At 34.3% G+C, this 135,764-nt stretch overlaps 2 protein-coding genes and 1 long non-coding RNA gene across 5 annotated transcripts; 1 reads left to right on the top strand and 2 right to left on the bottom strand.

The window, feature by feature from the left end:
* Nucleotides 1-20,819: 20,819 nt before the first annotated feature.
* Nucleotides 20,820-128,123, bottom strand: LOC149375180 (uncharacterized). Of its 3 annotated transcripts, none has more exons than XR_016292891.1 (5): nt 128,086-128,123; nt 127,836-128,015; nt 21,729-21,857; nt 21,422-21,528; nt 20,820-21,338 (listed from the first exon to the last, which is right to left on the bottom strand). It is a non-coding gene; the product is annotated as an uncharacterized LOC149375180 (long non-coding RNA). The 3 variants fall into 3 exon arrangements; XR_016292892.1 differs by lacking the exons at nt 127,836-128,015; nt 128,086-128,123 and adding exons at nt 25,298-25,374; nt 25,462-25,482; XR_016292893.1 differs by lacking the exons at nt 127,836-128,015; nt 128,086-128,123 and adding an exon at nt 64,358-64,421.
* Nucleotides 67,780-68,682, top strand: LOC149375181 (protein-lysine N-methyltransferase SMYD4-like). The gene has a single exon (XM_089589971.1). It carries the CDS (start codon nt 67,780-67,782, stop codon nt 68,680-68,682), a length of 903 nt encoding a protein of 300 aa, XP_089446097.1.
* On the bottom strand, nt 71,660-75,159 carry ENGase (cytosolic endo-beta-N-acetylglucosaminidase). The gene is made up of 8 exons (XM_014355754.3): nt 74,734-75,159; nt 74,086-74,651; nt 73,525-73,977; nt 73,216-73,387; nt 72,907-73,125; nt 72,463-72,812; nt 72,182-72,367; nt 71,660-72,103 (listed from the first exon to the last, which is right to left on the bottom strand). Exons 2-8 carry the CDS (start codon nt 74,316-74,318, stop codon nt 71,986-71,988), a joined length of 1,731 nt encoding a protein of 576 aa, XP_014211240.2. The 5' UTR covers nt 74,319-74,651; nt 74,734-75,159; the 3' UTR covers nt 71,660-71,985.
* Nucleotides 128,124-135,764: the final 7,641 nt, after the last annotated feature.

Here is a 135,764-nt window from a genome sequence, read left to right as displayed (position 1 = left end):
GATGGATTTGACGCGATTGTCAGTGAATACATGTATTTTAAATGGGATTTGGGTATCGAAGTTCTAATTTTAGTCGTTTGTGCATACAAAGAGAGAGAGAATACCTATACGATTTGGTATTTATTGCTGAATGATGGAAACAGCTAACATACATAATATTAACAAATAGAATGTGAAGGGCACAGGGGAGTTTACAAAATTGGCAAATTAGAGAAATTATAGCATATGTGTAATTTGAACAGGCGAGTTGTCAGCTACGCTTCGGTGCTAAACACAACAAAAGTAAAGGTGCACAGTGAAATTATGTTTTCCCAAATATATACGTTGTGATTGAAGAAATGGAAGGAATTTCATTGCTATGTAAACAGACTTCAAAAATATGAGCCCAATGACCAGCCCGACATACTTAAATAAGAGAGAACGCTTACATTCACTAATTTTAAAATACTAAATGCAATGAAGTTTCTTTGATCGAATTTATTAAAACTACTTCTTTTCAGTTCAACAGATATTGTATTGAAATTGTATTTATTACACGACACGATATGTATATACCAGAACAGTATATATTAATTCATGAATATTAGATGCATAACCGAAGTTATGTTTATTATACGATCTCACTTCTAATTTTGGGGTGTGACCGTACACTTGAAATGGGCGCAATCGGAAATTTCTGGATGAGATGAACTTTATGGCCGGGCGCAACTCGTAGTCAGCCAAAATTAAGTCATATGTACTGTAGAAGGCGTAAATTGCAATTTTAACGACGTCCATACCAAGTTGTCAGTCGAGAACTCCTATAAATATTGCCAATGAGATTCCTTGAATCTTTACCTGTTGTAGAGATCGCCCGATAGGGCTGTAGTGCAAAAAAAAATCCGCACCCATCGCATTCCTGGCTTATACGACATCGTTATGCCCCTCACCACTTTTCCTTCTCCCCCCGATGCTTATTATAAAATGCATGCACATTGTTTCCACTACGCTCCCTGGAGCCATTACCGTGCGGAATTCCACTGCCGCGGCGCCTATCTGCATTAGTGCCGCCTCTTTAGCTACTGGCTCTATAATTCAGCCAATTTTTTTGCTTCCTTCCTTCCGCGTTGGATTTTTGTACTTATTTCTTTCGTTCACTGTTTTTTACGAGAGAATTTTTTATTTTACTTTTTTCATTCTACCCAAGATGAAATTCAAGTATAAATTATGTTTAAAAAGTTTCCGTCATTACGTATTGAATTTGTTTATAGTGCAATACGTCACTACGATAAAAAGTACGAACAAAAGCATTTGAAGGGGATGATTGTTGTATATGTTTGTGCTCGAGTCGCGTATATTGTTTTGCTTACCGAGGGCGCAAAGTATAACTTTGTGTGGCACACTACGCCCAGTAAATCACTTTGGGCCCACGAGCAGAAAAGTTTTTCACGTCCTCTGGGCCTAAAGTGATTGACTGGGTGCAAAGTGTAACCATTGGCTCAAAATTGGACTTTGCGCCCTCGGTAAGGAAAACATTATACGCGACTCGGGCACAAACGTATAACAAACGTTTGTACTTTGTGCCCTAGTGACGTAATGTACCATTTTTTTTACCTAGAACGTTTTTGAGAGGCTGGTGTGCCCTTGGTAAGGTTCTCCACATAAGTACCATCGTCTGTCGGCCCATTTTGCGGTCCGAGAGACCTGCGAAGCAGAGTTATCTAACGAAAACTATCATTTTGTGTGTGGTAAGGGTTTTTTTTTTTTTTTTTCTTAAATTTTGGTTAATCATCATCTATTTATTTTTAATGTAATTTAATCAGACAGATAAGGAACAAGATTTACTAAATGTGCTCTAGTGGCGTAATATACTCTTTTTTATGGAGAGAGAGAAACGTGCAATTTTGTGCCCGTGAGCGAAAAAAATAAACAAGAGCGCAAACTGTGGCCCAAAGGCAAAAAGCTGCAGTTATACTTTACGACACTTTAAATCCTTGGTGACAAAATTGTGTTTAAAAAAAAAAATTGGTGAAAATTGATTTTAATGGTGTTATCAATGAATAATTTTAAAGAACTTAAATAACTTCTGAGGTGCTCTTATAACTATTTATAAAACAACAACCTTTTTTCAGTTGAGAGGGATTTTTAAAATTTTCTACAGTATTTATTTGATTTCACATGTTTCAATACTTACTTTAAAGTCAAAGACATAGCTATCGTCGTGGATGATTTTTATACATTAGAAAACCTATAATTAATTTTTTTTAAATATGTTGTACTTTGTACTGTTGGAAAAGACGAGTCTATGGTAGATGACTATTACCATTTATTTTGAAAAAGAAGTTAGTCAACAAATATCTTTTGATTAAATCGATAGATTTATATTTTTTTGGTGACAGTTGTTTCTGAATTGCACAATCGTTCTTTTATTGGTATCGCTTCTTTTTTGAAAAACATTGAAAATAAACCCTGTACCATAGGAACTGCATGCCAAAATCCTTTTTTTTATGTAAGCTCACCCATAAAATCCATTTTAATTTTACACAGTAAAAGTTTCTATGTTATAAACGGCTTTTCCAAGTGTTCTGATATTCTGTAATTCTTTGATTTTAAACTTAAGCAGCTTGAAAATTTGAAAATAGAGCAAAGCCGTGATCTTAAGATAGAAAATAAAAGGTAAGTACTTGCAATAAAAACACGAAATTTATATATCTCTGGAGCTATAACAGGTATAAATGAAACCTAATGAACTAATTTACGAAAATCTATAAAAAATTCACTAAAGTTTAACGAATTAAATATAAGCTTTCCGTTTTTAACATCTTATTATTATTTACGTAATAAAATTATTGAATTTCATATGAATTATTCATAGAAATGTTATTAAATTTCAGCATTTCTCTAACGCTGCAGCATTAGTAACCAATAAGTCACCAAAAGCGGTTTTACCCTTAAGTTAACGGCAAACAATGGCGTGTTATTACGATCTAAGGCCAGATGAACGAAGAAAGTTTCAGATTTTTCAAGTACGGTAATCCAAGGCAAACCAGAGTGTGACAAAGAGACAATCCGAGCGCAATGAGCTACAGTAAGAAATTGAGTTGCATTGATTCGTGCGTGCACGTTAGGGGGAGCCTGATACACATGCAGACACTGGGTAACGGAGGGTGGCAACGGAACGAGCAAAAAGGCACCACCGTTACGCTAATTAAACGCGAAAATTGCGAGCCCACGGTGGTGCAACGCACAACCAATGAAGCCGCGTAATCAGGAATCCGCTCCTTCGCTATATGTATACACACACACACCTCTGTTGTGCACCGTGTGCCTCTGGTTCGTCTTATCTGCCCGCTAAATTTTTCCTCATTCCGGCTTTCCTCATATTCTAGTCCCTCTTCCCCTCCCCCTGCACATAATGTGCTGGAAGCGCTCCCGGCTTCGTCTAATTTACCTTCGAGCGGAGCCACGCGCCTTTCTACACGGGTATCATACCCACCGCACCGTCGCTGCCTCCGTCTTTTTAACGCGCACGCGATGTTTCATGCCTCGTTATGAGAGCCTTATACGACCGAGTCTGCTGCCGCGCTGATGACCCCCCCCCCTTTCCTCTGCGGTTTCCAACCTCCAGGAGTCTCCTGCGGTTCGCTGCTGGTCATGGACGTGCGCTTGACGCTCATGCAAACTGCCTGTCCACTTGGCAGTGATTTTTTCCTCCTTTTTCCATGCGCGCTCACCGAGATTTATGAGAAAGTATATACCGGGCGGTTGACTCTTATCGATAGTACAAAGTTTCTTTGGACTACAGGAGGGCTTTTGTCGTGCGCGGGAATTTGCAAAAATTTCAGCCGAGGAAGATCGGATTTTCGCTTTTTTTTGCGTAATATGGTTAGCGCCTTTTCGCGGGGCGAGGAAAAATGTTTCCAGCTGCTTGAGCGTAACGGAGCGCGGTCGGCTAATTCCTCATGCACGATCGTGCGCGAGTGTATATATATATATACACCCGTTGTACCGGAGAGGTGGAAAAAGCATTCGGGTTGAACGAACCTTCGCTTGAACTTTTGCCGCGGCGAAGGAGATGTACGGGAGTGGAAGAAATTTCATCTCACCGATTGTTCGGTGGTTCGACGCACAAATCGACGCGACTTGATTGGTGCGCCGAAGGCGCGCGAATTAATCAATCCTGTACATACGTAATTATTTCAGCTGATCAGTTTTACATAATCCAGACGGGCCGTTGGGAGGATTTCACTCTCTCGACTTTCTAGATCACTTGTTTGATAAAACTGTTTTTTTTTTCCCCATCGCTTTCGGTGAAAATAGAAAAAGAAAAAGACTAAGCTCGTGTGTGACGTTCAATGGATAAAGAATTATGTACGACTTTTCAAACGACGGTATTGAGTGTCATTTGATTGATTCTAACTTAAAGGAACTTGCAAAACCTTTTTCAAGCGCGTATGAGGAGTAGGACTTTACTAGTTCGCCAATGAATATAAATTAAGCTTTGCTGTTGCTCGTTTGCTTAAAAAATAGATTATGACGCTCGCCTGCCAATGCAAAACCGTAAAAAGTAAAAATAATAGCAAAAAAAAAGAAAGAGTGTCAATAAGTTGTCGTCGTAATCAGATTTGATCAAGAGAAAGTTAAAACATGTGACTTATTTGAAAAGAGTGCCTTTAACCAGCCCTTATTTGAGTGATCGTGACACGAGCTTAACAACGACTTATCTAAGCGTGTGACAACTGTGACAAGTCATTTTCTTATCTTGATCCATACTCTTAATTTAAAAAGTGAAAATACAGGGGAACGCTTGCCAATGTATAAAAATAACAAAAAAAAAAAAAAAAAAAAAAAAACTTAGTTCATAACAATGGTTGGATTTTACTTCATTGTTGCCCTTTTTGGCAAAACTATGATGCAAAACATTTTTTCTGTTATAAAATCTACAGTAAACAAAATTCCTGGTTCAACCATAGGCAAATGTTTTTACTAACAAAAACTAGAGTTAATATTTTCTTGATTGTGTGCTTTAATACCGATTCAAGGTAAAGTCATTACAGAAAAAGTTTTGAAAGAAATCGGGGAACTTTTTTGGTACAAAAATAATACGTGCACTGAGAGAAAAATATAATAAAAATTACTGTGCTGGAATGGTAATCTGGTCTTATTCCGGCGTCTAGGAACTTTTTACTTTGGCCAGCCTAATTTTTACGATTCTGGACAATAATTTATGTTGTACAAACATTAAAAATCACTATACTTACAACAAAAATTACTCTTCCAAACACTATAAATTATTGTTCTAATAGTAACAAGTCTCTAGACGACCGAACAGTACCAGATGACCATTCTAGCACAGTAATTTTTATTATATCTTTCTCTCTGGGTACTTATAAATAAAACATTTGTCTTTTAAGGCTTGCAGCAGTGTATTACGTATCCACAAAAAACCTTCTTAAGTAGAATCTTCATTATGATCTTTCATGACTGGGGTATAAAAACATTAAACGTAATTTCTTTTGTTTTGTCCAAATTATTAATACTGTTACGTCAGCACGACGTACTATTTAAGTCCAAGCTTTCGCTTAATAACCTGGAACATACACTGGGCGCGGTAATGGGATACAGGGCTAGAGGGGTAGTTCTAACTAACGACACGGTATTCACAAAGGGGGCTACGACTGTTTTACTCGACTAGAACCGACTGCTGAGCAGTATTCCGATGTACTTGCTCGCGGCTCGTCTAAGGTTGGTCAATTATACCCTGTGTGGCGTACCGAAGGGTGTCCCGTCCGTGATCTAGATACTACCGGCACCGTTACTGGAAAAAGTATCATTTCTAGAGGTTACGAGGGGGTAAATGGTAATTTGACTCGCGACCTGGCTTGGATGTATTAATACCGTCGCGAGCACTGATTTTCGCTTTAATCCGATTAGTTGTTGCTCCGATGGTACCGTGGCTAGTAGTGGTGTGCGTGTAAAAGAAACAAAATTTAGTATTTCTCGGAGATCTACGGGTATCAATACCGTGGCGAGTAATGATGTTCGCGTTTATTTAGTTATGGATCGACCCGGTCGAAAAAGAGTAAAAACGGGAAAAGAGGAAATAAGAAAAATTTATTAACATTTACTTTTATTTGAGTATAAAATATGAGTACACGGTGAACCAGTGCGAAACGAGGCGAGTGACGTCCGATTTCAAATGTACCACGCCCGTGGAGTGATAGTAGAGGTGGACTCTTACTACTCAGTCTACTTGAAAGGTTATTGTCGAATGTCGTGTGCAGAACTGATTTTTGATGATTACGGGCCTTTCAATTGCGAGAAGCGGACCTCGGTCACGCGCTGGTTCGAGAACGACGCAGGAAAACTTGCCGGGGAAAAGTCTTGAGAAAATACAATAGCCGCGAATCTAATTGGCTTGAACTGCTCCAGTTTAGCCACTCAGAAATTGGCACTTCCCAAATCCGGCTTGTTCTCCTCTATGCGTCAAGAGAAGGGAAGGTGATTCACTTACTCATGCCCTTCCTTTCTCTTTTACATCAAAATTTTTCAGATTTTTCATTGTAACTCAATATTAAGGTTAAGATAGAATATTATTGATATTTACTAATGATAAACACCGGTCGTTTACTCCATCAAACTTATTGCAAAAAGAGCGGTGAAAATCGCTTAACAATTCAATTAGTGCTCGGGTGAATAAACGATCAGTGTATTACAATATATAAATTAACACTTATACTTAAACAGCAGTAACAGTGATCGTGGCCATAATAACTTATAATTATAATATTAGTGGTAGTAGTTGTAATAATAATAATAATAATAATATTAATAATAAAAATAAAAATAAAAATAATAGTAGTAATAATAATAACAATAATAATAATAATAATAATAATAATAATAATAATGATAACAATAATAGTAGTAATGATAATAATAATAATAATAATAATAATAGTAGTAATGATAATAAGAATAGCAGTTACTAGGATAATGATGAAAATAATAGTACTTTGCCTGTCTCGAGTTATCATAATTAGGTTTACCGGTAGTTTTGAATGTTTATAGTGTAACAAAAATAGTACGAAATTTCGGTAGAATTTTAGTCAACATGTTTTTATGCTGCTAATCGTTGGAGAAGGAGTCGTCTCGCGGTACCCTAGGGAATCAGAAACTCCGTTACCCCTATTGGAGGCAGGCGTACAGACTCTCTCTCGACTTCTCCAAGTTAGGAAAAGGGGAAGGGTTAACCTTACATGTTTCTTTACATTTTAAAAAATGTTAGAATTTAACTAAATTACAAATTAGACTATTACAGTGTGTTTATGAAATTATTAATGCGATGCAAAAAGGGTTACTCGGTAAATCATGAGCTTGCGAACTTGAATGGTAAAAATCGGGTAATTCCTTGAAAGTTAATACATTTGTTTAATAGGCTTGTCGTTATGTTGTTGGTAGCTAGTGGTGTAGTATGTACTAATTGTTTCTAACTATAACTGTGATGACTGGCCTTTACTAATATTTTCGTTTATTTATATGTATTAGATCTAAGCTACCCTTATATTTAACTTTATGTTATTTGATCCTAATCTAAAATTATGTTCGCCTTAAATATTACCCTTTAGTTTAACTGTTCGCAGTTAAACTTTTGCATCTACGGTTGTCGAAAAAAACTTCGTTTTTCATTTCCGGTCAGCATAGGCCAGCGTGCATGTACATGAATCATCATTGTGCTGCAGGTACGAGTAACTTGCAGGTGATTCACCTCTTTTCAGATGCACGTTGGTCCTTGCCCAAGTGTTTCCAAAACAACATTCCGAGATAATGAGCAGGGGAAAATTATTGGTAAACAAAAAAAAAAAAATTGGTTTACCGACGTTACAATACATCACGAAATATTCTTTTACTAGCAAACTTATTTTTTTAACACTTTGTTATGAAAAAACTACTAATTAGATTAAATCATTAATGAGATTATTGCAATATTTAATTCACATTTAAGTTATGAGAAAAAATTGTTGGATCTTTGAATTAACATGTAAGAGTAATTCAGTACTTAAAGACGCAGATTTTTATGAATTTTTAAAGCAAAAATACATTTTTTAATCAATGGTGAATTATTTTGATACAATAACAAAAGTTAAAGCAAACAGTTCTTTTTGATCAATAAATACGCGCATTCTAAGTTTCACATCCTTTTTTAGCGTCATGATCAAAAAGTATAATCCCGTCCTTCATCATTTTCAGAGTTTTTGTAGGTGATGAACCAGAAAGCACTCAGTTACACTTCAGCAAACAGCAGCTTGAATATTTTATCTCTGCTAATTTACACATAGATATTAGCTAATTTGTTCAATAAACACAATGAATTGTATTTAAATAAAAAAATTTTTACCATCCAGATATGGCTTTGTGAAAAAGATTTTTTTTATGAGCGTAGGTACAGTTGAGAAGCAAAAAAATTAATCATTAAAAAGGTTCAAAACGCTCTATAGTTTAGTGTGTGTCTCTCCAGTAAAAACATAACGTTTAGTGTTTTACTTATTAATTAATTTCTTCTCTTTCCAGTACCTCAAGATGTTTGATGAAATTAAACATGATTACTAGATATTTTTATGTCATTTGTAAATAAATTTTCATCCAATTCTCATTGTTCATTCTATAAGCAATAGAACTCCCTTGAATCCTTTTGCTTTGGTAATCAGTCGATATCTTGTGCATTACATGCAAGACGTTATGTTTCGCATAGTCACTTGATTTTATTTTTTCTTTTCTTCTTAAGGCTCGCTTTGAGATTTCTACTATACTTTTACTGCTGCAGATAGTAACGGGGGTGAGGGGGTAGGGGTATATGCAGTGTTGGAGTCAATTCTTCAATCACAACACCTAAATTTACTACATGATTAACTAACGTCAATCTTATTAAGGCCATAAATATACTTGACACGGAAAGTTAACTGCATTATCACCTGGTAATACTAAACATTTGTGTTTTTTACTTCCATCATATTTTTTATTGATGTGAAAAAAATTAAAATACGTGTCTAACTTTCGGATTAAAAGTTGTAGGAGGCGTTATTAAACGTTGATTAAGAATTACTTGTTTGAAAGCGTGTCAGTCTACCAAGTTATTCATTTTTTAACGGATATTAAACTGTTGCCCTCTTCTGGGGAATTCCGAAACATAATTTTTGTAGTCCTTTTTATTGATTGAAAAATATACTTTCGTCAAACGTATTAAAAATATTTTGTGCGGACTCACTATGATTTTTTTTTACTTACCTACTGCTTCAGTTGCTTAAAAATATTAAGGAATAATTTCATTATAGTTTTCATAATTTATTAAACAAATGACTAGTGTAGCAGCCTATAACGAGGCAAACATTTCATTTTTTTTCTCGTCATTCATGGGTTAACTCACACAACTGAGAAGCCCTACACTGCGTCTTGTACAATCAGTCTTTTTTTTAATTTCCAACGAGATAGACCGTAAAAGAAAGCGCACAATAATTCAGTATTCAAAGTTTACATTGTATTTTTGACCATTTTTGTTAGCGTAATAGTTGATAAGTGAATACACCCTTATTATTTTGAAAACATTAGTAAGTTTACATAACAAATATTTTTCCTTTAGTCAATTACTTATTGTTTTTTCAGCTCAAAACTTTAATTGCTACGATGTTTGGTAAATTAACATCAAGAATGGAAACGAAAAATCTCAGGCTTTCATTGTTAAAACTATTTTATTGGTATAATCGAGTTCTTGGGTCTTTCACCATGAATTGGAACGAGATAAAAATTGAAAATAATAATTTCAAACGCTGGATGTTTAGTTATTCTTACACAGGGACAGCTTACAATATTTGTTTACTAATATTCTTAATCATAACTCAATATTTATACCTCAAAGGTATTTTCGATATCTTTATTCACCTTACTAAAACCACAAATGATTTGGTATCCAAAGTTTACATTTATGTATATTATACGTTAAATTTTGTAGCAGTTAATTTTATCTTATTTCGAACTATGGTTAAACAAAAAGCAGCAATAGTTATCTTCAGAAAACTTAATTCGGTAAAAGAGTCAGTAGGAGAATTGAAAAATTGTATTAAGTACAATGCATTAATATCACGAAACACAAATATATGTGTTTTTTCCATGTTTTTTAAATATGCTTTAAACGTATTTGTAGTGATTTACATGATATTACACTATCGTATAATGGTATCGGTATTATTTTCTATAAAACTCATTCACCTTATGATAATAGATGTGGTAGTATTTCAATATGTTTTTTTGAATATTCTGATTATAATTTTATTTAAAGTCATTTGTCATCATTTGAAAAACATTTTTAAGTCTACTGTCGTGACAGATATTGATTTATTTACTTGTGTCAGCGAACAAGAAAAATGGCAGGCTATACTAGAGCTACGAAGAATTTACATGTCATTGATAAAAATAACCAAAGATGTATCAAGGTTTTACTCTTCGTCAATGTTCATATGCATTGTTTTCTATTTTTTGTCTTTTTTGCGTTATTGTCACCAACTGATGAATTGGTTTTGTAATCAAAATGATATTAGAACTATTGAATTAATAGCATACTTAATATTTATCTTTGATGTCTTAATTATGGTATTATTATTGGCTAAATCTGCTGGCTAAGTGATTCAACAGGTAACGTATAAAGGATTAATTACTTCTCTTTTGAATGATAAAATGTAGTAAAACTCGAATGAATCACACAGAGTAAAAAAATAAACAAGGCATTGAATTACTCCTTGATGTGTAACGACAGTTTGAAAAATAATAATACAACATATCAGGTAAGGTCCAAAGCTTACAATTAATTAACTGTGCGATTACAATTTTTAAGAGAAAAAAATTAATTTTCAGCTCTTGTTATTGTCGCATTTATGTACGAGAACAGATATCACGTTGTATCCTTTGCATATTTTCCCATTAAACGAATCATTGTTTACGTCAGTAAGTGCTTTTAATAATTACTCTAGAATAAAGTTACACAATTACTATAAATGTATGTAAGAGAAATATTCATTGCAGCATAATAAAATAAATCTTTGTTGGTTTTTTTAGTTGATTAGTTTAAGTACGACGTATTTGGCTGTATTACACGCGTTTCAAAGAAATCATCGTTAAAGGCAGATAAAATGATTATTACTTTGAAGATAGCTGGTTACATATATTTCAAGTTTACGGCACATTAAGCTTTTTAGTATGATGTTAAATGTATACTTTAGATTGAAAAATATTTGTTTTAAGCATTTTTAATACTTTAGTTAATATCTTTATAATCCTGTGTATTTGTGTCCTTTGGCAATAAAGATCACCTATTGAAGGTAGAAAAGTATTTAATTCGTTAAATTTATCCTTAAGTACATTTTGTATTGATAAATTAATAAGGGGCTATCTATGAATGGTTTACTGCTCTATAATAGTAATAGTGGGCTTAGTAATAAGCTTTTTCTAACCATGTACTGAGGAGCATGTTAATACCTGAGCAAACTAGTCTTTCATTGTTAAAAAAAAATTTGATTATAATTTAAAGTCATAAAGCATCTGTGCAAATCTACTTGCATAATAGACACTACGTACTATCTCGAGCTTTATTCTTATTTACCGTGCATAAAGTTTTTAAATATACTCTGTAAACTTACACTTTTAGTCACTCAAAATTTACCATAGTATAGATGGATAAAAATTTTTTCCCAATTGCCGTGATAGTAATCGGTTGAAGAAAAGAATAAAAATCAACGGCAATTTAATATACAAATGTGTTATTAATTTAAAAAATCTTTCCCCAAAAACGTTCTAACAAAATTAATTAAATTGATGCTAAAAATGTAAATATGATAAAGCGATCTACTTATACCTTCTTCTTAAAATATTACCAGCATAACCCAAAGTAGCTTCACCCCTTACTAGAAAATGTTTGAAATATTTTTACTGAAAAATTTATTTCCACAATACTTTTGAGCACTTCAAAAAACTTTAGAAAATCCAATATAGCACCTTTTTTCACGACTTTGCTCGCTTCTTATACAGAAAAGTTTAAAACATTTGATTTTGTTCGTGTTTAATTTGATATTTTTTTTAGTATTTATAAATTTTAGAAAATTTCGGAATACACTACAGTTATAGTTTTTTCTTTACCATGTGGCACTAGGACAAATTGGTTTTCAAATATACCTGACCTCGGAAGTTCGTTATACAATTTGTCCATGTGTAGGAATCATAGGTAAACAGGGTGTAACGAAAATTTCGCCCACTTTAGGGTCAATAAAAATAGTAGTCTCAATGATATTGTTTCTTATATTTTGAATTTGTAATCAGGTACCGTTCAATAACTTGGGTGGATTTAAGCTACGCAGTAGGATTATATTGGGAAACCGGCTGCACTGAGTGAACTGAAAAATCCTACTGGGCACCCAGAAAAAAGGGGGGTTGATGTCTCACAGACATTCCACATGCCATCAAACAATTTGTTAATTCAATTATTCCAAGAAAAAAGGTGGCTATGGTTCAGGGTGTGGTTCCCAGGCTATGCCTCCCAAAATCAAAATGCTCTATGAATCGTTGCTGACGTTGATTCAATCCATCTTTTCATCCATACTACATTTGGCTTTAGGGGTATACCTATACGAAAAATGGGCAAGAGACAAATAATTGACTTACTGAGCAAGTTGGGAATTTGGTCATATTACGCAGTGCAGCTGTTTGAATTATCTGCCTTGTTTGATGCTCCATGAAATCAGATATTAGACGGTGCTTTTGTTCAGTTTGTCTTTAGAAATACAAATCATAACGTCGACACGTTGGAAGGAAAAGAGACGTTTCACTGTCTTGGAGGTATAGCCGTTTCTACATCGGAGCATGCGTTATGTTCCGAGGAAGGTTCCACAGAATTGAATAAAATCCCTCAGGCTATTGAGCTATCGTTGCAGCACCAAATTAAAACTGCTTCTTCCGGCAGTTTTAACGGCGAAGTGTTGAAAAATTTCATTTTTTGCTCGATAGCTGCAATGAATTTCATGAACCCACCAATTTTATCTCCAAACGATGGCGTATATTTGTGGAGTCGAATTTTCAGACTTTCCGGTATTTCTAGTTGGAAAGGGTTCATGGACTTTTTGTCTAGTGAGGTTGCGTGCCAAAAATCATCTATTCTGTGTCAGCCTTTCATCAACCTTCCACTCTCCGACTACGCAACTATTCATACAGCATTGCATTTTGCAACGGGGAAATGTCAAAAATTAAACGTAAAGACATGCTTTGTCTCTTACGATTACCTGCTTTACTACAAAACATGCTGTATCACAGCTGAAGGGACTAACGGTAAAATAAAAAACGTTAAGGTGGCTTGGGCGATTTTTATCAACTTGATCGAAACGTCTAAAGTTCTGGAATTATGTAAATAAAGTATGCCAAACTCATTTGCGATAAGAAAACACTGGTGTCAACGACTTAATTTTTTGGCAAATCGCTACTGAAAATTTACCAATTTAACACCTACTCTTGACAGTGGTCACAAAATCGACTGTATCTTCGGAAATCTTTGATTAACCTCAAAAATTTAAAATAGTTCTTGTGTATTTTTTTACAAAGAATCTATTAAATTTTTTAAAATATATGGTCAACGACTTAACTTCAGAGAAAATCGTAAGAAAAGTATGAAATATTAATCTGGCTTGCCTCGCAACATCTCCCAAATTTCACAATTATAATTTCACGACATACTTTTCTGGCAATTTTCTACCCTAGGTATGGTACCAACCGCCCAAGTTATCTTAAGGTTCGTCTTGGTGGTTTTCACTTGCTGATATCCTTTTTCGGGTGGATTGATGAGACCATAGAAGGTTCTGAGTTGGAAAACTTGTGGTCAGAAATATACGTAAAAAATTCAGTAAAGCAGATGATGTCCGGTCATGCCTTGGCGCGAGCCTTGCGAGCGCACATTCTTTTTTTCACTGCAATAGGTATATACATTTGTCGAATGATTGACTGTACAAAAGCGCAGCAAAATCATTTCTTCGAAATTTTTGGAGAGTTTTGGAATACCTGGTTGACACCCTTAATAATCTATCTTCACGCATACTATTAAAAAAAAATTTTACTCAATATTTGGTTGTATAACAGAATATCTCTTGTTTCTAAATAAAATAGATGAGATGAATTTTAGTCTCTCTCTCACACACACACACACACACACACACTCCCACATACATAATTTCGTACAAATAAACCACTTCACGTATACTTTTATGAGAAAATCTTTTAAAACAATCTAAGTGTGAAGGAGAAAATTTTCTGCGTTTATTGAAGACTGCACATATTTTTTTATCAGCACGTACGACGTACGAGTATGATGTACATCAGTATGAGTATTAAGATGTTTGAATGCGTGAGTATAAGTGGGAGTGTACGTTAGCGTAACTACTGAGAAGATGCGGGAAACTCGCATGAATATTTTCTCTGGGTGGAAAGATGCCCGTTAGTTCGTGAGATTTATCGCAATTGGGAAATCTCAAGAACAACTGTGTATGCGTCGTAGTTTACTTCTGACGCAATTCGCAGAATTCATACTTTCCTCGTTTGATTAGGACTTTTTCTCCAACTCTTAGAAAAATTAAAATTTTTGAACTACTAAAGGCGAAAAAGTCTATCATTAAGTCATAATAATATTATCAATAGTATTGGTGACTATCCAAGCAATAAACTACTTGAGTATTTATAGTAACTTTGCTTTTAATGGTAGATTTTTCAATGTACAGTTTTTCAGGTGTTTCTGTAGGAGTTAGCATGATTTAAAAAATAAATTTTAAACTTTATGTTTTGGATACAGCAAGATCGATGAAACATAAAAAAGAGATATTTTACATGTTAGTAGTGATTTTTTTATTGTAATTTGTCATACGTATTGCATGCTCGAATATTATTAATTTAAATTTGTATGAAAAAGTAATATTATCATCCAAAGTTTTTCAAAATTTTTTAATATGGATACTCTCCTTAAAAAATGCATAAAAAAACAGTAAATTTAAAAATAACTTTAAATTTTTTATTTTTTGTAAAAATCAGTGCATTCAAAAAACTTTTCTTAGGTAATGTTTACATTGTATTTTTTATGAACAATAGCTTCAAACTTGAAGAATATAAAATTTTCTTTCATAGTAATTCTTTTGGAAGTAATTCAAGCAGTAAAATAAATTTATGTAAGAAATTAAGAAAGAAAATTGAGAAAGTTTTAGATTTATCATGTTTTTTCGATTATGCAAATCTCATTTAACGTAATTTGCTCTATTAAATTGCATAAAAACTTTTTCTTTAGATTTTCAGTAGGAGGTTTATTAATTTTTTAAATTTTATTAATGTTAATATTTTTTTCCACTATAGACACCCGTACAAATTTTTCTGTGCCCAAACGTTAGCCAAAACTTTAAAAAAAGATATCGCATAGCAATAAAATAAATTCATAATAATACAAAATAATAAACATCACTGTACGTAATAATCTGACTTACTGCACAATAGATGAAAATTTGTACTGATGAATTAAAACGCTGTCCTTGATAGTTATTTTATTAGTCCAAACAGAATGTAATCCTAATAATAGAGTAAATTCGGCATTTCCCTAATCTGATAAATGTTTTTTTACTCGGAGTTTTGTTAGATGTACTAGTGATGTGAAAAAGGAACTAAAAAGAATAGAATTCTCAGAGCATCTCACGAAACAGGCAAAGCGATGGTATACTGTTATACGTGCGCGTGAACTTGGGACTTGAAAAACGTGGTACCTCACGTTGAGCTAATTTTTATCTAACGATAAGCTCACAAGAAGTTCACCCATTTACTCGTACGTAATGTGTTTCCTTGCATTGTTTCTTTGCCTAGATGGAAGAAGACAAAGAAAACTGAGTTCATGCAAAATTGTAGATGAGCACTGTAGAACTCGTTTATCGGTACGTATTAAATAAACTCAACTGAATTATATTGCAAAAAAGTATCGATGAAAGAATATAAAAAAATCAGACACTCTACAACAGCATATTTGAATGGTGAAGCACTTTGAAACGGAGTTGCTTAAGTTCAACTGCTTGACTAGCCGGAATACACAAGAATTTATACGATTGTTAAATTAATAGTAAATTTTATAGATTATGCAAACGAATTAAACTTATTAAAAAGGGAAAGTAGCGTTATGATCGTTTGACAAAAAATTTTTTTATCTCCTTATTTAAAAAATAAAAATTTTAAACATTTTTTTGAATAAATGATCAAGAGTATTAAAACTAGTATTCTTTCAATATGAGCTCGTATTTAACATAAGCCTTACAAATTGTAAATATTTATTATTAAAAGATTAAAAAATAATTCCTTTGTTTCTATAAACAAAAAAACCAGTTTTTTTACATATAAATCAGTAGTAAATACGTGTGCTACAGTTTATGGTGATGTTTATGGCGTTGAGATAACCATAATTATTTCCTTATGAAATTAGAAGACATTTTAATTTAATCTAAATAGTTAGATTTTCTTTTGGTAATAACGTTTTTTTACATATTCTTAATAATATTTATTTATTTCCTTGTTTTATTTTATTCATTCATTTATTTAATTCGTACTGCAATGTTGAAATTTTCAAGACAAGTCAAGTTCAATGTTAACTGTGATGTAATTAAGTTGAGCGTGATTTCTTGGTTTTTATTTCATGCAACAACTACAGTAACAAAAAATGAGGAAAAAATGGCATAAAAAAAGGTTCTCAGTGCGAACTACAAAAAAAAACTAGAAAGATTAACCGCATACGAAGACTATATATCCACGGTATGTATAAGTATGAAAGTGGATACGCATGCGTGTACAGCTGTCATCACATGCAGACAATAATTATCAAGCTCGCGCGTGTAACAGTTAGGCCATTACTACCTGGCGATTTGTGATTTTACGATGATAATTATTGCAAGAGACCATAAACGCAGCAGTGGCATCTCAAGTAAGAAAACGAATTATCTTCCTCCCTCGGCTATACGTGCATTAATATCTACTCTTTCGTACGTGTGCGCATGCGGAACTTTTTTGCGCGCGATGATTATATTACGTGTATGTATAAGTACATTATATATATATCTTGAATTGATACGAGGAGTACCTAATGCTTGGAATGAAAAGTTGAAGGGTTACGGGCGTTGATGTGGAATTGAGAATTTTTACATAAAATAATAGCCTGAGAGTAGTCAAATTATCAGTATACACGAATAACCTTCCGCCCGAATGTAAAAAATTAGCTTGGAAACGTGCTCACAAAGTTGTTTTTTGGTAATAAAATTTTCTTATTAAAGTAGTCATTAAATAATGTAAACATTTTACTCGCTTATAAACTAAACAGCTTTTTTTCTATTTTCAGGCAGCACAGAATGTTGCAGAAGCTTAAACTTTGATAGTACAGTTTTTTGAAACGTTTCCAAAAGTACTGTCTGAGTTGCAATGAAAAATTTTAACTTGTACCTTTGGTTATGTACTCAACAAACACGAAAGAACAAAACTTTGTACCTGTATTTATGTTTATGCTTAATTGACAAAACAAATAATCCTTGGCTTACATATTTTTTAAAATAAAATTACGAATTTTACAAGCATCTAACAATTTCATAACTAACGTCATTTTTTTCAACAAATATTACTTTACTCGTCAAATATAAAATCTATAATTTAACATCAACAATCGTACAAAGATATTTACTTCGATATGCTGACGTAATAAATTGACGCTTGTTGTCCACACAAAATCATTATTGTTGACCTGCTCAAGCAATGTCTGATGAAGACTTAGAGCATCGCATTATTAAGATAACGGAATTACTAGGAACCGCCGATTTATTAGAATAGTAAAAACATATGTTACTTATTTAAATAAGCTGATAGTAGACCAACGCTCACCTGTCTCTCTCGTGTCCTTATCTCAGAAGTCTATTATGCATCAAGTTTTCGGCAACGAGATTATTTTTTTACAAACGTAAAATAGTCATCTGAATATTTATGCAATGTGCACAGCAGTTGATTAAACGCTGATCTTATGTACTAATATTAACTAACTCCTTTTACTCAAGTAACTTAACGACCACCAACAAATGTTGAGAGATTTTTTCGAGCATACAAAATATTTTTCTTACCTATGCTCTACTGGAATAAATTGGAAAATTTAATTCTTTCACCTCAAATACCCATCATGGTATTGATACGCGTGCAGAGTGTTACGTCGGCGTAACGTATAATGGTTTTGAGCTAAGTTTTCGCTTGTTGCTCAGGATTCGTTTTGCTTAAGTCTCTTGTTCAGGCAGTCAGACAGACGAAGATAGGCCGCGATGCGAGGCGGTAAGGTAAGTGAGGGAGGTGCAAACCCACGCCAGCCACTCTCGCGATACGGTGCAAAGGTACCCTGGTAGAAAATTACTACATAAGCTGGCTATAAACTCGTCAACACACATGCGTAAATGGGCTTATAACAGTTTATGTCGTAACGTTTCTACCAGGGTACACGTGAGCAGATCAACTCGCTTGCTCCTTTGCACAAAGACAAGTAGCCCGAGAAGTTCGGGAAGGCTGCTCGTGAGGATGGATGCGTAGGCGGAAATTGAAAAAGGTTTTTTTTTTTTTTTTTTGACTTACTGTTTTTATTGTCTGCCAATACTGAATTACTATAAATATACTGAAATACTGAAAAAAGGAAGAGTGCCACCAATTGAGAGCAGCGGTATAGGCAACTTGACCAAGACGAGTCAAGCAAAGAGGGGAGACAATATCCCTTTTTCCTCCCGTCTCTCTTTACAGCTGGAATTTCTTATAACTAATGTTATTGCTAAAGTAGTGCTAGTTATTAATAAAAGAGTGAGCACACTTAATTAATAAAGGAAAGAAAAACAAGTGAATTTACTTGTAACGATGATAATGACGGTAGTAATTAAAGTAATACAAATAATGATAATAATTAGGTGATAATAAAAAATAAAAAAAGTAATAGCAAATACAATAACAATACTTCCAGTAGTGGTAGTAGTTGTAATAGTTGTAATAGTTCTTATGCTGTTTATTTATGTTTATGAATGATAATGTTTTCATCGTACTGTTAATATTATTGAGAGTGGGAAGGAAAGGGGAAAAAAGGCTGTTTAGTTGTACAAGCGGTAGTGGCATGGGTTGCTTGTTTCAGTGCAGGAGTAAGGAGGGCCCCAACGGCGGATGAGGTGTGTGGTTTCGTTTTTATTTGACTAAAAACAACATTTGTTATTTGTCACATCTTGGAATTTTTCCATAAGTTGGCGTGTTTGTGGCGTCTGGGTTCTCACGGAAATTTTTATCTAGAGCACTAAAGGTGCACTACATGCGGGTGTAACTTCTTTGAAACAGCTTCTTCTTGAAGGCGATAAGAAACGTCAAATGCCTTTCGTTTTTGGTGCTGTTTGTGCAGATGGATACGAGTAGTAGAGAGCGAGGACGGTGCAAAAGAGTAGGTGTGTCAGGCAATTTTAAAAATTTTAAACATTCGGCTGCTGACGTAACAAGAGCAAAACGATCAACGGCATAAATGTAGCTAAAACTCACTCGTACAAAAAGTATGAATACGTTTTAGGCTGAATAATTGGTATCGATATATCTGTCATTACGTATCAGAGATTGATTTCATCGAAAGCAAAAGTTCGCCCAAGCCAATTATTTTCGCTGTGTGCTTTTTCACGTAAGATAAGCAAACAGCTGCAGCTGTATAACCTTATACCTTGTGCGACTTTCTACAGCACGTGCACTTCTGTATCTAGTCGTTCAGTGCCCTGGAACTCCACTGTAGACAGCTCTCTTCTATAAGTACGTGCATATGAATTTTATGCTGTGGAGAAAAAAATGTCTACATCAAGGATTTGAGGGGTAGAGTAATTGTTTTAACGCCAAACTATGAGTGTGGCTTTATTTGAAGCTAGGTTAACAACATGAACAAAGCTAATACGTCGTTAAAAGCAACTTTTCTAAACTGTCTTGTTAATAGTGATAAAATTTTGATAAAATTATATTTCTAAATGAAAATTATACTACCAAATCTCAATAAATAAATACATGTTCTGTTGTTTGGTCTTTACGATAATTTGATTGATCCAATAAAACGAAAGATAATAAGTGAAAACTTTATTTTTATCGACAGTCTTTTATTTTTTTATCAATCATGAATAATACCTAAATTTGTGAAGTGAATCATTAATAATACTTAATTTTTTTACAAACCTATGTTATTACTTAGTATCATACGGTAAAAGATATATTATCAGAACTTCTTATGGTTACAAGATCATTCAGTAGAATGCACGAGAAAATACTTAAGAGGTCAATTAGTATTACAGGAAGTCAAGTCTTTTTCGTGGGGTGGTGGTAAATAGCTCACAAGAAGTCAGTATTACAGGTATGATAATTTTATAGTTATTAGAAAGGTATTAACATCAAACAAAAAGTTAATTAAGTAATGATTGCTGTAAAACTTTAATTTGAAAAGTTTTTTTCTTATCTAAAAAGAAGTTTAACATTATGTTACAATAAAAGACTGAATATTAAAAAAATTAAATAATATTTATTACATTTAATAATACAGTTATATTCTTACAAAATTACAAATATAGTGTATATTAATCAACTACAACTTTTTTTCCATTTATATTTTTTTCTTTATTTTCTTCATTTTCTCTTTTTCTTTTCTTTTCTTTTGATTCAATCACTTTTTTTTCAGCTGGGCAGCTTGACGCTTCTCTTTTTCTTCTAATTTTTTCCGATTATTTTCGATTATTTTTTACCGAATCTTCATCATTTTTATGATTACACCTGCCTTTATTTTTAACTCCTGCTGCTTTAGCAAGATTTGGACTCTCATATCCAGTTCTTTTTTATCATCTTCTGTCCATTCCTCAATATTCTCTGGCAGCGGTTGAATGGACAATGGTGACTGCTGCTGCTGCTGCTGATGTAATGATGTTAGTGGTAGTGTTGGTGATAGTGGTAGTGGCGGTGATTATACAGCTCCATCCACTCGCGCCATGATATAAGAGATGGTAGCTGTATATCCTTTATTTCTATGGTAGGTGGCATTAAAGGGACATCTTTTTCTTTTATTGCTGGCACTTCTAATTTTTCTTTTGGTTGTGTTCAATTTTGATGAAGTAATTCGTCGTCGTCTTCTTCATCAAAGAGCAACCATAAAGGACCATCTGATTGAATTAGTGAAACTGATGGTGGTAGCGGGATGAAATTTTTGCACACTTGGTCAAAGACATCGTCAAACAATACTGGCATCTGCTCTGTAAAAAAAATTTTGAGTTTAAAAGTGATGTTACTTAATAAGCAAGTAAAATTGAAAAAAATAAAAAATATCAAAAGATACCTTTTTCTATCTTTTTTGTTCCTTTTTCTTCTACTGATCGGTCTTTAGACCGTGATGTTGAATTTTTTCCTGAATGATAAGTCGATGTTGTCTTGACCATTTTAATGCTGTAAAAAAAATAGGAATACGTGAATGAACACTGCATTACGTATTATTTGAAAAACAAAAATACTTTTTTTTTCTATCTGAGAAATAATTGAAATTCATAATAGGAAAATCACGACCGCAGTAGAAAGTGAAAACATTCTTTCACAATACGTCGTAGAAAGAGCAAATAAAAGCAATCATTGTAATACAGATAACTTACCTTTGCTGCTGCTGGATGGGTCTCCTGGGATACTTCAGTCCTTGTAACTTTATGGCACACTGCTTGCTACTGCTTATCGTCCTAGCTATTTCTTCCTAATGCTGGTGTAGATACAGAAGTTGAATCGAGCTAAAACGAACAAAAATAATTGAAGTTTGCAAAATAAAAAAAATTTTAAAGGCAGTGTGAATAAAACATTTGTAGTAGATGTAATGAATTATGTGAAAGGAGAAGTAATTTTCACTTTGAAAATGAAAATAAGTTAACGGTGAATGTGTCAAGAAAAATATTTTCACTCGGAAAATTTTTTCTTAGAAATATAGTTTTAGTTGAGCGCGTATAAGAAAAAGTAGAAAATAATTTATGAAAAGCAGTTGGTATCAAACCTATGTAGATTGATATAATAAACTGCGAGAAAAAAAAATTTTTAGTTTGAAAAAAATTTTAGTAGCTACAGTAAAATGTGTTGGTAAAAGATATTTTCACTACGAAAAGTTTTAGTCAAGTGAGTATGAAATAATTTTAGAAGTACAGATTTGAGCTCCTTGTTTATTGTTTTCCTCTTTCAGACTTGTTGCTTCCTTGAATGCTGTTGTAGAAGTGGGCAAATTTAATTTGCCACTCGAAGAAAATCAAGTGCATGACTAACTTGCGTACATACACATGTATGTATTAGGTGGGGGAGGGGGGTGTATTTTGGATGTGCCATTTCTCCTACTCATGAATTTTCGCACAATGATGGTCCAATAGCTACAAAACGCAGTTTTCCCCTACTCATGAATTTTTCCATGTATAATGCTGTTTACATTTGAAGAAGAGTGATAGATACAGTCATAATTGTATCCTTTTCTAATACAATTTTCCCTTACTTATGGATTTCTTCTCACTGATGGTCCAATAGACGAAAGACGCAGTTTTCCCCTTCTCATGAATTTCTATATGTATAATGCTATTTGCATTTTAAGAAGAGAGATAGTAGCAGACATAATTGTATCCTTTTCTAATACTACAATTTTTCGGCGTAGCTGTTCGACTGCCTATTTAAACGAGGTGCTAGTCCCTCAGAAATTCAATCATTCATCGACATGGATTCTCGCCAAGTATCTTTTACACCGATGGAGCGTTTGGAAATAAAAGTCTGCAAGCAGTTGTTTGAGTCTTCACCAATCACCAACTCTCATGATGCAGGACAAGTCGTCGCTGACCATCTATTGCTGGTGCAACCACATAACTCTCAAGATGCAGGGCCGCTCATCGATGATCGCCTTTTTCCATCGCTGCCAGTTGAAGAAGAGCTGGGTAAATTAGTTGAATATTTGCAAAGTGATGACCGCAACGACGATGATTTGTTTTGGCAGAGATTGGCCGCTCACCCAATATCACCGTTATTATTCGATGGACCCTTTCCACCGATAACACCAATAAGTTCTACTCCTTCATTTACGAAGGATTTCGATAAGCAGCGTGAAATTGCTAGACGTCAGACATCACCACCACCTCCTGAACTGCCACCCATAATTGACCTCACGTGGTCACCGGTAAAAAAATCAGCGGTATCAAAGGCAATGTTGTCGAATGTTGACCCTATACCACCAGTAATACTAAATACACTTTTGCCGTTGATATCACCATCAAGCCCAACTCCTTCATTTACGGAGGAGTTCGAAAAGAAGCATACTAGTTATCGGGCAACATCACCGTCACTGCGACCTGCATCACCACCAATAATTGAGCTTACATGGTCACCGGTCAAACAATTGGTGATGTCCGAGGCAGCGTCGCCAATAGTTGGCCCGAATGGTGATGTACTACAGTCTCTGGATTTATCAACTAAAAACCTCAGTCAGCAGGATAATATGCCACCACCACCACCAGTTGAACTTAAAAACTCGACAACCGTCAACAAAAAAAGGAAGAGGAAGAGTACCATCAATGAAGGGAAGAAGAAAAAAAAGTATGTCGAAGTATTATATAAAAAAGAATGTCGAAGTATTATATACAAATTAAATTTCATTAAAATTGTGTAAAACAAATATTTTTATTATTTGAAGAATAAATGATAAAAAAGTTAAGTAAATTTCGTTTTTAACGAAACTTATTACCTTATAATTTAAAAATTCCATCCTTGTCCCATTCGTGTTCGTATCTATTCAGATAAACCCTCTCTTAGTAATAAGTATTGATTGTACTGCATGCGAAAGAGCGTATGGCTGAGACACTTCGGTCATAAATGAAAGATAGTTCTGGTCTGATGAAAGATAGATGCTGATGTACTCTACAGGTAAGTGTATCGTTGGATCTCTTAGTTACACGTAGAAAGGTAATAATAATACAAGATAACTCCTACTGCTGATTTTACCTGTGCGTAAACAGTCCACTAATAAAACACATTATACATAGGCTAGTAGTCAAATTCGAACAAAGGACCTGTCGATACACAAACAAGATGATTCTTACTGCTGTTATTTTGCTGATTCTATTTCAGCTGTGCATAAACAGTCCACCCATGAAAAAAATCTATACATAGTCAAATTGAAAAAACTCATCCGAGTAAAAACAAAACAGACCATGTTAATCATAGATACTCCAAGCAGACCATTTGAGAAAATATCAATAGATTTCTATGAACCAGTAAACAAACTATGGACCAAAAGAAATATCCATATCTTATCCATTCAAAACTGGTTGACAAGACGTATTGTATTAACGCCTTTACAGTGCGCAACGGCCGAAAAAACCGTAAAGGCATTAACGAACAAATTTATTGCGTATTTTTTAACCCCAAAAAACTAATGTCTGGTAGGGAAACTCACTTTAAGAATAAAACAATGCAAGAATCAGCAGGTTATTTAAAATGGAAAAACTTGGCAGTACAGTATTTCAGCCACAGAGTAATGACGCAATCGAGCGCATGCATCACATCTTGTCGAAATATTTATAATCATATCATGACAAAACTAAAAGATGGGATGAGTTGCCCCCACTATGCATGTTAGCTTACGATACTGCTGAACATGAATCAACAAATTTCACGCTGTACGAACTCCTATTCGGCCAGTGGGTAAAACTTTTAACAATCTATCAGAGAGTGGACAAACGTACACAGATCTGTTTGACCATATAACGCAGTCACTTACTCAATCAAGAACACTAGCTGTGATGGCACAAACACAAAATAAATACTGGTCAAAATATTATTACGACAGAAAACTGATCATGACGTTCTTCATGGAAGAAGAAATAGTCCATATACTAAAAGAGCCGTTCAAAGGATAGTATGACGACCATTTTGAGGAGCCATACGAGATAATAGGCATAGACTATAAAAACTATCATGTGAAAATACAAAGAGGCAACGAAATATGCACCCTACCTAACAGAAAACGAAAAGGAAAAGGAACATGGTACTACAAAATAAGCACTGTGAATATTTTTTTTCTCCCTTTTTCGAGAAAACAACGAAAATATAAACATTGTAATAGAAATAGATAAATAAATACGCAACCTGCAGACATCAGGCAATCAAATCCTTCCCCTTTTTACAAGAACAATGTTGATAAAATACATACTGAATCTATTTTTTGAAATTCGTGGTCCTTGGCATGTGAAAGAAGGCATACGGGTCGACGATGAGCTGGAAGCAAAGCTAACAGGAAAAGGGAAGAACAAAAATGAAAAATAGTAAATACATTTTAGCACACAGCCAAAAAAATATAAATATAAAACAGCTTACCGAACCATGGTACTCTCAAAATAAGAAAAATTACTAGAACAACAAGTTAGGAACAAAATTAGAAAAAAACAATAATACATTAGGAAAAAATAACAAAAAAAATTAACAACACATTAGGAAAAAACAACACAGCAATGACAAATTAGAAAGAAAGGAAAGACATAATACAATCAACAATAACAATAAGGAGAAAAAAAACTGTACTTATTCGACGACACACGGAGCAATCCACGCTTTTGTAGCGCACCATTTCAGTGAGTACACAAATAGGCTGCAGAAGATGAAACGGACAGACCAAGGGGGCCAGTCATTAATGCGAAGCAAACTTCGCAAACCATCCACAATCTCGGCAATGTTACTCAAGGCAGACAACTGCAAAAAAAGAATTTGTTCCCAATGTGAAAGAAATTCTGAATCAACGACGTGCTCTGAAAGTTAATACCATACTTGCAGCTGAGTTTAATATAGTTAAGAACGACGCAGAAATTCAAAGTAAAATATTTTAATAGGAAATCGAAGTGTATTGTCCAAACAGAAAAATTTCATAAATGTCCCTGCTGGGCTATTTTCCCACCCCTGCTTGCTAATCCTTATTGCATGTGTCTTTTGGTACCATGTTACTTATTTTTCGTCAGTTTGTGATTCGCTCTCGACTTTTCACCATGTGTGTCTCTGGTGAAGAACGTGTTTTAGAAATCAAGAGAGTAGTAAGGGAAAGCTTTTTCCAGACAGTTTCATAAATAAATGTCATACGGCTGGTGCTGGAGGCATGGCCCGGGAATCGTTTTTCTCAGGTGCCATGTGACATGAGAGACGGGGAATTTAAATTGATAACCCCGAGAATTGGTAAATATAAGTTTCGCGCTTAATTTAAATATAATTACCAATCTTGGCCAGTAACAATAATTTTTTCGCAAACGTCACCTGTGAGCCGATAACCCAATAAGCTAAAAAAGGGCACAAGGTGTCTTGTTTAAATGTTGCTTGGATAATAACAAAAATTTTTTTTTTCTAGCAGAGTAAAATTTCAATTATTACTGACGTTACTCGGTTAGTAATTTAAAAAAAAATTTTTTTTTTTTCCAGCGGAGGAAAAATTAAGGGGTACCCCAATTACCAGCTGTACCTGTAAAAATTAATAAGTTTGAAAGTGCAAAAATTGGATTGTTTAGTAAAGGAAGAGGATATTAATATAAAAACATATTTGAATGTATTTAATACATATATTGCACAAAAACCCCACTATAAGATTACATATGAGCGCGTATAAATTAAAAAAAATGTTATATAAAAGATAATCAAGATTTAGTTTTTCTAAAATCTGATAAGAGCAATACCTCTGTATGTATGGAAAGAGACAAATATACTGAAAAAATGACTGTGCTTCTGGGTGACACTGACACATATGTAGAAATAAAAAAGAATCCTTTCAAAGTTTTACAAAAAAAGGTACATGAACACTTAAAATATCTTAATGATAACAATTTTTTTAAATACAAGTTTCACAACATACAAATTACACAAACAGATACACAATCAGCCAAAGCATATGGACTCCCAAAAATACATAAAAAAGATGTTCCTATAAGACCCATCATTTCACTAACCAATAGTCCAACTTACATGCTTTCAAAGATACTATATAATGACTTAAAAGTATGTATACCAAAACCAAAATTCCACACCAACAATAGTTTAGATCTTATACATAAAATTAAATCTTTTAAAATACCGGATGATTATGTGTTGGTGTCCCTGGACATTACTTCACTATTCACTAATGTATCGTGTGATTTGGTTATGAAAAGCCTTGAGAGACGTGTAAATCCCATTCATCGTGCAAAAATTCCGTTCAATGATATCATAGAGTTAACGAAGTTTCTATTTGAAAACACATATTTTACCTTCAATAAAAAATTTTATCAACAAATATTTGGTACCCCAATGGGGTCACCCATTTCTCCTTTTTTTGCGGAATTGGTGCTTGACGACTGTGTGAATGACTATTGGAGGATTTTAAAAAACAAACATAATATGGAACCGCTCTTTTATTTTTTATACGTTGACGATTCTATTACTTGTATAAGAGAAAAAGATATTGACATTGTGACCAAAGTTTTTAACAGTTATGACGTAAATTAAAAATTTACAAATGAAGTAGAAATAGAAAACCAAATTAATTTCTTAGATATGACGCTAATAAGACAAGATAATAAAATCATAACTAATTGGTACAGAAAAGAATCGTCTACCAACACACTCTTACACTATAAATCAAATCATACACCACAGCAAAAAAACAATATAATTTACAATCTAGTAGACAGGGTGATAACACTTTCTGATTGTTCATTCCATAGTGAAAATATAATAATTGTAAGACAGATGCTGCTTGAGAATGGCTATCCAAGGTACCTTATCAATAAACACATTAATATTAGACTTTGTAAAATTAATAATGCTATAATAAAAGCTACAGAACGTTTTCATTTAAATACCACTATTATAAGTTTGCCTTTCTTCCCACAAAACTTTGACAAAATAAAACGATATTCAAGAAAATTTAATATACAAATAATTCCCAGAATAAACAAAAAATTAAACAATATTATACAGTTGGGAAAAAATATCACTGAGACTTTGGATAATACAAATGTTGTATATGAAATCTCATGCAGTGACTGTCTAGCAAAATATACAGGTGAAACGAAGAGAACACTAAAAGAGAGAAAACGAGAACATCAAAACAACCATAAATCGGAATCGGTAGTAACTTTACACCAAATCTCTAATGATCATAATTTTGATTGGGATAATATCAAAATATTGGACAAAGAACCGAATTACAACAAACGTTTGATCTCTGAAATGCTTTACATTACCTCCAATAGTCACAATATAAATGAACTAGAAGATGTACATAAGTTAAGTCGCACTTATCGAAGTTTTTTCAAATCTGTACGGTCTAGAAATAAATGTATATTTCTATAACTAGTTCGTTTATAAGTAAGACGTGTAAACTACAAATTTCGGTCGTTGAATTGCGAAATTTGTATGTGCGTATACATGTGCCTGGCTATGAAAGCGATGGTCATTATAATGTGGGCGCCTTTGCCATTTTGACTCGCATGTGAGTTATTTGCTCGTCACGTTAAAGTTTCCTTCACGGTTTTCAATAAGGTATTCCGTTTTTTATTTTTACACTATATGTATCCATATTCATTAGTCATTGTAAAATTTATTATTATTGTTAATAAAGCCTGAAGAGGTCGACACTCCAGTCGACGAAACGTCGCTAAAAGAAAAACCAAGAGTTTTGTTATTTGCCCCAAAAGATCAAGATAAATACAACATATAATTATAAAAAAATGTTCTAATAAAAAAATTTTAATGAAACAATTAATTCGTTCACTATAAATTCCTTACACTTAGTAACTTACATTGCTACACTTTCGATTTAGCGAAGTCTTTCATCCACACATATGACAGATTGAGCGAGTCCTAAAAATGTACAGTGCTGCATAACAATAGTTAGATCGTACGTTTTTTTTTTCCTATCAGCATCTTCTCCGTCACTGATTTAATTTTTATTAAAAATAACTGATTTCTTTCCGTAAGATGATGTGAATACCAACTCGATATTACCTACTTGTATGCACTTTCAACATTTCTTCGACACATGACGAGCTTACCAGCTTTAGTAAATCGTCCCTGTACCTCACAACATCCTTTTTCACATATCTTGTCGTCACAATTTATTTCTTGAATAAATCCGTCTCGGTGGCGACTCCGTTTCTTCAAATCGACTTCCCATATTTGACGACCTTCGTCCGATTCTGAGTTAAATTAATAAGCGTATTGCTTACGCAGCAACAGCTTAAAAAATGCTACCATACCCATATGATCCTTAGGTACTCCGGCTGCTAAAGCTTTTTTAGTGAGGTGATATGCTGCACATAGTGATCCTCTTATGGTCTTATGTTTCGAGGATATTGGTTCCGATCCATAACTCAAGTTATTACAATATCGATCTTCATACGGAAAATTCAATCTCACATCACACCTCTTCATCTCCTTGAACTTGAGCCACTTGGAAACAAAATTATTCCACTTTCTTTTTCTTCCGATCCGGTGTATCGTCTAGAACACCACATTGTCTCGAGATACCCTTTTTCATCGGACTGAGCACCGACGGCTGAGTCCTGCTCTGTCGCCAGGTGTATCATTCTGAGGAATAGAGGATCAAGACTGCAGCAGCGAGCCAACTACTCGGCCTCTTCGCAGCCACGAGCTTCACCTTCCGACCTACAATGCTACAAACTCATCTACCCCGAGCGCAGCAAGCCACGCACACCCGCACAACACAAGCTAAGGAGGAATATCTTTTGGTTTGAGTGAATGTCGCCATAACTCGTCAATGCCATTGTATATCGCTTTGATACGAGAACGCCGCGTGCGGCCCGATCTAATTGTTTATATTTTCAAGTTCCGTGGCAGAATTGCTATTGCGTTAAAATAGCGTAGCGATTTAATTTTTTAATTGGATGTAAGTTAAATGTATACAATATATCGCTGATTTAACTATTAATTGTTTTGAGTTTTATTTCCATGCACGGTCGGCCTTTCATAGTCGCTCACGTCCGATCCCCCTTGAAACTCACTCTGAGTATCGCACCCTTAACATAAACAAATATTATTTACACGCTCTCCTCGATTGACATTTCCCGATGGCGAGTATAATCCTGTACGTCCTTATACTTTAGATATTCCTCCATTTTTGTAGTAAAATTTGAATCACTCGTGTTGTTTTACTTCACTTAAAAATTTAAAGAAATACACGTTTGCGAACAGGGTGAACGTTACCTATGCAGCTGTCGTTATCGATACTGTAAAGATGACTGACAGTCTAATAGAAAGGTGATACTCTAATGCTTAAATTTTTCATTTCTGCTGCACTCTCGCTCTCAAATTTCTTGTCGATACATGATTCATAAGGATGTTTTATAGATAGTACACCATTTATGTTTATCACGTACACTGCTACAGAAAAACCTGCTAAAACATGCTTGAACGCGAGTTCAAACCTATATTTTGTCTTTCTTTTAGTCATCTGAGAAGTATTCGTGAACAAATGTAGGGTTTTTCGCGAACAAATGTAGGGACGGTGGAAAATATGCAATGAAAAAATGTCCCTCAGTTGCAACATATTTATTGTCCCTCAGCTACAATAATTCTAATCTTTTTCAAAACATGAAGAACTCTAAGAAACAGCGATGAAAGTGCGTGATTGTCCCCCCGGTAGTAATATTTGACGTCATACCTGTAGAGTTTCCCAGGCTATGACTTGAGTGGACCTATCTGGCTGTGTATACCTTTTACTTTTATCGTAATCTCGCTAAAATTTCGACCAAAGGAGGGAAAGCATAGAAGTAGCTAAGGAAGAGAAGAAAACGTAAAAGAAAATCAGTCCTTATCCGACACTCTTAGCCGAATCACATCTTGCTGATACATTACAATAACATTCCGCGTTACAATTCGTTCAAGGTCTTTCTCAATTTACTTGAAAGTTAAATACAGTGTATTTCTTGCATTTATTTAAACTTGTTTAAATTTTGTAACAGTAGGTTTTTACTGTGGCGTTGCATTAGTTTTTTTGGTTAGCTACAGGAATTTTTCTTAGTTTTTTTTTTGCGTTAATAAAAAAAGTAAAAGAAAAAATGGAAGCATCTATGGTCAGTGCTTTATTCAAGGTTGCCCGTTCGTGTGTGCGATACGCGACCATCGTGTCGGAAGATGCACGAAAAGTGTATACCGAGAGGTGGTTTCATGACATGCTACCTCTATGCTCTATTAAGGAATGAATAGGAGTATTGCAGGAGTTCTTCATTATTTACCTGGCGGGGGTGCACGCGGTCGCGTTGTATCCTTTATACCTGACGCGTAGTCTTATTGCCATCCAAGCGGTGGTAGAGTGTCTACCGCTCAATGCTAGAAAAAATGAGATGTTAAAGGATATGTACAACGCGTACGATAAAAATGGTAAGTGTAGTACAGTAAAAATAGGAAAATTAAACGGAATATTTTTTTAGCTGGTAAAATATGTTTCGAAGATTCTCAGAACCTTCCAAACGTTGACGATACCCTTAAACAAAAGTGGGAGGATCCCTTGGACGATGGTATGCCTGGAACATCGGGGGCAGAAGTTTCTAATACGAAAAAAAAATACCTCCAGGTACATCCAAAACTTTACATAAATGTCTTTTTTCTGTCATTTATTTTTAACTTTCAAAATTATATTCATTTCAAAATATTACGTAGAAAGCCAAACTGACCACCAGCCGGAGGAGGTATCCAAACCAATGCCCGGTTCGTCGGGGGTAACTATGATGCGTTATACCCCTGCAGGTAACTAATAAATTTAATATTCTAGTTTCTCAAACACAATGTATGACATTTTAATTATAATTGTAACATATTTTTATTTTAAAGTTAGAGTTGATGGGATCGATAGTGCTTATATCGAACAACAACAGGAGCAATCCCCTTATCATCAACATGGAAGAGGTGTTGCAAGCGTCGCCGTGCAAACAGAGGATGAACCGGACACGTCTAAGGTACAAAATATATTACTTTGGAAAGCGATAAAAAAAATTTGTAAAATCTTTTAAAACCGCTTGTCACGCGATAAATTTAAAAGGTACAAAATATATTACTTTGGAAAGCGATAAAAAAAATTTGTAAAATCTTTTAAAACCGCTTGTCACGCGATAAATTTAAAATTACCAACCCTTCCAATGCAGCGAATACTTTACATTGGATCAAGAACGCTTTTCAAGAACTTATAACTGTTATTTAAAAAAATTACTGTAGTAATTATCTTGTAGGGATAGATTTCCACTCAGACGCGTTGACTGAGGGATCGGCAGGTATCTATTACAAACTTATTGATCGAATAAATTTTCAAGATATCGGGGGTCTATGCGAAAAAATTAAACAAAGCAAACGAATAATCGACATCGCAAGAACTTTAGTAGTTAAGGTTACATACGTCAAACTCCCTCAAGAGTGGGGTGCACAGGAAGATATTATAAATAGTTTGAGTAAACAAGTCGTCTTAGTTATAAATAATAGAGATAATCTATATTTATCTAGGGCTCTTATACGGAGTAAAGTTTTGACCGCGAAAAATTGTTCGTCAGATTGGCCTCAACAATGGAAAAAAATTAAAAACGAAAATGAAAAAAAGTCGGAAGCTATTAAATTAATGCAAGAATGTGACATTGAAATAAATAACGAACAAAGTTATGGATATGTAGAGTTTTCGAAATTTCAGCGATATTCTGAACAACATAATATTTGTATTCGAATATTTAAATATAAGTCTTTTGGTGATGACACTGACAATAACCCTTATGTACGATGGTACTAATGACGGAGCAGTATATTGCACATCATTTATGAACATCATGTAATATGAGGACATAGGGCATTATAATTTAAATAAAATTTGTTAACCGTAAGATTAATGTATTTTTGTAAAACATGAAATAAAAATTATAAGCGTGTGGGTGAGCATGTTTTTAAATCGGTTTGCCCTGCATGCAATGGATCACCAAATTGTAATAACACCAACGATACGTTAAAAAAATCTTGCACTGATTGTAGGAGAAAGTTTTACGTAGATCAATGTTATAATAATCATAAGATAAAAGAGTCATTTGCGCGTACAAAAAATCACAAAAGAGCGACAAGTAGCATATGCGATGTAGTTAAAATTTGTAATTTATAGGCCAAGCTCATAAACATAGCCAGAAGTAAGCATGTGTAACATCGGAGTATCCACATTAATTTTTTTTTCCTTGCTTCAAAACTTTCCGTGCCCATTTTAGAATACAAAACGCAGGGGCCAATGCGCATCTGCAAAGAGGTGAATCACCTACAAGATTGCTCGTAGCTCAGGTATTACGACCATGCATGACTCACATACATGCACGCTAGCCCATGCCGACTGGAAAAAAAATCAAACGAAATACTTTTCAAAGTGTAAAATAATAAAGTAACTTTAAAGAACTAACAGATGCAAAAGGTTAACAGGGAACAGCTGCGCTGAGGTTTAAGATTAGATATTAGTATAAATAAATCAAGTTAAATGTTAAAAACTAAAATAACTTAGAGTTAAGACCCACAGGCTAAGCAAGAACAGTAGCAAATGTTAAAATTATTACACATGGCTAATACAACGTGTACACGCTACACCATTACACCTGCACACCATTAGCCAGCAACAATATTACATAAACCTACGAAAGCAATCTTGTTGACTTTCAAAGAAGTATCCGATTTTTACCATTCATGTGGGCAGGCTCATAGTTTACTGCATAATCCTTCTGTATCGCGTTAAAAATTTCATAAACATACTCCAATAGCCGAAATTGTAATCTTATTAAAAACTGTCACTGTTTCAAATGTAAAGGACAACGGGAAAGTCATAACACTTCCCCCTTTTCCTGACGCAGAGATATCAAGAGAGAGTCCACACTCTTACCCCCAACACGGGTAACGAAATTTCCGATTCCCCAGGGCACTCTGAGCCGACTTCCTCTCCTAGGACAAGCAGCAAAACCCATAGTTGACTATTTAGCGAAAGCTTAGGCTCGAATGGTACGTTGCGCCAACGTAACACATAAATGCGGAAAAAAATATTGCAAAGAGTGTAAAAACGTTTAATAGTTTTACACGCTTTGTAGTATGCAACCTATTACGTTAAAAAATAATTTGAATGCTAAAAAAAATTGTTTTTTTTTTCTACGACTTTGAAACACGACAAGATAAAGAATTACATGATACAGCCAACACGTGTGTACACATACCGATCCTTTGCGTGCTGCAAGTACGATGCGATGCGTGTATAGACGAGATAGAAGGAAATCTCCAAGGGATTTGTCCCTTCTGTAGTATTAAATAGATTATTTTCGAGGGTAAAGAGTGTCTAAAAAATTTTGCAGAAAGATTTGAAAGTAAAACTTTCGCTTCATTTATCTGTATAGCTCATAACTCTAAGGCTTTTGAAGGTCAATTTATATTAAAATATATTATAGATAATAAAAAGGGTGTTCCCAAAATTATTCTTAATGGGCGTGATATTATTCTTATCTCGTTCGGAAAAACTAAGTTTATAGATAGTTTAAATTACTTACCCATGAAATTGGCTGATTTACCCAAAACGTTTAGTCTTGCAGGAAATATAAAACAGGGTATTTTCCACATTTATTCGTTACGAACGACCAAAATTATAAAAGCCCTTGTCCCGATTCGTGCTACTACGCGCCAGATTCAATGAACATCCATGATCGCACAGAGTTTCTAGAATGGTACGATAAAGTAACTTCAAACGTAAACGCGCAGTTTAACTTAAAAAGGGACTTGTTGAATATTGTGTGCAAAATGTTGAAATAATACGCGAAGCTTGCACGGCTTTTTGAAAAATTTTCATGCAAATTGGAAAAGTAGACCCTTCTGTTGAAAACCTGACAATAGCGAGTGCGTGTTCCATTCTATACTAGAAAAACTTTTTAAAAAAAGATACAATCGGTATTATTCCCGCAACTGGGTATACACACACAGGGCAATTTTCTAAAAAATGCATCCATTGGCTTTTATGGGAAAAAAAAGTAAAGAATATAGAGATTACTCACGCAGGTAGATCGCGAAAATATCGTTTGATAGAAGGTCTTCTCGTTGATGGTTATTTAAAACCTCAAGTAAAAACTATGAATCCGAAAGGAACCATGTTTCAGTTTCATGAGTGTTATTTTCATGGTTGAATTCGCTGTTTTCCTAACGATCGATATCAAAAATTAAACAATAATGAAACTTTTACCAAACAATATGAAAATACTCTGAAAACAAGTTTTAAAATAAAAGAATACGGTTACGAAGTGATTGAAATGTGGGAGCATGATTTTAACAAATTTAAAAAAAATAATAACGAGTATTTAGACTACACAAAAAATCACCCAATTGCGGAAATCTGTACTATGAACCCTCGAGATGCTTTTTACGGTGGTCATACAGGGAATATTGTCACACATTATACGATTAAAAATAATGAAAGGATAAAATATTTGGACGTTGGCTCACTATACCCTTACATTTGTAAGACAGGCATGTTTCCACTTAAACATCCGAAAATTTATACTGGGAATGACTTTTTAGAATTATCAGGAAAAAAATTTGAAAATTTCCAAGAAAAAGTCGCGAAATTTATTTCACCCTATACTTCCAACAAAAATGAATAGTCGTTTACTTTTTGGATTGTGTCACCTGTGTATGGTAACATCTTCTCAGGAAGAATGTAAACACGATTCAGTGTCAGATAGGGCTTTATCCGGTACATGGGTATCCGTCGAAATAAAGAAAGCTCTAGAACTAGGGTATAAATTATCAAAAATTAATGTCATTTGGCAATATGAAGTTGCTAAATACGATCAGACTTCTCAAAGTGGTGGTTTATTTACAGAGTATATAGACACTTTTTTAAAAATTAAGCAAGAAGCAAGTGGGTGGCCCAGTACGGTTAAGACGGAAGAAGATAAATTAGAATATATATCAATAATTATGAACATGAAGAAGGTATTAAATTAGACATCTGTAACATTAAAAAAAATTCGGGTCTGCGTTCTGTAGCAAAATTATGTTTCAATTCGTTTTGGGGGAAATTCGGTCAAAGGGGAAATTTACCTCAATCTAGTATAGTTAATGATTATAAAAAGTTACTAAAGATATTATGCGATAGTCAGAAGTACATAGAAAATTATCTACCGGCGAATGATAGTGTTATGTATGTAACGTGGCGATATAAAGAGGAAGTGGCGCTTTCCTCTCCATGTACAAACGTTGCTGTAGCTGCATATACGACAGCTCAAGCACGTTTAAAACTTTACTCATACTTGGAAAAACTCGATAGAAGAGTTTTGTATGATATGAAACAGACTCAGTAATATTTACAAGTAATGATGAAAATGTCAGTGAATACCAACCACCTACTGATTCGTTATTAGGACAGTTAACGAATGTAATGTATGGTGGAGGATCGTACATAGAGAGCTTTGTTTCAGTAGGTCCTAAATTTTATGCGTATCGTGTGCAAACAGCTACTGGGGGCTTTCACGATGTTTGCGAAGTCAAGGACATTAAATTAAATTACAAAAATTCGTTAAAAGTAAATTTCGATTCTATAGTAACAGTGGTCGACCGATGGAATGAAAATAATAATGTTGAATCAGATAGCATAATCAAAATTAAAAATTTAATTATTAGAAAGTCTGACATACATGAAGTGGTGACGCGTAATGAAGAAAAAATATGTGCGATAGTTTTAAAAAAGTGGTGGTTTATTTCGGAAACCTTATCGTATCCTTTTGGTTATCAGAAAAAATAAAATGAAATTATCAAATTATTTTTGTTATAGATACAGTACGCGCAATCAAAAAAGTCTATGCTGACGGAAATTGTGATTGCCATCGGTACTGTTGTCGTGTGCCAACGTGCAAGTATTATCCACCCTATAAATCCTCTTCAAAAGGATTAGCAGGGCACTCCCTTTTACATACGCTTGTTAAACTCTAAGCAGATGGAGAAGTTAAAGCGTATCACGAAATGTATGAATATCTATTAAAGCTTGATTTAATTGAGATGACCTTTAAATATGTAAGAGTGTTAGGGTATTTTAACGAGTCAAGCGTCATATGGAGGCTCCAAAAACCCGTTGAAAATTTCGAACCCAACGATCAGTTAAATACTGTACCGTTTAATAGACTATTAGATGCGCATATTTTTTTAAATATTAGAACAGCAGAACCCTTACATCTAATCGATACAAATCGAATTATAAGAATTCATTTTCATAAAGTTAGACGTTTGGATGAAGAGCAACGTTATGACGGTGTGATTTATAAATGTTGCAACGGTCATTTGATAAAAAGAACACATTATAACCGATGGATTGACGTAGTTAAACATAGACGTAGACTAAGATTATTGAAAAATGAATTCTAAAAAAAATTGTTTTTATGTATATGAAAATCACTTGACTAAACTAATTCGATACTTTGATTTGTTTGTTATAGATCTCATGCGTACTATTCAAACATACTGCTATTCATCAAAATGTTCATGTTTTGAAAATGTTTGTAAATTTTCTGAATGTATTCGTTTTCCAACTTTTTGCCAGACGTTGCAAGGCTTATTGTGGCACTCATTATTTCATACGTTGATAGAATTAAAAAATTAATAGCAGATATCCGCTTTTAGACAATTGTATACAAAAATGAACATCATGAAAACAGTTTCCGATATCATATTTCATGTAAAATTTACAGGCTATTTTCAAGCTTTAAGTATTATAAATTATCATGGCTTTCACAGAATATAACGACAATATTCAAGAATTTGAGAACGTTACAATTGCTGAAATTTTATTTATAATAAATACAAACAAAATAACAGATATTTATGTAATAGCAATACAAGATGAAAATTGTCAAAATGACTGGTGTGCGTCTGTTGGTATGCACTTGTAAAACACAAATACAAAATTTATTGTAATAATGATTTTTAAAAAATTTTTAACACATAGAGTTCTTCCCAACATGAATGTGAAACTTTTTTATTTTTTCCTAATTATATAATTTCTTATAAAATTTTGATATTCTATTTATATTATATACTAACGCTGTGGAAGAAAAACGATGATGGTTAAGTTGCGAAAGGTGAGTCACTTGCTTCTTTCATCTCTTTTACTCATCTCTTTTACTCATAGCATGATCATTTTTATGATATTTTTCAAAGGGGCTTGTTAAGATAAAGGAGAGAGAGTGATAGAGAAAAAAAGATGTCGCTTTATTTTGTAAAAATATATTATAAGAGCATTGTTACGTGGGAAAACCGAAAGGTAAGGAGGTGCTTCGCGAGAACGATCGAAAACTTAGAACCTTAAAGACTTTTATTTAAGATACTTATTTATAAGGCAAAGACGCGTGTGTGTTTCCGATCAATTGCCCGATCTCTGACTCGAGTGTCTATCTAATCCGCTTCTTCTCTCCGTTCTTTCTGTCCGTCTCTCCGAGTGTTCTCTTTGTTCTCTTTCGATTTTGAAGCTTGCCGGGCCTTATATTACCTCGTTCCCCTCCCGTTGGTACCCTCTTGATAAGGTAGCTTCGTGGTTACCAGGGGGGGTTAGTAAGTATGATATGCCTAGCATATCGTACGTAACACGTCCGAGGCCGCGACGTCGTCGCCCTCAATGACGCTGGCTTTCTGATGTTTACGGTACTGAGCCTGTGGATTTGTTGCGAGTGTGCGTGTGTGTGCTGTATTGTATTCTGTTGTTTGTGTTGTTTATGTAGTTTAGTATCCTATACTCATTCTTCCATTCTTTTAGAGAACCGCTGTTCCCTTTACATTAATATTTTTGCTCTCACAATCATTCAGTCTCCTCTCATCGTGTACTGAGTGTATAACAATATTTGTTTTTGTATGCGCTTTGCCTTATATTACAATTATATATAAAATTGCAGCGAAGCGGGCTTCTATTTACGACTACTTTACATTAAGTGTGGTTTTTTTTTTTTTTTTTTTTTTTATACTTTCACTTGCGCTTATTTATCAAAAAAAGAGAGAGAAGAGAAAAAAAAAATTCCGTACCACCTTATCATAAAAAGAAAAAAAAATTTTATTGTCCTACGGACTGCGACCCTCGGTATAGCCGAGCGACTCCCGGCGCCTATTCTCATTTTTTCATTGTTAAACTGGTATTTGTTGTTATTATTATTATTTTTTATATGATATTACTATTACCTTAGTGTCTATATAATTGTACAGTATTATTATTACATAATTTTAATTATTATTGTTATTATTATTATTACAATGCTTTTTCCTTATATTTTACTTGTTATTCCGTATCCCTTAATTTTATTATTTTCTCTTTTTTTTTTGTGGTAGTAGGGATCACTTGTTACGTCGCATGTTTTATGTGGGCCCAAGACCCGTGGAGGATGCTCCCGTGATGGTTACCGGGATGTTAGCTAGGTGTCTCGGTATCCTCTTCTGCATTTCGAGGGATGTCGGCTAAGGCGCTGAGGGACTCGTCGTTGCAGTCCCTTCCCTTTCTGCGTTGTCTCTGCGTTGTCTACCTGCGAACATTCTAGCCAGATTTAATATCAAAGGGCCCCCCATTTTAGGAATCCGAATGACCCTGCCGCTAATCCTAAAGTTATTTCTGCTGCCGCCCACGCGTACTCCTTCCAATCGGATAATTCGCTTTGTGCCTGCAAGAGTTCGCGCTCGCGTTGGACTATGTCCATTAATTTTGTTCCAGTTTTTAAGTTTTCCTCAGCCCCGTGCTCTTGATTGCCAAGGTTCTGTAACCCATCCCTTTTTATTATTATACTCATTAGCTCCCGTAACTTTCCCCCTTTTATCCCTTTTATACCCTGTATTATTTTCCCTATATTCAAGTTCGAGTCATTAAACTTCATAATTTGGCTCTTGCCCTCTTCTGATCCCGGACTCACTCTTGTTTCTGATGCTTGAGCCGTGCAATCCTCTGATAAATTTATCACTCCTGCGTCTGTAACTTTTAACGTTTTATGCTCCGTATGCTTGCATTGCACATGTATTTTCTCCTCTCCCGTAGTGCTAAAAGCATGCTAGTTCTTCGTATGTAGGCGTGTCCAATAAGTACCTCTTAATTTGGCCAATATTATCGGGCATTCCTCTGGATATTTTATTGGATAATCCAGGATTAATTTTATTTCGCACGGGTGGTCTTCTTCTATCTCATGTGCCGGTTCCAACAGTGTGCAAATGCGTTTTCGTCCTATTTTTTTGCATTTTTGAACAGTTTCTGGCGACACTTTTGCGAAACTCTCTGCGCTTGTGCTGATTGCCACATATTCGTATGTTGGCTGTAAGTATGCCATGATGTCTGTTGCATTAAACCACTCCTGCTCCACCGGTAACGGAGATATTCTGAGGAGATCGAAATCCTCTTTTGTCACCAAGGGTATCTCTATATAATATATAATTTTTCCGTTAAATGCTATGGTTGCTGCCTCCACAGTTTCCCCGATTTCTTCCTCTGTTGTAGCGCTTTTCTCCCCCGGAAACTTGAGGTCCGATCTTAACTGTCCTGCCAAAATTTTTGCCTCCGATATAGCTATTAATGTTTCCTCCGGTAGGTGTATTACGCCACGGCTCACTAAATATACTATATCAGCTGCCTTTCTAAATTTTGTTGCGAGTTCTTTGGCTATTTTTTCAAATTCTTTTACCATGTTTGATACTTTGTCCATTCCTGTTATCAAGTCTGCGACTATTGTTAGTCCTTCTTCCTTTATTTTCCCTGCTTCTTCTTCGAATTTTCTCATTTTCTGTATTTCTTCTTCGTGATCCCCAAACATTGAGATCGTTATATGTTCCGTTAAATATTTGTTTGTGTCTATTGTAGTAAGAGGTTTTGAAATTATTAATTCTTGTATTTTCTCCATTTCCGCACCTGTTAGTTGTCCTTGAACTATTTGCACATCTGTGGTGTGACTATATATTCCTTGGCCCACTACTGCTCTGTAGGCTTCTTGCACTTTTTCCCTTGTTTGCAGAACTTCCTCGGTGGCCCGATTTATTTGCTCCGTACATTTGTCCTTCTTTCTTAATGTTACTGTGCATTTCCAGCTGGCCTGCCTCTGCGCTCGTAAAAATTGTCTCGCCTCCTCGATCAGCTGGCTCCAATCCACGTACCATATAACTTTCCACGTTGCTGTGGCCGACTGGACTGGACCCAGGGTTTCCACTATTATTCCTGGATTTTTTTTTATTAATTCTACTTCTCCTATTTGTTTTTTCCCTTGTGCGGCTTCCGCCCTAAAACAAAAAAGGGTGGGTACTTCTCTTTTTTGGTTCTTGTGATTCCCTTTTTTTTTTGGATTACTGAAAAGAGTTTAGTTATGAGTGGCACCCGTATGTGGTTCCTAATTTTCCATGTGAAGCCTAACGTTTTGTACAGGCAATGACAAAAGCCTAAGCTATAATCTTATTACGTGAACGAGTTGTATATTGCAGGTCAAGTTGGGAGTAAAGCTTTACATATCGTGGTGTGTTTGCGCAGCTTAAGAAATTTGAAAAAAAATACATACTACATAGCGAAGTAATTATTACATTGTTATACGGTTGGGAACGGTAAACAAGTATTCGTTAATTCGAGTTATACGAGGCTGTTTGTCCCAACATTTTTACTATACTTTTGCTGAAAAAAGGGGAAAAAAGGTTTTGTTTTTTTTTTGGTTCGTTAAAATGTTTTGAACACTTCTTTCTTAATGTTAAATAGCTGCGATTCTTAGTAAACTCATAAAATACAAGCCTAGACGTTCTTTCCTAAAGAAAGTGAACTGTACAACATTACTGCACACGTGTTCGGAGCGAGAGAAAGCATGTATTGGCATTTATAGTTGACGCGAGCCGATTATTGTGCCCTGTTCGCTCAGTCGTATTCTATGACTCTGTGTGTTGTTTATAACAGAAAGACGCCCTTATTGCATTGAGACCTCCAGAATTTTCCTCAGTGCTTTCTGGATTTTTCGCCCGAAAAGTCCTCGTCGTCCGCCAGTTTCAATTTTTGCTTATTTCGTTCGACTCATTCTTTCTTTACGTAGTCATTTTTTGTTATTATTACTTTTTTTTGTATAATTATATCTATATACATATCTATGATGTCATCCTTTTATTCCGATTTGATGAATTTCATGAGCCGGCTTCGGGATTTTGCGAGTTTGAATCGCGATAGTTTGCGCCAGCCCGGATTTAAGGTTACCGATGGGAGTATGATTGTGTGCATGAGCATATCGTACGTAACAGCATGTTATAATATGTTTTTTACACAGTATTTCATGATGTCTGCAAGTAGTAAGAAGGAAAAGGGTACTATAGAAGAGAAGACCTCTCTACTTACCAGAAAGGTCGAGGAGAAAAAAAAAATAGTTATTTTCGTCGGTTAAAAAATTCACGACCGATCGATTCTCCAGCAACCAAAAATCTTGTCCAGAGAATAAATATTATAAGAAAGTGTAGTAGTTAACCATCATGGATTTGGTTGTAGATATAAAAGGTTTTTATGACTCTGACAGGCGTTTTATACCAAAAGAAGTTGCTGTGGTATCGACAGGTATCGATACAAGCGAATGTCATCGGTCATTGGTTAATTAAACCACCCTGCCCATTCAACGATTTACCTTACGATGTAAAAAAGTATAATAATCACCACACGCTAGAAGTTCACGGTATAGAGTGGTTTGATGGAGATACCATAATAAATTATTTAAAATATAGTCTTATGACGCTTACTAAAAATCTCAAGAGAATTTACATGTATGGTAACGATGGAGCCGAGTTTATAAGTTCAATACTAGCACATGAGGTTCACGACTTATCGCAAATTCATACCTCATTAAAAATGCATGAAAATTAAAAAATTGGTTTACCAATTTGTCTAACGCATGCGCAAAAAAATTACAAAGACAAACAGTCATTTTGTGCACTGTATAGAGCACGTTTGTTAAAAGAATGGATCATCAAGACTGTATCTCTAAAAAAAACATCAGCGTTGGATAGTGATTCATATAAAAACGCCTACCTTAAGCTTAAACGTCAAAAATCGCTACGACCATCCCCTGGATGTCCAGACGTTGTGGATTGCATCAGTGATAATAAAAAATGAAACAATTAATTGTTACTGTACGTTTTTAAAAAAAGTTATTGCAAAATAAAATCGTCAAACTAATATTTTTTTTGCTTTTTTTTTTAGAGTGGTACCCCATCCGAAATTTAATTTTTTTTTAATCCCATACTTATAAATATTAAGTGTAATAAAATATATGAAAAAAAAAAAATAATAACATGCAAGCCCCGAAGAGATCAAATTGAATCAACGGTTTCATGTCAATGAACCAACTAAGCTTATCAGGACTTGCATCTTCCAAAAATAATTCTAAATAATATAGAACAAATGGCAAGCGTTACATTTAACCGTATTTTGTTTTATTATGCAGAGTGTCAGGATGGCTATAAAAGTGAGAGTTATTTGAAAAATGAACAGAAAATTGACTTACACGAGGGGTTGCCAAAACCTTCTGATAATTCAAACGATCCTCATCTTAAAAAACTTTTAATCATCGACGATCTGATGGGCGAATCGTCGAATCATGTTGTGGTAGATCTTTTTACAAAAGGAAGTCACCATAAAAATATTAGTGTAATGTTTATAACGCAAAATATTTTTCACAAGTCAACTCATTCGCGAGACATAAGTCTGAGTGCATCGTATATTGTCGTATTTAAAAATCCTCGCGATCGCGCGCAGATACAACATTTAGCGAGACAGATATATCCTGAAGATCCGAAATTTGTGCAAGAGGCCTATCAAGATGCAACGGCTAAAGGTCATGGTTACCTTATGACTGATTGCAAACAGGACACTTTGGATAAGTTAAGATTTCGTGCGCGTATATTCCCCGACGACGAGTATCAATATGTTAACTTGCCAAAATATGCTACGAGTGCATTCGCGTATCTGGGTTGAATTAACAGATAAAAAAGTTAGTAGTACCGTTCAACACTCAGTTTTCTTTTGACTATGAAGCCATAAACATAAAAAAAACGGGCGTTTTAAACAACCCCCTCGTCGTGCAGACAAGTCTCGCGAAGCTCCGTTCGAGAGACGGTACATTGCAATTTTAGAAGCTCTCACTCATCTAAACATATAACATATAACAGAGAGCTGCATTGTTAAAAAAAAAGACAAAAAATTAATCAACTGCTTGTGCGAGTGTGTTTTAAACGTTCTCAAAGGTTGTTTCTCTGAAAAACAGTAAAAAAAAAAAGTTTTAAAAAGTTTAATAGTATTTTATGACAATTGATCGCTAAAAGTAGAGGTAAACATTTGTGGAAAAAGAGAGGAAAATTATCTAGTATCATTATTAAATATTAAAATTATCATCCATGCTGAAAATAGTAAATTTAGCTGCTCCAAAAATTGATTTCGGAAGCACAATTGTCAAGAGATATACTCCACCAGCCGACGTACCCCTCCTCAATAATAGATTTCATACGATTAATATAGATATTAGAGTTCAATTTGGTAAACCAATATCATTCAGTTTAAGACACTGACCGTGGTGTTATATTTTGGAAAAGTTTTCTTTTAAGTGAGTCGTTACAAAATGATTTTTTACGACGGGTATCATACACAGCAAGGGGGAGGGAGAGGAGTCAAGCATGTCTTTGCAGGGTCGTATAGACAGAGAGGACATGAATTAGGCTCTTTTCTCACTGGGTTATGTCGGAGTGCTATACCTTACATAGTCAGAGGTGCTCATGCCATTGGAAAAGAAGTTTCATGAGTGGGAGTAAATATAATTGACGATATAGGAAAAAGCAATATTCCATGTAAACGCGCATTCAAGAATCGGATAAACGAATCTGGTGAAAATTTAAAACGTAAAGCTACAGAAAAAATTGTGAAGCTGATGAAAGGATCGGAATATAATGCTTTACCATATAAGAAAAGAGCACAGTCTCGGCATAGAAGTGGTGGTGTAAACAACTTGTTAAACGCTGCAGAAAAAAAGATAAAAGTCGTTCGAGTAAAGTCAAGCAAAAAATAGGTACGCGTAAAAAAAATAAATAAAATAGTAAGAAAAAAAATCAAACAGAAAGGTAAAAAAAAGATTTGTTCGCAAAACTAAGAGAAAGGCAGTAAAAAATAAAAAATCAAAACCAGTAGATATTTTTGGATAATTATGTCTTTCCTACATAGTCACACAGACCCTTGCTTGAAGAGTAAATTGGATTTATTTTCCGTTACTCTTACGCGGACGGCATCAGAAGCTAACCGATAGGTGCATTACAAACCTATTTCGTTGTTAATCGACGAGAGTCCAACATAGTTTGTTATCAGTTCTCAAAACGAAGATTACATCGACTTGGCCCATACGATGCCCATCGAAATGTATAAGTATTCCATAGCTCTTGGATTTCTCTGACCCTACTTACTCTACACTATAGGTTTTAGTCTACTTTAAAAACTATCAGCCAGTGGTCGAACAATCGGTCAAAATGTTTTTCGATTTGGTGTTACTTTACTTTACGTTTGGTGCAAAAATCGTGTTTTATTGTCATGAGACAAAAGATTATGCTATTTATTCAATACACCATGATTTTAATTGGTTGTTGAATTATATAGCTAAATATTTTGAAGCAAACATAAAGGAATATTTAGAGTATAAGGACGTACAGGATTATGGTCGCCGCCTGGAAATGTCAATCGAAGAGATCGGAAGGAAAACAAAGTGGAATAATTTTGTTTCCAAGTGGCTCAAGTTCAAGGAGATAAAGAGATGTGATGTGAGAGTAAATTTTCCGTATGAAGATCGATTTGGTAATTATCGATATTGTAATAACTTGAGTTATGGATCGAAAGCAATATGCTCGAAACATAAGACTATAAGAAGATCACTATGTGCAGCATATCACCTCACTACAAAAGCTATAGAAGCCGAAGTACCTGCGGATCATATGGGTATGGTGGCATTTTTAGAGCTGTTGCTACGTAAGCAATACGCTTATAAATTTAACTTTGAATCGGACGTAGGTCATTAAACATGGGAACTCGAATTGAAGAAACGAAGTCGCCACTTCCGTCTTCAAGACGGATTTATTCAAGAAATAAATTGTGACAACGAGGAATGTGAAGAAGGGTGTCGTGAGACACAGGGACGATTTACCAAACCTCGTAAGCTCGCCATGTATCGTAGAAATCGTCGTTAGGCTTTACTATAATATACATCGTCAGTGTTTCGAGCCTTTGTTGCAGTTTTCATTAGAGTTTACAACGTACTGTCCAGAGATTTTTTAAATGACATAAATATTGAATTAAACCGGCCAGGCAGCGTCGGTAATAATATTTAAATTACGCGGGGCCACCACGCGCCCTCTTCCGCGCATACTGGCTACCCACGCAGAATCACGTGGCCTGCCAAAATAGGACCCCGGCCACGCCCCCACTCTCGCCGCCAGCCGTATGACATATATCTATGAGAGTGTGTGAAAAAAAAGTACCCTTACTACTCAAGTATTATCTACCCTATAAATCCTCTTTAAAAGGATTAGCATGGCAATCCCTTTTACATACGCTTGTTAAACTCAAAGCAGATGGAGAAGTTCAAGCGTATCACGAAATGTTTGAAAATCTATTAAAGCTTGATTTTATTGAGATGACCTTTGAATATGTCAGAGTGTTGGGGTATTTTAACGAGTCAAGCGTCATATGGAGGCTTGAAAAACCCGTGGAAAATTTGGAACCCAACGATCAGTTAAATACTGTACCGTATAATAGACTATTAGACGCACATGTTTTCTTAAATATTTCAACATCGGAACTCTTACACATAATCGATACAAACCGAATTATAAAAATTCAGTTACATAAAGTTCGACGTTTGGATGAAGAGTATCGTGATGACGGTGTAATTTATAAATGCCGCGACGGTCATTTAATGAAAAGAAAATATTACAACCGATGGATTGACGTAATTAAACATAGACGTTGACTAAGATCATTAGACAATTAATTCTAAGAATTTTTGATTTTATTTATATTACTTAGGTAAACTAATTTAATACTTTAATTTCTTTGGTATAGATCTCTCGCGTACTATTTAAAAATACTGCTCTTCATTAAAAAAATGTTCACGTTTTGAAAACGTTTGTAAATTTCTTGAGTGTGTACGCTTTATAACTATTCGCCAGACATTACAAGGTTTATCGTGGCACTCATTATTTCACACACTGATAGAATTAAAAAATGAAATGGAGATACTCGCCTACAGACAATTATATAAAAAAACGTACAGTATGCTGACAGGTTCAAATAGTCAAAACTTGATAATGTAAAGAAATTTTGAGGAAAATTTGTAAATAAATAGTGTTGTACTTGAAAAAATTGAAACCATTTATTTTTTCCTGATTTAATATTTCACACATACATTATATACCAACTCTGTACAATAAGAAACTACGATGGTTATATGTGTGAAAAGATGAGTCACTTATTTCGTTCATCTCTTTTACTCATTATGAAAGAATTAAAAAAATAAAATTAAAAAAAAAATAATAATATTAATATGCAAGTCCTGAAGAGTTCGGATTGAATCAACGTTCCATATGAATGAAACCGTTAACTAACTGAGCCATTCAGGACTTGTATCTTCCGAAATTCGAACAAGGTACTAAAACTACCTTGTAAGTAATAAAAATATACTAGTCAATAATTTGCATTGCGACAGGTAATGTTTTTCCGCTGTATGCTCGCTCCATTTACCCAAGGAAGTAGTTGAGTCAAGGAGAGAGTGTCGTTTGATGTGTACGTAGAGACAAATCAGCTGACGCTCACGCATAGAGACAATCCGTGCGTAGATTTACACCTATATAGGGGTATACATATATATACGCTCAAGTATTAGCTACAACACTGTAGCGTCGTGGTCACCGCCAAATAGTACGTAGGTATGCTTTGCGGAAAAGTATTTAACTTGCAAGCTTTTCAAACTATAATTAGTATAAAAAATATTGTCATAATGAATACCCGATGGCAACACCCCTGGACAAGCATGATTTGTGGTCCAACTGGCTGCGGAAAAACAGTTTTCGTTAAAAAATTTTTCAGTAATTTAGAACGAATGTCCAGCGTTACGTTTGACAGTATTTTATTTCACTATGCAGAGTGGCAGGATAGTTATAAAAGTGAAAATTTTTTGATGAACAGCAAATTGAATTTTACGAGGGACTGCCAAAACCTTCAGATTATTCAAACGATCCCCATCTTAAAAACCTTTTAATCATCGACGATCTAATGCGCGAATCGTCAAATCATGTTATGGTAGATCTTTTTACAAAAAAGAGCCATCATAAAAATATTAGTGTAATGTTTATAATGCAAAATATTTTTCACAAGTAAACGCATTCGTGAAACATAAATCTGAATGCGTCGTATACCATAGTGTTTAAAAACCCTCACGATCGTGCGCAAATACAACATTTGGCGAGCAGCTAAAGGTCATGGTTACCTTATGATTGATTACAAGCAAGACACTTTAGAGAGAAGACACCATATAGAAAAGTTAAAAAAATTGTTCGTGAAACAAAGAAAAAAAGATGGTAAAAAATAAAAATTCTAGACCTGTAGATATTTTTGGATAATCATGTCTTTCCTACATAGTCATACGGACCCTTGCCTGTGTGAGTTCGCCTCTGCTACAACCTAGTCTACTACGAAGCGAGGACACAGTCGAATTTCGTTTGTCACCTTCAAACGACCAACTAGTAACCAGAGTCTGCCTCTACTGCCACTCGATCTTCTTCGAGCGCGGTTTCCGTTCTACGCTGGTTCAACGCCTGTACCGAGTTTTCCTTTTTAAATAGTGGCAAGTTATCAAATTTTTAAAGTTTCTTCCTTCCTATCAAGTTGTTTTGCGCAAACGCCATTACTTGCCATAGTATTAATATATCCATGGATCACCGGGAAATATCAAGTTGTTTCGCGCAAACACCATTACTCGGCATAATATTGGTACCCGTAGATCGCCGGGAAATATTAAGTTGTTTTGCACGAACCTCATTACTCGCCATAGTATTGGTACCCGTCGATCACCGGGAATATCAAATTAGCCACGCACATACCATTGCTCTCCACGGTAGTAATACCATCAAAATAACAAGGGCCAATCGGATTAAAGCAAATACTCACCACGAAATTAGTGCATTAAAGTCAGATCGCGAGTTAACCCATCTCTTCCTCACGTAAAGCCTAGAAACGATACCTTTACTCGTGACGGCGCTGACAGTTTTTAGATCGCAAACGGGATTCCCTTTGATACGCTGCTCCTGGTAAAATCGATTAACCTTAAGTGAGCCGCGAGCAAGCCGCGAGACTACGGTTTACGTCTGAAAATATCAGACGAAGAATTAGAAGTGAAAATGAATCGGAACAATTTTGTTGAAAACAAACTTCAGTTCCGAAAGTTATACATGTGTACGGTTAAAGTGTTTTCTTATCATAAAGGACGCCACTGTACTAACTTAATATATAATTCCACGGGTATGTGTTCAATTCATATAGAGATGAGAAGGACTTCATGTGCAGCGTACCATCTCATAGGAAAAGCCGAAAGAGCTGGAGGATCTGTAGAACACATGGGTATGACGTTATGAGGCACTTAACAAGCTACAAGCCATGAGTTAAAAGTTTAAAAAATTAATCGTGCTTTAAAATTCTGGCAAAGGACTTGGCTCAAAGCTCAAGGATTATATTTATTTGAACGGTGCCGAACGACAAAAAGCTAAGAATGAATTTGAAAAAATGCTTTTCAAATTAATTAACAACGCAATATTTGGAAAAACAATGGAAAATGTGAGAAAACTTATCTAAGTTAAATTCCTAGACCATTGGAACGGTGGGTACGGAGTAGAAATTTGTATCGCGAAACCTAATTTGCACAGCTGAGACATTTTTGATGAAAATTTCGTAGCCATTCAACTGAAATGTACTGAAATTATAATGAAAAAACCTATGTACATTGGCCTCAGTGTATTAGACTTGTTAAGGATACGTATATATCGCTTTTACTATGATTACACGCTTTCTTAACTGCGGAATGACTTTTAACTTTTATACACATACACGGACAGTTTGATATAAATATGAATAAAGTTACGAATCATGATATTTATAAAATGATGGAAGCAGACGTAAAAGAATTCGACACATCAGATTATTCGAAAAATGATAAATTTATAATGCCCTTAAAACAAAAAAAAAATTTTGAGCTCATAAAAGGTGAGTGCAATGAAAATATTATATCAAAATTTGTTGGTCTAAGAAGCGTAATGTATAGTATTACAATGGAAAATGAAAATGAGAGAAAAAAACCATAGTGAGTCAAAATTAACTTTGTAAAAACTTCTGTTGAATTTGAAGATTATCTTGACAGTCTGCATGATGTAAGTAAAAATATCAAACGATAGCAAACAAGTATTAGATCTCGTCATCATAAAACTTATACTGAGAAGCAAAATAAAATAGTTCTCAGTTCCCACGATAATAAGCCGTACACTTTTACTGCTTTCAGGGATACATTACATATGGGACATTATAAAATAGTAGATGGAAAAAACGGAGAGGACAATGAATGATACCCTTTCTCGAGAATTAAGAATAAATAGTTAGTCAAAAGGAAAATATTGGGCAATGGAACGTTCCAGAAAACTTTTCAAAAACGGATGAAGAAGACGTGTTGCAAGATATTGAATGCTTACGTAACCAAAACAAGTCAAAGTGAAAGCTGTAAGTCAAAGAGAGATAATCCGTATGACTGGCTCATCATCATCTGGGAAGCAATACAATCTTACGAATGAAAAATGGAAAACTAAAAAACCGGAAAAACAGGAAAAAGAGCGTCAAAATCATACATAAACAATAAGTTAAAAAGAGATGGATATATATTAGCTAATTGTAATGAAATCACTCCAAGTGGTGGAGGACTCTCTATATCTAGAAATGCAGCAACCTTTACAGATCAGTTCGATTAAAATCATCAACCAGTATCTCGAAGCGATAGCAGTTTCAGTTGTTAAGTCAAAAATTCAAGAACAGGAAAGAAATTGCAAGAGAAGATAGGAGTTAACAGAACTTTCAGAATAAAATTCTTCAAAAAAATTAAAGCTTCATTTTGAGGTATGTTAAAATTTAATAAATATTGCTTTTGGTTTTACAGTGGGGATGTTTTTTTGTTTCTCTTTCTCTCTAGCTATGAAGGGTACTTTATCTATCACTTGTATTAGTAACTTAGTTCTTTTTTGTTTTACATTACAGGTGACAGATTTAGTAGCCCTAAACAAACTAGTCAGTGAAGGATTCCTCCCAATAAAAAAAATTAGCGAGTTGTCAGTGGGTGAAAGTTAAATGGTTACAAAGCTTAAGAAACTGAGAACCAAATTTGACGAGAAATTTGTTGCGGAGTTAAGAGAAAAATTTAAAATATTTTTACCAGAACACGTATCAGTGAATTTAATTAAAAAAGATAATGTATATGACAGTTTGCTTGACTTAGTGAATAAGATGAAATTATTCATAAAGAGTAATGGTGTACATATTGAATTTTGTTAGGCATAACGGGATGTAAAAATAAAAAAACTATTCACAATTAATGTTTTTCCATTTATTAGAAAAAACTCCATCCCTTTTTTAATACAAAGTATTAATTAGCATCAATCCAACTATTATGAGTTTTGTCAAAGCCCAACTTGAGTTGAAAAAAGCTGAGTAGCTCATTAATGTCCATCATTCAGAAGCAGTACTCTTAGCCTTTTAGTTAGACATTAATATTGTAACGGCGAGAACGCGACCAATTTATCAAACCAATGAGATTGAACTTGGAGAAGAATTGAAGTTTCAAAATTATTGAAACGAGCCGCCACCTAGTGTTCTCAATATTCTTAGGAAGTTTTTTTCATTGCAACTAATTTAAAACGATTTTCAAGATGATCCAACACTTTCATCAGCTGAAGAAGAAAACTGGCCATTTATTAGTAAGTTTTATTATTATTTTTTTAAAACTTTTTTTTTAATATTATTTTTTACTTTATGTTCAACAGATTATGAAGATTATTTTGACAATCTTCTTTCAAGACTACGTTTCTCAGTCGGTGACATCGAAGTAGTTCGAGAATCACCGATCTCCCCAACTTATTCATACACCGAGAATTTTGATGCTCTTCGAGCAGCAAAACGCGTTACATAGCAAACAGCTCCTTTTGATCTGTTAGTTGTACCAAATCCAGCAGAAACAACAGCTAACGCAGCCGATACCGAAAATACTTTATTTGGAGGTGGGTTTTGTTACCTTTTAATCGTTTTGTGTATGCGTCAGATTTGTAACTTTCAAAGAGTTGTTTGTTTATTTTTTTAAATAGATTTCAAAGCTGATCATCAGTATATTATATCATCGAGACCATCTTGCTCTACCGTTGCTGTTGCGGTATTAGAAGAATTACCGAAATCACCAACTCCATCATTCACTAAGAGTTTTTACTCTCTCCAAACGGTAATTGGGTATGTTTCACCGCAATATCACTCCAGTCAGCAGATGTGTTACAAGTCATTGACGTGTCATTATCATCATCGCTGGTACCGCAAGTCACCGCAGTGTACCATCTTCTGGGATGACATTTCAAGTTATTAATGTGTCATCATCACCAGAAGTTTTGGACACATCTATTTCTCCACAGTCATCTTCAGATTGTATGGAATCATCTTCGGAAATAGTATGTGAAGTTAAGTATTAATTGAAAAGAAAGAGGGCAGAGGAAACAGTTAATAATAAACTGAAAAAGGCAAAAAAAAACTTTTAATTTATTACCCTAGTAATTCCTTAAAGTTCCAAGAAACTTGCTATCCCGTATTATGACAATAAAAAGTGATGCTTGTAAATGTGTTACCTGCGCAAACATTTTACGCAGCACTGGTTTAAGCGACTCTTCCTTTTCCGTCATCATAAACGAAACGCGCTCAACGTAGCAATCCTGTCAGCTCTCGTATAATCTAGTATCCGAAGCACAATCACCCGCGTAATGCAGCTTCGATTTCTCTAACAAGACGTGCGCTTATTCAACCGCTACTTGACGTTTCCAACATATCCTGTCGAGAGTGATTACCACGATGAAACTTACAGCGCATACCGATATAAGTACCGCAGCGGTTCCTCTGTATACCTTTCGCGCAATTTTATATGATTTCACTTTTTCACCGGCAGGTTATCGGCTCAAGTAGGTACATGCATAACATATCGGCGACGTGACATCCGCTGGTGAAATCGTTTTTATTAGAATTCCTTAAACCCCCAAGCAGGTGTTAATAAGTAAGTAAAAGTCCGGGTTTCACTTTCCGTCCAAAACGGTAGTCTTGTGAGAGTTACTAGCACGTACCTCTCTCTCTCTTTTTCTTTCTCTCTCTTTTTATTTGAATTGATCCGTCTGGTTACATTCTAGCAGTCTGATGTTCAGCGATAAATAAGCCAAGTTGGTTTCGTTTTCAGTCATACACGTAATGTTTTCAAGAAAATTAATGACGCGATCGAGTACATAAAGTAAGTATGACGTTTAATCGGTATCATTTGAACATCGTGTAAGCTAATACTCCAAGATATACACAATTAGTTTTGGGATAATTCTCAATTTCCAAATAACACAATGATTTTTTATTTTAATATTGTTAGAGCTCAGTAGTCTAGAAGTCATCATTATTTGTCAAAGTAATGGTACATTACGTCACTAAAGACGATTCTATAGAAAAATACTAACGAAACAAAATATTTAATATGATCTACAACTTTGTTAAGAAACATTGTGTTGTTAGGTATAATTAACAGTAAACAGTTCTGAATAAGAATATCATTTTATGGATTTCGCACAGTTTACAAATAAACTAATAATTCAAATTTTTTACTACCACAGATTTTTTTAGGTCTTTAAAATAGGGGCAAATGACCCAGTTACTGCACAGGCACCAATTACTACAAGTTACTGCGTACTTGTCAATAACACAAAATATTAAAAAATTACTGGAAAATTCTTGTGCTTAGACATTGTAACACGTTTGGACACGCAGTAATTGGGGATGCAGTGACTGCGGTGCTGATTATATACCTGTCCGTAATAATACAAGAAAGTGATGTGTCAACACTAAAACAATTATTAAAAAAAATAAAATAAAATAACGTAAAAGTAAGACGTTCTTTGTTTTAATCGTACAAATTGCAGCAGATGGCGATAAAATGAGACTTTTTTAATTTACATCGGGAAACATAGAGGAATAAATAAATTGGCACTGTCGAATATTTTAATACGCGGTAATTGGGTTATTTACCCCTACTTGAATCTTTTTTTCACGGGTTCTTTTTAGTACAACTAATGAACAAAAACACTATGATATAAAAACTACTCTTCCATCATGTATAAATGAGCCTCCCCAAATTATGGAAATAAATTAAGTTGTCCAAATAATTTATTATAAAAAATATACTGCATAAGGTTTCACATCAAGTTGGAAAACTGCCTTTATAATTTTTTTCTCAACAAAAATGTGGGTGTCTAGTATAGGTACTGGCCTAATAGTTGTATAGGTATTGCAAAGTTATTTTTCCGCTCTCACAGTGACAATCAGAATATTACGAAAATTCTGTAGGCGCTCATTCGACCTTACATAGCTACGCTGGACTTGCAAAATGCGCAAAAGGTCAATGATTTTTATAGCTTACGACTTGCATGTAAGTGAGTGGGCTGAATGATTATCTTATTTTTACATATAACAAGCTATGAAGACGTGTACTGGAATATATCTGTGTTTGTGGCACAGGTATGGACGTCGCAATCTGATATTTTTTAGAAAATGTCATTGTTAGCCATTTTACATGTATTACGTGGATGTATGCGAGAGACGCGATGGTACTACATTCACAGAGACTATACTACAATGGGTGGCGCTTGATGTTAGCTAATTTTATCGACACGAATAACTCTTAAGTAGGATGCAGTGTTTTATCAAGTCTATTCATGATGTACTTCTCGTACGCAGAATGATAGATCTATAAAGAAAAGTGCGTTTATACACCTACTGCACCCACATTCTAGAATAAATGCATTTAAGGATGCTATCTTTTGTATTGAAACATCACAAACGCAATTTTTTGTTATCAATAAAAACACTTAAAGCAGGCTAAAACGCAGGTAAAAATTAAGGATACGTATTACTTACACTGCCTTACAATAGTCATAAGTTTTAGACGTGATGTAAAAATTTTGAAAATAGTTTGCAAAATATCATTTTTACATAACTATCGTAAAACAAACAATACTTTGAAATAAAACGTTAAACACAATGTTTCAATATCCTACAACATTATTAATTCTATTTAATTTAAAATGTATGTCATATAAAAATATTTCTAAACAGTATGTCGTGAACTGTAAAAATACCATATCAAAATTTTGTGCCAAAAAGAAATTATCAATTGCAGAATAAAGATTTCCTTTAACATTTTTTCGTAGAGATGAGTTCTGTTCTTTAATTAGCTTTTCCAAATTAGATACACTGAATTTATTCACAAGAGTGATACTTTCTAATAAAACAGTTAACTCATTCAATATAAAATCCTTGCATTTATTAACTAACGTTGCTGCACTGTGGATATGGCGTAGTCTTTCATCCACACATATGACAGCTTGAGTGAGTCCTAAAAAGGTACAGTGTTGCATGATAATGGTTGAACCGTACGTTTCCTTTTTTTTCTTATGTCCACTTTATCCATCGCTAATTTTATTTTTATCAAAGATTATGGATTTCATTCCGTAAGATGATGTGAATATCAACTCGATATTACCCACTTGTGTGCGTTCCATTTGATCGATGTTTTTATCAGTAACATAATCATTTATAGTGACAAAATAATCTTTTAACTCGCTCCATACATGTGCATCTATAATTAAGCCTTCTGTAAATTGACATTTGGAAAGCTGTAACAAAGGCTCGATACACTGACGATTTATATTATAGTGAAGCCCTACGACGATTTTTTTCGTAGCCGTCTTGTTGAGTGGATACGAATGCAGTAAGTAATACGTTATACCTTTGCAGTGGATATTATAGCACTTTCATTGTCTTTTTGATTTTCCATAGAATTAATAAAATCTGATGGATATTTAGAGGTATCACGCGATAAAAACTCGTTTGTCTTGATTCAACACGAGCCATTTTTTTTTTACAGTTTCGTACAACACAGTTAATTTAAATGAAATATCACTTTACTGATAAAATTTTGCGGGGACTGCGAAAATTATCTATGTCAGTCGTTATCTAAGTTGTAGGGAAGACTAACGGGTCTATAGAAAAGTGAAACCCTCACGTTTGAAAACTTGTATAGCTGTTGCACTCTCCCTTCTCAAAGTTTTCATAGCCAGTGCATTTTCCTACACAAATTTCTTGGCATTATGTGATTCATAAGGAGAGATAGTATACCCCATTTTATCATATAAAATGTTGTGGAAAAATTTGTTAAACATGCTCAATCCTGAAAAACGCTCTTGTTTAGTCACCAGGAAAATATCTGCAAACGGCTATAGAAAAAAGTAAGTGACGACAATGGATGTGTGCAATTGTCCTTCAGCTTCAATAATTTTCATCTTTTTCAAAATATGTTTATTACCATACAGTAACTGTAGAATTGTCGAGACTACGACTAGAGTGGACCTATCTGGCTGTGTATACCTTTAACGTTTATCATACATTGGCTAAAATTTTGGCTGGAAGGGGAAAGTATAGAAGTAGGTAGGGAAAAAAAGAAAACGTAAAAGAAAATCAGTCCTTATCTGACACTCTCAGCTGAATCATATTTTCTATCTGATACGCTACAATATATTTACGTGTTACATCTCGTTCAAAGATTTTCTCAATTTACTTGAAAGTCAAATTCAGTGTAATTTTTGCATTTACTTGAGCTTGTTTAAAGCCTGGAACAAAGTATTTCTGCTGTTGCGTTGCATTAGGTTTTTTCTAGCTACACCGTTTTTATCAGTTTGTGTATTTTGTGCCTTTACCTAAATTTGATTAACTTCAATAACAGTGTGTTATTACTGCAGTGTTGCATTACTTTTTGCTAGCTACACCGTTTTTCTTAGTTTTTTTTCACGTAAATAAAAAAGTAAAATGGAATCATCTACGATCGTGGCTATGTTCAAGGTAGCTTGCTCTTGTGCGAGAAACGCTACCATCGTGTCGGAAGATGCGCGTAAGGTGTGCACTGACAAGTGGTTTAGCGACGTGCTACCTGCATACACCGTCAACGAATTAATAGGGGTACTGCAGGAGCTTTTTACCATTTACCTGAAGGGGGTGCACGTGGTCGCGTTGTACCCTCTTTATCTGATTTGTAGTCATATTGCAACCCAAGTGGTGGTAGAGTGTTTACCATCTAACGCTATAGGAAAATCGGGATGTTGAAAGAAATTGTAACATCGGTGTATCCACATTAATTTTTTTCCCCCTTTCTTCAAAACTTTCCGTGCCGATTTTATAACACTAAACGTAGGGGCCAATGTGCATCTGCAAAAAGGTGAATCACCTACAAAAATACTCGTAGCTAAGGTACTACGACCATGCATGACTCACATACATGCACGCTGGCCCACGCTGACCGGAAATGCAAAATAAAATATTTTTCTACAACCGTAGATACAAAAGTTAAACTGGGAACAGTTAAACTGAAATATTAAATGTACATAATATAATGTTAGATAAACATAAAGTTAAACATTAAGATAGCTTAGAATTAACACATAGAAATAAGCGAAAATATTATTACAAGCCAGAATCGCCACAAACAACCAGTACGTATTACACCACTAGCAAACAACTACATTACATATTAACTGTAACAAATTTGGTACACAACATTAGTAACCTTCAAAGAACTATCCGATTTTTACCATTCAAGTTCGCAAACTCATAATTTACAGAGTAACCATTTTTTTATCGCATTAATACTTTCATAAACATACTGCAAAAGTCTAATTTGTAATCTATTTGATTGCTAACATTTTTTCCCGAATATAAAGGAAAAACGGAAAATAACTCTTCCCTTTTTCTTGACTTGGAGAGAGAGTCCGTATGCCTGCCTCCAATAGGGGTAACAGAGTTCTAATTCCCCAGGGTACCACGAGACGACTCCCTCTCCAACTACTAGCAGCAGAAAAACATGTTTACCAAAATTATACCAAAATTCAGCATTATTTTCGTAACATTATAAACATTCAACTACCGGTAACACAAATTATGTTAACTCACAACAAGCAAAGCACTAGTATTCTAACAACTGCTATTCTTATTATCATTATTGTGATTATTATTATTATTATTTTTTTTATTAGTATTGTTATATTTCTTACTATTATTATAAATACCACCGCTGATTATAAGTTAATACGGCCGCAGCCACCGTTTTGGCGCTTAAGTAGTAGTATTAACTAACAACTCACCGATCGTTTGTTCACCCTAGCATCAATCGAATTGTTAAGCGATTTTCACCACTTTTTTTGCAATGAGCTTAGCTGAACGAACAACCGATGTTTAGCATTAGTAAATATTAACAATACCTTGTCGTAATGTTAAGGTTAAAATATATTGAAATTCTGTCAACTTTTGATGTACAAGAGAAAGGAAGGGCATGAGTAAGTGAATCACCTTCCCTTCTCTTGACGCACAGAGGAGAACAAGCCGGATGTAGGATGTGCCAATTTCTGAGTGGCTAAACTAGAGCAGTTCCAGTCAATTAGATTTTCGGCTATTGTCTTTTCTCCAAAATTTTCCCCCGGCAAGTTTTCCTGCATTTTTCGAGCCAGCGCGTGACCGAGGTCCGCTTCTCGCAATAAAAAAGCCCGTAGGCCCAGATGAAAATAAGTTCACAGTTCGGCGTTCGACTCGACTCGACTCGGCTCGACGATAGCCCTTTAAAGTAGACTGAGTAGTAAGAGTCCGCCTCTACTACAACCCAGTCTACTGTGAAGCGAAGTACAGAGAGTTTAATTTCACCCTTGAACGGTTGACTAGGCAGCTAGAGTTCGCCTCTGCCATCTCACGGTCCTCCACGAGTGCGGTTTCAAAGCTTCGATCTCGGACACCTCGCGCTGGTTCATTCCGCTGTACGTTGTATTTAAAAAAATAAAAGTAAGTCAAATTCAAATACAAAGTGACAAGTTCTTTTTTTTTCCTCTCGGTTCCAAATGCGGACGTGTTTTTGTTAAAGTTTAAAATTTGGTATCGGTAAATACCACACTACGAGATTAAATAAACAAATAAGTCCCCACGTAAAGTCTAGGACAATCGCATTTACCCCGGATTACCCCCTTTACGTAACCTCTAGAGCGTAACTACCTTTGCTCGTTACGGTACTGGTAACCTCTAGATCGCGAACGGCATACGGTACGACACACCACACCAAGTATTCTCGATAAATCTGAGGCGCGCCGCGAACAAACACATCGCATTATTGCTCGATAATCGCGTCGATTTAATCAAAACTGTCGCCCTCACCCCCTTTTAAATACTCAGATAAGGAAAATAACTACCCTTTAGCCCCGCGTTCCACCTACGTGTCCAGTACGAGTCCCAAGCTATTAAGCGAAAGCTTAGGCTCGAATGGTACGTTGCGCCGACGTAACAATGTATTTTCTAAGTATGCATGGGATGTGCCCAGAAAGAATAAAACTAGTGCAGATGTAACTGCCACTATGAAATCTATATTTATGGAAGAAAGAGTTCCAACTAATTAGCAAGTAGATCGTAGTAAAGAGTTCTTACATTTTACTTTTAACACCGACAAATTTCGTTGTAATATTACCATTAAACTAATTAATTCTTTAGAAGTCGCACGATTTTCTTATTTTCAAGCGATATTTTATACTTATTATTTTCGGGATAGTTATCTGTATCGAATTCCTGAATGTCAGTTTTCATTATTTCATTAATATCATCATTATTAATTTCGTATATTAAACTGTTTGTATCAGTATGCAAAAGTTTGAAATCACTTGGTTTAGGAATCATGTTATCATGATAAATGCGATACACAAGCATTTTAGATAAGTCCAACACAATAAGTTCAATGTATACGGACTTTCCCATCATTACTTCCAAATGTTGTAATTGAATCGCTACGAAATTTTCATCAAAAATATCTATGACGTGGTAGCTAAGCCTATCACGTCACAGTATACCTATATTTTTGGGCAAGTCATCGGCAGCTACCGAGTCCTATAAAATTTTCTATACATATAGCTTTTTTTTTTTTTTCTATGCAGGTCTATGTACTCTTTGAGCCACGCACTTCGAAGTATGAGGGCCTGGGCCCTACGATCCGACAGATGGCGTACTATATCTAAGAGAAAATCTCCAACAAGTCTATCTATACATATTAGTCGTATACATATGTATATTGGTAGGTGATTTTCTCTTAGCTACAGTACGCCATCTGTCGGATTGTAGGGCCCTCACCTCACACGCACGTATAAATATTTGTGACTCAACCCATGATATTCAGCTTGCTCAAGAGATTTATAATTAAGTACACATTAATTCTCATTGCATAATGTAGTCATTGATTTTTTCTGTTTCGAACTTAGAGCTAAAATGTGTTCCGAACACAACGGTAAGTCTTTTTGAGTATCGTGAAGCATCTCTGAATATTCTAAATCCACTTATAAAATATATCCATAATTACTTTCATTCCTAGTTCTATAAAAATCGTGAGATTCCTTGTCAACCCAAACCCACTCTAATACACCATAAGGGAGTAATTGAGACATGGCCTGGCCATATAAATTGTTCACATCAAAATTGATAACATACTTTTCAAAATCATTTTTTCTGTAATCATCCACAGAGTGATTATTTACTTCGACATATATGTTGCAACACAGACTTATTTCTTCTCTTATGCCTTCTTCAATAGACATAAACATGACAATGTCAGTAATAAATTTGATATGTCGATATGTCGACTAACTCCATTATTTTGTCGACTCGCACTTTCCTGCAACTTGGGACGTCTGTTTTAATGTTTTCCTCAAGTATTTGAGTATTCTCGTTGTCACGGCCGTCCTTGTCACAACCCACATTTCCCACGATATTTTTCTTCGAACATGTGCAGCTGGCGTCGTTTCTTATCTCATTGCCTAGTTTTCCATTCTCTTTAGGGTTTTCAGTTCCTTGAAACATCCGTACAAAGGCTCTTTCTAATGCTTCTACGTCATCCCCTTTGACGTCCGATGAGTCAGCTTTCTTCGTCGTCTCACACTCTAAAAGGTCCACCACTGGGACTGGTACATTTATTATTTCATTTGATATATTTAGACATTCGGCATACACCTTACCATTATTGTTTGTTGCGATAAAATTATCGAACAAAATACCCTCTGTAAGCTTTTGTAGTGGGACCCAGCCCATTTTAATTTTCCTGTGCGACTCTTTTATATACGCATATATAACTTGCCTCGTTTTCGGAACAATTTCAAAACTTTCTGATTCTCGTAGCGGAATTTTCCTTCCATTTAACTAAAGTGTGTTATCTTCGGCATTTATCTGACCGTTATACAACTTAAAAATATCCCATCCTATGATTCCTTCCACCTCTATGGGAAAGTCATGAGGGACTACGTGTAGGGTACACATAAAATTTTCTAGGGGTAATCTTATAGATCCCAAAATTTGGTGAGCTCCGTGCGTTACGCCTTTTATTTTTAATCTTTCCCTACCATTTACCGCTACTCCAATATGGAGACAATTCTCTTTAGTTATTGAAATTTCCGCGCCCGTATCGGCATAAAATATCGCACCTTCGTTTATATAAGGGCTTTTTAGAATTACTGTGGGTGGTGTGTATCCTGTTTTCGATAAATTTATTTTCACTGTGCCAGATAACTGCTGCTCATCTTTTTCTTCAGCCTTAGAATTTTCACGCGTCGTGGTATAAGTCTCCAATACCTTATGCTTGTCATTATCCATACCCTCCTTTAACACTCCTAACTTCCTCTCATAAATTCCTTCATTTATTGCTTTGTTATGCCCGACGATTGGGAATCGCGTCGAACATCCTGCGAGTTTAAATGCCCTGTTTTCGAGCTGTTTACTCTCGCACTTTGTATTTTAAGATTATCTCTCCTATAATCATCCTGGTTATCCTGATTATCCTGATTGGAGTATTAGTTATTTCGCCTGTCCCGATAATCGTCCTTCCTGTGGTCATGTCTATTATAATTATGACCTACTTTTCTGTCATTGTAACTATTTCCATCATAATTATTACTGTTATTATTAATGTTATAATAATTATTACTATCGTAGTTATATTTTCTTCCCTGGTAGTGATTCCCTTGGTTGTAAAGCCTTTTACCATTATTCTCTTGTTGTCGATCAAAATTCCTATCGTTTCCATACCGACGGTGATAATCATTATACGCCACTTATCATACCATCCTCCTTCTTCTATTGTTTTTTTTTTTGGTTCTTCATCAACGTTAGGATTTTTTATCATTCCTTTTTTTGCATCCTGCCACAATTTTTCACATCCACTAGTAGAATGGGCGCCGTGCTCTCGACAATACGAACAGTACTTTACGTCAGCCACACCGTCCCATTCGTCCGTATCTGACTTCCCCACGGGTGCGTCGCTACCGATAAGGCCCACCATGGCGTCATACCGTCTCTCGGCGTTATTTGCTCTAAATCTGTTCTTTTGCACTATCATTGAGCGGTGGAGACTTAATTCATTATCTACAGTAATGGCGGCTTCAATAGCTTCCTCTAGCGTTTTTGGTTGGAACCCTGCGACGTTCCAGTTATACGGTGCCTTTAATCCGTACAGAAACTGCCTCACTACTTCACCGTCTGATCTCTTTTTCGACGCGTCTTTTTCGGCCCGCGTCAAGTATGGGTTCGCCTCATGTGCCATCATGATCCCATTGTGTAGTCGCTGGACTCGCCCGCAATATTCCATAATTAATTCGTTATTCCATTACGTGACAGTTTTAAGCTCCGCTACAAGTGTCTCTATTCCTCCTATTTTATTGAATCTTTGTGATAGAGCCGACAGAAACTCGTCAATTGAATTATATAACGATAATCGCGTGCAGAACTGATCGTCCGCTATGCCCCGCAATTTATTTCCCAAAAGTCCTATGAAATATTTTTCATACTGGGCAGGTATTGTTCCTTTTATCATCCTAACCATTTGCTCAAATAAATGAAACTGCACGGGGTCTCCATTATACAGTGGTATACCATTTACTGCGTTGTTTAGGTAGCCTAATGTATTAAGATTTGAACCTAAGGCTAACGGTACCCCTGTTTGTTGCCTATTACTAGGAAAAAATTGCATGGTTTGATGCTGAGGGTTATCCCGTATGTTACTTTGTGAGTGTGTAGTAGTTACAATTTTTGTCATTTGAACGCAGAGGTGGCCAGTCGCAGAATGGTATAAAAGGCTGTTCACTGTTTGTATTTTCTTGTTCTCGCCGCTTGGTATACTTTTCCTGTCAACTCGTTTTGCCTAGCCTTTCCACGCCTAATTGATCACGCTTCCTGCCTACCCCTATACGTTCTCCTTAATCGCATTCTCTTTTAATTCTGATTTTTCTGGTGCAATTTCCAACATCTCTATTTCTGCTGTTTCATTTGTTGGCTCTGCTAATTTTGTATTGGGATTTTTCTTAAATGAAATTTTTGGTTTTATATTTTTAAATATCTTTAACATAAGAACTTGATTTTTCTTATCCATCTTCTCATATAGTGCATACGATTCGGGGTCGTGTTCAAGCATAACCGTTATTGTATCTGAATCTTCCTGTGTCATGGAAAAAGTTTCGTTTAAACCATCCCTTCAGTTATCAATCTCTTCCCCGTAGTCGGACATCATTATTTCTTTCCCCCTTTTTTTTAAAATAAGAGTGATGTGAGCTTAATTATATTAGTTGATTTCAGTCCACGCACGAAGAAATAATAGAGAAAAAAGGATCCCTATTTTATTTCCGATTCTGTATTTCTATTTTACTGGCTTCTAAAACGAGCGGAACTAGCCGTGTTCGGGTTAAGTATTATTTTATATTATACGTCGTTTCCTTAGCTAAAAAACCCGAGGGACAATAAGTATATATATTTAGGAGGATAAAAAGAATTATTACTTACTCTGACAGAAGGCACAAGACGATGAGCGCCAATATACTCCAAGTCATCCTCTTTACGATGGTTCCTTTTGAAACTGGATGTTGACTCTTGTTCTTCTTTACTCGATAACAGCTTCAGGTGACTGCCTTGAATTTTATGCGCCTGTTGTTGCACTGCACTATGTGTGCTTCCCGATTGTTGCCCGAAAATTCTGAAATATCACGTGTAAAAAAAAATTTTTATTTCGCGACAAAACCTACCCCACACTTAGCACCAAAACTGTTACGTGGGATTCTAAAGGTTCGGGGTGCTTAATAACAACGCGGCAGTTAAACTCAATCAATCACTTTATTGCTATATTCCTTGAGGGAAGGCGCTTTGCGGTCCCGAGTTACTTATTGCAACTATCCTCCTTCTAGTCCCGACGTTCTAGAGCCCTGTGGCCACTGCTGCGGACCTTTTTATGCTCTTTTCTCCCTTACTTGTGCTCCTTCCTAATACTAACAGCTGAGGCCCATCCCACGTAGTATGTTCCATACTGTACGTGACAATATGGTAGCGGCTTGTGTTACAGAATTCATAGATTCCATGAGTGATAATTTGACACTAACTGCAAATTTATTGCATCCCATGTTTAAAGGTGAAAAAATAAAATACAACCATGAATTCAAAAAAAAAAATCATGGTATGCATAGTTTCAGAGCTAAGCGAAAAAGGAGTAAAAAGTTATTTTCAGTACTGTGATAAAGTTGATTTTTTTAAAACTTCGTTTGATAGGAATATTCAATCTTATTCTACTTTTTGGTGATCATGTGTAAATGAACACCCAGATTTAGCCCACTTTGCTCTAAGAATACTGAAAATTCCAGCATTTGGAAATTCTGGAAAAATTGAAAAATTTACTAACAATATACAAAACGTAGAAGAAAAAAAAGTTCTTGAATTGTACTACTCATTACATATGAGTGAATGAGTATCGTATTACTTTATGTACAAACATGTCAATTTTGTATACTTTTCAAGATGAAAATTCTATTTTTTTTATTAGTACAAAAAGAGCTATTTTTCACACTCATTACCAAAAATTAACAAAATAAAAATAAAGTTTAAAGCGAAAACTAAAAAAGTTAGAAACGCGTCACTGTGTATATTTTCTCTGTTATCGGAAAATTAATAAGATTATATTCATTAAAAAATTAATTTATGGTAAAAAATATAAAAAAGTTGTTTTATTCTTCCTCGTTTTCATCATATTCTCGGATTACAGCATCTGTCAATCTTATATCATAAGTAGTACAATGAAATGAGTTTTGATGATCTTGAAGGGCTCAATCGATTTCTTTTCGTGTCGTGTACGTAGGCCCATTCAGAAAATAATCTTTCCAGTTGAGCTGTGGAAGCGCATAAAATTTAAAGCCTCATGGCAAGTTCACCTAATACAGGGTAAAATACTTGAGCTACTTTCCAAAATAAGACACTTGACTGAAAATTTCTTTGAAATAAAATATTGAACATGTTTGCTCTGTTTTTGAACTCTTCAAGTTCCTTGCGACCCTGGAGAGATAAATTTTTTTTAAAAAATTGATCAATCATAGCTATAAAATCTGCGTTGTCTTGAAATCGTAAACCTTGGTATTGAGAGTGTAAAAAGTTTGCTGCCAGGCCGAAAATGTTAATAGCTTTGGTTTTTCTATCTCTAATAATGTGATCATAGTTAGGATTGTCAGTTGGGATTTCCAATTTCAGCCATATCTCAGTCAACTCAGCAATCGAACAATTAGCTTTTTGACTTTGATTTATCAGTTGACAAATTGGATCAAGAATTAATTATATTATCTTGTAACTGTATTTCAAAATTAGGATCAAATAACGGATTAGTGCTTGGATCAGATAACATATGAATCTCCTGTTCTCGTGCTATTTCTCTCATCAAATGAATATTTCTCAAACACCGCCTGAAAGCATCACGATGAGAACACCAACGAGTATCTCCAATTAAAACCATTCGGTTACCACCTCTCTCTGTAAGTTGAGCCTCTAATACTGGATTTTTAAATTCTTTCAAAAGATTATTTACTGTGCTGGAAAATTCATGACTGACTAAAGACCTACACAATAAATTTGCACTATGACTACTGCATGTGGTGTGCCAAACATTAACCAGTTGACCCATTCTAATCATGTTGCTGGCATTGTCTGAAATTACAGCATAAATCTTTAAATTATACCTTGTAAAGCGTGGCCAGTTTCTCTTAGAGTGCTAAAATTCCATGAATTCAAGTACATACATTTTTTGTTTTGTAAACCATCGAATTTTACCATGGCAACAACATTTTTTGAATTGGCTGCTTTATTTTTCCTTCCATTAATCAGTAAAACAGCGTCTTTTATTTCTGTTTGAATCATTGATTCTTGCAATTCTTGGAAACAATTATTCAATATTTTATTTGCAACAGTTTTTCTTGTTGGAATAGCATAGTTAGGATTCAAAGCATGGACGAATCTCCTGAAATATTCAGATTCTACGATGACGAAGGGTATATTAAAACCAAAAAAGAAATATCCTAATAGTCGGTCAATCATCTCTGAATCCAATCTATCTAAAAAAATGCACCACAAACAATTCAATTCTTTGGACAAAATTGGTTGTAAGCATATACAGGTTAGATTTAAGTAACTCTTACCGTCCATATTGAATGAAGAAATATTCTATTAAAGTTAATTCAGTAAAATACTGTACGAAAAATTAATTTCTTAGATTTTGACTACAGCTTTTAAGTTCGAAGCATGTACAATATGGTAGGAGTGCGTTTTTTAGTCGATCGATCAGCCCATTTCTACATCACGTACATCTTATAGGCTCATAGATGGATATACTTAAAACAAGATGGTATAGTTGAAAAATATACACTCATTCAATAGTTTACTTATTGAAAAAATTAATCAACTTCTATCTGTTTCGTATCAAGATTGAATTTACATACTTTTATTTTTGAATCGCTTTTAATTTTCGCGGGTAAAAGTAAGGCCTAATTTTATTTACGACATTTACGACATTTACGACACACTTACGACACATGTCGTGTATAAAATAGAATTTTGTGTCGTAAACCTACCACTGGCACATACTGGCGAGGAAAGAGTATAGTTCTGGTATAGTATAGCGGCTAGCGGCAGTCGGCACGTCGGCAGTCGGCACTAGCGGCAGTAGCGGCAGCGGTCGGTTGAGCGGCGAGAATAGCGAAACATATCAGCAAGTATTTAGTATATAAGCACATATTATATTTATGTACATATATATCTCTCAATGGTCCAACAGTTACAAGCAGAGTTATAAGTGTAAGCAACTAAGCATCATCTTCAAAAAATTCAGGAATCTATTTGTATTCTGTGTTTAGTAATCTCAACAGAACCTAAAACTGTACACTTTAAGTACCAACATCATGGGCGACTTGAAGAAAAGGCACACTATTCAATCGTACTCGAAATTATTGCAGACTAGATTAACATCTGCCGAAGCTCAATCTGCCGCTGCTGCTTTAGCCAAGAAGGATTCTTTAAAATCCATTAAGGCTCGTCAGGATGGAAACAGGCTCTACGTTCAAAAGGGTCATAATCAGGAAGTCCACTCCAAGGTACTGTCCCTTTACACGCAAAGTGCAGCCTTTGCTGAGAGTGACTCAGAGGAACTGGCCCTGGCGTATGGCAACAGGTCGGCTCTTCTGATGCACCTACAGAGATATGAAGAATGTCTTGTTGACATTGACAGAGCTCAGCAGATCACCAAGTCTGAAAAGCTCAAGGCTAAACTTGCAGGACGCAGAGTCGAATGTTTGGCCCTGAGAAACAACGAGAGTTATTGTCAAGAGCAGCAGCAAATTGATGTAAAAACACTACTGAAAGCATCCAAAGAGATTCCATGTGCATCTGAATCGATCACAATTAAGTTTGACGAGAAGTATGGAAGGCATGTAGTAGCAACTGAAGATATAAAGCCTGGTACCGTTATCACTGTGGAAAAAGCATATGCTACAGTTGTCAAGAAACCTAGAATTTACCTTAATTGTGCCCACTGCTTAAATCTTTGTTGGAACGCGATTCCTTGTGACTCGTGTACAACTGCTATTTTTTGTTCGGAGAAGTGCAAAGAGAATGCTTGGTTGCAGTACCATGATGTAGATTGTTCTATCTTTCCTCTACTTGATTTAGATAATCAAGAAGACCATTTCTGTATCAAGCTAGCTATCAGAGTATTCATTGTGGCAGTTAAAAAAGAAGGTCTAGCCAATATAATCAAGGAACATTATTTCTATGACAAGGATAATACAAGTAAATTGAAGATTTGAGACATTACTCCTGATTTGTCTTTGTTCCTTGCTAGTTACTCTGCTAAACAATTTTTCTTGCAGGTACATTTGTGGATGTATTTTTTGACGATAATATATTTCAAAGCTCCAAGTTTAAATCCATATATAATTTATGTAGAAATAACAAATTCCTTGAAATTGCTGAAAGTATTATGCCTCCTATAGTTGAAATATTATACGCCAATACTAATATCTTTGATGAAAATACTTGTGATAGCAATGGCACAACTGTTGATGAAAGAATCTTGTTGGCAAAAAAAATTCTTTCTACCTTGTATGTTATTATGCGTGAAAATGATTACTCAGTAAGTATTATAATTTTAAAGAGATTATAGTGGCTTTACTAATATGCACAGGGTTTTATTCGTCATGTACAGTACCTTACTAGTTTTTTCATATGATAAGGAAATACGTTTTTCATACAGCGATATTTTTACAGTTTGACTACTCAAAATTCTTGTATTTGCGGGAACCGTTGGATGATAGTTTTTTTAGTAACATTCCCAACAAAGAAGACACCCAGAAAAAAGATAACAAATATACGGTTGGATCGATGATTGCTCCTTTTTGTAGCCTTTTCAATCATAGCTGCTGTGATAATATTAGTAGATTTTTTACTCCTAATCAAGAAATTGTATTCTTTACCAGAACATCAATTAAAAAAGGAGAACAAGTATGTATGAACATCGTTTCAGTTTATTAAACGTTAAATCTTAAAAATAGAAATACTAAAATTAAACAGTGTAAAATAATATACAGCTCAAAAATTTCTCCTTTAAAGTTCTTTGGATTTTTTTTTTATTTTTAAGTTTTAGTAAAAGATGGCCATTTACTGACTGTAGAAATTAAATGTTGCAGTTGTACTCAAACTACGGTCCTGATATGTTTATAAACAAAGCGGAACGACAACATGAGTTTCAAAAAAGTCGTGATTGTTCATGTTTCTGTCAAGCTTGCGAAGAAAACTGGCAGACAATCTTAAGTGTTGAACAAGTAAGTAATTATTTTTTTTTAGAATCTTTTTAAAAATACTTAGTTGCCTTTTCGACACGGATGTTAATTTCTAAATATTATTCAAACAATATTATTAATTCTAGAGTCTCGACAGAGAGTTGACAGAAAAAATATTCAATAGAATTATGAAAATAGGTGTAGAGGAAACAACTTTCAGCATATTAGTTGGATCCAGAGAAAATATTGAAGTATCTAATAAAGTGTTGAAGGATTTTGTGAAGCTTGTCCAGGTAGTCAACATGTACTGTAGTGGTTTCCAAGCCTATGTGCATTCTCTTCCAAGCTTAATGTACTTCCTTTCTTTTTTTGGAGACTTGTATGGAATGAAAAATGATGTACCGTACATTTGTTAGGTAATTAGTTTTTTTTTCAGTTTTTATGCCTTATTACATAGTTTTTAAACAATTGAAGCTTGAAATACATAATTATATTATGGCACGTTTATCTCTGCATCTATCACATCTCTATAATAAGTCTATAATTCATTATAAAGAAAGATATTGATTAAAATTTTTTTTTTTTTTTATGTTTATAAAACGTTTAAGCAAAATTACTTATAAAAAAATGGGCTTACCCTATTTGTCGTTTAGTGTTTTTTTTATATTTTCTATCAGTTTTCTATGGTGCAAATGTATAAATGAATCACCTAGTAATTTTATTTATCTTTTCCAAAACTGTACAGGCTCAGTAAATACTATTTTATTAACAATAATAGCGATTCGTCATTAAAGTATGACTTACTTATCTTCATGGTCAGAATTTTTGTCCGTCAGTTCAAATTTTCTTAGCATAATATTGAATCTCATACTTGGAAAAAAAAAAAATTTTAGATTCCAAATACCTTAGACGCTTCAAGTACATTAACTCAATTGTACTTTGTAAACTAAAATTTTTACTTTAATGACGCTAAACCATAAGGATTTGTGGTATTAGTACTTTTTAAATAAAAATGTAATAGAAATAAAGAATAACATTAAGATCATACAAAATAATTTTGTAAACTGATTCTGTTGAGAACTACTTTTAATGTAAGAATGTATGTATGTGCTACACTATTGCTTTTATTGCCTGTGTAAGGAATCGTCTTTAAAGATGAGATGTATTTTTATTAATGTTTACAGATAACTTTTTTTTATGTAGCATGTGCTGCACAGCAACAACAAATAAATTTAATTTATAAAATGTATTCAAAATGTGTTCTATATTCAAATACAGTCCAAAATTTTGCTAAGTGTAAGGAACTTTTGAAACGAGAGAGGGTAAAAAAAAAATATCTGTTGTCCAATGACTTCAATGTTCTACCCAATGTGAAAAATTGTAGAATTCTAAAGTAATTACTCATTATGATGATAAGCTTTTTCTGTATGCCTTGATTATATTTCTATAACCTTGGAATTGAGACTCAGATATGCTAGTTGTAGTATTTATCTGTTAGAGAAGATTTAATTCATCCCTGTATAACCAACGTCTAACTCTATCCAGTCGTTATTAAATATTTCCTTTTTTAACTGTAAATGCACGTGAACGTTTCCGAGGTTGGTGACCCAGTTTAGCTTTATAATATTTAATTTTCGAATCTTATTGAAGATTTTTTAACTTACTTTCCCAAAAATGAAATCAAAGAAAAATTATGAGAATTGTTTGAATCATTGTTACTAAGAAATATACCTTATTTAAGCAAAAATATGCAGGGGCACGAATTCAAGTTTTACTCTTTAATTTGTTTACCCAAGAATTGAAGTAAAAATTATAACATCAAGGATACTAATATTAAAAACGATTGAGAGTATGCTGTAAAAATATTTCACGGAGTCAAAAGAAATTAAAGTTATTTTTAGTAGATTAAAAGTTCTATATAGTCCTCACTGAACTAATTTTATAAAATCGTTAACTTTTCCAACAAAACTGAGATGCTCGTAGCTTGCAACTTTATTGACATACATTCGCTCAAATTAAGTATGGTTAATTTAATTTAATCTACGATGATAACGCTTAATCAAAATATCGAAAAGTCGTAAAACTAAAATCTTTCCTTGTGAATAACATATTATACAGCATATGAAGTTTTAAATTAAACTTTTAAAAATATTCATCTGATGACTGAAAAAATATGTCATTTATTTCAAAAGCTTCTCTGCATATCATATAATATATTTTACAAAATATCTATTTCAAAATACGTATAGATTTACATTTTAGCTCGCAAAAGACAAGATTCACTTGTAACTAATATATAATATCTCAGCGTCGCTCAGAGTGGAGCCGAAGTTACAGATGGTAAGGACGTCGACTTTCCTCCAGCACAATCTTGCCGATGTAGCAGCTTTCCATGCTGGTCACCGCAACGCCGACCTCCTGAGCTGCTCTCATATTCGTTTGAAACACACTGTCACGTTGAAAGAGTCAGCAAAACTCATCAAAAAGGTTTACGACATTTGCAATTAATCCATGACTTTTTGTTTACCTCATTTTCCAGTTGTCCCCGTAAGGCATAGTGTCCCTCGGTAAAAACGATGTGATCCCATTACTGTTTCCAAGTATGAGTACTATGTCATTTTTGAAACTTGACTCCAACTGCTCTTTATTACTACTTCGATAAATTATGCGAGCTTGTATTTCTCTTGGCAGTTCTATGCTAACAAACAACAGCCTGGTAGTTGTGGACAGAGCAATAATTGAAATTAGTTTCAAAATCACTGATTGTACACTATATCTCAAGCGAAAAGTAAAAAATTGAGTGAGTACCTGTGATAAGATTTTATGTCATTATTGATGAGCTTCAAGCAACCGCCACCTTCGTAGGACAAATCGTAAGAAAACTGAATACAATTTTTCCCATTGTATGAGTCAGTTTTATCCTCAAGCGTAACTCGATTGCCTAGAGTCTTAACGACTTCGTGCTCAGTTTCAAAAACGCATTCCTGTGGTTTCGGCTGAGTTTTATCGTTATTTGTGATTGGTGGGGAAATCTTCGTTGAAGTGAACATCAAATGCAAACAGGCTGCAACTGTTTGATGCTTTTGCATTGACATGTTGTAAAAAGAACTATTGCTTGCTATTGTTTCGTGAGTCTCCGGATCCTGGTAAGTGATTTGCTGAAATGTAAAGTCCGACAATCAAGATTGAGCTTTAAAAAGTCCGGTGTATGTCATTATGTTTTTTATATTTTTCTTAATTTGCACCACTTACAGTTCCATATTCGTAATACTTTGTTCCAGCTCCTCTGCAAAAAGTTGTTATGAACCGTTCGTCTTGGTAAACAGGTACATGTACATAGAGAAACGGCAGAAGCTGAGCCCAAAAAATGTTCTCTAATTTCGGAAAAGTTTCAGGGCCAAAGTACTCAAACGTCCAAGCTGGAGCAAATATGGCAACGGAAAGTCCCTGGTTTCTTATTCTCTGCAGTGCCTGTTAATGTGAAAACAACGACAATGATAATTATTTGATGTGGAAAAAAAAAGAATGTAGATTTGCAATGATTTTTCAAAAAATTATTACATGAGCAGAGTTGAAACCACCTCCACCAGGACATCCTCTTCCCCAAACATCCAAGCCAACGTAGATGTCCCTCATCCTGTTACGTTTGCTTGCACCTGCAGCACTTTTTATCAAGCCTGCGTCAGTCCATGTGTAGTTTAGGAATATTCCATCACATCTGTCAAAGAAGCATCTGCAAAAATTTATAACAAATTAAAAAAGGATAAGTGCCAGAAAACCTGATTTTAAGTCTAATTACATAACAATTAACGTTTACTGAAAAAAATCAAACAATCAAAATTAAAATCTTCAATAAAAAATGTGTCTTACTCATTACTTTTGTTCAATTCATTTTGCCAACTCAGTGCTCCAGTATTTATAACACTATCGTACCAGATCACTTCTGACCCAGGTACTTTCATGTGTATGGTTTCAGTCAAATACTGCACAAAAAATGTTAGCTTTGTAACATCATTCTGCTTAATCTGATTCTCAACATTCAACAGCCAACCTTCGAACTTGTAGAACGAGGCAAGCTGTATCAAGGCATCTGCAAATCTGATTATGCTGTCTCTTGTTTTTAAAATCTCATCCCATAGCAAGCAACCTTCACTACTTTCAGTGATCAAGGTGCCAAGAACTTTCACTCCATGCTTGTGGGCTGCGTTGATCCAACCAAATGGTGGAATGGTGACAAAATGATGGCTAAAGTATATGAATGTGTCGATAACATTCCAGTGGTAGAAGTGGTAAGAATTGTGCTCATTAGACCCATCAATAAATCTGAAATTTAAAAATTTCAAACTTAAAAACAGTGCTTATTACTTAAAAATAAAGCTTATAAGCCGGTACCAGATGTAACAAATGAATAGGTGTAAGAGTTTTACATACTTGTCCTCCAGATAGCCACCCATCATGTCATGGCATACGATGGTCTTGGGCACATCATCCCTCCGAAGTCTCTCAGGCCTATCAACCTGAGTATCAACATCTGTACCTCTATGAACATAGTCAGTGGACTTTCGCAGCTCTAAAATTCCTGGCCAACAAACCAGCGAATCAATCTCACTGTACAATTCATTCAGGTTGTTGAATGGCTTGACCACTCGCTCGTTGGCTTCCATGCTTGAAAACTGCAAGTGGCTAGCATGTGTTGGACTCTAAATAGCAAGCTGTCACAATGGTTTTCCTGTTCTAGTGCACCAAGGCCATTGTTTAGTCAGGGCATATCCTGTGATTGATATGACATACAGCGGAACTCAGATATCCTTTTTTTCAAGTGTAGCCAAAGCCTTTGCCACTGTGTGCTCCGTCCCGGCGGATGTAGTGTGTCATTTGTATGATACGTTAACGAATTTTTTTATCTGATAACATTAGGAGTGGCCTTTTAATATCGCATGAACAATGAGATAGGGGGTAGACCGACTGGGTCAGTGATACAAGGTCGATTTTTGTTTCTGCAAAAAAAGAAAGAAAGAAAATGGTATTGAAAAGAAATTTATTTGCTGGTATATTGAAATAAAAAACATTTTTACTTACAGTTTTTTGAAAATATGGTGGGTGAATAGAGAAAGATGTCATGAATTAAGTACTGATGGCTTCAAAAACACTAAAACATTTTGCAGAGAAAATGACATATAGTTTTGATAAGTAAATTATTCCCGAAAACTAGACGCTGCCATAACCATACATATTACTTAGGTGTACTAATGTCACGTAGTAATAACTTTTACTTTCGAAAAACTGGACGTTACAATAAAGAACATTGAACAGTTGATAACAAAACTGTATTGTGATAATCTTCGCACGTTGACCGTTGACGTATAGAACATGTGACACGGCGTGTGTGTTTACATTTACTAGCAGACGACAAAGACATTAAGACCGCGAACAGACTTAGTATTTTTAAAATAATTCGAAATCTTGACGTTTCGAAATACGCTGTATTTTCTTTTCTTATTTTTTTACATACATTTATGTCATTCAGTTACAATTTTTAATTACGTCGCAAACAAGATCAGAATTACAAACTCCTATGTGCTTCATAACATTATTTCCCAAGCAATAATTATCTCTATCAGTTATTATTGTTTTTTCTTCGTAAAAATTAAACTGAAAAATCTATAATTGTATTCGGTCATTAAATTACGAAAATAAACAATTTTTATGAACAATCAGTGGTAATTCACAGGAATTTTTGTCAGTGATTTCAAAATTTCAAATAAATTAATTACAAATTGTTAATAGATATTACAAGCTATAAGCTTTCATTGGTGGTAATTATTAACAGTTATTATCGGTTTGAATTTTTTTAATTTTTCAATATATCACTTGAAAAAAAAAAAATGATAATATCAGTTACTTAATTTTGTTACCACCGTTAAAAATCGATTTAGATTTTTTTATTTGTTATTAAAGAATATTATTACTGATTATATAATTTTTAAAAAACTAATTACTTGTTAGAATAATTTTTACTTGGGTTGTACAACAGTATTTATATATAATTTACATACTACTCCGTATTTTTTCTTAAAATTAAATCTTATCATAGAATTTGGTTTTGCTAATTCCGTTTTCGGCGAGAATCTTACAAAAAAATCAGAGTGTCCTAACCAGGAATCAAACCCATGAATCCTTATAAATTCTTCATAGTAGCGCATTTTGAAGTCATGCGATAATAAACGCTTCTGTCGATCACGCTGCACAATTTTTTTTTTTTTTTTTTTATCATTAATTTTTTTTTTTTTTTTTTCCTTTTGATGATCAGCGTACATAGTAAAGAAAACTTCAAAATTTTTTCTCGCAAATCACATTTCATACAATTTGAAAATAATGCTTTAAAACAGTATTCACTGACAACCCTAAAGTTGTACTCAAAAATACGATTTCGCTTATACTATCCTTTTGTTTGTTTCTTCTATACAAATTTAGTTTTTTTTTTTTTTTTTTTCTTTTTTTGAATAGTAAGTACTAACTTTTTGTTTTCAATCCTTTACTAAAAATAGTGTTTTGAACAAATAAATATATAAAAATACATCGCTTGAATAAAATAGCCGGGTGTGTTTATTATACAGAAACTAGTAACGAATGTAAACGGGGGTAATATTGCGATTTTTTTTAGTGGTTAGCTTTAAACGTTCGTCTGAGAAATTCAGTTCGTCAAATCGTTGTGATTTTTAAATTTTTTTACTAAATTCCACTTTTATAAATGTATTAACTCACGACTATCGATTTAAAAAGAGGTTTTAAAGTTCAGCTGCCAATGATGGTGTTATTGCAGGCTGTATGTATTATTGTGCACGTACTATTGTGGTCAATTTCAATGCTAAATCAACGGGGTATCTGCAATAATACCATCATAGTGAAAGAGATTATGTGTGTACCAGTTATTGCGGACGTGATACTTTGTTATGCAAATGTAAAGTTTTTAAGGCTATTTTGGAACTGAAGCTCAATGAATTAGGTACTCTATAACTTGATTTAATGATTTTAAGTGTTTATTTACCCTAACTCATCAGTTCAATTAAAATATACAAATTATTCGAGAGTACCGCAATAATTGGAGCAATCACACCGTCGTTTACATCATTTTTTTTTTTCCACTGCACCTCAGAAATCTATCAATCGTGCAGTAAAATGACCTATCTAAAAGTTTTAGCTTATATGATTACCTACAAAATTTTTAAAAAAGTTCAGCTACGAACATCAGTTGAGTTAACTCAGTCAAATTTTCATAAATTTGTAATCATCTCCAATAATTTTGTCATCTATAAATAAAAAAATTAATTTTTTGAATAAATGTATAGGCACCAGTAACAAAGTTTTTCTGTGTACGCGTACCCATATATGTGCGCATGATCAAATAGAACACAATACAATTTTATGTTTCATTTTTTAAACTTTATCTTATAAACACCAATGAATATTGTGAATAAATAAGTTACGGAGAATTTGTGCCACCACATCTTCGTCTTAAATATAAATGAACAAAAGTGATATGTGGAATTTCCTAATAAGTAAAATTTTTATTGTATTTTTCACTCAAAAATAAATGCAAAAGCCGATACAATTCAAACACAAAAATTATTCCATGGGTTTTCATTAGTCCCTTTTAATGAGGTTGAAAATATTTTTCCCACGTAAGGACTCGAGTGGGCACTGCTGCTCAGAACAATAACAGTCTGTGTTTTGTTGTTCGAAGTCTTTCACATTTCCAATTTACTTCAAAGTTTTATACAGTGTATTTTTTGTGTTTACTTAAACTTTTTAAATTCTTCTGTAACAGTGTATCTTTACAGTGTGTTATAAGTTTTTTGCTAGCTACACCGTTTTTCTTAGTTTTTTTTTCACGTAAATAAAAAAGTAAAATGGAATCATCTACGATCGTGGTTTTGTTCAAGGTATTGTTCGCTCTTGGGCGCGTTACTCAACCATCGTGTAAGAAGATTCACGTAAAGTGTATATCAATAAGTGATTTAGAGACGTATTATTTGCGTACTCTGTTAATGAATTGCAGGAGCGTTTTACCATTTACCTGTGTAACATCGGTGTATCCACATTAATTTTTTTCCCCTTTCTTCAAAACTTTCCGTGCCGATTTTAGAATACAAAACGCAGGGGCCAATGTGCATCTGCAAAGAGGTGAATCACCTACAAGAATACTCGTAGCTAAGGTACTACGACCATGCATGACTCACATACATGCACGCTGGCCCATGCCAACTGGAAAAAAAATCAAACGAAATACTTTTCAAAGCGTAAAATAATAAAGTAACTTTAAGGAACTAACAGATGCAAAAGGTTAACAGGGAACAGCTGCGCTGAGGTTTAAGATTAGATATTAGTATATATAAATCGAGTTTAATGTTAAAAACTAGAATAACTTAGAGTTAAGACCCACAGGCTCAGCAAGAATACTAGCAAATGTTAAAATTATTACATATGGCTAATACAACCTGTACACGCTACACCATTACACCTGCACACCATTAGCCAGCAACAATATTACATAAACCTACGAAAGCAATCTTGTTGACTTTCAAAGAAGTATCCGATTTTTACCATTCATGTTGGCAGGATCATAGTTTACTGCATAATCCTTCTGTATCGCGTTAAAAATTTCATAAACATACTGCAATAACCCAAATTGTAATCTTGTTAAAAACTGTCACTGTTTCAAATGTAAAGGACAACGGGAAAGTCACAACACTTCCCCCTTTTCCTGACGCAGAGATATCGAGAGAGAGTCCACACTCTTACCCCCAACACGGGTAACGGAATTCCCGATTCCCCAGGGCACCCCGAGCCGACTTCCTCTCCTAGGACAAGCAGCAAAACCCATAGTTGACCAAGTGCTACTAACATTTTGAAATTCATTTGCAACTAACAATGAATGGAAACTATCGGTAAATCCAAGTAAGTTAACAATATAATATAACTGTTTCTATAGATGTACGTGTTTTAACCAAAGAAACCGCTGTTGTTAAATAATCATTCACGATTATTTATTAGTTCGATCAACGCTCACGTGTACAGCGGAAAATCTAGCGGTTATTACAGTTATTGATATTCAAAAGTAACTACTTCTAAGACTATTATTAATATTACGAATCAAACCTAAATATTAAGCGATTTTCACTGCTCTTTTTGCATTCGGTTCGATTGAATGGGTGAACAATGTTTACTATTTGTTAATACTTATTAATACCATATCTTAACATTAATATTAAGTTATGATAAAATCTTGTATTTTTTTGATGTAAAGAAGAAAGGAAGGGCATGAGTATGTGAATCACCTTCCCTTCTCTTGACGCATAGAGGAGAACAAGCCGGATGTGGGATGTGCCAATTTCTGAGTAGCTAAACAAGAGCAGTTCCAGCCAATTAGATTTTCGGCTACTGTCTTTTCTTTAAAATTTTCCCCCGGCAAGTTTTCCTGCATGTTTCGAGCCAGCGCGTGACCGAGGTCCGCTTCTCGCAATTGAAAGGCCCGTAATCATCAAAAATCAGTTCTGCACACGACATTCGACAATAACCTTTCAAGTAGACTAAGTAGTGAGAGTCCGCCTCTGCTACAACCTAGTCTACTACGAAGCGAGGAATTAGTCGAATTTCGTTTGTCCCCTTCGAATGATCAACTGGTAACCAGAGTCCGCCTCTACTGCCACTTGATCTTCTACAAGCGCGGTTTCTGTCTACGCTGGTTCAACGCCTGTACCAAGTTTTCCTTTTTAAATAAAAGTAAGTGACCAAGTATCATATTTCTAAAGATTCTTTCTTCTTATCAAGTGTTTACTTTTGCGTGAATGCCATTACTCGCCATCGTATTGGTACCCGTGGATCAACGGGAAGTATAAAGTGTTTTTTTTTTGCGCGAACGCCATTACTCGTCATAGTATTGGTATATCCGTGGATCACCGGGAAATATTGAGTGTGTTTCGTGAACGCCATTACTCGTCATAGTATTGGCACCCGTCGGTCACCGGGAATATCAAATTAGCCACGCACATACCATTGCTCTCCACGGTAGTAATACTATCAGAATAAGAAGGACCGATTGGATTAAAGCAAATACTCACAACGATATTAGTGTGTCAAAGTCAGATTGCGAGTTAACACGCCTCTTCCACGTATGATACCCTTACTCATGACGGTGTTAACAGTTTTTAGATCGCGAACGAGGTTTACACCGCTCCTGGTAAACGAGAGCCAAGAGCAAGTGCATCGGAATACTGCTCAGCAGTCGGTTCTAGTCGAGTAAAACAGTCGTAGCCCCCTTTGTGAATACCGTGTCGTTAGTTAGAACTACCCCTTTAACCCCGCGTCCCACCAACGTGCCCAGTGTGAGTCCCGAGCTATTAAGCGAAAGCTTAGGCTCGAATAGTACGTTGCGCCGAAGTAACACCTGGCAGGGGTGCACGCGGTCGTGTTGTACCTTCTGTATCTAATTCGTAGTCCTAAGGCCATCCAAGCAATGGTAGAGTGTACCGTCTAAAGCTAGGAACATCGGGATGTTAAAGGAAATGTACCTACAGGGCGTACGATAAAATTGATAAGTAATATATTGTAGTTTTAAAAACATATTTTTTTAAATTAAAAAATTTTACATGATGGATAAAAATTAGACGAAATACTTTTTTAGTTGGCAAAATATGTTTTGAAGATAGTGAAAATCTTCCAAACGTTAAGGGTACACTTATAAGAAAGCAAGAAAACCCCTTGGATGATGGTATGCCAGGGGCGGGGCTTTCTTACTAGCAGAAAAAATTGTTAATTAAAATCTTCACATACATGTCTTTTTTTTCTATCATTCATTTGAACTTTCAAATTTTATTTATTTTAAAATATTGCGTAGAATACCAGTCTGACTTCTCGCTAGACGAGGTGTCCAAACCAGGTGTAACTATAACACACTAAACCAACGCAGGTAACTAACAAATTTTATGTTTATATTTCTCAAAAGTCTTGCATCGCATTCTAATTACAACTATTTTTTATTTTATAGATACATTTAATAGATTTGAGAGTGCTCCTACCGAACAACCCCCGGAGCACCCCCCGTATCATTTCTAGCATTAACAGGGAAGAGGCATTGCAATCGTCGATGTGCAGACCAAGGATGAACCGAACATATCAAGAGGTACAAAATATGTAATTTTAGAAAGCGATGAAAAAAAATTTATAAAATCATTTAAAACAACTTGCCATACGACAAACACATTAGAGTAGGTTAAGAACGCCTTCCATGAAATTATAATTGTTATTAAAAAGAATTGCTCTTCTAGTAACTTCGAACTCCCTCAAGGGTGGAGTGCACCAGAAGATGTATTCAATAATTTAAGTTAAAAAGATATTTTGGTGATAAATAATTGAGATAATCTATGTTTAGCTAGGGCTCTTGTATGTGGTAAACTTTTGACGGTGAATAATTGTTCAACTGATTGGTCCCAATAATGGAAAAAAATAAAAACCGAAAATAAACACAAGTCAGAGGCTATTAAATTAATGCAAAAGTGTGGCATTGAAATACATATGAATATGAGTCTTTTGGTGATGATACAGCTCCTACATTCGACGGTGCTAATGACAGAGCAGTATATTGCAAATCATTTATAAACATCATGTATTATGATGGCATGGGGCATTATAATTTAATTAAAATTTATTAACCGTAAGATCAATGTATTTTTGTGCAACATGCAACAAAAATTACAAGCGTGTGGGTGAGCATGTTTGTAAATCGGTTTGCCCTGCATGCAATGGGTCGCCAAATTTAATAACACCAACGATACGTTAAAAAAATCTTGCACTGATTGTAGGAGGGAATTTTACGGAGATCAATGTTATAATAATCATAAGATAAAAAGGTCATTTGCGCGTACAAAAAATCACGAAAGAGCAACAAGAAGCACATGTGATGTAGTTAAAATTTGTAATTCATGTGCCAAGCTCATAAACTTAGCTAAACGTAGGCATTAATGCGGAAAAAAATATTGCAAAGAGTGTAAAAGTGTTCGTAAGTTTAACACGCTTTGTAGTATACAACCTATTACGTTAAAGAATAATTTGAAGGCTAAAAAAAATTGTTTCATTTTTTACGACTTTGAAACGCGACAAGATAAAGAATTACATGATACAGCCAACACGTGTATACACATACCGATCCTTTGCGTGCTGCAAGTACGATGCGATGCGTGTATAGACGAGATAGAAGAAAATCCCCACGCGATTTGTCCCTTCTGCGGTATTAAACAGATTATTTTCGAGGGTGAAGAGTGTCTAAAAAATTTTGTTGATTTTGCAGTAAGATTTGAAAGTAAAACTTTCGCTTCATTTATCTGTATAGCTCATAACTCTAAGGCTTTTGATGGTCAATTTATATTAAAATATATTGTAGATAATAAAAAAGGTACTCCCGAGATTATTCTTAATGGGCGTAATATTATTCTTATGTCGTTAGGAAAAACTAAGTTTATAGATAGTTTAAATTACTTACCCATGAAATTGGCTGATTTACCAAAAACGTTTAGTCTTGCAGGAAATATAAAAAAAGGGTATTTTCCACATTTATTCGTTACGAGCGATAAAAATTGCAAAGGTCCTTATCCAGCTTCTCGCTCCTACGCACCAGATTCTATGAACACCAGCGATCGCGCAAAGTTTTTAGAATGGTACCATAAAGTAACTTCAGACGTAAACGCGCAGTTTGACTTTGAAAAAGAACTTGTTGAGTATTGTGTGCAAGATGTTAAAATATTACGTAAAGCTTGCACGGCTTTTCGAAAAATTTGTATACAAGTCAGAAAAGTAGACCCCTTTGTTGAAAGCGTGACAATAGCAAGTGCGTGTTCCGTACTATACAGAAAAAACTTTTTAAAAAAGATACAATTGGGATTATTCCAGCAACTGGGTATACACATGCAGGGCAGTTTTCTGAAAAATGCATCCACTGGCTTTTGTGGAAAGAAAAAGTAAGGAATGTAGAGATCATCCATGCAGGTAGATCGCGAGAATATCGTTTAATAGAAGGTCTTCTCGTTGATGGTTATTTAAAACCTCAAGTAGAAACAATGAATCCGAAAGGAACCGTGTTTCAGTTTCATGGGTGTTATTTTCATGGTTGTATTCGCTGTTTTCCTAACGATCGATATCAAAAATTAAACAATAATGAAACTTTCACCGAACGATATGAAAATACTATAAAAACAAGTTTTAAAATAAAAGAATACGGTTACGAAGTGATTGAGATGTGGGAGCATGATTTTGACAAATTTATAAAAAATAATAACGAGTATTTAGACTATATAAAAAATCACCCAATTGCGGAAATCTGCACTATAAACCCTCGAGATGCTTTTTACGGTGGTCGTACAAGGAATATTGTCACACATTATACGATTAAAAATAATGAAAATATAAAATATTTGGACGTTTGCTCACTATACCCTTACATTTGTAAGACAGGCACGTTTCCACTTAAACATCCGAAAATTTATACCGGGAATGACTGTTTAGAATTATCAGGAAAAAACTTTGAAAATTTTCAAGAAAAAGTCGAAGGTTTAGTAAAATGCACAATTTTACCGCCGCGAAATTTATTTCACCCTATACTTCCAACAAAAATAAATAGTCGTTTACTTTTTAGATTATGTCGCACGTGTATGGTAACATCCTCTCAGGAAGAATGTAAACACGATTCAGTGTCAGATAGGGCTTTATCCGGTACATGGGTATCCGTCGAAATAAAGAAAGCTCTAGAACTAGTGTATAAATTATTAAAAATTAATGTCATTTGGCAATATGAAGTTGCTATATACGATCAGACTTCTCAAAGTGGTGGTTTATTTATATGGTTTAAGTATATAAACACTTTTTTTTAAATTCAGCAAGAAGCGAGTGGGTGGCCCAGTACGGTTAAGACGGAAGAAGATAAATTAGAATATATCAATAATTATGAACATAAAGAAGGTATTAAATTAGACATCTGTAACATTAAAAAAAATTCGGGTCTGCGCTCTGTAGCAAAATTATGTTTAAATTCGTTTTGGTGGAAATTCGGTCAAAGGGAAAATTTACCTCAAACTAGTATAGTAAATGATTATAAAAAGTTACTAAAGATATTATGCGATAGTCAGAAGTACATAGAAAATTATCTACCGGTGAATGATAGTGTTATGTATGTAACGTGGCGATATAAAGAGGAAGTGGCGCTTTCCTCTCCATGTACAAACGTTGCTGTAGCTGCATATACGACAGCTCAAGCACGTTTAAAACTTTACTCATACTTGGAAAAACTCGATAGAAGAGTTTTGTATTATATGATACAGACTCAGTAATATTTACAAGTAATGATGAAAATGTCAGTGAATACCAACCACCTACTGATTCGTAATTAGGACAGTTAACAAATGCAATGTATGGTGGAGGATCGTATATAGAGAGCTTTGTTTCAGTAGGTCCTAAATTTTATGCGTATCGTGTGCAAACAGCTACTGGGGGCTTTCACGATGTTTGCAAAGTCAAGGACATTAAATTAAATTGCGAAAATTCATTAAAAAAAAAATTTCGATTCTATTGTAACTATGATTGATCGATGGAATGAAAATAATGTCGAATCAGATAACACAATAAAAATTAAAAATACGATGATTAGAAAGTCCGACATACATGAAGTGGTAACGCGTAATGAAGAAAAAACATGTGCGATAGTTTTAAAAAAGCGGCGGTTTATTTCGGAAACCTTATCGTATCCTTTTGGTTATCAGAAAAAATAAAATAAAATGAATAAATTATTTTTGTGATAGATACAGTACGCGCAATCAAAAAAGTCTGTGCTGACGGAAATTGTTTTTGCCATCGGTACTGTTGTCGTGTGCCAACGTGCAAGTATTATCTACCCTATAAATCCTCTTTAAAAGGATTAGCATGGCACTCCCTTTTACATACGCTTGTAAGACTCTAAGCAGATGGAGAAGTTAAAGCGTATCACGCAATGTACGAAAATCTATTAAAGCTTGATTTTATTGAGATGACCTTCGAATATGTAAGAGTGTTAAGGTATTTTAACGAGTCCAGCGTCATATGGAGGCTTCGAAAACCCGTTGAAAATTTGGAACCCAACGATCAGTTAAATACTGTACCGTATAATAGACTATTAGATGCGCACATTTTTTTAAATATTAGAACAGCAGAACCCTTACATCTTATCGATACAAATCGAATTATAAAAATCCAATTTCATAAAGTTAGACGTTTGGATAAAGAGCAACGTGATGACGGTGTGATTTAGAAATGCTGCAACGGTCATTTGATAAAAAGAACATATTATAACCGATGGATTGACGTAGTTAAACATAGACGTAGACTAAGATTATTGGAAAATGAATTCTAAAAAAAATTGTTTTTATGTATATGAAAATCACTTGATTAAACTAATTTGATACTTTGATTTGTTTGTTATAGATCTCATGCGTACTATTAAAACATACTGCTCTTCATTGAAATGTACATGTTTTGAAAATGTTCGTAAATTTTCTGAATGTCTTCGTTTTCCAACTTTTCGCCACACGTTGCAAGGTTTATCGTTGCACTCATTATTCCATACGTTGATAGAATTAAAAAATAAAAAGCAGATATCTGCTTATAGACAATTGTATCAAAAAATGTACATCATGAAAACAGTTTCGGATATCATATTTCATGTTAAATTTATAGGCTATTTTCAAGCATCGAGTATTATTAATTATCATGGCTCTACAGAATATTACGATAATATTCGAGAATTTCAGAACATTACAATTGCTGAAATTTTATTTATAATAAATACAAATAAAATAACAGATATTTATGTAATAGCAATAAAAGATGACAGTTGTCAAAATGACTGGTGTGCGTCTGTTGGTATGCACTTGTAAAACACAAATACAAAATATATTGTAATAATGATTTATGTAAAATTTTTAATAAAAAGAGTTCTTCCCAACATGAATGTTAAAATTTTTTCATTTTTTCCTAATCATATATTTTCTTATAAAATTTTGATATTCAATATATATTATATACTAACGCTGTGGAAGAAAAATGATGATGGTTATAGTTGCGAAAGGTGAGCCACTTGCTTCTTTCATCTCTTTTACTCATCTCTTTTACTCATAGCATGATCATTTTTATGATATTTTTTGAAGGGACTTGTTAAGATAAAGGAGAGAGAGCGAAATAGAAAAAAAAAATTTGTCGCTACATTCTGTAAAAATATATTATAAGAGCATGTTATAATATGTTTTTTACTCAGTATTTCATGATGTCTGCAAGTAGTAAAAAGAAAAAGGGTACTATAGAAGAAAAGACCCCTCTACTTACCAGAAAGAACGAGGAGGAAAAAAAGAAATCGTTATTTTTGTCGGTTAAAAAATTCACGACCGATCGATTCTCCCGCAACCAAAAATCTTGTCCAGAGAATAAATATTATAAGAGAGTGTAGTAGTTCACCATCATGGATTTGGTTGTAGATATACAAGGTTTTTATGACTCTGACAGGCGTTTTATACCAAAAGAAGTTGCCGTGGTATCAATACAAGCAAATGTCATCGGTCATTGGTTAATTAAACCACCCCACCCATTTAACGATTTACCTTACGATGTAAAAAAGTATAATAATCACCGCCCGCTAGAAGTTCACGGTATAGAGTGGTTTGACGGAGATACCACAATAAATTATTTAAAATATAGTCTTATTACGCTGACTAAAAATTTCAAGAAAATTTACGTGTATGGTAACGATGGAGCTGAGTTTATAAGTTCAATACTAGCATGTGAGGTTCACGACTTATCGCAAATTCATACCTCATTCAAAATGTATGAAAATAAAAAAATTGGTTTACCAATTTGTCTAACGCATACGCAAAAAACATTTTGAAAACAAGCAGTCATTTTGTGCATTGTATAGAGCGTGCATATTAGAAGAATGGATCATCTAGACTGAATCTCTAAAAAAATCATCAGCGTTGGATAGTGATGCATATTTTAACGCCTACCAGAAGCTTAAACGTCAAAAATCGCTACGACCATCCCCTGGATGTTCTGACGTCGTGGATTGCGTCGGTGATAATGAAAAATGAAACAATTATTTGTTACTGTACGTTTTTGAAAAAAGTTATTGCAAAATAAAATCGTCAAACTAATATTTTGGCTTTTTTGAGAGTGGTACCCCATCCGAAATTTTATTTTAAAAAATCCCACACTTATAAATATTAGGTGTCATAAAATATATAAATAAAAAAAAATATAAAAATAATATGCAAGCCCTAAAGAGATTAAATTGAATCAACGGTTTCATGTCGATGAACCAACTAAGCTAATCAGGACTTGCATCTTCCAAAATCAGAATAAGGTACTACAACTACTTTGTAAGTAATAAAAGTATAAGTACGAGTCGCTCATTTGCGTAGTTAGATACCAATGCAGGTAATATTTTTCCTGTGCATGCTCCTTTCATCTACCCAAGGGAGTAGTTGAGAGAAAAAGAGAGTAGCGTCTGATGTGTACGTAGAGACAAATCAGCTGACGCTCACACATCGAACCAACCCATGCGTAAGATGCATATACATATAAATATACATATATACGCTTAAGTATTAGCTACAAAATCGTACTGTTGCACCCACCACCACAAAGTAGGTATGCTTTTCGGTAAAGTATTTAACGTACTAGCTTTTCAAAATATAATTAGTATAAAAAATATTGTCATAATGGATACCCGTTGGCAACATCCGTGGACAAGCATGATTTGCGGTCCAACTGGTTGTGGAAAAACAGTTTTTGTTAAAAGATTTCTAAATAATATAGAACAAATAGCAAGCGTTACATTTGACCGTATTTTATTTTATTATGCAGAGTGGCAGGATGGCTATAAAAGTGAGAATTTTTTGAAAAACGGACGACAAATTGACTTTCACAAGGGGTTGCCAAAACCTTCTGATAATTCAAACGATCCTCATCTTAAAAAAAACTTTTAATCATCGACGATCTGATGCGTGAATCGTCGAATCATGTTGGGGTTAATCTTTTTACAAAAGGGAGTCACCATAAAAATATTAGTGTAAAGTTTATAACGCAAAATATTTTTCACAAGTCAACTCATTCGCGAGACATAAGTCTGAACGCATCGTATATTGTCGTATTTAAAAATCCTCGCGATCGCGCGCAGATACAACATTTAGCAAGACAGATATATCCTGAAGATCCGAAATTTGTGCAAGAGGCCTATCAAAATGCAACGGCTAAAGGTCATGGATACCTTATGATTGATTGCAAACAGGACACTTTGGATGAGTTAAGATTTCGTGCGTGTATATTCCCCGACGACGAGTATCAATATGTTTACCAGCCAAAATATGCAACGAGTGCTTTCGCGCATTTGGGTTAAATTAACAGATAAAATAGTTTGTAGTAACGCATAGCTCTCAGTTTTCTTTTGACAATGAAGCTATCAACACCGAAAAACGGACGTTTCAAACAACCCCCTCGTCGTTTAGACGAGGCTCGTTAAGCTCCTTTTGAAAGAAAATACATTGCAATATTAGAAGCTCTCGCTCATCTCAATAGAGAACAGAGAGTTGCATTATTAAAAAAAGGAGACAAAAAATTAATCGACTGCTTGTGCGAGTGTGTTTTAAACATTCTCAAAGGTATTGTTCCTCTGAAAAACAGTCAAAAAAAAAATTTTTTTAAGTTTAATAGTGTTTTAAGACAATTGATTGCGAAAAGTCAAGGAAGAAATTCGTGGAAATAAAGAGGAAAATTATAGTTCAAAAAGGTAACGGTTTTTTACTGTTAATATTACAACCTATTCTAAGTGAAATATTATCAAGAATATTGTAAAAATAATAAAATGGAAAGAGGGAAAAAAATGATTTTACTGTCTAAAGACCAACTCAAAAGAATAAAAAGAGAAAGCACTACCGTAGGAGGAAGCCCTGGTCCTTCTACTCTTACACCCGCAAATAATTTTTTCACACATTCTATTTTACAAACCACACAGACAGCCGGAGATAACTTGAATCAATTAGACGACTCGATAAAAAAATTCTAGATTCAAATTCGTATAGCAATGAATACGATAAATTGAAGGAATACTTGAGAGTTTTACACAGGTATTTATACTTTATCGATGAAAAGCGTGAGCCAATGCAGATTGCTAAAAACGAAGTTAAGAATATCACTACTAATACAGATGATTATGGAATGAGCGAAGAAACGATTGTCAGTACTGTACCTAAAGTGTATCAACAAAAATCTATGCTGCTTCTAAAACATTTAAAAGGATACAAAAACAATATTAAGTGGGATAGTACAGGTACAGTAATTTATAAAGGTAAAAAAATTGATGGGTCAAATATTATCGATTTAATTAATGATGCTGTAAGGCGAAGGAAAAATGTTAAATCGGTGGGGAGGAACATTTTTGCTAAAGTACTTCGGGAGATAAACACTCCTCTAAACCTCGTGGGAAATACAGACCTCTTGAAAATCGTAGATCGCGACAGTTCAAGCTTGCTGTTGGATGGGACCAGTAATATAAAGTCGCTCGGAGAAGACGAAGAAACGTTTGAACACGAGACTTTTCCATCACCTTTGGAAAAAACTGTACACGATTCATCTACACCAAAATCAAGCGGTGTTAAAAGCTGGTTACGATATTAATAAATAATGAATGTGCTAGAGAAACAATATTTTACCCCTAACCATGAAGCAGCATTTTCTGGGGTCCACAATTTAATAAGAATAAATAAAAACAAAATCTCCCCCGAGAAAATCAAAGAGTGGCTGCAAAAACATGATGCTTATACTTTACATAAATCTATTCGGCGAAAGTTTCCACGGTTGTTTTACGATGTTAATGCTAGAGATGAATTGTGGGAAGCAGATCTCGTTCAACTGACGTTATTAAAAAACTACAACGACGGAGTGTCTTTTATTTTAATTGTAATTGATGTATTAAGCAAATTTGTATGGGTGCAACCTTTAAAAGATAAAAGTTGCCGTAATGTAACAGCAGGTTTTAAAAAAATTCTCGAAAATAGTCAATCTCGCTCGCCCTTTATGTTACAAACGGATCGCGAGACTGAATTTTTAGGCAGTGAATTTCAACGCTTTTTGAAAGACAATGCTATAAAATTTCGAGTTGCCAAAAACCCTGATGTTAAAGCGGCCGTAGTAGAGCTCGTCATTCGAACGTTTAAAGAGCGTATGTACAGATATTTTACATACAAAAATACATACCGTTACGTAGACATTTTACAAGATTTAATTAGTGGTTACAATAATACCCCCACTCTACAACAAAGTTAGCGCCAAGCAGTGTAACAATATATAACGCACATATAGCACGACAAAATTTAGTCAATTCGAGACAACCTCAAACAAAACAACGGCACAGTCAAAGTAAATATAATTATAAAGTAGGTGATTATGTACGCATAAGCCGTGATAAAAATGTGTTTGAAAAAGGTGCAGTAAAAACATGGAGTGAAAAGATATTTAAAATTACTCGAATTTTGAAACGACAAAATTTACATGTATATGAGCTCAGTGATTTAGATGATGAAAAAATTGAAGTATTTTTTACTCTCAAGAACTTAACCCTGTTTGCAAAGAGCGTGTCTCGGAGCAAGACCATAAAATTAACAAGATCTTGAAAACAAGAGGTAAAGGGAAAAACAAACAACACTTTGTTAGTTGGGCAGGATACCCTGAAAAATTTAACTCGTGGATAAATTCAAGCGATTTAAAAAACAATGCATCATAAGGAGTTTACTGTAACTCCACCTAGCAATAGTAGTATGATATATTTTCCGAACAATACTACAACAAATTTTTTCACTCAGTTACCGAAAGAGATCGAGCTTAGTTATAAATGGGAGGTAGGAATTTCTGAGATTCACGTACCGTACACTATTTTGCATGTATGACGAGAAGAGGCAGTAATAAGCGATCCTGGTAAAGAAAAAAAGTGTTTTATTCAGCACGGCACCTACAACTCTGTACATAGTTTATGCGAGGAAATAAATAGAAAATGGTTGGAATACTATCATAAAGATAAGAAATGTCAGCAGCTAATTTATGATCATCGAGGCGGATTTGTATTTATTGGATTTCCAATAATAGGACCAGGACGTACAAGAACATGCGGAAAAACTCCGGCTGTATCAACTGTAGTAAAACGCGTTATTGGGTTTGAGGAAGGACTAACCGAGGTTGAGCGTGACCGTGCCGAAATAAGAGGGGATTACAGGCTATTGTTTCACGGTAAACAACCAGCAAGCTTATCAAGAGCGGTACCCGATCAACTTTTTATCTATTCCAATATATGTGAATCAAGTATAGTTGGTGATACATTTGCACCCCTGCTGAAAATAGTAAATTTAGCTGCTCATGAAATTAATTTCGAAAGCACAATTGTCAAGAGATATACTCCACCAGCCTACGTACCCCTCCTCAATAATAGATTTCATACAATTGATATAGATATAAGAGATCAATTTGGTAAACCAATATCATTTGAGTTTGGGACACTGACCATAATGTTACATTTTAGGAAAGTTTTCTTTTAAGCGAATCGTTACAAAATGGTTTTTTACGAGGGGTATCACACACAGCACGGGGGCGAAAGAGGAGTCAAGCATGTGTTTGCGGGGTCATATAGACAGAGAGGACATGGATTAGGCTCTTTTTTCACTGGACTATTTCGGAGTGCTATGCCCTACATAGTCAGAGGTGCTCATGCCGTTATAAAAGAAGCTTTACGAGCGGGAGTGAATATAACTGACGATATAGGGGAAATCAATATTCCATTTAAACACGCATTCAAGAATTGGATAAACGAATCTGGTAAAAATTTAAAACGTAAAGCTACAGAAAAAATTGTGAAGCTGATGGAAGGATCGGGATATAATGCTTTACCATAAAAGAAAAGAGCACAGTCTTGGCGTAGAAGCGGTGGTGTAAACAACTCGTTAAACGCTGCAGAAAAAAAAAAAAAAAGTCGTTCGAGAAAAGTCAAGCAAAAAATAGGTACGCGTAAGAAAAATAAAAAAAATAGTAAGAAAAAAAATCAAACAGAAAGGTAAAAAAAAGAGTTGTTCGCAAAACTAAGAGAAAGGCAGTAAAAAATAAAAAATCAAAACCAGTAGATATTTTTGGATAATCATGTCTTTCCTGCATAGTCACACAGACCCTTGATTGAAGAGCAAATTGGATTTATTTTCCGTTCCTCTCACGCAGACGGCATTAGAAGCTAACCGATGGGTGCATTACAAACCTGTTTCGTCGTTAAGCGATGAGAGTCCAATAGAGTTCGTTATCAGTTCTCACAACGAGGATTACATCGACTTGGCCCATACGATGCTCAGAGTGAATGTCAAATTGACACCTTACGACAAGGATGGGGATGCGCTTGTAGCTCCAGTAAACAATTTTTTACACTCGATATTCAACCAAGTTGACGTATGTTTTAATCAAAAACTCGTGACTCCCCCAAATAATGCTTACCCTTACAGAGCAAACATTGAAACGCTTTCAAATTACGGCCCTGCAGCATAATCATCGCATTTGTCAACAAATCTTTGTGAAACAGATGTCGCTGGTGAAATGGACGAATTACTCGGCTCGAAAAAAAATTCAGCTCTTACTAAACGTCAAGAATATTTAAAAGACGGAAAGATCATAGACTTAATGGGTCACTTACACTGCAACGTATTCAATCAGGATAAATTATTATTAAACGGCGTCAAAGTTCGTTTACGTATAATACGCTCAAAAGATGCTTTTTGTCTCATAAATGCTTCAACGGAAAATTATTCTATCAGCATTACCGAGGCTACGCTTCTCGTTCGGCGAGTAAAAGTTAGCCCTACAGTTTTGATCGCACACGCAAAAACTTTGGCTAACACTACGGCAAAGTATCCAATTACGCGCGTCGAAGTCAAATACGAACAGAGGCGCGTTTCGAGACAGCTCTCACGAAAACTATAAATTGCATTTTGTATGCTGAATTTGACAACATATTGGAAATAGATTTAAATCGTCAAGTAGTTGTAGATTTCAACTCATAAGAATTCATACATCTGTTATTATGGACTCGTTGCAAATGCGTAGAGCTCTTTACAATATACCTGCAGCGACGGTCGGCGTATTCCCCGCTGACCAGTTACCTTTTGTTTGGACGAGACCGTGCGCTCTCATAGTTAATACCGACGAAAGTTCCAAATCTGGCTCGCATTGGGTAGCTATGTATGTTCATATTAAAGGTGATGGAGTGTACTTTGACAGCTACGGTCTTCCACCCACGATCTCTCATCATATTGATAGACTCAAAAGAAACTGCATTACTTACCATTGGAATGTACAACAGCTTCAAAATATTAATTCCACCGTTTGCGGAAATTACTGTATCGATTTTTTATTTTTCATGTGTAACAACTATTCTTTAGACATGTTTTGTTCATTTTTTTTAACAAATACTCTTATAAATGATAAAATAGCTGTAACTTTTTTTAATCGTATAACTAGACGTAGAAATTATAGAAATAATCGTATTGTAAGCAATACATGTACTCAAACTAGTAAATCTAAGTGCAACCATAGAAAAATACATTATTAAAATTTATATGTATGCTTAATTCGATAATGTGAGTTTCTTAAAAAATACATGTATATGATACATTTTAAGATGGTTTTTATTTCAAAAACCCGCCTAACCACCCACTCCCAATAATTGTTTTACGATGTTCTTTAATGAAAATGAATAACTTAGAATTATATTTTTAATTTTTAAAATTCTCACACTAAATGTTACTGAGAAACGTAAGCATCAAGTAGACTTCCTTGACTTCAACCGATGTTCGACTTTTAGCCGATGCATTTTTTCAATCCCTGTAGACTTATGAGTAATGAATATTTGCTCGAAATGTATAAGTATTCCATAGCTCTTGGATTTCTCTGACCCTACTTACTCTACACTATAGGTTTTAGTCTACTTTAAAAACTATCAGCCAGTGGTCGAACAATCGGTCAAAATGTTTTTCGATTTGGTGTTACTTTACTTTACGTTTGGTGCAAAAATAGTGTTTTATTGTAATGAGACAAAAGATTATGCTATTTATTCAATGCACCATGATTTTAATTGGTTGTTGATTAATATAGCTAAATATTTCGAAGCAAAAATAAAGGAATATTTAGAGTATAAGGACGTACAGGATTATGGTCGCCGCCTGGAAATGTCAATCGAAGAGATCGGAAGGAAAACAAAGTCGAATAATTTTGTTTCCAAGTGGCTCAAGTTCAAGGAAATGAAGAGATGTGATGTGAGAGTGAATTTTCCGTATGAAGATCGATATGGTAATTATCGATATTGTAATAACTTGAGTTATGGATCGAAAGCAATATGCTCGAAACATAAGACTATAAGAAGATCACTATGTGCAGCATATCACCTCACTACAAAAGCTATAGAAGCCGAAGTACCTGCGGATCATATGGGTATGGTAGCATTTTTAGAGCTGTTGCTACGTAAGCAATACGCTTATAAATTTAACTTTAAATCGGACGTAGGTCATTAAACATGGGAACTCGAATTGAAGAAACGAAGTCGCCACTTCCGTCTTCAAGACGGATTTATTCAAGAAATAAATTGTGACAACGAGGAATGTGAAGAAGGGTGTCGTGAGATACAGGGACGATTTTTCAAACCTCGTAAGCTCGTCATGTATCGTAGAAATCGTCGTTAGGCTTCACTATAATATATATCGTCAGTGTTTCGAGCCTTTGTTGCAGTTTTCATTAAAGTTAACAACGTACTGGCTAGAGATTTTTTAAATGACATAAATATTAAATTATGCGCATACTGGCTACCCACGCAGGATCACGTGGCCTGCCAAAATAGGACCCCGGCCACGCCCCCGCTCTCACCGCCAGCCGTATGACATATATCTATGAGAGTGTGTGGAAAAATAGTACCCTTACTACTCAAGTATTATCCAGCCTATAAATCCTCCTTAAAAGGATTAGCATGGCACACCCTTTTACATACGCTTGTTAAACTCAAAGCAGATGGAGAAGTTAAAACGTATCATGAAATGTATGAAAATCTATTAAAGCTTGATTTTATTGAGATGACCTTTGAATATGTCAGAGTGTTAGGGTATTTTAACGAGTTAAGCGTCATATGGAGGCTTCAAAAACCCGTGGAAAATTTGGAACCCAACTATCAGTTCAATACTGTACCGTATAATAGACTATTAGATGCGCATATTTTTTTAAATATTAGAACAGCAGAACTCTCACATCTAATTGATACAAATTGAATTATAAGAATTTAGTTTCATAAAGTTAGACGTTTGGATGAAGAGCAACGTGATGACGGTGTGATTTATAAACGTCGAAACGGTCATTCGATAAATAGAACATATTATAACTGATGGATTGACATAGTTAACATAGACGTAGACTAAGATTATTGGAAAATGAATTCTAAAAAATTATTTCTATGTATATGAAAATTACTTGATTAAACTAATTCGATACTTTGATTTGTTTGTTATAGATCTCATGCGTACTATTCAAACATACTGCTCTTCATCAAAATGTTAATGTTTTGAAAATGTTCGTAAATTTTCTGAATGTATTCGTTTTCCAACTTTTTGCCAGACGTTTCAAGGCTTATCGTGGCACTCATTATTTCATACGTTGATAGAATTAAAAAATTAATAGCAGATATCCGCATATAGACAATTTTATCAAAAAATGTAGATTATGGAAACAGTTTCCGATATCATATTTCATATAAAATTTATAGGCTATTTCCAAGCATCAAGTATTATAAATTATCATGGCTCTACAGAATATAAGGATAATATTCAAGAATTTCAGAACATTACAATTGCTGAAATTTTATTTATAATAAATACAAATAAAATAACAGATATTTACGTAATAGCAAAATTTATCTCATGATTGATTACAAGCAAGACACTTTAGATGAGTTAAGATTCCGTGCGTATCTGGGTTGAATTAACAGATAAAATAGTTAGTAGTACCGTTAAACTCTCAGTTTTCTTTTGACTATCAAGCCATTAACATCGAAAAATGGGCACTTCAAACAACCCCCTCGTCGTGCAGACAAGTCTCGCAAAGCTCCGTCCGAGAGACGGTACATTGCAATTTTAGAAGTTCTCACTCATCCAAACATACAACTGAGAGCTGCATTGTTAAAAAAATAACGCCTCTGCTACAACCTAGTCTACTACGAAGCGAGGAATTAGTCGAATTTCGTTTGTCACCTGCGAACGATCAACTGGTAACCAGAGTCTGCCTCTACTGCTATGCACTTGATCTTTTTCGAGCGCGGTTTCTGTCTACACTGGTTCAACGCCTGTACCAAGTTTTCCTTTTCAAGTAAAAGTAAGTGGCAAGTTATCAAATTTCTAAAGATTCTTTCTTCATATCAAGTGTTACTTTTTGCGCGAACGCCATCACTCGCCATAGAATTGGTACCCGTGGATCACCGGGAATATTAATTTAGCCACGCGTATACATTGCTCTCCACGGTAGTAATACTCTCAAAATAACAAGGACCGATCGGATTAAAGCAAATACTCACCACGAAATTAGTGCATCAAAGTCAGATCGCGAGTTAACCCATCTCTTTCTCACGTAAAGCCGAGAAACGATACCTTTACTCGTGACGGTGCTGACAGTTTTTAGATCGCAAACGGGATACCCTTCGATACGCCGCTCCTGGTAAAATCGATTAACCTTATGTGAGCCAAGAGCAAGTACATCGGAATATTGCACAGCAGTCGGTCCTAGTCGCGTGAAAGCAGTCGTAGCCCCTTTGTGAATATCGTGACATTAAGTTGAACTACCCCTTTAGCCTTGCGTCCCACCTACGCGCCCAGAGCAAGTCCCGAGTTATTATCGAAAGCCTAGACTCAAATAATACGTTGCACAGACGTAACACGGTTAAAACAATTAAAATGTTTATAAACATCGTACGTGTTTACTCAAATAGTTTTTTCGAAATGATCATGATGTGGTGTTATAAAATAATAGATTTTGATACATATTTATAAACCATGACTGGAAACGCTTTTTAATGAATATCGTAAGATGCAGTTGGGAAACACTAGGTTTCGATGCCTACCTGTGCCGTTACAAATTTAAACGTTTATTCATAAAAGTGATGACTTACTGTAACGAAAAGCTGGAAAAACATTTCATTTATAGTGACGTAAAAGACTACGGTTTACGTCTGAAAATGTCAGACGAAGAATTGGAAGTAAAAATGAATCGGAACAATTTTGTTGAAAACAAACTTCGGTTCTGAAAGTTATACATGTGTACGGTTAAAGTGTTTTCTTATCATAAAGGACGCCACTGTACTAACTTAATATATAATTCCACGGGTATGTGTTCAATTCATATAGAGATGAGAAGGACTTCATGTGCAGCGTACCATCTCATAGGAAAAGCCGAAAGAGCTGGAGGACCTGTGGAACGCAATCTGACATAGGACATTAACTATGAGAGCTTAGGTTGAAGGAAATGAGTCGTCACCTTTGACTTTGGGATGGTTGTATTCAATAAGTAAATTATACGGAGGAAGACTGTGAGAGAGGATTTTACGAGTGTAACTATTTTGTAGCCCCGCGTCCCACCTGTGCACCCAGGGTGAGTTCCAAGTTATTAAGCGCAAGCTTAGACTCGAATAAATCGTCGCGCCGACTTAACATAAAAAGTTCTGTAGGCTCCGGAAGGATATCACTGGTCTTGTAGTGTTGCACGGGGATCGAGATAGTACCGTTCCTTTTCGTGTTTTTCTATTTTCCATTCTCGGTACACAGTCGACAGTGACATTACGTCAAGTAACCGAGGATAACGTCTTATGTACCATTGTTTATTCATTTTACTCATTGTTGTCAGTATCAGGGTATCGATCTGGGAAGGTTAAAAAACGCAAGAAGACAGGGGCTATTTGGAATAGGTTAAATAATCCGAACATCCTCAAACGATCTACCCAAACAGGCTAATACGTGCAAAGACCAGTGGTAATTGTCGAGCTCTCCAGTTGCCTGAGAGCCCTAGTAAAGCGCTTAGACCCCGCCCTCAGGGAACTCGTAGCTTATATTTTGAGGAACTAAGCAAAGTAGCTAAAAGTTTTACTTTTTTCTGCGTTTTTAACTTAGGAATAAAATTCTAATCCCTTATTTTATTTCTTTCAGTGGATTTTGGTAAACTACGAGAAGTCGCGCACAGGCAGATCTCCTAAGCGACATCTGAGACCAACAGGAGGAAGTTAGAGAAGTATTACCACAAGGTCTGGTAAAATGCAGTAAACAGAGTACACCAAGCGAAACAAGCTACCAGTTGTACCTTCGCAAGCTAGTAGACGAACACTTGCCACCATGGGGAAAGAATTTTAATTGGCGCACGGCACCGGAACATGTACCTCTATCCCACCGTGGAATTAAACAAGGAGACCGAGAAGCCGCCAAGCGAGCCCCGCATCATTAGCTACATTGTGCTACCCAACCACGTCGCAGCAAAATCAGCAAAACCTACTCCAGCCTCACCGACGACAGCTTTATACCACTCGGAGCAACCCACCATACCCGGAAAACTGGTAAATGTCAGGCAAGAGCTGAAGGCTTTAGGAGAACAAAGGACCACTTTGTTGTTTACCTCGGAGGAGCTTGAAGGGGACCCTTCACTGAGTAACAGCCGAAAGAAATTTCTATTATTTGTCAAGTACGCAGAAAACGAGGCCATGTAGCCACCAAGTGTTTTCAATACTTAGGGCAAAAAATATTGCAGGAGCTGGTGCGCTACCGGTAACATGCCAGTTATGCAATACCATAGGTCACACTACTTTAAGATGCGCAAAAATAAGTGAAAATCCGATAGTTTGCTCTATTGTTTAGGGACAGGAACATACGATGAATAACTGTCCAATGAACAAAGTAGTCTGCCAAATATGTAATTTAGCTGGACACGCAGCTATCAACTGCAAACAGCGCCAGCTGCCACCTAACGCTCAATCACGTTGCACGCAATGCCCAAACAGAGAACACCTTGCAGCAGATTGTAAAACTTGTTCGTACTGTTCTAACCGTGGCCATACCATATTAGAATGTAGAAAACGTGAATATAACCAACATATGAAACAGGGAAACTTTTCTGGTGCCCAAGTAACGGGTGCGGCTCTGAGCGCCTTCGAAGCATTATTGCACTCGGCGGATACGAGTCAAATTCTGCAAGAATTAATGCTCTCAAGTTAAACTCCAAGCCGAAGTATGCACCCTGTTTAGATTTTCTTTCAGGCACCGAGCCTATAAGTTTAATGATCGATTCAGGCTCCCATGAAAATTTGATAACGTGCAAGAGCGTCCCCGCCAACATCTGTATCAACACAAACGAAATTATTAAATTTCACGGTATAGGTGGTGATACGACCTCGTCAACTGGAACAATAACACTAGAGGTGCTCGATTTCGCGGTTTCCTTCCATGCTGTAGAGGAGCCATTTAACATCCCCTACGATGGTCCATTCAGGCCTATGTGAAACTTAATGCTCTAACATCAATGAGTCGCTCGAAAACTTTCTGTATTTTGATATATAACACAAGCCAACCAGGCAGCCTCTGATCGACACCGGTTCAGAAGTTCGTAAAATTAAGAACAGCCAAGCTCTTGCAGGATACCGGATGAACGCGAACGACAAGAAGGTAATTAATGGATTTGGAGAAAAATAATGGAAACTCTCAAAGGCACCGTCATCAGCCTAGGAGCTTTAGAAACAACATTTCAAGATATTCCAAACAACCCAAAACTACCCTTCAAAGGAGTCTTAAGAGCCGAGTTCTTTACTCACAATAAGGTTAAGATTAATTTTAGTAACAAACTATTGACCCTTACAAGGTGATAGGGTCCCCCTCAGTGTAAGATACGAAAAAATGCAATAACCCACTGGCAGTGAAACAATTTTTTAAATTTCTTATTCCAGTTTCTTTTCTCTTTTTCGGCGCAGGCATAAAAAAACGCGGGTATCATAACTCGCTACAGTAGTGGTAGCTGTTGAATACCAGGTGATAAAGAAACAAACGCGGACATCATTACTCGTTACAGTAGTGGTACCTGTGGAATACTGGGTGTTAAATAATCTGTTAAATTCTGCGTAAAAACTGAAACAAATATCAGTACTTACTCGTGGCGGTATTGGTACATTCTAGACCGGTCGCTTCGGGTAACTTTAACGAACCTTAGGCGCGCTGCCAGTAAGTGCATCGAGATACTGCACAAAAACTGTGCCCCCTTTCGCAAATATCCCATTTTGTTTAATTTAACTACCCTCTAGCCCCACGTCCCACCTACGCGTCCAGTGTGAGTCCCGAGTCATTAAGCGCAAGCTTAGACTCAAAAATAAATCGTCGCGCTGACGTAACAATAGAATTAAAAAATAAAAAGCAGATATCTGCCTACCACCAATTGTATAAAAAAATGTACATGCTGAAACAACTTTTAGATATCATGTTCCATGTTAAATTTATAGGTTATTTTAAAAGTTCAAGTATGATATATTATCATGGTTCTGTAGAGTATAACGATAATATTCAAGAATTTGAGAATATTACTATTGCAGACATTTTATTTATAATTAAAACAAATATAATAACAAATATTTATGTGATAGCAATACAGGATGATGATTGTCAAAATAACTGGTGTGCGTCTGTTGGTATATATGCACTTGTAAACGATAAAGACAAAATACATTGTAATAGTAATTTAAAAAAAATTTTAATAAACAAAGTTTTTCTCCAACATGAATGTGAAACCTTTTATTTTTTCCTACTTTTATATTTTCTTATAAAATGTTAATACAAAATATATATTATATACCAACGCTGTAGAAGAAGAAAAAACAACGATGACTGTAGTTTTTGAAAGGTAAGTCACTTGCTTTGTTTATCTCTTTAACTCATAACATAATCATGTTTTAATAATATTTTTGAAAAGGGGCTTGTTAAGATAAAGAAGAGAGAAAGAAAAAGAAAACTGTTACAAAAAAAGTTTGCCTCCACATCATTCTAACACTGTTAATCTTACATCCCTATTATTAAAGGTTTTCTTAAACAAATAAGGTGTAACATCGGTGTATCCATATTAATTTTTTTTTCCTTGCTTCAAAACTTTCCGTGCCGATTTTAGAATACTAAACGCAGAGGCCAATGTGCATCTGCAAAGAGGTGAATCACCTACAAGATTGCTCGTAGCTAAGGTATTACGACCATACATGACTCACATACATGCACGCTGGCCTATGCTGACCGAAAACAACGAGCAAAGTAAAAACGAAATAATTATGAAAATCAATTGATGCAATAGTTTAACTGAAAACAGCTGCGCTGAAGTTTAATATTAGATATTAGTATATATAAACCGAGTTTAATGTTAAAAATTAGAATAACTTAGAGTTAAGACCCATAGGCTAAGCGAAGCAAATGGTAAAATTATTACATATTGCTAATACAACCTGTACACGCTGCACCATTAAACCTGCACACCATTAGCCAGCAACAATATTACATTAACCTACGAAAGCAATCTTGTTGACTTTCAAAGAAGTATCCGATTTTTACCATTCATGTTGGCAGGCTCATAGTTTACTGCATAATCCTTCTGTATCGCGTTAAAAATTTCATAAACATACTGCAATAACCCAAATTGTAATCTTGTTAAAAACTGTCACTGTTTCAAATGTAAAGGACAACGGGAAAGTCACAACACTTCCCCCTTTCCCTGACGCAGAGATATCGAGAGAGAGTCCACACTCTAACCCCCAACACGGGTAACGGAATTCCCGATTCCCCAGGGCACCCCGAGCCGACTTCCTCTCCTACGACAAGCAGAAAAATCCATAGTTGACCAAATGCTACTAACATTTTAAATTCATTTACAACTAACAATGAATGAAAACTATTGGTAAACCTAAGTAAGTTAACAACATAATAGTTCACTAATAAAAAACAATAGTGTTTTAACCACAGAAACCGCTGTTGTTAATTAATCATTCATGATTATTTATTAGTCTGATTAATGCTCACGTGTACAGGTGTAACTAGCGGTAATTCTAGCAATTATTATAGTTATTAATATCTAAAATTAACTACTACTAATATTATTATTAATACCACGAGATGCTGAACATCTTTTCAATCAAATCTAAATATTAAGCGATTTTCACCGCTCTTTTTGCATTGGGCTCGATTGAATGGGTGAACAATGGTTACCATTTGTTAATAATGATAATACCACATCTCAACGTTATTATCAAGTTATGATAAAATCTTGTAACTTTTTGATGTAAAAGAGAAAGGAAGGGCATGAGTAAGTGAATCACCTTCCCTTCTCTTGACGCACAGAGGAGAACAAGCCGGATGTGGTATGTGCCAATGTCTGAGTGGCTAAACTAGAGCAGTTCTAGCCAATTAAATTTTCGGCTATTATTTTTCCCGGCAATGATTTTTCTCCTGCGTTGTTATCGAACCAGCGCGTCACCGAGGTCCGCTACTCCTTATAAAAAGGGCCTGAAGGCACAGGAAAAATCAGAGTTTAATTTTACCCTCGAATGGTTGACTAGGCAGCTAGAGTTCGCCTCTGCCATCTCACGGTCCTCCACGAGTGCGGTTTCAAAGCTTCGATCTCAAACACCTCGCGCTGGTTCATTCCGTTGTACTTACGTTACATATCAAAAAAAACAAAAGTAAGTCGAAATCAAATACAAAGTGATAAGTTTCTTTCTTTTCCTCTCGGTTCCAAGTGTGGACGAGTTTTTGTTAAAGTATAAAATTTGGTATCGGTAAATACCAGGTTACGAATTTAAATAGACAAATTACTCCTCACGTAAAGTCTAGGACAATCACATTTACCCCGGATGGTACTAGTGGATCCTAGACCAGTCACGAACTTAAACCATTTTCCCCCTTGACGTAACTACTAGAGCGTAACTACCTTTGCTCGTTACGGTACTGGTAACCTCTAGATCGCGAACGGGATACGGTACGACACACCACACCAAGTATCCTCGATAAATCTGAGGCACGCCGCGAACAAACATATCGCATTATTGCCTGACAATCACGTCGATTTAATCAAAACGGTCGCCCTCACCCCCTTTCAAATACTCAGACAAGGAAAATAACTACCCTTTAGCCCCGCGAGTAGTAAGGGTACTATTTTTTCCAGACACTCTCATAGATATATGTCATACGACTGGCGGCGAGAGCGGGGGCGTGGCCGGGGTCCTATTTTGGCAGGCCACGTGATCCTGCGTGGGTAGCCAGTATGCACGAAAGAGGGCGCGCGGTGGCCCCGCGTAATTTGAATATTATTACCGACGCTGCCTGGTCGGTAACTTTCTTTTTTATTTTTTTTTTTTTTATATTTTTTTTTACATTTTTTTTTTTTTTTTTTTTACATTTTTTTTTTATTTTTTATTTTTTTTTTTTTTTTTTTTTTTTTTATTTATTTATTTTTTTTTTTGGAGAGGAAAAATTAAGGCGTCCAAGTTCCAACTGTGCCGATTGGTAAGCGTGACAAAATTTGAAAATTGCAAAATTCAAAAATTTGTTCTAATTCTTGACCGCTCTTCGTAAGGGTTAGTATAAGGAGCGGGTGGTGGGTGGGGTTTTTTAAATAAATTAAAAAATATATTTCATACATATATTATATTACAATGATACAACATTATTAATCCTATTTAATTTAATATTTATGTCATTTAAAAAAATCTCTAGACAATACGTTGTTAACTCTAAAAATACCATGTCGAAATTATTTTCTAAAAAGAAATTATCGACCGTAGAATAAAAATTTCCTTTGACATTTTTTCGTAAATATGAAAAGTGTTCCTTTATCAGCTTTTCCAAATTTGATACAGTGGTTTTATTTGTTTCAGTCATACTTTCTAATAAAACAATTAACTCGTTCACTATAAATTCCTTACACTTAGTAACTAACGTTGCTACACTTTCGATTTGGCGAAGTCTTTCATCCACACATATGACAGATTGAGCGAGTCCTAAAAATGTACAGTGCTGCATAACAATAGTTGAATGGCACGTTTTTTTTTTTTTTCCTATCAGCATCTTCTCCGTCACTGAATTCGTTTTTATCAAAAATAACTGATTTCTTTCCGTAAGATGATGTGAATACCAACTCGATATTCCCTATTTGTATGCGATCCATCTGACGGGTGTTTTTATCAGTAAAGTAATCATTTATAAAAGCAAAATGATCTTTAAGTTCGCTCCATACATATGCATTTATAATTACACCTCCTGTAAACTGACATTTCGAAAACTGCAACAAGGGCTCGAAACACTGACGATGTGTATTATAGTGAAGCCCAACGACGATTTTTTTCGTAGTTGTCTTGTTGAGTGGATACGAATGCAGTAATACCTTTGCAGTTGATATGATAGCGCTTTGACTGTCTCTTGTATTTTCATCAAAATTTATGAAATCGGATCCTGGCTTGTCACTATCACGCGTTAAAAAATGTTTTTGTTTCTGTTTGAATAGATCCATTTAACAGATCGATGTAACGCAGTAAAATTTGAATCACTCGTGTTGTTTTACTTCACTTAAAAATTTTAAGAAATACACGTTTGCGAACAGGGTGAACGTTACCTATGCAACCGTCGTTATCGATACCGTGAAGATGACTGACAGTCTAATAGAAAAGTGATACTTTAATGCTAAAAATTTTTATTTCTGCTGCACTCTCCCTCTCAAATTTTTTGTCGATACATGATTCATAAGGATGTCCTATAGATAGTACACCATTTATGTTCATCACGTACACTGCTATGGAAAAACCTGCTAAAACATGCTTGAACGCGAGCTCAAACCTATATTTTGTCTTTCTTTTATTCATTTGAGAAGTATTCGCGAACAAATGTAGGGTTTTTTCTCACTCTTTTTCAAAATATAAAAGAGAGGAAGTGACAACGGTGGAAAATATGCAATTGTCTCTCAGTTGCAACATATTTATTGTCCCTCAGCTGCAATAATTTTAATCTTTTTCAAAACATGAAGAACCATAAGAAACAGCGGTGAAAGTGAGCGATTGTCCCCCCGGTAGTAATATTTGACGTCATACCTGTAGAGTTTCCCAGGCTATGACTTGAGTGATGGACCTATCTGACTGTGTATATCTTTTACTTTTATCATAATCTCGCTAAAATTTCCACCAAAGGGGGGAAAGTATAGAAGTAGCTAAGGAAGAGAAGAAAACGTAAAAGAAAATCAGTCCTTATCCGACACTCTTAGCCGAATCACATCTTGCTGATACGTTACAATAACTTTCCGAGTTATAATTCGTTCGAGGTCTTCCTCAATTTACTTGAAAGTTAAATACAGTGTATTTCTTGCATTTATTTAAACTTGTTTAAATTTTTGTAACAGTGTGTTTTTACTGTGGCGTTGCTTTAGTTTTTTTGGTTAGCTACAGAAATTTTTCTTAGTTTTTTTGCGTTGATAAAAAAGTAAAAAAAAAAAATGGAATCATCTATGGTCAGTGCTTTATTCGAGGTTGTCCGTTCGTGTGTGCGATACGCGACCATCGTGTCGGAAGATGCGCGTAAGGTGTACACCGACAAGTGGTTTTGTAACGTGCTACCTACATACTCCGTTAACGAATTAATAGGAGTATTACAGGAGCTTTTTACCATTTACCTGGCGGGGGTTCACGCGGGTGCGTTGTACCCTCTGTATCTAATTCGCAGTCCCATAGCCATCCAAGCGGTGGTAGAGTGTCTACCGTCTAACGCTAGGAACAGCGGAATGTTGAAGAAAATGTATAAAGCGTACGATAAACTTGGTAAGTAATGTATTGTATTGTATTTTTTCAAAGTTTTTTATACTTACAAATTTTGCATGATCAGTAAAATTAAACGAAATCCTGTTTTAGTTGCAAACATATGTTTTGAAGATTCCAAAAATCTTCCAAACGTTGGTGGTGCACTTAAGAGAAAGCAGGAGGACCCTTTGGATGATGGTATGCCTGGACCGTCAGGGGCGGGCCTCTCTTACAAGATGATAAAAATATCTTCAGGTAAATTAAAATCTATACGTACACGTCTTTTTTCTATCATCCATTTAAACTTTCAAAATTATATTCATTTCAAAATATTACGTAGAGAGCGAAAGTGACCGCCAACAGGAGGAGGTATCCGAACCGATGCCCGGTCCGTCGGGGTTAACTATGATGCGTTACACCCCTGCAGGTAACTAATAAATTTAATATTCGAGTTTCTCAAACACAATGTATAACATTTTAATTATAATTGTAACATATTTTTATTTTACAGATAGAGTTGATGGGATTGATAGTGCTTATATCGAACAACAGCAGGAGCAACCCCCTTATCATCAACAAGGAAGAGGTGTTGCAAGCGTCGCCGTGCAAACAGAGGATAAACCGGAGACGTCAATAGGTACAAAATATATTACTTTGGAAAGCGATAAAAAAAATTTGTAAAATCTTTTAAAATCACTTGTCGCGCGATAAAATTTAAAATTACCAACCCTTCCGATGCAGCGAATACTTTAGATTGGATCAAGAACGCTTTTCAAGAACTTATAACTGTTATTAAAAAAAATTACTCTAGTAATTATCTTGTAGAGATAGATTTGCAATCAGACGCGTTGACTGAGGGATCGGCAGGTATCTATTACAAACTTATTAATCAAATAAATTTTCAAGACATCTGGGGTCTATGCGAAAAAATTAAACAAAGCAAACGAATAATCGACATCGCAAAAACTTTGGTAGTTGAGGTTACATACGTCAAACTCCCTCAAGGGTGGGGTGCACAGGAAGATATTATAAATAGTTTGAGTAAAAAAGGCGTCTTAGTAATAAATAAAAGAGATAATCTATGTTAAGCTAGGGCTCTTGTATGTGGTAAAGTTTTGACTGCAAAAAATTGTTCGTCAGATTGGTCCCAACAATAGAAAAAAATTAAAACCGAAAATGAACAAAAGTCGGAAGCTATTAAATTAATACAAGAGTGTGACATTGAAATAAATAACGAACAAGGGTATGGATATGTAGAGTTTTCGAAATTTCAGCGATATTTTGAACAACATAATATATGTATTCGGATATTTGAATATGAGTCTTTTGGTGATGACACAGCTCTTATATACGATGGTGCTAATGACGGAGCAGTATATTGCACATCATTTATAAACATCATGTATTATGAGGACATAGGACATTATAATTTAATTAAAAATTTATTAACCGTAAGATCAATGTATTTTTGTGCAACATGCAACAAAAATTACAAGCGTGTTGGTGAGCATGTTTGTAAATCGGTTTGCCCTGCATGCAATGGGTCGCCAAATTGTAATAACACCTACGATACGTTAAAAAAATCTTGCACTAATTGTAGGAGGGAATTTTACGGGGATCAATGTTATAATAATCATAAGATAAAAGGGTCATTTGCGCGTACAAATGATCACAAAAGAGCGACAAGAAGCATATGCGATGTAGTTAAAATTTGTAATTCATGTGCCAAGCTCATAAACTTAGCTAAAGGTAAGCATGAATGCGGAAAAAAATATTGCAAAGAGTGTAAAAGTGTTCGTAAGTTTAACACGCTTTGTAGTATGCAACCTATAACGTTAAAGAATAATTTCAATGCTAAAAAAAATTGTTTTATTTTTTACGACTTTGAAACGCGACAAGATAAAGAATTACATGACACAGCCAACCCGTGTGTACACATACCGATCCTTTGCATGCTGCAAGTACGATGCGATGCGTGTATAGACGAGATAGAAGAAAATCCCCACGCGATTTGTCCCTTCTGCGGTATTAAACAGATTATTTTCGAGGGTGAAGAGTGTCTAAAAAATTTTGTTGATTTTGCAGTAAGATTTGAAAGTAAAACTTTCGCTTCATTTATCTGTATAGCTCATAACTCTAAGGCTTTTGATAGTCAATTTATATTAAAATATATTGTAGATAATAAAAAAGGTACTCCCGAGATTATTCTTAATGGGCGTAATATTATTCTTATGTCGTTAGGAAAAACTAAGTTTATAGATAGTTTAAATTACTTACCCATGAAATTGGCTGATTTACCAAAAACGTTTAGTCTTGCAGGAAATATAAAAAAAGGGTATTTTCCACATTTATTCGTTACGAGCGATAAAAATTGCAAAGGTCCTTATCCAGCTTCTCGCTCCTACGCACCAGATTCTATGAACACCAGCGATCGCGCAAAGTTTTTAGAATGGTACCATAAAGTAACTTCAGACGTAAACGCACAGTTTGACTTTGAAAAAGAACTTGTTGAGTATTGTGTGCAAGATGTTAAAATATTACGTGAAGCTTGCACGGCTTTTCGAAAAATTTTTATACAAGTCGGAAAAGTAGACCCCTTTGTTGAAAGCGTGACAATAGCAAGTGCGTGTTCCGTACTATACAGAAAAAACTTTTAAAAAAAGATACAATTGGGATTATTCCAGCAACTGGGTATACACATGCAGGGCAGTTTTCTGAAAAATGCATCCACTGGCTTTTGTGGAAAGAAAAAGTAAGGAATGTAGAGATCATCCATGCAGGTAGATCGCGAGAATATCGTTGATTAGAAGGTCTCCTCGTTGATGGTTATTTAAAACCTCAAGTAGAAACAATGAATCCGAAAGGAACCGTGTTTCAGTTTCATGGGTGTTATTTTCATGGTTGTATTCGCTGTTTTTCTAACGATCGATATCAAAAATTGAACAATAATGAAACTTTCACCGAACGATATGAAAATACTATAAAAACAAGTTTTAAAATAAAAGAATACGGTTACGAAGTGATTGAGATGTGGGAGCATGATTTTGACAAATTTATAAAAAATAATAACGAGTATTTAGACTATATAAAAAATCACCCAATTGCGGAAATCTGCACTATAAACCCTCGAGATGCTTTTTACGGTGGTCGTACAAGAAATATTGTCACACATTATACGATTAAAAATAATGAAAGGATAAAATATTTGGACGTTTGCTCCCTATACCCTTACATTTGTAAGACAGGCACGTTTCCACTTAAACATCCGAAAATTTATACCGGGAATGACTGTTTAGAATTATCAGGAAAAAACTTTGAAAATTTTCAAGAAAAAGTCGAAGGTTTAGTAAAATGCACAATTTTACCGCCGCGAAATTTATTTCACCCTATACTTCCAACAAAAATGAATAGTCGTTTACTTTTTAGATTATGTCGCACGTGTATGGTAACATCCTCTCAGGAAGAATGTAAACACGATTCAGTGTCAGATAGGGCTTTATCCGGTACATGGGTATCCGTCGAAATAAAGAAAGCTCTAGAACTAGGGTATAAATTATCAAAAATTAATGACATAAGGCAATATAAAGTTGCTAAATCTGATGAGACTTCTCAAAGTGGTGGATTATTTACAGAGTATATAGACACTTTTTTAAAAATTAAGCAAAAAGCAAGTGGGTGGCCCAGTACGGTTAAGACGGAAGAAGATAAATTAGAATATATCAATAATTATGAACATAAAGAAGGTATTAAATTAGACATCTGTAACATTAAAAAAAATTCGGGTCTGCGTTCTGTAGTAAAATTATGTTTAAATTCGTTTTGGGGGAAATTCGGTCAAAGGGGAAATTTACCTCAATCTAGTATAGTTAATGATTATAAAAAGTTACTAAAGATATTATGCGATAGTCAGAAGTACATAGAAAATTATCTACCGGTGAATGATAGTGTTATGTATGTAACGTGGCGATATAAAGAGGAAGTGGCGCTTTCCTCTCCATGTACAAACGTTGCTGTAGCTGCATATACGACAGCTCAAGCACGTTTAAAACTTCACTCATACTTGGAAAAACTCGATAGAAGAGTTTTGTATTATGATACAGACTCAGTAATATTTACAAGTAATAATGAAAATGTCAGTAAATATCAACCACCTACCGGTTCGTTATTAGGACAGTTAACAGATGAATAAGAGGTGTATGGTGTGGGTTCGTATGTAGAGACCTTTGTTTCAGGAGGTCCTAAATTTTATGCGTACCGTGTGCGTACAGCTGCTGGGGGGTTTCATGATGTATGCATAGTCAAGGGTATTAAATTAAATTGCGAAAATTCATTAAAAAAAAAATTTCGATTCTATTGTAACTATGGTTGATCGATGGAATGAAAATAATGTCGAATCAGATAACACAATAAAAATTAAAAATACGATGATTAGAAAGTCCGACATACATGAAGTGGTAACGCGTAGTGAAGAAAAAACATGCGCAATAGTTTTAAAAAAGCGGCGGTTTATTTCGGAAACCTTATCGTATCCTTTTGGTTATCAGAAAAAATAAAATCAAATGAATAAATTATTTTTGTTATAGATACAGTACGCGCAATCAAAAAAGTCTGTGCTGACGGAAATTGTGATTGCCATCGGTACTGTTGTCGTGTGCCAACGTGCAAGTATTATTCACCCTATAAATCCTCTTTAAAAGAATTAGCATGGCACTCCCTTTTACATACGCTTGTTAAACTCAAAGCAGATGGAGAAGTTAAAGCGTATCACGAAATGTATGAAAATCTATTAAAGCTTGATTTTATTGAGATGACCTTCGAATATGTAAGAGTGTTAAGGTATTTTAACGAGTCCAGCGTCATATGGAGGCTTGAAAAACCCGTGGAAAATTTGGAACCCAACGATCAGTTAAATACTGTACCGTTTAATAGACTATTAGATGCGCATATATTTTTAAATATTAGAACAGCAGAACTCTTACATCTAATCGATACAAATGGAATTATAAGGATTCATTTTCATAAAGTTAGACGTTTGGATGAAGAGCAACGTGATGACGGTGTGATTTATAAATGTTGCAACGGTCATTTGATAAAAAGAACATATTATAACCGATGGATTGACGTAGTTAAACATAGACGTAGACTAAGATTATTGGAAAATGAATTCTAAAAAATTGTTTCAATGTATAGGAAAATTACTTGATTCAACTAATTTGATACTTTGATTTGTTTGTTATAGATCTCATGCGTACTATTCAAACATACTGCTCTTCATCGAAATGTTCATGTTTTGAAAATGTTTGCAAATTTCCTGAATGTATTCGTTTTCCAACTTTTCGCCAGACGTTGCAAGGCTTATCGTGGCACTTATTATTCCATACGTTGATAGAATTAAAAAATAAAAAGCAGATATCCGCTTATAGACAATTGTATCAAAAAATGTACATCATGAAAACAGTTTCGGATATCATTTTTCATGTAAAATTTATAGGTTATTTTCAAACATCGAGTATTATAAATTATCATGGCTCTACAGAATATAACGACAATATTCAAGAATTAGAGAACATTAAAATTGCTGAAATTTTATTTATAATAAATACAAATAAAATAACAGATATTTATGTAATAGCAATACAAGATGACAATTGTCAAAATGAATGGTGTGCGTCTGTTGGTATGCACTTGTAAAACACAAATACAAAATATATTGTAATAATGATTTTTTTTAAATTTTTAATAAATAGAGTTCTTCCCAACATGAATGTAAAACTTTTTTTATTTTTCCCTAATCATATATTTTCTTATAAAATTTTGATATTCAATATATATTATATACTAACGCTGTGGAAGAAAAATGATGATGGTTATAGTTGCGAAAGGTGAGCCACTTGCTTCTTTCATCTCTTTTACTCATCTCTTTTACTCATAGCATGATCATTTTTATGATATTTTTTGAAGGGACTTGTTAAGATAAAGGAGGGAGAGCGAGATAAAGAAAAAAAAAAAGATGTCGCTACATTCTGTAAAAAATATATTATAAGAGCATGTTATAATATGTTTTTTACTCAGTATTTCATGATGTCTGCATGTAGTAAGAAGGAAAAGGGTACTATAGAAGAGAAGACCCCTCTACTTACCAGAAAGAACGAGAAAAAAAAAAAGAAATCGTTATTTTCGTCGGTTAAAAAATTCACGACCGATCGATTCTCCAGCAACCAAAAATCTTGTCCAGAGAATAAATATTATAAGAGAGTGTAGTAGTTCACCATCATGGATTTGGTTGTAGATATACAAGGTTTTTATGACTCTGACAGGCGTTTTATACCAGAAGAAGTTGCCATGGTATCGATACAAGCAATGTCATCGGTCATTGGTTAATTAAACCACCCCGCCCATTTAACGATTTACCTTACGATGTAAAAAAGTATAATAATCACTGCCCGCTAGAAGTTCACGGTATAGAGTGGTTTGGATGGAGATACCACAATAAATTATTTAAAATATAGTCTTATTACGCTTACTAAAAATTTCAAGAGAATTTACATGTATGGTAACGATGGAGCTGAGTTTATAAGTTCAATACTAGCACGTGAGGTTTGCGACTTATCGCAAATTCATACCTAATTCAAAATGTATGAAAATAAAAAAATTGGTTTACCAATTTAGCTAACGCATGCGCAATAACATTTCGAAGACAAGCAGTCATTTTGTGCATTGTATAGAGCGTGCATGTTAAAAGAATGGATCATCAAGACTGAATCTCTAAAAAAATCATCAGCGTTGGATAGTGATGCATATTTTAACGCCTACCAGAAGCTTAAACGTCAAAGATCGCTACGACCATCCCCTGGATGTTCTGACGTCGTGGATTGCGTCGGTGATAATGAAAAATGAATCAATTATTTGTTACTGTACGTTTTTGAAAAAAGTTATTGCAAAATAAAATCGTCAAACTAATATTTTGGCTTTTTTTAGAGTGGTACCCCATTCGAAATTTTATTTAGAAAAATCCCATACTTATAAATATTAGGTGTAATAAAATATATAAATAAATAAAATAAAAAAATACTATGCAAGCCCTGAAGAGATCAAATTGAATCAACGGTTTCATGTCGATGAAACCATTAACCAACTGAGCTATTCAGGACTTGCATCTTCCAAAATCAGAATAAGGTACTACAACTACTTTTGTAAGTAATAAAAGTATACGAGTCGTTCATTTGCGTAGTTAGATACCAATGCAGGTAATATTTTTCCTGTGCATGCTCCTTTCATCTACCCAAGGGAGTAGTTGAGAGAAGAAGAGAGTAGCGTCTGATGTGTACGTAGAGACAAATCAGCTGACGCTCACACATCGAACCAACCCATGCGTAAGATGCATATATATATATATATATATATATATATATATATATATATATATATATGAATAGATTTATACGCTTAAGTATTAGCTACAAAATCGTACTGTTGCACCCACCACCACAAAGTAGGTATGCTTTTCGGTAAAGTATTTAACGTACTAGCTTTTCAAAATATAATTAGTATAAAAAATATTGTCATAATGGATACCCGTTGGCAACATCCGTGGACAAGCATGATTTGCGGTCCAACTGGTTGTGGAAAAACAGTTTTTGTTAAAAGATTTCTAAATTATATAGAACAAATGGCAAGCGTTACATTTGACCGTATTTTATTTTATTATGCAGAGTGGCAGGATGGCTATAAAACTGAGAATTTTTTGAAAAACGGACGACAAATTGAATTTCACGAGGGGTTGCCATAACCTTCTGATTATTCAAACGATCCTCATCTTAAAAAACTTTTAATCATCGACGATCTGATGCGCAAATCGTCGAATCATGTTGTGGTAGATCTTTTTACAAAAGGGAGTCACCATAAAAATATTAGTGTGATGTTTATAACGCAAAATATTTTTTACAAGTCAACTCATTCGCGAGACATAAGTCTGAACGCATCGTATATTGTCGTATTTAAAAATCCTCGCGATCGCGCGCAGATACAACATTTAGCGAGACAGATATATCCTGAAGATCCGAAATTTGTGCAAGAGGCCTATCAAGATGCAACGGTTAAAGGTCATGGTTACCTCATGATTGATTGCAAACAGGACACTTTGGATGAGTTAAGATTTCGTGCGTGTATATTCCCCAACGACGAGTATCAATATGTTTACCTGCCAAAATATGCAACGAGTGCTTTCGCGCATTTGGGTTAAATTAACAGATAAAATAGTTTGTAGTAACGCATAGCTCTCAGTTTTCTTTTGACAATGAAGCCATCAACACCGAAAAACGGACGTTTCAAACAACCCCCTCGTCGTGTAGACGAGGCTCGTGAAGCTCCTTTTGAAAGAAAGTACATTGCAATATTAGAAGCTCTCGCTTATCTCAATAGAGAACAGAGAGTTGCATTATTAAAAAAAGGAGACAAAAAATTAATCGACTGCTTGTGCGAGTGTGTTTTAAACATTCTCAAAGGTGTTGTTTCTCTGAAAAACAGTCAAAAAAAAATTTTTTTTAAGTTTAAAAGTGTTTTAAGACAATTGATTGCGAAAAGTGAAGGTAAAAATTCGTGGAAAAAAAAAAGGAAAATTATAGCTCAAAAAGGTAACGGTTTTTTACTGTTAATATTACAACCTATTCTAAGTGAAATATTATCAAGAATATTGTAAAAATAATAAAATGGAAAGAGGGAAAAAAATGATTTTACTGTCTAAAGACCAACTCAAAAGAATAAAAAGAGAAAGCACTACCGTAGGAGGAAGCCCCGGTCCTTCTACTCTTACACCCGCAAATAATTTTTTCACACATTCTATTTTACAAACCACACAGACAGCCGGAGATAACTTGAATCAATTAGACGACTCGATAAAAAAATTCTAGATTCAAATTCGTATAGCAATGAATACGATAAATTGAAGGAATACTTGAGAGTTTTACACAGGTATTTATACTTTATCGATGAAAAGCGTGAGCCAATGCAGATTGCTAAAAACGAAGTTAAGAATATCACTACTAATACAGATGATTATGGAATGAGCGAAGAAACGATTGTCAGTACTGTACCTAAAGTGTATCAACAAAAATCTATGCTGCTTCTAAAACATTTAAAAGGATACAAAAACAATATTAAGTGGGATAGTACAGGTACAGTAATTTATAAAGGTAAAAAAATTGATGGGTCAAATATTATCGATTTAATTAATGATGCTGTAAGGCGAAGGAAAAATGTTAAATCGGTGGGGAGGAACATTTTTGCTAAAGTACTTCGGGAGATAAACACTCCTCTAAACCTCGTGGGAAATACAGACCTCTTGAAAATCGTAGATCGCGACAGTTCAAGCTTGCTGTTGGATGGGACCAGTAATATAAAGTCGCTCGGAGAAGACGAAGAAACGTTTGAACACGAGACTTTTCCATCACCTTTGGAAAAAACTGTACACGATTCATCTACACCAAAATCAAGCGGTGTTAAAAGCTGGTTACGATATTAATAAATAATGAATGTGCTAGAGAAACAATATTTTACCCCTAACCATGAAGCAGCATTTTCTGGGGTCCACAATTTAATAAGAATAAATAAAAACAAAATCTCCCCCGAGAAAATCAAAGAGTGGCTGCAAAAACATGATGCTTATACTTTACATAAATCTATTCGGCGAAAGTTTCCACGGTTGTTTTACGATGTTAATGCTAGAGATGAATTGTGGGAAGCAGATCTCATTCAACTGACGTTATTAAAAAACTACAACGACGGAGTGTCTTTTATTTTAATTGTAATTGATGTATTAAGCAAATTTGTATGGGTGCAACCTTTAAAAGATAAAAGTTGCCGTAATGTAACAGCAGGTTTTAAAAAAATTCTCGAAAATAGTCAATCTCGCTCGCCCTTTATGTTACAAACGGATCGCGAGACTGAATTTTTAGGCAGTGAATTTCAACGCTTTTTGAAAGACAATGCTATAAAATTTCGAGTTGCCAAAAACCCTGATGTTAAAGCGGCCGTAGTAGAGCTCGTCATTCGAACGTTTAAAGAGCGTATGTACAGATATTTTACATACAAAAATACATACCGTTACGTAGACATTTTACAAGATTTAATTAGTGGTTACAATAATACCCCCACTCTACAACAAAGTTAGCGCCAAGCAGTGTAACAATATATAACGCACATATAGCACGACAAAATTTAGTCAATTCGAGACAACCTCAAACAAAACAACGGCACAGTCAAAGTAAATATAATTATAAAGTAGGTGATTATGTACGCATAAGCCGTGATAAAAATGTGTTTGAAAAAGGTGCAGTAAAAACATGGAGTGAAAAGATATTTAAAATTACTCGAATTTTGAAACGACAAAATTTACATGTATATGAGCTCAGTGATTTAGATGATGAAAAAATTGAAGTATTTTTTACTCTCAAGAACTTAACCCTGTTCGCAAAGAGCGTGTCTCGGAGCAAGACCATAAAATTAACAAGATCTTGAAAACAAGAGGAAAAGGGAAAAACAAACAACACTTTGTTAGTTGGGCAGGATACCCTGAAAAATTTAACTCGTGGATAAATTCAAGCGATTTAAAAAACAATGCATCATAAGGAGTTTACTGTAACTTCACCTAGCAATAGTAGTATGATATATTTTCCGAACAATACTACAACAAATTTTTTCACTCAGTTACCGAAAGAGATCGAGCTTAGTTATAAATGGGAGGTAGGAATTACTGAGATTCACGTACCGTACACTATTTTGCATGTATGACGAGAAGAGGCAGTAATAAGCGATCCTGGTAAAGAAAAAAAGTGTTTTATTCAGCACGGCACCTACAACTCTGTACATAGTTTATGCGAGAAAATAAATAGAAAATGGTTGGAATACTATCATAAAGATAAGAAATGTCAGCAGCTAATTTATGATCATCGAGGCGGATTTGTATTTATTGGATTTCCAATAATAGGACCAGGACGTACAAGAACATGCGGAAAAACTCCGGCTGTATCAACTGTAGTAAAACGCGTTATTGGGTTTGAGGAAGGACTAACCGAGGTTGATCGTGACCGTGCCGAAATAAGAGGGGATTACAGGCTATTGTTTCACGGTAAAGAACCAGCAAGCTTATCAAGAGCGGTACCCGATCAACTTTTTATCTATTCTAATATATGTGAATCAAGTATAGTTGGTGATACATTTGCACCCCTGCTGAAAATAGTAAATTTAGCCGCTCAAGAAATTAATTTCGGAAGCACAATTGTCAAGAGATATACTCCACCAGCCTACGTACCCCTCCTCAATAATAGATTTCATACAATTGATATAGATATAAGAGATCAATTCGGTAAACCAATAACATTTAAGTTTGGGACACTGACCGTGGTGTTACATTTTAGGAAAGTTTTCTTTTAAGCGAATCGTTACAAAATGGTTTTTTACGAGGGGTATCACACACAGCACGGGGGCGGAAGAGGAGTCAAGCATGTGTTTGCGGGGTCATATAGACAGAGAGGACATGGATTAGGCTCTTTTTTCACTGGACTATTTCGGAGTGCTATGCCCTTCATAGTTAGAGGTGCTCGTGCCGTTGGAAAAGAAGCTTTACGAGCGGGAGTGAATATAATTGACGATATAGGGGAAATCAATATTCCATTTAAACACGCATTCAAGAATCGGATAAACGAATCTGGTAAAAATTTAAAACGTAAAGCTACAGAAAAAATTGTGAAGCTGATGGAAGGATCGGGATATAATGCTTTACCATATAAGAAAAGAGCACAGTCTTGGCGTAGAAGCGGTGGTGTAAACAAGTCGTTAAACGCTGCAGAAAAAAAGAAAAAAAGTCGTTCGAGAAAAGTCAAGCGAAAAATAGGTACGCGTAAGAAAAATAAAAAAAATAGTAAGAAAAAAAATCAAACAGAAAGGTAAAAAAAAGAGTTGTTCGCAAAACTAAGAGAAAGGCAGTAAGAAATAAAAAATTAAAACCAGTAGTTATTTTTGGATAATCATGTCTTTCCTGCATAGTCACACAGACCCTTGATTGAAGAGCAAATTGGATTTATTTTCCGTTCCTCTCACGCAGACGGCATTAGAAGCTAACCGATGGGTGCATTACAAACCTGTTTTGTCGTTAAGCGATGAGAGTCCAATAGAGTTCGTTATTAGTTCTCAAAACGAGGATTACATCGACTTGGCCCATACGATGCTCAGAGTGAATGTCAAATTGACACCTTACGACAAGGATGGGGATGCGCTTGTAGCTCCAGTAAACAATTTTTTACACTCGATATTCAACCAAGTTGACGTATGTTTTAATCAAAAACTCGTGACTCCCCTAAATAATGCTTACCCTTACAGAGCAAACATTGAAACGCTTTTAAATTACGGCCCTGCAGCAAAATCATCGCATTTGTCAACAAATCTTTGGGAAACAGATGTCGCTGGTGAAATGGACGAATTACCCGGCTCGACAAAAAATTCAGCTCTTACTAAACGTCAAGAATATTTAAAAGACGGAAAGATCATAGACTTAATGGGTCATTTACACTGCGACGTATTCAATCAGGATAAATTATTATTAAACGGCGTCAAAGTTCGTTTACGTATAATACGCTCAAAAGATGCTTTTTGTCTCATGGATGCTTCAACGAAAAATTATTCTATCAGCATTACCGAGGCTACGCTTCTCGTTCGGCGAGTGAAAGTTAGCCCTACAGTTTTGATCGCACACGCAAAAACTTTGGCTAACACTACGGCAAAGTATCCAATTACGTGCGTCGAAGTCAAATCTTTTACCTTACATAGCGGTATAAGCGGTGACTGTTTGGATAACGTTATCCTTGGACAACTTCCGAAAAGAATCATTTTAGGTTTTGTTGACAACAAAGCCTTCAATGGGGATTGAAAGATGAATCCATTCAACTTTCAAAATTATTCTATAAATTTTTTGTCGTTATACGTTGATGGTGTACAAGTCCCTAGTTAACCGCTGCAACCGACTTTTACAGGTAACACACCTATGTACGCGGAAGCATACCATACTTTATTTTTGGGTACCGGGATCTACTACATGAACGAGGGAAACAGTATTCACAGAAAAAACTATCCCCATGGGTATTGCCTGTTTGCATTCGATCTTACACCTGATCTCTCATCACATTTTGCAGGTCATTGGAATTTAGTAAAAAATGGTACAGTACGAATAGAGGTGCGTTTCGAGACAGCTCTCACGAAAACTATAAATTGCATTTTGTATGCTGAATTTGACAACATATTGGAAATAGATTCAAATCGTCAAGTAGTTGTAGATTTCAACTCATAAGAATTCATACATCTGTTATTATGGACTCGTTGCAACTGCGTAGAGCTCTTTGCAATATACCTGCAGCGACGGTCGGCGTATTCCCCGCTGACCAGTTACCTTTTGTTTGGACGAGACCGTGCGCTCTCATAGTTAATACCGACGAAAGTTTCAAACCTGGCTCGCATTGGGTAGCAATATATGTTGATATTAAAGGTGATGGAGTGTACTTTGACAGCTATGGTCTTCTACCCTCGATCTCTCATCATATTGATAGACTCAAAAGAAACTGCATTACTTACCATTGGAATGTACAACAGCTTCAAAATATTAATTCCACCGTTTGCGGAAATTACTGTATCGATTTTTTATTTTTCATGTGTAACAACTATTCTTTAGGCATGTTTTGTTCATTTTTTTCAACAAATACTCTTATAGATGATAAAATAGCTGTAACTTTTTTTAATCGTATAACTAGACGTAGAAATTATGGAAATAATCGTATTGTCAGCAATACATGTACTCAAACTAGTAAATCTAAGTGCAACCATGGAAAAGTACATTATTAAAATTTATATGTAAGCTTAATTTGATAATGTGAGTTTCTTAAAAAATACATGTATATGATACATTTTAAGATGGTTTTTTTTTTTTAAACCCGCCTAACCACCCACTCCTATTAATTGTTTTACGATGTACTTTGATGAAAATGAATAACTTAGAATTATATTTTTAATTTTTAAAATTTTCACACAAAATGTTATTGAGAAACGTAAGCATCAAGTAGACTTCCTTGACTTTAACCGATGTTCTACATTAAGCCGATGCATTTTTCCAATCCCTGTAGACTCATGAGTAATAAATATTTGCTTGAAATGTATAAGTATTCCATAGCTCTTAGATTTCTCTGACCCTTTTTACTCTACACTATAGGTTTTAGTCTACTTTCAAAACTATCAGCCAGTGGTCGATCAATCGGTCAAAATGTTTTTCGATTTGGTGTTACTTTACTTTACGTTTGGTGCAAAAATCGTGTTTTATTGTCCTGAGACAATAGATTATGCTATATATTCAATACACCATGATTTTAATTGGATGTTGATTAATATAGCTAAATATTTCGAAGAAAAATTAAAGGAATATTTAGAGTTTAAAGACGTTCAAGATTATGGTCGCCGCCTGGAAATGTCGGATGAAGAGATCGAAAGGAAAAGAAAGTGAGACAATTTTGTCTCCAAGTGGCTCCAGTTTAAGATGATAAAGAGGTGTGATGTGAGCGTAAATTTTCCTTATGAAGATCGATATGGTAATTATCGATTTTGTAATAACTTAAGTTATGGATCGGAAGCAATATGCTCGAAACATAAGAACATAAGAAGATCACTATGTGCAGCATATTACCTCACAACAAAAGCTGTAGAAGCCAACGTACCTGCGGATCATATGGGTATGGTGGCATTTTTTGAGCTGTTGCTACGTAAGCAATACGCTTATAAATTTAACTTAAAATCGGACGTAGGTCATTAAACATGGGAACTCAAATTGAAGAAACGGAGTCGCCACTTCCGTCTTCATGACGGATTTATTCAAGAAATTAATTGCGACGACAAGAAATGTGAAGAAAGGTGTCGTGAGATACAGGGACGATTTACCAAACCTCGTAAGCTCGTCATATATCGTAGAAATCGTCTTTTTTAAATGACATAAATATTAAATTAAATAGGATTAATAATATTGTAAAACATTTAAACATTCTGTTTATTTTTATATAATACATGTATGAAATATATTTTTTAATTAATTTAAAAAACCCCACCCACCACCCACTCCTTACACTAACCCTTACGAAGAGCGGTCAAGAATTAGAACAAATTTTTGAATTTTGCAATTTTCGAATTCTGTCACGCTTACCATTTGGCACAGTTGGAACTTGGACGCCTTTATTTTTCCTCTCCAAAAAAAAAATTAATAAATAAAAAAAAAATAAAAAAAAAAATAAAAAAAAAAAATATAAAAAAAAAAAAATTTTTTTTAAAAAAATATAAAAAATATAAAAAAAAAAAAATATAAAAAAGAAAGTTACCGACTAGGCAGCGTCGGTAATAATATTCAAATTACGCGGAGCCACTGCGCGCCCTCTTCCGCGCATACTGGCTACCCACGCAGGATCACGTGGCCTGCCAAAATAGGACCCCGGCCACGCCCCCGCTCTTGCCGCCAGCCGTATGACATATATCTATGAGAGTGTCTGGAAAAATAGTACCCTAACTACTCCCGCGTTCCACCTACGCGTCCAGTGCGAGTCCCGAGCTATTAAGCGAAAGTTTAGGCTCGAATGGTACGTTGCACCGACGTAACAAAGGAAAATGTCGCTACATTCTATAAAAAAGATATTATAAATGCATGTTACAACCTATTTTTTACTTAGTATTTCATGATGTCGACAAGTAGTAAGAAGGAAAAGAGTACTACAGAAGAAAAGACCCCACTCCTTAACAGGAAGGACGAGGAGAAAAAAAAAAGTTTCAAAGAAAAAAATAGGAACAAAAATTTATTTCAAAAATTAATTCATTTTTTTTACTTTGAAACAAGGCAAAATCAAACATTGCACAGCTCCATAACAACTATTCGTTTACATGTACTGATTTTCTGCGGAATTCAAATAGTACGATGCGGTAAATGCGTTAATAAGATGTATGCAAAAGTAGATGAAAATTTGTTTTGTCCATTGTGTGGGGTTAAACAGCTTGTTTTTGAGGATAAGAAGTGTTTTAACAAAATTTGTTGTTTTGCAGATAAATTAAGAAGTTTGATTGTAAAAACTAAACAATATACTTGATGATCCCCTCATGGTGTTGAAAATTAGATTTCATTACTGACGTGTTGCTGAGAGTTATGTATATTAATTATACTTGAAAAGGGCTAAATGTCGCAGCAGCTACAATGGCGCAGTAAAAAAAAAAAAAAAAAATAGAGCACTTAACAGCTATAACCTCTTCATCTTTGATTGAAAAAATATAAATTGTTTTTAAACAAATTTTCTGCTTTCTTAAGGATCATGTAAACAACATATTTACAAAAATTTTCAAGCAGGCAGATGATTTTTCACAAAATTATAAATAAATAAATATTCTCGAAATTTAATCCATGTAACGAGAATAGTCTCCGAGAAAATCTGCTGTAGTTATAGTTTTAACGATTTTTATACATAACGCCGTTGTAACATCGTTTCCCACCTTTCCAATTGCTTTATTCATCATTCATCGCATTAAACTTGTTTTTAAAAGCATACAAAATACAACTAGGTACATAGTAACACACACATATTATTTAACTTTATGTACATATATTTTACAATAAACTGGAGCAATGTGATCGAGAGTGTCGAAAGCGAAAACACCAGGAACGGGATCCATAGAGGCAAGTAGAACGGCATATTCGACAAGATCGTCTTCAAAAACTTTAAAAGCTTATTTGTAAGTAATAAAAAATGAAAATGCAAAACAAACAAAAATGTCAAAAGAAATTTCAATAAATTTTTTATCTTATGTAAATATCAACATCTTAAGAAAAAGTACGTATCTTATCAAACAGAAGCATTATAACGGATAAATAATCTACCATAGGAGCTGTGCACGCATAAGAACCAAAAAAAAAGTGAGGACGAAGATATTCTATTAGGAGAGAGTAAATTTTAAATCGACATAGATATACATAAGGTGTTTTTACAGAGTTTCAATTTTCATTATTATAAAAATTACTGCTACTATTGATTTTTTACATTATAAGTGACAGCAAAATAACAGAATTACAGATTAAAGATAATTTATGAGACTTTGGGAACTTCAACTACAGGCAGAACACAAGGAAGCGGAGTGACAACAGCGACTCTATTAGGGCAGATATTGCACAAAACGCGAACAACGTGAACGAGATTGTTAGGAGCGAGAACGTCAGAAACAAGATCGATTAAGGCAAGTAGAACAGCACTAGTTACAAGATCGTCTCAGAAAACGCTAAAAACTTACTTGTACAGTACAAGAAATGAAGATGCAAGATATCAATAACTGTAAAAAAATGTCAATAAATTTTATACCTTATGTAGTCTTCAATATCTTAATAAAAAGTGCGTATCTTATCAAACGTAAGTATTATAAAGGATAAATAATTTACCAAAGGAGCTCTGCATGCACAGGAAAAAAAAAAGTGAGGACGAAGATGTTCTATTAAGGGGAGAGTAAATTTATAAACATAGCCATACGTAAGGTGTTTTTACAAAGTTTTAATTTTAATTAATTCAATAATTACTGTTATTCCTCATTTTTTACATTATAAGTGGCAGCAAAATAACAGAGTTACAGATCAAAAAAATTGGTGAGACTTTGGGAACTTTAACTACAGGCAAAACACAAGCAAGTGGAGTGACAACAGCGACTCTATGTGGGCAGATATTACACAGGACGCGAGCAACGTGATCGAGAGCATCAGGAGCGAGAACGCTAGGAACAAAAACGGTGGAGTCAAATATAACGGAGCAGGCTACAAGATCGTCATCAAAAACTTTGAAAGCTCGTTTGTAAGGCATGAAAAATAAAAATGCAAAACAAAAATGAAAAATGTGAGAAAATTTTTTAGTAATTTTGTGTCTTGTGTTATGATTAAAAGTATTGAGCGAAGATGTATAGAAACAATGAAAAGGTATCAATTAATTATCTGATATATAATACTATAAATTATAGCAAGCAGAACAATTTGCTTAATCATAGTATTCCAATTATTTCACAACATGATTTTATTTTATTCCCAGAGGACAACGAAAAACATTAAAAATCAGTACGTTTTATTGAATTTCAAAATTTACAATTCTATCATTTAGGTATCGTTTTAAATGTATGATTATAAATTTTTATTATTTATCGATAAATCATTAATAAACTTGATATTTAACAATATCAATACAAAATTATATTTTAGTAAAAAAAAAATTTTGTTACAATGTTATTTTTGTTGTTTATTATAATAAAAACTATAGTTTGCTCTGACGTAAGTTGAACTAGAAAAGTTAATTATGTGGAACGTCAATTTAGTGTTTTCCTATAAAAGGAGACTAGTTGCATTTTGCAGGCACGGGTCATGTGGGATATCTTCGGGAAAAAACAGAGTAAAAATTATCAAAACGTGAGCGAGACAGTGTGTACGACACATGAGGATTATAGCATAAAGGAGCTGGTTGGCCTGCTAAGGCGTTGTTAGAATTGGTGTGAATGTTTATGTTTGTGTGTGTGTACGTATATTTTCATGTCATGCTTATATCTTTATACGTATACATTTCAGATACACAAACGGAGAACCATACATGAATCAGAATAGAAGAAAATAATATGTCATATCGCGAAAAAAAGAGTAATTAAAATAGTTTTGGACTTTGTTCTTTATGTAAATGGCTTAAGTTAAAATTATGCAGTTACAGTTCTACGTATCAATGCTTATTATGCCAAGTTAACCTTAGACAAGAAAAAAAAAATAAAATTTTTGTTGCAGTCGTAACGCTGTTATGTGTTAGCTAAGTACGATAGTATTTTTTACCAAAATTTAACTGGACATGATAGAAAGTGAAAATATACCAACATTAAACAGTCAATTCTATTCATTAATAATGAAACTTTTTATTAACATATGTATCGTTACAAATTGAATTATTTTTTATGATTGTGTGATTACATAACCCGCCTGGAATCGAATCACAAATAAAACAGAAGCATTTAACAAAGAAAGCTTTTATAAATGATCAAAGTATTTTTTAGGAAGCAGGTGTATGTTAATGCACAGACATCAGTTATTAGTTAGTATGATTTAAGCTAACTAATGCTGGAGCTAAATTAGTCCTCAATAATATTAAAAAATTCTTAAAAAAATGTACGCGTAAGAAATGTACTAAAAATAAATTCTGTGGCAATTTTGTTTTGGAAATTAATGCATAATCTCAATGCTGTATCTTAAAAGGTTTCTAATATTAAGTTTTTTATTAAAAATAAACTAAAAAAATAATAACAATTTTAAATGTAACCCAAAGTTGGCTAAATACTGTGTGTGTACGTTTCAGTTCAAGGTTAAGAAATCCTATTATAAATGAAATTATGTTAACTTCAGTGATACGTACCTATTGGATTCATTTTTTATTGAGATAACGTGCGATATTATAATTTTAATGGTGTGAAAAATTACGGATGTACACAGTTTATCTCTGCAGGATTACAGGTACAACATTTTTGCCGCTGTTTTATGTGTTTTATTGTATACTCTGGTCTAAATTATTAGTGTGTGTGTGTGTGTGTGTGTGTGTGTGCGTGTGTCATTTTGTTGTTTCATATACTATATATACTATTAAAAGTATCAACATTAATTTATTTTAGTAAATAATATAAGGGTCTTTTCAGTGACTATAAACTGCATAGACCTAGAAGTCTGCATTTTATAATTTAATGTGTGCTAGAAAATTAATAAACTAGGTGAATTAAACTTTTTCAGGGATCAAATACTAAACTTGAGCTAATTTTTTTTAGCTTTTTTCGTTATGAATGGACGTGTATGAATAAAACAATAGTTAATTATGTTATCGTAGATATTTTGGAGTAGTATCTTTAACTTAGCTATAGAAGTACGAGTTTAAAAAATTTGGGCATTATAACATATTTATTCATTTTAACCTATAAATCTAGGTATAATAATTTTTTTGGGTTAAGTAAATAATGTGAAATTTTTTACTTATCTTACTTTAAGATATAAATAAAATTTTGTACCTGCAATGACTTCATCACTAATCTTCCTCTGCTATTGACATGTTAAAATCATATTTGTATGTGTGATACGTACAGGTATACTAATAAAATGTAAATCAAAATTGTTTTTCTTTATACAACAGGATATTAAGAGTAAAATAAGCCCGGTTTCTAAGGTATGCTTCAAACAAAATTTTTTTTATTATTAAAATGGGATACAAAAACGGGATATTTTTTATGGATTTCTTCATATACATGTGAGTGCGCTCGTGCATGTGTGTGGATGTGGGCAGTCAACATGATAATAATACTGAATAAAAATTTTTGTATAAATATTAGTTTAGGTTGCTATTATAGATATCACTATATTAATTTACACATACCGTCTATATAAATATAATTTTAATATGTGAATCACGGAAAAATTGTATCACCGCCACTGAAACCTGTGTTTACAGTTTTCCTCTTATAGCATATGAAATTCTGAACAAAATGAGCCTTATTTCGAGGATGTGCCTCAAAAAAAATTTTTATTTAAAGATCGGGGACAAAAACGGGGTATTTTTTGTAAATTTTCTCATATGTATATATGTATTTCCAACTTAAACTCGGATGAAAAAAATTTTTATTTGAAAAGGATCTTTAGCCATTTTTAGAAAGGCTTTCTCTTGCCATCTTAGAAAAGACTCTTCATTGCCCTAAGCCGATGACATGTTGAGGGATATTCATTTGGTTGTATAAAAGTACAGTGCGTTTAAAAAAATTAAAATCACGCATTATAACATATTTACTTATAACTGATTTTTTAAAATTACACGTCGTCAAGGGTTATTATTAACTTTTTTAATTATTAAAACTTTTTTTTTTATTGCTGCAAACTTATACAACTTTATTATTACAATCTTTTTTCACAAAATGATCACAATTATAAAATTTATTTTTTCTATTACTTACTTATTTGTTTTTTAAACTATCTACATGATCATACACTTTAGATTACTTTTTGCTATATGTTTTGTCCAGATTAAATAATCCATCAACCATAACGTCAGAGCCGTCTCAAATTTTTGCCAATGAGCCAGTAATGATATAGGCGTCTAAAGTTTTTTTACCCTCACCTTCGAATTCCTCCGCGTGAAAATTGTCTTGAAGCAAGAGAAAAAGTTTTTTGTACATTAACAGATCATTCCCTCGGTACTCTCCTTATGACAAGTAAAAGTAATTTTTCCGGTTATTATCATTTAATAATAAAGTCAGTCCCAAATGTAATGTTGTAATTTCTGTTATTTGTTCTACCACTCAATTTACGACAAAATTCTGGTAATCCTGGAACGGCTGGTCAACCAGTGGTACAGTCGGCATCACTTTTATATTATCTTTGTTAAGCATATCCATAAACTTGTAGTCAAGTTAAAATATTTTCAAATCTACTCGTGAGAAACTCGATGTCTATTTCCGGTTTTGCCTATGTACTCGTCTATCTTACATTGTTTGTAATGTTATTGCCTACGTGCGGTCATTTCGGTGAATAAGTGTTAACCGCCTGTAAGTTCCGTCTTCAATGACCCCCCAGAGTATTGTTGAGCAGCTTGTCGAATGGCTTGCTTTACTGCTGTCTGATTCACCCGTTGTGATGTCCGTTGGATTTCGAACGCGTTACTCGAATTCAAAGTTTCCATTCGAAAAATTCGTATTTATTTTTTTTCGGTTACCCCCTGTATTTCTCGAGGATGGCTTATTTGTTAATTAATCATCAGATTATTTAGCGTCTGATTTAATCCCTATTGATCTAGTTGAATTTTTTCCCAGATTATACCTGATTTGATTATTTTCAAAAATTTTATCGACCTGACACGAGATTTTTCTCGCTCGTTTTGTTTTACCATTATTATTAAACTAACCATGATACATAATTTTTCATTACCAATCCAAATTTGATTTCGTTCCACCGAGCGAAAAAAAGGAATTCTTTAGGGCAAGCGTAAATTATTTAAGGAAATATAATAATTCACGAAAAATTAGACAAAAAAATTGACGCGTGAGAATTAATAAAAACAAAAATTCACAAAAATACCACTATTATAGTAAGTTAAAATATACGAGCAAATAATTTGAAGGCACTTACTTGGTAATTCTGGCTACTATGATCATGAACAAAAGATCGAAGAACATTATGAGTTTACCGTGTATTGATCGTTGTTCATCTGGGTAGTTTCCCTCTCGTTAATAGCAAATTCTTAGTGTTTTTACCGTATTTCTATCGCTTTGCTGTGACGATGGCTTTTTTTGCTGTGGTTCCTTACATCTAGTGGCACGACACAAATTTAACTTTTTAATATTCATACCGAAACAATAAAGGTGAAATTAGTAGATACCTATAAGGCGGGTCGCACGTACACTCTCGGAGGCTCAGATCGTTCTGCACTTCGCCTGCGATGTAGCCAACGGGCCAACCACTTACCTATACATCCCCTCTCCTCTATTACTACTTACAGTGGGTCCCAAAGCAAAAGGGATGCACGATCCATAGCCAAGCTACTGTATATGTGGCGCACGTAGCTCCGTTGTAAACTAAATTTCTCATCGGCTAACAATTGTTTTTGAATTGCAATTTACATACCTAGCCACTAGTACGTTATATATAAATTGTGCTTGATTTTGTTCACATTTATGCATATTATGTATGTGTAATCATGAATCTACAATCAGGCAAATGAAAAAAATATAGTTAGTATATTGGCACAAAGACAACTTTCTTAAATTCAAATTCTCTTTTTTTCCGTTAGATTTGACACTTATTGTAGTTCTGTGATTTGTTCAACAAAAATGCTATACATTTTTTATACATACTCGTAGTATTCTGCGATTTTTCGGAATCGGTAAGGACATAGAAACTTAGAAATTAATATCGAACAATCGAAAAAATAACCGATTCAAATTAAGCTACAGTGAAATATTAACAGAATCAAATTTTTGGATGTAAATTAGGGGTTCACAAGAGCAAAACAAACCAATATTAAAGAATATATTGTATTGCTCTTGAAAAATATTTAAAAAATGAATCTTGTCTTGTTATTGAGTCAGAGTATCTTGTATTGGTTTTGTATTGTCTTGGTATTGTGTTATAATATTTATCTCGCAATACGATAGGCATTCGTTTACTAAGATTACTTTTGCTTATACAACTGCTGTATTTAAATTTGCTTCTTACATTTTAAATAAAACGCTTGTTTTTTTACGTTCTATAACACCTATGTACTTACATATAAAATAAATAAAAAACTCTTGCATATAGGTCATTTCACAAAAACTGCGATATTAAGCCTTTGTTTAAAACGATGGATTGAATTATTTTGAGTCAGAACTTCTTGTAAACGGTATTAATCGATTTTACCTAATTACGTTTTCAAGATCAAGTCAATAATTTTTTTCAAGACAATATTCTTGAGAGAGTTATATTGATGTTGTCTTGAAAATTTGACTCGCATTTTGTATTCAATATTGTCTTGACATTCAAGACAATACAAGACAATAACAATATTACTCTTGACTCTTGTGAAGCCCTAATGTAAATATGATAAAAATAAAATAGATCCGGTAAGAAAAATAGTTTCAAACATTTTCCTAACGATTGTTTTATTTTAAACTTACTTTTAAAAGTGTCTAAGTAATGCTAAAATATATTTAATCTTTTTATTTGATATAAATCTTCGAATAACAATATATCAAAATATACTTCTACTAGACTTGAATTTTTAAAAAGATATTAATAATAACATCTTTGTCAGCTGTATAAAAACGAGTTATCAAACAAATTTTTTCGAAATAAATTTTGTCGATTGTATTAAAAAAAAAAAATATTTTATTTCTTTTTAACTTTACAATTAAATCTGCATACAAATCCTGACTTATACTAATACATAATTTTAGGTTTATTTACTTAAGATTATTTTTCATCATTTTTATTTTTACAGTTACAAAACATTATTATGGAAAAAACACTTATAAGCACATGTTGCGTTGGCGCGACGATTTATTTGAGTCTAAGCTTTTGCTTAATGACTCGGGACACACGCTGGGCGCATAGGTGGGGTAAAAGATTAAACTTTGACCACGTCTACTTTTATTTGAAGAAAAAACTTAAGACACGGCGAACCAGCGCGAATTGAAGTAGGAACCGCATTGGTGATCGAGTCGACATCCAGTCGATCGTTCGAGGGTGACAACGAAAAAATTGACTGCCCTTCGGGGCCTCTATAGGCCCTTTATTGTAAAGAGTAGCGGACCTCGACCACTTGCTGGCTCTGAATTGACGCAGGAAATCTTGGGGAAGTGATAATGGACAAAAATCCAATCGGCTAGAACTGTGTTGACACTTCCCACACCCGGCTTTTTTCCTGTACGCATCAAGAGAAGGGAAGATGATCCACTGATTCAAGGTCTTTCTTTCTCCTTTACATCAAAATGTTACACAATTTTACTATGACTTAATATTAACCTTAAGATTGAATATTATTAATGTTTACTAATGCTTAATGTCATTCGTTCATCTGTCGAGCTCATTGCAAAAAGAACGGTAGAAATCGGTTAAGATTTTAAGAGATGCTCGGGTGAATAAACGATCGGTGTGTGATGATTTATCAATTAGCACTAATACATAGGCAGTAATAACAGTGGTCGTTGCCATAATAACTTGTAATTATAATATGAGTAGTAGTAATAATAACAAAAATAAAAGGAATTTATGAAGGTAATAGCGCTGCGTTTGTTATGAGTTAACATAACTATGTTTATGGGTATTTATTGCTGATTATAATGTTGAAAAGGAAAAATAAATCGGAGTTTTGGTAGGATTTTGATAAACATGTTTTGCCACTGGTCGTTGGAGGGGAAATTATGACGCATGCTAATCCCATCCCTCCGGAAGTAGCAAATCCCATTGCCCACATTCAAGATAGGTGTATGGATTTTCTTACGCCTTATCTAAGTCAGGGGAGAATTTCTTGTTTTCCTTTCCATTTGACAAAAGTGACGAAAACTTAACCAGTTTACAAATTAGGCTATTGCAGTTGGTTTATAAAATCATCAGTGTAATAAAAGGGTTATTCGGTAAATCATGCATCTGCGAACATGAACGGAAGAAAACGGTTAACTCCTTGGAAGTTAACAAAGTCGTTCCATAGTTAACGCTTCTACGGTTGCTACTCGCTACAGATATAGCATGTATGAGTTGTTTTATGTAATATGTAATAACTTTGACATTTAATATTACTTTCTTTTGATTTTAATCTACGTACACTGATTCTAAATTATTCTAGCACTATATCTCAGTGCAGCTGCTCCTAGTTAGACTTTTGCCTATAGTGGCTTTTCCCTGAGGCTGTTTTTATTTGTTTTTGTATGGAATAGTACTATTATCCATTTCCAGTTAGCATGAGCGAGCAAAAAAAAATTATTAGTTATTGTAGTCTACCGACGTTACAATAAGATTTAAACAATCGAAAATGATTACAAATGAATTGTAAAATTTGTTCGGATGTACATGATTTTCAAAAACTATAATATTATATATTTAAAAAAAGGAGTACACGGAGCGTTTGGTTTGTCCAGTCTAGTAAAAAGACGCATTTGTTTGAAAGAAAGTTTATTTAAAATTCTTACTTACACTTTTTCGAGATACTTTTGCAAGGATAGTTTATGGGTAATTGTCTGAATCTGTTTCAATTTTTCTGCCATTCTTACATTTATCAGCAATAACACGAACAACAAAAAAGTAGACAAGTTCGATTCCAGTCATGAGGCTGAAACCGACAAAAAGGCCTAATAGTCCTCCAAATGATGCTGCAATAAAATAATTATTGTTGTAGATTAAAATTTTATGAATAAAGGCCTTTCACAGCGGATCACATTTTTTAAAAAAGTTTTCAAATCTTTCAATTAAGAAGTAAAAATATTTTTTTGTGAAGGAAGAATTTAAAACTTCATAAAAGTAGAAAGATATTTGATGGTTAAAAAAAAATAAAAAAAATTTTGAATCATTTTTTATTTCAAAAGCATGAGATTTATAACCAACCCTCTTCTATCTTTTTAATTACTCAACTTCTTCATAAGATTAGTCCTATGTGAGTATTGACATTGATGTTTCTACGCGCAACAATAAGTAAATGCACAAAGCTAATACCATGGAGGACAAATGAACTTCAATATCAATTTTTGTACAAAAAAAGAAATGTACTGTCTTTATAATTTTTTACCCTCATCAAATCTACAAGTTTTATTTCTTTTTTTAAACTGCTTAAAATAATTTTTCTGCACTTGGGTGGTTTTGGGAGGCTGGTACTTCCTCGGGCGAAAAAGCAGTTTTCCAGAACTCGTTCGAAAAGTCTCCTTTACGAACCTCGTTACGTCCCTCGCTTTCGGCTCGGGCCGCAAACCTCTCGGTTTGCAAACAAAGACTTTTCAAACTCGTAGGAAAACTACTATTTTTAACTTATCTGCTCTGAGACTGTGTGATAAGTCTCAACTAATCATATGATAAATAAAAGACGTTTATCACGTGATATTCTTCTTTTTAAGATACGATCAGATTCGTACGTCATTGTTTTACGTGAAAACAATACCATCAACAAAGGTAATACTGTTGAGTATTAAAATTTAAAAAAACTACTTTTAACTGTCAAATCGATTCTAAAAAAATAAAAAACCTTCGACCCTCTGGGCACCGTATTAACAAGTAACAAGACACATTTGACGGTGTATTCTACTTTGAATTTAAACTTCAGGAGACACATTTGTATCATGTTATGTTAGTATGTGATTTTTCATCCATTAAAAAGCTTCTTCTATGATCAAATAATAAAAGATAATTTCTAAGCCTTAACATGGAATTTATGCCCCAAGCTTCATTATCAACTAATACAACAACTAATTATTTTATAAGGCGTGTAATTTCATACTGTTAGAACAAACTTGTGTTTAAGTCCTAAATTATCAGTGATAATACATTTACTGCATATTGTTGCAAGTTCATACCACACACAATACTGTTTCAATATCTTAAAAAATTTTAAATAGTTCTAAAATTAATTGATGTTGCTATGTAGGTAGATAATTTTTTTCATTTATGAAGCTACTATTACATAATATGTCAAGAGTGTGATACGGTAATATAATCTTATCTAATCTTATTGATAAAAAATATTATTACACGGGTGAGGGATGTTGCTGTTGATGATGCTGTGATATGCTGCGTTACTATCATTTGCCTTAGTTTATATATTTTTGCATAATTTTTACGTCTCCATACACTTGTGCAGAGTATAAAAATTCATGTAACGACTTGTGTACCCACATTAACAGTATAAATCCTCTTACCACACAAATTCCTCCAATTATAATATATGTCACGGCGATATTGTATTGATACTAGATCGGTGAAAAATATATTTACAAGGCTTGTATTTTTTGAGACATCCATGTCACTGGAATAAAAAACTTATTTAAATAACTAAATCGATGTTATTCTTATGTATGAGAAATATAAAACTATGTTACTGATGACTACTATATTAAAAAATTTGTTCTTAATACATTCTAGAGAATAAATATGAAAAAAATTAACGTTTTACAAAGAAAACGAGAATTTAACACTAAATCGATTAAACTTTTTTAACTTTGGCTTGACATTTTTATCATAGTTTTTGTTATTAATTGATTTTATCCTAAATTTACATTAGCTCTTTCTTTTTCGTGAAACAACTTTTAAAATAGTATAAAACTATTACGTTTTTGAAAAAAATTTTTTTTTTTGAGAGGCTTCGCTTTGCCTCCCCCTCCTACTTATAAGATCACTTTTTTCAACCACCTCGCGTAGCGCCACCAAAACGTATATCTTGAGGAAGAAAATTTTAGTTTTTGTTTCATTTTATTTCTTTATTCTTTACTAAATCCTTCTGAAAAATAAACTTTCTTCAAGGATCAAACCAGCTATCTTCAGAACGCGAGTCGAGTATGTTACCTATTCTGTCACGAGCAATCCCTATGATTGAAAATCGCTTTTTCGTATACTGTCGTTCGTACCTTACTTTTCATGAAAATAGTTATTTACTGTTCGTTAACTAAATAGGTTTAATTGTGAATGATATTTGTTACTTAATTATTCATTAAATTAAATAATTTTTTTTTAACCTTACAAACCCTTTTTTTTAGTAACAGCTATCCTGTATATTAGTGAATGTTTATTTAATTTTTATTATAATTGGGAATTTTTTAAATAAATAATTATTAACTCAATTTTTTTCAACAATTTTTTAAAGTTTCAATCTTTTTACATTAACGGTTTATTCATACGAGATTTTATGGATAATTTGATACCCTATTATTGTGTCTTTTTCTTTCAAAATTTTTTACTATCATGTAATACTATCCTATTAAAAATAAAGTGGTACTACAGGATAGCAATTATTCTAGATTAGAATCAAAGGTTTACATTTCTTATTTTAGTTATCACAAGCCAATAGTGTCATTTTTTGAATATGATCGACATGAATCTATTAACAAGGTTGAAAGCTGCGCAAAGTTAACGGAAGCCGTTCTCATACATCTTTTATACTTTTTTACTTATCTTTTTACATTTTTTAATTTCAATCAATAATTATGTATACATTATGATTATGTCTGTACCATATTTTACTGACAAAATGTTAATCATCCGTTTTATAAAATGTAAAATTGAATAAACATTCATCAATAAAACCGGTTTTCTAATACTTTCTAAGCCTTCTTTTAAATAATTATTTATTGTGGGTGGTGGTGTGTACTCAACTAATTGTAACAATGAGTTTGTCAGCGTATGTGACAGATGCGAGCGTTGTGTTAGAGATGTCATAAACTTATCAAAGTAGAAGTAGACGTTTGTTTTGAAATAATCGAAAGATTCGATGAAAGCGGGTCCTTTCTTACTGGCCAGTGTGGCAGCACACCGTACGATGGCTACGTATAGTATATTTTTTAAATTGTTTATTTATTTAATATAAAAATGTGTATTAAAACTACACCCAATTAACGTACATTTACTCATTACAATGATTATTGCACAACCTTCGTGCATGACACCGTTTCATAGAAGATATATTTATATTCATATATTGTCTGCCATAGAATGTTATGGAAGTATAACTTCATACTTAGATATCCAAGTACTCACTGTCCACTGCCTTTATTTTATTTTTTTAGTTTCTAATTAAAATGCTCATGAAATATTGTCCTTAAACTTTCAGTGTGTATCGTTGGTTCCAAAATTTCCACCCCAGACAGTGCAAAAGTAATAAGATATAATTTTTATTGTTAGAATTTTATCAAATGTGAATTTCAGAAAAACAATCGTCTACCAATTTAGATCATAACTCATTGTTTAAATAGTACATTAAATTTTGAAGATCTCAATAAATAGACGTTAGTTAAATTTACGTTATAAATTTTTTTTTTTATATATTTTTTTAAGGACATTCCGTATCTATGAGTAAACGTTCACGGAATCGTGTTTGTTTCATGAAATTTTATTAACTACTCATAAATTTCTATAAATTCACTATTACTCTGCTCGTTTCTTTAATTCTTGTACTGTTCTCATAATTTTATTATAATACTATTGACATTCAATTTAAAAAATTAATTTTAGAGTTATTTTATGGTAAATTTTTAATTATGTTCCAATGAAACAGTAATACTAACTTTTGAATAAATTTTCGATCCCCCCCCCCAAAAAAAATATTTAATGTGATATAAAATTATAGCTAAAAATCTCTATCTGAATAAATAAAACGAATTATGTTGAGGATGCGTTCTAATATAGCATTAATCATGTATTCAGACAAGTTAATATTTAATACTTACGAGAATGTTTTATGATTCTCTAAAATGCTTTTCCTTAAAATACCTTGAGTACTATCAACTGGATAACGATAAATTCTGCAATCTGGTAAACAAGCACAAGGCCTATTGCTTATGTCAATTTCAAAATCTGTGAAATTGGAACTATTAATTTTCAATCCAG

This window comes from Copidosoma floridanum, unplaced genomic scaffold (assembly GCF_036245765.1).
Source record: "Copidosoma floridanum isolate Cflo_tuat_1 unplaced genomic scaffold, Cflo_Japanese_pri ptg000011l, whole genome shotgun sequence".
Lineage (NCBI taxonomy): Eukaryota > Metazoa > Arthropoda > Insecta > Hymenoptera > Encyrtidae > Copidosoma > Copidosoma floridanum.
The sequence above is the reverse complement of the archived record's forward strand: the minus strand, read 5'-3'. Positions and strand labels throughout refer to the sequence as shown.

Coding starts and splice junctions, on each gene's coding strand:
- ENGase (XM_014355754.3), bottom strand. CDS start 74,318: ATGGAAGCCAACGAGCGAGTGGTCAAGCCATTCAACAACCTGAATGAA. Junction 73,388..73,524: donor GAATTGAACAAAAGTAATGA/GTAAGACACATT, acceptor AAATTTTTGCAG/ATGCTTCTTTGACAGATGTG. Junction 73,126..73,215: donor GTGGTTTCAACTCTGCTCAT/GTAATAATTTTT, acceptor TCACATTAACAG/GCACTGCAGAGAATAAGAAA.
- LOC149375181 (XM_089589971.1), top strand. CDS start 67,780: ATGGGCGACTTGAAGAAAAGGCACACTATTCAATCGTACTCGAAATTA.